The sequence below is a fragment of the Theropithecus gelada genome, chromosome 7a (assembly GCF_003255815.1).
Source record: "Theropithecus gelada isolate Dixy chromosome 7a, Tgel_1.0, whole genome shotgun sequence".
Taxonomy (NCBI): domain Eukaryota; kingdom Metazoa; phylum Chordata; class Mammalia; order Primates; family Cercopithecidae; genus Theropithecus; species Theropithecus gelada.
Genome location: NC_037674.1, coordinates 51,496,319 through 51,640,497, shown reverse-complemented (window position 1 = coordinate 51,640,497; position 144,179 = coordinate 51,496,319). Strand labels below are relative to the sequence as shown.

At 45.4% G+C, this 144,179-nt stretch overlaps 2 protein-coding genes and 1 pseudogene across 5 annotated transcripts in view; all 3 read right to left on the bottom strand.

Moving 5' to 3' along the window:
* The window catches only part of SIN3A (SIN3 transcription regulator family member A), an 87,832-nt gene extending 72,457 nt beyond the window's left edge, over positions 1 to 15,375 (bottom strand). For 2 of the 4 annotated variants that reach the window (XM_025390249.1, XM_025390245.1), the window contains exon 1: positions 11,000 to 11,721. The gene's annotated coding sequence lies outside the window, so the exon portion shown is untranslated. Of the gene's footprint in view, positions 1 to 10,936; positions 11,722 to 15,226 lie in introns of those variants that run through there. The other 2 variants (XM_025390247.1, XM_025390246.1) reach the window with 2 other exon arrangements.
* Positions 15,376 to 27,143: 11,768 nt separating this feature from the next.
* PTPN9 (protein tyrosine phosphatase, non-receptor type 9) lies at positions 27,144 to 136,414 on the bottom strand. The gene is made up of 13 exons (XM_025390255.1): positions 135,443 to 136,414; positions 85,225 to 85,368; positions 82,567 to 82,656; positions 81,666 to 81,790; positions 73,996 to 74,101; positions 64,857 to 64,967; positions 61,551 to 61,879; positions 47,931 to 48,024; positions 40,616 to 40,682; positions 33,535 to 33,613; positions 30,962 to 31,112; positions 29,797 to 30,004; positions 27,144 to 28,990 (listed from the first exon to the last, which is right to left on the bottom strand). Exons 1-13 carry the CDS (start codon positions 135,503 to 135,505, stop codon positions 28,776 to 28,778), a joined length of 1,782 nt encoding a protein of 593 aa, XP_025246040.1. The 5' UTR covers positions 135,506 to 136,414; the 3' UTR covers positions 27,144 to 28,775.
* Positions 69,007 to 73,823, bottom strand: LOC112628009 (annotated as a pseudogene).
* Positions 136,415 to 144,179: the final 7,765 nt, after the last annotated feature.

The window sequence follows — 144,179 nt, the reverse complement described above, 5'->3', positions numbered from 1 at the left end:
CGGGCACAGTGGCTCACGCCTGTAATCCCAGTACTTTGGGAGGCCAACTCGGGTGGATCACGTGAGGTGAGGAGCTCAAGACCAGCCTAGCCAACATGATGAAACACCATCTTTACTAAAAAAACAAAAAAATTAGCCGGGCATGGTGACGTGCGCCTATAATCCCAGCTACTCAGGAAGCTGAGGCAGTAGAATTGCTTGAACTTGGAAGGTGGAGGTTGACCGAGATCTTGCCACTACACTGCAGCGTGAGCAACAGAGCCAGACTCCGTCTCAAAAACAAAAACCAAACAAACAAAAAACAGTGTCTTGCTCCATTGCCAGGCTGGAGTACAGTGGCATGATCATAGCTCATTACAGACTGCTGGGCTCAAACAATCCTCCCACCTCAGCTTCCTGAGTAGCTGGGACTACAGAGTGGCTAATTTAAAAAAAATTTTTTTTTAGAGACAGAGTCTCCCTACATTGCACAGGCCGGTCTTGAACTCTTGGCCACAAGCGATCCTCCTGCCTCAGCCTCCCGAGTAGCTGGTACACACCACTACACTTGGCTTCCACTCTGTAAACAGGTACACACCACTACGCTTGGCTTCCATTTTGCAAATTTTGATTCCAGGTTTCAGGTACAGCTCTAGTAAGGTTCTAGCTTATCACCTCTGGGTCTTTTTTTCCCTTTCTGCCTACGCGTCATCAAATGAAATACTTTGAAAACTCACTTCATAATTTTGTCGGAGAGAACAGTCATCTTCTTTGCTCCATAATCGTAAGCATTCTCATTTTTAGACTAATAAATGACAATCAGAATGAACAATCCAGGCTGGGCGCAGTGGCTCATACCTCTAATCCCAGCACTCTCAGAGGCTAAGGTGGGTGGATCACGAGGTCAGGAGACAGAGACCATCCTGGCTAAAATAGTGAAACCCCATCTCTACCAAAAATACAAAAAATTAGCCAGGCACGGTGGCATGCACCTGTAGTCCCGGCTACTCGGGAGGCTGAGGCAGGAGAATCACTTGAACCTGGGAGGCAGAGGTTGCAAGTAAGCCAAGATCGAGCCACTGCACTCTAGCCTGGGCAAAAAGAGTGAGACTGTGTCTCAAAAAAAAAAAAAAAAAAAAAAACCAATTTTTTTTTTTTCATTTTTACATACTTTTTCATTCTAACCATCTACATACATATACATAACTTTGGCACATGTCCATTTACAAACTGCATCAACTAAGTTTTTGGTGTACAAATATCCTGAAAGATGAAAGAATACTATCATACATCTTTTTGGCAAAGTGCAGTGGTTTTTTTTTTTTTTTTTCATTTCTTAAAAATAGAATCTCACTATGTTGCCCAGGCTGGTCTCAAACTTCTGGGCTCAAGTGATCCTCCCACCTCAGCCTCCCAAGAAGTTGGGATTGCAGGCATATGCCACTGCACCCAGCCCAGTTCTGATTCTTATAAAAAGAAAATCACATTCTAGCTGGGTGCCTGTAGTTCCAGTTATCTGGGGGTAATGAAGCAGGAGAACAGCTTGAGCTCATGAATTTAAATCCAGCCTGGGCAACATAGTGAGACAGATCCCCTCTTTAAAAAAATAAAAAATAAAAATTAAAAAAATCACCATCGGGCATGGTGGCTCACAACTGTAATCCCAGCACTTTGGGAGGCTAAGGCAAGTAGATCCTGAGGTTGGGAGTTTGAGACCAGCCTGACCAACATGGGGAAACCCCATCTTCTACTAAAAATACCAAAAATTAGCCAGGCATGGTGGTGCATGCCTGTAATCCCAGCCACTCAGGAGGCTAAGGCAGGAGAATCCCTTGAACCCAGGAGGCAGAAGTTGCAGTGAGCCGAGATTGTGCTATGGCACTCCGGCCTGGGCAACAAGAGCAAAACTCCGTCTCAAAAAAAAAAAAAATAATTATAATCATATTCTAAACTCATCTAGGGTACAGTCACATATGTATATGGGTGGAAACAGGATCCTGCTATGTTGCCCAGCCTGGTTTTGAAGTACTGGACTCAAGTGATCCTCCTGTCCCAGCCTCCCAAGATGCTGGGAATATAGGTGCATGCCACCATGCCTGGCTGAAGACTCGTATTTTACAACTTGGTTTATATAACTTTACCATCATCCTAACAGTATAGAGTACTACTGTCACACAGCATTCATCTACAAGTTCCTCCGAAATGTCTTCTATGGTCAGTTTTCTTCTCTTTGCCATTATAGGAGGAAAATGAAAAACTATGGATTTTTAAATATGTCCAATGAAACCTTAAAAGTTGAAAAATAGTATAAAAATTACCATGTACTCTACCTTCCCCTAGATTCTCCAAATGTTAACATCTTACATAATGCTTAAGATGGTATCTCCCAACTTCTTTTATACTTTCTTGAAAGATGCTGTAGGCTGGGCATGATGGCTCATACCTGGAATTCCAGCACTTTGGGAGGCTAAGGTGGGTGGACTGTTTGAGCCCAGGGGTTCAAGACCAGCCTGAACAACATGGCAAAACCTTCTCTCTACAAAAAAAATACAAAAATTAGCCAGGTGTGGTGGCACACGCCTGTAGTCCCAGTTACTTGGGGGGCTGAGGTGAAAAGATTGCTTGAGTCTGGGAGAAGGTTGCAGTGAACTGAGATTGCGTCACCGCACTCCAGCCTGGGTGACAGAGTGAGACCGTGTATCCAAAGAGAAAAAAAAAGTTGCTTTAAGTTTTAGGAAAAGCAATAAGAAAATTGAAGGGCTGTGGTGCACACCTATAGTCCCAGCTACCCAGGATGCTTAGGTGGGAAGATCACTTGAGCCCAGAAGCTTGAGGCTGCAGTGAGCTATGATCGTACCACTGCACTTCGGCCTGGGCAACAAAGCGAGGCCCCATCTCTAAAAACGGACGTGTAAAACTAATGATTTATTTCATTACTGCATATCCTTTTAAGCAATTCTGTAATTCTCCCTTTGTCATATTATTTTAGTCCTTTTTAGCATATTTGGGAATTGATGAGTAATGATGAAATAATTCCTAGGATGATGAAATACCAAAATATTTCAATATACAGGAAAAATAAGATCAGTAAAACTCCATAACGTTGTTTAGATGTACAAGTGGTAATAGCTAAAGTGAGTTTATTACTTTGGAAAAAAAATAATTTTCAGGCTGGGCGTGGTGACTCATGCCTGTAATCTGAGCACTTTGGGAGGTCAGGAGTTCAAGGCCAGCCTGGCCAATATGGTGATACCCCATTTCTACTAAAATTACAAAAATTAGCCAAGTGTGGTGGTACACACCTGTAATCCCAACTATTTGGGAGGCTGAGGCTGGAGAATCGCTTAAACCCAGGAGGCGGAGGTTGCAGTTACCCGAAATTGTGCCACTGCACTCCAGCCTGAGGACAGAGCAAGACTCCATCTAAAAAAAATATTAAAAATAAAAATAAATTTTCTCTTTGCTGTTTTGAAGACCTCCAATAAATAAAAGTCATGAAATATACATCTTTACAAGTAGTCAGTACTGCTTTTAAAAAAAAAACTCAAAACTAAAATTGAGTCCAGACCACGTGGGGTGGCTCAGGCCTGTAATTCCAGCACTTTGGGAGGCCGAGGTGGGCAGACTGCTTGAGCCCAGGAGTTTGAGACCAATCTGGGCAATACAGAGTTCAATGACACTGATGTTACATAGACATTTCTTACTACCATAGGTAGAAAGTGAACAGGAAATTATTTAGTTCAATTCAAAATGTATTAATAATTGTTATCAACGTTAATTTTCTGATTTGATCATTGTATTGTGGTTTTAAAAGAAACACTTGGGGAATCTAGGTGAAGATTATAGGGCCCTTATTTGTATTATTTTTGCAACTCTCTTTGAAGTCTGAACTTATTTCCAAACAAAAAGTTTTTTAAAAAATTAAGTATTAGGCCAGGCATGGTGGCTAACACCTGTAATCCCAGCACTTTGGGTGTCTAAGGCAGGTGGACTGCTTGAGTCCAGGAAGACCAGCCTGGGCAATATGGTGAGACCCTGTCTCTGTTTAATATAAGAAATTTAATCTTTCAAAATATCTATAAGGCCAGGTGCAGTGGCTCATGCCTGGAATCCCAGCACTTTGGGAGGCCAAGGCGGGTGGATCGCCTGAAGTCAGGAGTTCAAGACAAGGCTGCCCAATGTGGTAAAACCCTGTCTCTACTAAAAATACAGAAAATTAGCCAGGCATGGTGGTGGGCACCTGTGATCCCAGCTACTCAGGAGGCTGAGACAGGAGAACTGCTTGAACCTGGGAAGGGGAGATTGCAGTGAGCCGATATCGTGCCATTGTACTCCAGCGTGGGCAACAGAGCGAGACACTGTCTCAAAAAAAATAAAAAAAATTAGCCAGGCGTGGTGGTGGGTGCCTGTAATCCCAGCTATTCGGGAGGCTAAGGCAGAAGAATCACATGAACCTGGGAGGTGGAAGTTTCAGTGATCCAAGATTGCACCACTTCACTCCAGCTTAGGCGAAAAGAGCGAAACTACATCTCAAAAAAAAAGAAAAAAGAAAAAAAAATTTATAAAAGACAGAAAAGTAAATAAAACAAAAATTTAAGTATTAATAGTAGGGGAGGGTCAGGCTCATAATCCTAGCAGAGGGAAGATTACAGAGAGACACTGTAGGTGGGAGGACTGCTTGAGGCCAGGAGTTCAAGTCCAGCCTGAACAAAATGATGAGAACTTGCTGCTCTCAAAAAAAAAAATTAAAAAAATAAAAATAAAATAAAAAATAACAAAGCATTATAAGCAGGGTATGGTGGCACATCCATATAGTCTGATGTTTTGGGGAGGCTTAGGTGCGTAGATCACTTGAGCCCAGGAGTTTAAGTCCAACCTGACTAACATAACAAGACCTTGTCTCTAAAAGGAAAAAAAAAAAATTTTTTTTTTTTTTAAATTAAAAAGGAGGCCAGAGGCCGGGCATAGTGAGTCATACCTACAATACCAGCACTTGGGGAGACTAAGACGGGCAGATTACTTGAGCCCAGAATTTCGAGACCAGCTCGGGCAACATGGGCAAACTCGTCTCTTTAAAAATTACAAAAATTAGCTGGGCAAGCTAATGTTAGCATGCCCCCATAGTCCCAGCTACTTGGAAGGCTGAGGTCAGAGGCTCACCTGAGCCCAGGAGGTTGAGGATGAAGTCAGCCATGATTGTGCCACTGCACTTAAGCCTGGGGGGCTGAGCACCATGGCTCACGCTGATAATCCCAGCACTCTGGCACTTTGGGAGGCCAAGGCGGGCGGAGCCCTTGAGATCACCTACTATGCACCAGGTGTTTTAGGAGTTGGAAATACAACGGTAAACAAAAATTCCTTCCCTCAAGAAGCTTACACTTTAGTGAAAGATGACACAACAGACAAAGTATAATATTTAGAATATTAGGCAGTGACAGGTATCAAGAACAAAAGGCAAGGAAGAGTTTTTGAAATTGTAGATAAGAATGGCCAGAGAATACCTACTGAGAAGGTAACTTTTGAGTAAAGGAAGTGAGGGAGCTAGTCATGCAGAAATCAGTGGAGAAAGCCTTCTAGGCAGAGGGGACAGCAAACCCAAAGACCCTCATGTCTTTGTGAGGGCTCACATGTGCTTGACATTTTCCAAAACAGCATGAAGGCTGGGTAGCTGAAGAAAAATGAAAGAAGGGGCCGGGCGCGGTGGCTCAAGCCTGTAATCCCAGCACTTTGGGAGGCCGAGATGGGCGGATCACGAGGTCAGGAGATCGAGACCATCCTGGCGAACACAGTGAAACCCCGTCTCTACTAAGAAATACAAAAAATAGCCGGGCGAGATGGCGGGCGCCTGTAGTCCCAGCTACTCGGGAGGCTGAGGCCGGAGAATGGCGTGAACCCGGGAGGCGGAGCTTGCAGTGAGCTGAGATCCGGCCACTGCACTCCGGCCTGGGCGACAGAGCGAGACTCCGTCTCAAAAAAAAAAAAAAGAAAAATGAAAGAAGGACTAGTCAGAAATGTAGTCAGAGAGGTACTAGGATGAGGGTGGCAGGCAGAGGGTACATCAGATTTGTTCTTACAGGTGTTTTTTTCCTTTTTTTTCTTTTTCGAGACAGGGTCTCATTTTGTCATCAAGGCTGGGGTACAGTGGCACAGTCATGGTTCACTGCAGCCTAAAACTCCTGAGCTCCATCCTCCTGCCTCAGCCTCCCAAGTAACTGGGACTACAGGCACATACCAGCATGCCTGGCTAATTTTTAATTTTTTTTTATAGAAACAGGGTCTTGTTACAATGCCCAAGCTGGTCTCAAATTCCTGGCCTCAAATGATCCTCCCACTTCAGCTCCCAAAATGCCGGAATTACAGACATATCTTTTCTTTTTTTTTTCTTTTGAGATGGAGTCTCGCTCTGTCGCCCAGGCTGCAGTGCAATGACGTGATCTCGGCTCAGTGCAAGCTCCACCTCCCGGGTTCACATCATTCTCCTGCCTCAACCTGCTGAGTAGCTGGGACTACAGGCATGTATGCCACCATGCCCAGATAACTTTTTTGTATTTTTTTAGTAGAGACCATGTTAGCCAGGATGGTCTCGCTCTCCTGACCTCTTGATCCGCCCACCTGGGCCTCCCAAAGTGCTGGGTTTACAGGCATGAACCACCAGGCCCTGGCCCATTACAGACATATCTTAATAAGGACTCAGGTTTAATACTCAGACTGAAATGGAAAGCCACTGGATGGTTTTAAGCAGAGAAGTGACAAGGTATGACAGGTTTCAAAAGAATCACTTGGGTTGCTATGTTGAGAAGAGATTTAAGAGTCGCAGTAACAAAACAAGGAGAATAGAATCCAAGCTAGAGATGCACAGGCGCTGACTAGGGCAATGGAGATGCAGATCCTAAGTGGTCTAATTCTGGATAGTATTTTGAATATAGAGCAAATAAAATTTACTGATGGACCACATATGAAAAAGACAGAGAAGAGTCAACAATGTCTCTTAGTTGTCCAAGAGGAGACATCAAGTGGAGACCTTGAGCGGGCCACTAGACATATTAGTCTACGGTAGAGAGAGAGATCCCCATTAGAGAGTCATCAGCATTGTTTGGATTTTAGAAAGGCAATATGGTACATATACTGTATCATCTCTCTCTCCCAGCTAGGGCTGGGGTAGATCCCCATAATCAAGCAGTCGCATTTCTGCATCATGCGGGACAGCCCAGGTCAGGTTGTGCCCCAAAATTAGTTGTGGAACTAGACTTACCAAAAAACAAAACTTCTTGCATTTCAGAACTGCAAATAAAGGATGTGGACCTGCATATCCTCCAATAGCCCATATATCAGCAAGCCTAGCCCTGGAGGACACCAAGAAGACTCATGAAGGGTCTACTGTCATGCTGAAAAACATGGGTACCATACAAGCACACAAGACAAAAAGGGGGTAGGGAAAACAAAAGCAAAAGGGGCAAATAAGAAATACATCAGTTAGAAATTGCCACCAATGACCAGGCACAGTGGCTCACGTCTGCAATCCTAGCACTCTGAGAGGCTGAGGCAGGAGGATCTCTTGAGCCCAAGAGTTCGAGACCAGCCTGGGCAACATAGGAGGACTTCATCTCTATAAAAATATTTTAAAAATTAGCCGGGTGTGTGGTGGCACACACCTGTAATCCCAGCTACCTGGGAGGCTAAGGTAGGAGGGTCGCTTAAGTCCAGAAGGTCAACACTGCAGTGAGTTGTGATCATGCCACTGCACTCCAGCCTGATGACAGAGTGAGACTTCGTCTCAAAAAAAAAAAAAGACATTATGCGAAGAAAAGACACTATGTGGCTGGGTGCAGTAGATCATGCCTGTAATCCCAGTACTTTGGGAAGCCGAGGTGGGCGGATCATGAGGTCAGGAGTTCGAGACCAGCCTGACCAACATGGTAAAACCCTTCTCTACTAAAAATACAAAAATTAGCCGGGAGTGGTGGTGCCCCAGCTTCTTCTTCGTGGAGGCCGAGGCCGGAGAATCACTTGAACTCGGGCGGCGGAAGTTGCAGTGAGCTGAGATTGCACCACTGCACTCCAGCACTCCAGCACTCCAGCCTAGGTGACAGAGCAAGACTCCGTCTCAAAAAAAAAAAAAAAGTCTAGTGCCTAACACAGTATCTGTGACACAGTAAGTGCTCAATAAATATCATCTTTTATTATTCAAGGGGCAAGGAAGGTGTATTTTGAAAAAGCATATACCACGTATTTTTTTTTAAAGGCCTACAGAAAGTAAAGCTTAACAAACTCTTGGCTGGTGGAATTACCCAGAAAAGTGAGAAAGCCTTGAAAAGCACTATGCTGAACTACTGAATGCCATGGACATAACCTTTTAATTCCAATTAAAATTCCTGGGTACTAACATCTGCCATGCACAGCTCTCCAGTGTCTTGTCTGCTTACACTGAAGATGTAAAAAGAATTATACTTTGCCAGGAATCTTGTCAAATTACTACACACCTCCTTCCTTAAAAAAGAAAAAAAGTCTTTCTCTGTATGTAAATTATTAAAACCCTCTTAATTACGAAGTGCCGATCTTTCTAAGCTATTTATCTCTGAGCAACATTATAGTATATAAAATAATTATCTGGAGATTATGAAGCATTTATGAAACCGCTCCTAATACAGCAAAACCAAGTTCTTACTTGAATCCTTAAAGACTCTTCTGTGTTCCCCAGTATACAGCACTGCACATCATGGGAACTACTATATGTAGACCAAATTTTCCTCAGTGGTCAATAGTTTTCCACTATCTGTTTATGGCATCAGGAAAAAAACACCTGGATTTTTTGTCTCCCCATCAATTCTATTACAGCCATCATTAGCTAAACTAAAATGCTGTTGCTTTTGCAACTTCCTTGGCAGACAAGATAGAACCTACCCTTTTCACATAAACACGGCACAGGGCACCACTCAGGCCCTACTAACCAAAGCACAAATCTAGAATTTCACTTCAGATAATTAACCAGAGGCTCATTTAGACATTACTGCATAAATAAACATTGGTTCCATGTTTATTTTTCTCATGAAAAATGTGAAAAATATTGAAATAATTTCTCTCAATAGGAAAAGATAATGTATCAAGTGAAAGCAAAAACCTCATCTAATGTGGTTCTGCTATAGGTTAGATTTGAAATGTCCTAAGGCAACTCTCCAAGGCAGGCTGGAAAGCAACGCTACAGAAGTCACATACAGAAGGCTACCCTGATCCACAACTTCACCCTACTCTGAAATATAAAGGGCAAGAACACTGTACTATGTATACTATAAATAGAAAGTGGTCTAGATGATCGAACATAATTACATAAAACCAGAAAGAAAAGACTTCTCACCTATAGTTACCTAAATAGCAAATTCTTTGGGAAACCAAATTTTTTTTGTTTGTTGAGACGGAATTTCGCTCCTGTCGCCCAGGCTACAGTGCAACGGCCTGATCTCGGCTCACTGCAACCTCGCCTCCAGGGTTCAAGTGATTTCTCCTGCCTCAGCCTCCCCAGTAGCTGGGATTACAGACTCTTGCCACCATGCCCAGCTAATTTTTGTATTTTTAGTAGAAATGGGGTTTCGCCATGTAAGCCTGGCTGGTCTCGAACTCCTGACCTCAAGCGATCGGCCCGCCTCAGCCTTCCAAAGTGCTGGGATTACAGACATGAGCCACCGCACCCGGCCGGGAAACTAAGTTTATATAGTAGAACCATCTGCACAATGAAAGCATTCAAAACTACAAGCGTCAGAGATATCAGAATATTTTATTCAAAGTCTGAATTTTTCTTAAAAAAAAAAAAACCCTATTTTATAAACAGACCAGTTTTGAGATTAAAATGTAAATCCCAACTTTCCTGTTATAAATCTCAGCCTTGTAAAGAGGAGGAGCTTCCACTGCCTTTTCAAGGCTAACTCGGTTAAAGTCCTAACGCACCGAAACAGACGCCAAGTCTACTACCCACCACCCATTGGCTCAAAGGAAGCCCCGCCCCATACAGCCACGGTAACTGAACATCAAGGGAACCCCAGAAAGGTTTTCTCTCCGCCACATTTCTAGTCTCTGATGACTCCCTGCCCCTCCCCGACCATCACCACCGCGGAAACAGGGTTCCAGCACCAGCCACACACGCTCCTACAAGAGGACCTTAGGCACTTCGCCCCAATAGATACAACCAGGAGGGTGGTGGGGGTGACCATGCTCCCACTCTCCCAGCTGCACCGTGCCAGACACGCTGCATGGAGCAAACAGAGAAAGCAGCTCCGGCACAGGGCCCTTGTGCCCCAGGCAGAAGGCATGACCGAGCCACAAGAGTAAGTCCTGACACCTCCGCAGCTCTCAGTCGGCGGGAGCCCCTCCCTCCCCACGGAGACATAAGGCGGGGCAGACCTAGGCGGCGAGACTCCCAGCCAGACCCGACAGCGGGCTTTCCCTAGCACCGCCTCATTGCCAAGGAGGCGGAAACCCAGGGCCGGGGTGCGAGGCGGGGGACGGCCAAGGGGAGTGGCATCACGGATCAGTACGGCCCCTCCGGCCAACCGGATCCCGAGAAGGCGGAGAAACTCAGACTTCACGCCCCCTCCCTGCCGCGCCCTGAATCTACACGCGGGAGACCCCCCTACCCGTCCCCGACCCCAGCAGGCAAGAGCGCGGCCGCCAGCCCGAGGCCCCGCCCACCCCAGGAGGAGGAGAGGGGGTGGTCGGCCGCAAACCGCACTCAGCGAGAAGCCGGCCCCGCCCCTTTCTCCACAATCGCACGCGCGCGCCGGCCCCGCCTCTGAGCGGCGGCGCGAGAGCCCGCCCCCCTCCGCGCGCACCGGGACTACGCTCTCCTCCCCCTCCCGCGAGGAGAGCTACCCTGCTCCGCCCCCCACCCCCCTCACACAGCCACACACCTCCCGCCCGTCTGCTCTACGGGAAGCCGAGGAGGTCAGCCCCCCCTAAAAATACACACCCTCGAGTCCGGCGTTACCCGCCACTAGGCTCCCGCCCGGCCCCCGGCCCAGCGTGCTCTCACCGCAAAGCTGCTTCGGCCGCTCGTCACTGCGTGTCCCTCTCGGCGTGAGCCGCGAGCTCAGCAGGGAGGCCCTGAGAACGGCGCGGGGCACAGGCCCGCCGAAGCGGACTGCCAGCTACCTCTCCGCTAACGAAGCGGTCACAGGCCCCGGTGCCCAGACTGGGAAGGAGGGAGGGAGGGAGGGAGGGAAACTCCGAGGGGGGAAGGGGAGGGGGGAAGATGGAGAAACCGTCTCCGCCGCCTCTACCGCCGCGGCCGCTTCTCTGTTACCCGGGAAATCCCGCCCACTCCCCCGACCCCGCCCCGCAGGGGGAAGACTCAGCTTCGTTCCAACACAGGACGCAATACCCGCCCGTCAAAGACTGAGCCAATCACCGAGCCCTGCCTTATGACTTCCCGCCCCTTCCCCCTCGACTGGGAGGGGAGGGGGAGCCGCTCACCTTCTCCACGCCCCTATTGGCGGGGAGCGTCCCTAACTCAACCCCGCCTATTGGAGACAGACTGCTGAAGCCCACCCCCGAGCCACAACGCTATTGGAGAAAGCGGGGAAGCTCTTCCTGTCTCATTGGAGGACACCACATAACCCGCCCCGCAGCGTCTCAGCCACAGGCCTAACAAGTTGGCTCCCGCCTCCGCCGGTCATCGCATTGGAAGGCTACCCCTGGCTCTCCCACCGCCCCAGTAAGGTAAGTAACCGATGTGGGGTAAAATGTCTGTAAGTGAAACAGGCTCCGCCTACTGCACTGCCGGGCCAGGCCCCGCCCCAAGAGTTGGATTGGCTATCTTGGCACTGGTAGGACCCTCCATTGGCCAGGGCGCCCGTCTAGGAAGAAACTTAATTCCGCTCTGCGCGAGGAGGCTGAACCTTAGCAGTCCTTTTGTGGAATGTTTACACTAGAGACTGAAGCTCGGAGTTCCAGGGCCCGAGACAGGAGGGGGAGCGGAGCTCATCTGCGGAGACTCCACATCCTAGGATTTGAAGGAAAGGCAGTCCACCCCGGCGGACTCTCTTACAAAAAAAAATGAGAATGCGAACTCATCCTCCTTATCCAGTTATCTTTGCAGTTTACATTCTACACACTGCGTCCTTGTAAACACAAATATCCGGAGCAGCTGGCAACTCCTTTCAGTCAAGTAGAGTACAGAACTAAGGTCTGGAGACCTAGGCGGAGAAATAACCCATAACCCCAAGGGTTGCCAGCGCACTCCCTAGAGCTGAATGTGCAGTCCTAAGAGGGCGGAGATAACCAAAAGAGAGGCGGGCCCTAACAGCCACCGCCCTGGCAAGCCTCCGGAAGGCGGAGCGTGAGGCACAAGGTACTCACGATCTCCCGGGTGGATCTGTAGGCATCCTCAGAACTGAGAAAGAAGAGAAAAGGACCAAAACAGGCCACAGCATAAATTAACCTTTGGAACATGCCACACTCAGAGAAAGGATTAAAACTTCCGTAGTTGGGGACATAACGGCTGTTCACCTTCTCCTTAGCCAGGAGTGTTAATGGTCCCTGTGCCCTCTCTGTGTAGGTAACAGTGCCTCGAACGCACAGTGAGACAAAATGCTTTCAATTCCTAGTTTGCTTTTATTTATTCACCAAATAGGGCGTGGGCCTGACGCTGACCTTACTTTGGGGGGCGCTCTCTCGGCGCCAGGAGGGGACGGGATTACGTTGTTACCGCTCTCCCGAAGAAGTAGAATCCTCCTCCTGGAGAGCTAAGACCCCAAGGGACAGGCCCAGGGAACCCACTCCTAGGTCCAACTCTGTCCTCCCTCTGCAATCCAGCGGAAACGGCCAGGAACGAGCTCTGGCAGCAGGTGGGCCTCACTCCAACGATGGCTTCGAGCCGCGAAACCACGGCAGCGAATTGCGAACTCCAAGGGTAGCCGACAGGTGGGAGCAGCCTCGCCAGTAGCCAAACCCTGCCCCAGGACAGAGGTCTAAAAGTAAGTCAGACCAACAAAGCGACCCCCGGGCCAAGCTGCTCCCAGGTTAGGAGGAAGCGGCACTCCAGCAGAACTGACCCAAGGCTACTTTTAACTTTGCTCCGCCTTCCACCACTAGACTGAGTAGCACAGGGCATTCCCACCATGGTATCAAGAACTACTCAGAACCCAAGCCAGCATTAGGCTGCCCACGACTTCCCGTGAACACAGGGTACCATCTGCGCTGGATCTCGCCTAAGGGCCCGAGGTCAGGGTACTAGGTTGTCAGAGTCTCGGATACAGCCAACTAAGGACAGCTGCTACCATGCCTAGGGAAGAACAAACACTTCCAGCGTCTGCAGAGTTCTCGAGCTTAAGCTCAGGGAAGTCAAAGGGCGCGGAAATAGCCAAGCGACAGGGTTAGAACTTGAGTACTTGGCCCCGGTCCCGAAGGGCAGATCTCAAACCCTGCAGAACCTACGAAGCTTCGCTCCCGAAATCCACTCCGCACTGTAATCCCCTGGCTTCACCCCGAAGGCTACCAGGTCTCCAGCCTCGGTGGAACCTTTGTGTGGCTTCTCGGCTCTCCCCGCCCCCCTCGCCAAGGGCGCCGAGCCTAGGACTTCCGGGCGGGAGGGCAGTTCGAAGGAGCTAGGCGGGCCTCACACATGTGCGGAGCGCGCTCAAGAGCGAAGGAGGGAGGCGGGGAACAAGGCTGGACTTCCCCCTCCGAGCTCTCTCCGCCGGAGGAGGCCGGGCTACCCGTCCCACCAATCCGAGGCGGGGGCGGGACCTTGCGCCTCGCGTCAGCCGCAAGAACCATCCCTCCTCCCTCCGCGGAAAAAAAATCCTAGCAACTTAAACTCCAGCCCGGCCTCCCGATAGGCGGAGCTCGGGAGAATGTCATCCAATCCACATCCGAGAAGGGGAAAAAAAGGGAGTCTCGTCCAGCCAGTGGAAGACAAGAGAAGGCGGGGCCTCCGGGCGAGCCCGAGGTGGGTGGGAGAGAGGAAACGGGCCCGCCCCTCAGCTCCCCTCCAGGCGGGTTGCACAAGCCACCAGCGGAGTAGATAGTAAACAGTCTGGGCCGAGGAGTGCAGGCAGGGGCCGCCCGGCGCTCGGTGGACTGGGCCCCTGCGCCGCCTCTCCCGGCGTCGCCCCGCCCGGCCGGGACGGTTCCCGCCGGCGCCCCGCCTACCCGCCCGCCATCCCGGCTGACAGGCGCGCCCCCCGCGCCCCTCCCCGCCCGCTGATGCATTTCCTTTTCCCGATTCCGAGCGTGGAGACTGTTTTCCCAGTTTCCGACCTTCACTGCCCCTTTCAGGCCACCCCCTCGTGGGCGCGCACACGCCCGCGCCCTCGCCCCCGCCCCATCCGCGCCGAGCGGTCCGCAGCGGCATCTCGCAGGAAGGGGGAGCCCGGCGGCGGCACGGCCGGGGGAGGGGAAGAGAGCAGCAGTCGCCGCCGCCGCCTTGGGGTGGGCGGGGAAGCAGGCAGCTCCATGTTTGCAAGGGGATCAGCCGGGACCGCGGGGCGAAGCCGCCGAGTTTCTGGGGGTTTTCCGTACCACCGGTGCGAGCTCGTTGCCGGCTCGTGGTCTGCCGGGTGCCGGCACCAAATGCTGACTCGACCGCCAAGGCCAGGGAGTTTGGAAACCCGGCAGCTCGCGGGGCTAGCGGCGAGGCGCAGGGGATCTTTCCGGTGGCCTCTCCCGCCCCCGGCCGCCCCTCCCGCAAGTCCAGTGTTGCCCCCGCCCCCAGAGTCCATAACAACCGCGGGCCCACAGTGCCCGCGCCTCTCCGGAGCGCGCCCACCGCCCCCTCCAAGTTTGCAGGCAGAAACAAAACCCTCGAGGCGGCTGCCGCCCTTGTCCAGCGTGGGTAGCCAGGAAAGCCGCGGGCCCCGGCTCGCTCGCTAACTCCAGCTCTCGAGCAACTCCGGGCTCCGCGAGCTTAGTGGGCCCCGCCGACCATGCTCGAGCCGCCGCCCCCTGCCGAGCCCGCACGCCGCAGCTCTGGCCCGGTTCTAGTCGGTGTGCGGAATCTCCCTTTTCTTTCTAATATTTTTCTTTTTTAAAAAACGGCACAACAGGAACTGGGGGTCTCCTGCCCGCCCCTTCTCCAGTCCGCCGCCAAAACCTACCGAAACGGACTGCTCGGTGAGATAAACTAGGCAACACGGCCGGCGCAGGGACGACCCCAGGCCGGGCCCACCCCCTCCCCACGGCTCCGGCCCGGCTGGGAAACACACACACTGGCGAGCGGGCGGCGCCAAGAGCTCTCCTTCCTGGCCTGTCCCTCGCCTACCTCGGCCGCGGAACTCCGAGCCTCCCCTCAGCTCGGTCCCAGGGCCCACGGGGCCCACACCACGTCGGGCCGGCCAGACCGAGCGGCCGGCGGACTAACCCCCCAAACGCCGGAGATTGGGGGGACCAAATTAAAAGCAGCTGTTTAACATACCTTCCGAGCCAGGCGAGGAGTCCTGAATGGGGGGGAACGCCCCCCACGGGCTATTGGCTCCCCGGCGCTCACGTCAGTCACTCTGGGCCCGCCTCCGCCCTTCGCCCCGCCTCTTCCCCTTCATTGAACGCCCCCTCCTTCCAAAAAATATAAATAAATTAATTGAACTAAACGCGAGTGGGAGACGCATCCGTGGTAGAGGCCCTTATAGCTCCCTTTCCGCCGACTCAAGTTTCTTGAGGTCCTCGGACTGGAGGGAGGCCTTCTGGGACTCGGAGATCCGCTGGGTGGACGCGGAGGAGGAGCCAGCGGGGCTACCCGGCCCCAACTTCCTTCACACACACAACCCGTTTGGAACTAGGTAGGAGAGGAGGGTAGGAGCACCCTGGCCACTGGCTGGAGTGGGCAGACCCCTCTGGCTGTGTGACCTAACCGTGTTCGGTCCGCTCTGTTAGGCGCCTAAAAATGAGTGATGCAAACGGGAAGCTCTGCGTCCGCGGGCAACAGGCACTTGTCTGAGCACCTACTGTGGGTGAGGCAGACATTCATACCGTACCTGCTGCTGGGTGCAAATACAGACTGGATGACATGCTTACTCTACTCCTCCCAGGGCTCCAGATTCAGCCGAGGAGATTCTACGTAAAGAACTAAGTCAAGGCAGGAATGTGTATGAAAATAGGAGTTTGTATGTAAATAGGAGCTCAGAGAAGAGAGATTCCTTCTCGCTGAAGGAAAATTGGGAAAGGTTTCATGGAGGAGGTGGCATTCAAGTTGGGTCTTAAAGATTTCATCCAGCAGAAGTGGAGGGGCAGGTCATTTTCAGCAAAGGACACAAAGGGGTAAATGCAAAAAAGGACCTTCATATGTGGCTGTAGTAATTTTAAAAAGTGGGGGTGGGGAGATGGAACAAACAGTTTAAGACTTTTAATTGGGTAAAATTCTTGGATATGCACAGCAGAATGTGCAGGCAGCACGGTCACAAGGCCCACAGGCCCAGAACTATAGTGTAAGATGTTTGGCACCCTGGCAGAAAGATGGGTTCTGACGATGCACTGAGAGAGAAGTGTCTATAGGCAGCAAGGGGACGCCCAGAGGCTGTCGTATTACTGTATTTGGAGACTACAGAAGTGTCTCTTGTGGAAGGAATAGCCGAGGGAAGAGAAGGCTTCTTTTCTCTATCAAAGCCACCCAATCCCAAAGCTTTCCCCACCTTCAGCAGCCCTCAAGTCAAAGCTTTGACTCAGATGCTTCCTTGCATCGTTTGCTTTATTTATCATAACTTTCAACCAAAAGGAGTTTCTAGGGACAGAAGCTACCCCACATGTCTGTATTGCAGAGAGCTGAGCCTAGAGCCAGGGCACACAATGTGGGGGGGGAAAAAAAAAAAAAAACCTGTTTGTTGAGGCATTGAGGAAAGGAAGTTAATGTGGCTAAGGTGGGGTGTGCAGAATGTAAAGGACCTTGGCGTCCATTGGGCAGAATGAGGGCCTGCTGCCGGTTAGGAAATTATTGGGAAATCTATCCCAATACTTCAGGAGACACGTAAGCAGGATTGACCAGAACAGTGACAGTGGGTGAGAAGATTTTTTTTTTTTTTTTTTTTTTTTTTTTGAGACGAAGTCTTCCTCTGTCACCCAGGCTGGAGTGCAATGGTGTGGTCTCAGCTCACTGCAACCTCTGCCTGCCAAGTTCAAGTGGTTCTCCTGCCTCAGCCTCCAGAGTAGCTGGGACTACAGGCTACAGGCGTGTACCACCACACCCGGCTAATTTTTGTATTTTTAGTAGAGACGGGGTTTCACTATGTTGGCCAGGTTGGTCTCCAACTCCTGACCTTGTGATCCACTCGGCCTCCCAAAGTGCTGGAATTACAGGCGTGAGCCACTGCGCCCAGCCCATGACAAGAATATTGAAGGAGAGCCTGTATTTGAGAAAGACTCAAGGGGAGTGGGTGAATGATTCAGTGTGGGTAGTAGAGGGAAAGAAGTAGCCTGTGGCCTGCTGTGTGAAGAGTTGATAGAGCTTGAGGCTACTAGTTAGGTAATCTGGGTTCTACACTTAGCATGGTGACTGGTGTTATAGTCTTAGGCAAGTCTCTTCCTCCCTCTGAGCCTCAGTTTCCTTGTGAAATAGGGGTGGAAATTGGAATAGAAAGACTCTAAAGACCTTACATAGGATCCAAGTGGGGGAAGCTTGCCACTGAGGAGACAGGGTAGGTGGGAAGAACCGATTTTGGAAGGGCAGTGGGTCACCCCAAGTGGAGTCTGGAGACTGGAATGTGGGCAGTAGCTCAGTCGATTGAATTATTGGGCAAAAAGTATGGAGAAGGAAAGGCCAGGAGATGAGGACTATGTGTTCAGCAGGAGGCCCACGCTGGCAGAGCCATGGAGGTCAAGGTTCATCCTCCCTAGGGTGAGGACCCAGTTTTTCTTCAGAACAGACATCCTAGCTGGGCAACATAGCAATACCCTGTCTCTACAAAATATTTAACAATTAGCTGTGCGTGGGCTGGGTGCTGTGGCTCATGCCTGTAGTCCCAGGAGTTTGGGACGCCAATCACCTGAGGTCAGGATCACCTGAAGGCAGATGACCTGAGGCCAGGAGTTCGAGACCAGCCTGGCCAACATGAAGAAACCCCGTCTCTACTAAAAATTTTAAAAAATTAGCCAGGTGTGGTGGTAGGCGCCTGTAATCCCAGCTACTCAGGAGGCTGAGGCAGGAGAATCACTTGAACTGAGTGAGCCGAGATCGCGCCACTGCACTCCAGCCTTGGCGATAAAAGCGAAACTCCATCTCAAAAAAAAAAATTAGCTGTGCGTGGTGGCACATGCCTACAGTCCCAGCTACTTAGGAGGCTGAGGCAGGAGAATCACTTGAACCCGGGAGGTGGAAGTTGCAGTAAGCCGAGATCACACCTGCACTCCAGCTTGGGTGACAAGAGCAAAACCCTGTCTCAAAAAAAAAAAAAAAAAAAATTAGCTGTCCGTGGTGGCAGTATGCCTACAGTCCCAGCTACTTGGGAGGCTGAGGCAGGAGAATTGTTTGAACCTGGGAGGCGGAGGTTGCAGTGAGCCTAATCATGCCACTTCACTCCAGCCTGGGCGAAAGAACGAAACTCTTTGAGAGTTGTTTTTGAGACAGAGTCTCAAAAAGAACCCAGCGGGGTGCAGTGCCTCACACCTGTAATCCTAGCACTTTGGGAGGCCCAGGTGGTTGGATCACCTGAGGTCAGAAGTCCAAGACCAGTCTGGCCAACATGGCGAAACCCCATCTCTACTAAAAATAGAAAAATTAGCTGGGCATGGTGGTGGGCGCCTATAATCCCAGCTACTCAGGAGGCTGAGGCAGGAGAATCACTTGAACCCAGGAGGCAGAAGTTGCAATGAGCCGAGATTGCGCCACCTCACTCCAGCCTGGGCGGGGAAGAGTGAAACTCCATCTCAAAAAAAAGAAAAAAAGGCCGGGCGCGGTGGCTCAAGCCTGTAATCCCAGCACTTTGGGAGGCCGAGACGGGTGGATCACGAGGTCAGGAGATCGAGACCATCCTGGCTAACACAGTGAAACCCCATCTCTACTAAAAAATACAAAAAAACTAGCCGGGCGAGGTGGTGGGCGCCTGTAGTCCCAGCTACTCGGGAGGCTGAGACAGGAGAGTGGCCTGAACCCGGGAGGCGGAGCTTGCAGTGAGCTGAGATCGGGCCACTGTACTCCAGCGAGGGGGACAGAGTGAGACTCCGTCTCAAAAAAAAAAAAAAAAAAGAAAAAGAAAAAAAAAGGCCGGGCACGGTGGCTCAAGCCTGTAATCCCAGCACTTTGGGAGGCAGAGACGGGTGGATCACGAAGTCAGGAGATCGAGACCATCCTGGCTAACACGGTGAAACCCCGTCTCTACTAAAAAACACAAAAAAACTAGCTGGGCGAGGTGGTGGGCGCCTGTAGTCCCAGCTACTCGGGAGGCTGAGGCAGGAGAATGGCGTGAACCCAGGAGGGGGAGCTTGCAGTGAGCCGAGATCTGGCCACTGCACTCCAGCCTGGGCGACAGAGCGAGACTCCATCTCAAAAAAAAAAAAAGACAAAAAAAAAAGAAAAAAAAAGAACCAATCCCCTGATGTCTGGATCCCCATCTCAAATTCATTCCTGCTCTATTTCTTAATTTCTTAACGGGCTCTGGCTGAAGGCATAACAGATACTGTGTCAAAGTGAGATGAGGCAGATTGGTGGTGGAGCAGAAAGAACTAGTCTGGAAGTTGAGTCCCCTGGTTCCCACTTAGTCCCTTCTTATCTGTGGATCAGCTTCCTCTCCTATATTAAGAGGATAACATAGCAATCCTTGTCCTGTTATGAAGATCAAATGTGATGATAAAGTGTGCTTTATCACCTGGTAAGGTTCTGAGCTGCTGTGGAAGCCAAAGACCCAGCATTTGACAGTGATACTAGGTAGCACATGTGCTATGGATGCAGTTACTCATGGAGGATTTACAACTGGAACAGTTACCGCCACTCAGAGAACCAGGCTTTGCTGACACTGTCCATGGTCCTATGTGTGCCACACTGGTGGGGACCTCCTTCTGAACACTTGGCAGACTGAGTTTCTTGAGGACAGACACTTTGATTCACCTCTGAGCCCCCAGAGCTCACTGTAGTCAGGTACATGGGGCCCTTTGGAAGGGTCCAGTGATGGTTTCTGACTCAGTATGTTGACACCTGGACAGCAGAGCAAGTCCCACATTCTTTGGAAAAGAGAATCCTTGATTTGGTGACATTGTCCCTCCAGCTGCCAGCTGCGCTGAGGGGTTGCATCCATGCTACTCCCCCCACTACCCTATCAGTGAAGACAAAACTAAGTGGACTTTGTGAACCAACTGGTATAGGTAAAAATAATAATGATAATAACAAAATAAAATTAAGTGGACTTGGGTAAGGGCCCTCCTAGGAGAAATCACATTGGTAGGTCAGGTTCTGTTTCCTGGAGGCCCCTTTTATGTGAAAAGTCTCATAGACCAGCCTGGGGAACACAGTGAGACTGTCTCTACAAAAACTAAAAACAAATTTAGTTGGGCATGGTGGCATGTCCCTGTGGTCCCAGCTACTCAAGAGGCTGAGGCAGGAAGTTCACCTGAGTCTGGGAGGTTAAGACTGCTGTTAGCTGTAATCACACCACTGCACTTGAGCCTGGGAGACAGAGCGAGACCCTGTCTCAAACAACAACAAATTCTTGTAGAGTTTGTGAGTTAGGGATTATTATCCTTAGTTATAGATGAGCAAACTGAGGCCAACAGCAGTAGAGTGACTTGCTCGAGTCAAATAGCTAAGGGAAGTCTAGGTCCAAAGCCTGAGCTTTACCTACACTCCCACATGCTCTCTTTGTGCACTCCAGCTGGTGACCCAGGTTGGGGCCTGGAGAAAAACAGCCTGACTCCCCTGTTGTTCCACACTCCTCACCTCTCTAACTTAAAGATCAGTTTATCCTCAGACAATTCTAAATGATTTCTGGCCTTTTCCAGAAAATTATCCAGAAAAGCAACATTTGTCTGATGCACATACATACATACACAAAAGACCTAAACTCACAACACATAAACTCAAATCTGTCACACCTCCTGACACCCTCAATCTCACAGGCGTCTCACATACACCCTCTCTCATTCACAAAAAGGACTCATTCAAAGTTCTTTAGGGCACTTATGGTAGGTGGTGATTAAGAGACATTTAGGGCCTGCATTCCAGTGACTCTGCCAAGGATATCAGTGCCAGCACCCTGTCGACACAATCTCTGAGGGCTAATTCTCTCAGTAATATCCAGGTAAGGAGGATATGAGGCTGGCTCCCACAACCCAAAGCATCTTCTAGGTTCAAGGCAAGATGATTTTGGCAAATCATTTATCTTTTCAGTTTCTTTATCTGTAATCTAAGAATCAGAATACCTACTTCAGTGGGAAGATGTGAGATTTAAAATTAAGTGTGCCTGCCAGGCGTGGTGGTTCACACCTATAACCCCAACACTTTGGTTCAGAAGGTCGGGAGATCAAGACTATCCTGGCTAACACTGTGAAACCCCCGTCTCTACTAAAACTACAAAAAATTAGCCGGGCATGGTGGCACACACCTGTAATCCCAGCTACTTGGGAGGCTGAGGCAGGAGAATTACTTGAGCCGGGGAGCCAGAGGTTGCAGTGAGCCGAGATGGCACCACTGCATTCCAGCCTGGGTGACAGAGCAAGACTCTGTCTTAAAAAAAAAAAATTAAGTACCCCTAGCATTCAGTCAAGAGTTCTTCTACCTTTTTTCCCCTCCTTTATCTCATCCCTACTTCCCTCTTCTCCTGGCCATTCAAATGCAAAGCCCATTTGAGCAATGAGCCCTGCCAGCAGGCCTAGAGGGCCAAATAATCCCATGATGTGAAGAAACTCCATTTTTCTTGCAACCAGGTTTAGATGGTATATATTCCATAATTTCTGATTTCTGGGTGGCCTTGGAGGCTCAGAATTTTTGAAGGAATTTTATGACTGCTACTCACTGCCTTGAAATGTTTCACCTGGATGAGCAGTAGTTTACCCTTCTGGGACACTCAGCATGTTCCTCAGTTTACCTGGCTTTATGTTTTCAAAGTGTTTACTTCTCTTTACCAGTTGTTTGGTGGCCTTTTTTTTTTTTTGAGACAGAGTTTCGCTCTTGGTGCCCAGGCTGGAGTGCAATGGCGCGATCTCGGCTCACCGCAACCTCCGTCTCCCGGGTTCAAGTGATTCTTCTGCCTCAGTCTCCCGAGTAGCTGGGATTATAGGCATGCACCACCATACCTGACTAATTTTGTATTTTTGGTAGAGACGGGGTTTCTCTGTGTTGGTCAGGCTGGTCTCAAACTCGGGGAACCTCGGGGGATCTGCCTGCCTTGGCCTCCCAAGGTGCTGGGATTACAGGCGTGAGCCACCGCACCTGGCCTGGCTTTTTTTTTTTTAAAGCAACAAGTTCCTTTGTTACTGCTTTTTAAAAATAGAATAGCTTGCCATATGATAATTTTTTATTTTTATTTATTTTTTTAGAGACGCAGTTTTGCCATGTTGCTCAGGTCGGTCTGAAACTCCCGGCCTCAAGTGATCCTCCCACTTCAGTCTCCCAAATCGCTGGGATTACAGGCCTGAGCCACTGCACCCAGCCAGCAAGGTCCTTTGTTCAAAGAAAATCTTATTCAGAAGCCTAATGTATAAGAGATCAAGGTGGGCCTTGTTTTGGTTTAAGTGAGGACAGCCTGAGCACTGCAGTCAATTCCTTCACATCTCTCTCATGCAGCCTCCCTGACAGCCACATAGTCCCTTCGAAGACTTCTAATGAACCCACATTTCGATCTTGTTCTTTCGTCCCAGCCACTACCTACCTCTCAGCAGCCTGTGACAGAGCAGCCTGGCTTTGTGCTCAGTTACCTCTGCCTGTTCATGAGTATCCTTCAGCAGCTTTTCTTCCTCCACCCATTACCTAAATGTTGGTGACATCCAAACATACCTCCTCTCTTGCCTTCCTCATTCTCACTTCAAGGCTCATTGCTTCTGTCTAACTAAGTCCTAAATTGACATCTCCAGACCAGTATCTGCCCTGAACATCAGACTCCAGACTTCCACTGGATGCTGGCCAGAGAAAATTTTTTTTTTTTTTTTTTTTGAGACAGAGTCTGGCTCTACCGCCCAGGCTGGAGTGCAGTGGCCGGATCTCAGCTCACTGCAAGCTCCGCCCCCCGGGTTCCCGCCATTCTCCTGCCTCAGCCTCCCGAGTAGCTGGGACTACAGGCGCCCGCCACCTCGCCCGGCTAATTTTTTGTATTTTTTAGTAGAGACGGGGTTTCACCATGTCAGCCAGGATGGTCTCGATCTCCTGACCTCGTGATCCGCCCGTCTCGGCCTCCCAAAGTGCTGGGATTACAGGCTTGAGCCACCGCGCCCGGCCGAAAATTTTTTTTATTAAAAATTCATTAAAAGTCAAGAAAGAGCCCCCAGATAAAATGGCCGACTTACTCAGGTGCACATCTGGCCAGTCTTGAGGCTTTAAGACAAACAGCAGCATTAGAGAAGGAGCCAGATTATAATGTGCGGGGAGGGGAGAGGGACGTGAGCCTGGAACATATTCCCCTCAATTGCTGAAAGCACTATAGTATCTCCATCCAACACCCCCAGCCAGGATTCTAGTGGAGTTAGCTATGTCCACCATGGCCTTAGCCTGAAAAATATGGGTATTTAAGACTTCAGCAGGCCACATTTAGCTCAGAACAGGAGGATTTTATGACAACCAAGGTGAAGAAGGGAGATTTAAACATTGTACCAAGTTTCAAAGTTCTAGATATTTTTTTCCCCAAGAAAACATCTCCAAGTAAAAGTGCTAGATTTCTATTTGTGGAGAAGACCCCAGTCTTCTCTGTAGCCAATTATAAGCAATACAGTCCAAAACACTTGATATTCACAAGTGTCGTATAAAGGGAACTACAGGGCAGATACCTCCTAACAGAAAAAGATGGTTCCCAGGCTGATGGGCACTTCCACTCCTGCCCTTGGTAGGCTCACAGTGGTTTGTGGGTAGTAACCAAGGCCAGAGAGAAATCTAAGGACTCGGTTGGCAGCTCTGGGACCCTTGGTCAGTTCATGCTTTGCCTCTGAGTCACCCTGTAGACCCCACATTAAGAAACAGGGAAACTTTAAAGGCCTATAGGCTGGTCTTGGAGATGACAGGGACCTGACCTGCTTTTCCTCCAATTAGAAGGCCAAGGGGGAAAAGAACTGAGGGAAGCTAGGGGAGTAGCAGCAGCTTGAAAGAAGAGACTCTGAAAACACACTAAAACTGGGGAGGCTGGGTATGGTGGCCCATGCCTGTAATCCTCTCATTTTGGGAGGCTGAGGCAGGAGGATCGCTTGAGGCTGGGAGTTTGAGACCAGCTTGGGCAACAGTGAGATCCTGTCTCTAGAGAGAGAGAGAAAAAAAAAAGCAGAGTTCCTGCTTGAGCCCAGATGTTGAGACTGCAGTGAGCCATGATCATGCCACTACACTCTAACCTAGGCAACAGAGCAAGACTCTGTCTCTGAAAAAAAAAAAAAAAAAAAGTGGGGCGTGCCAGTGGGAGCTGACTCAACCCAAGTAAGGGCCTAATAGCTCCTCTATGGGTGTTTGCACTGTCCAACAAAGCACTGGACCCTTACAGTCAGAGGACCCATGGTAGGATCATCTGGTGTAGCCCCTTCTTTTACAGAGGGAACCTAGGACTTGGGTTGGGTTGAGTGGTAAGACCTCAAAACCACCAAAGAGCTGGGTCACTCTAGAGAAGCCTTTCTACTTGGCCAGTGCCTCTTGGCCCAATTCCCTCTAGGTCTCTGATTTATAAAAGTTTTTGTATGTGTGTCTGTCTGTCCCAATAGACAAGAAGCATCCCTTTCAGGGAAGGAACCAAATTTCCCTAGTGCTGTGATGCTAAATAGTCCATTCTCCCAAGAACAAGTCCTACTCTGTCATTTACCTGCATACTGTCACATGAAGACTGACAAGGGTGGGCCTCCTAGGCTGAGGATGCTGGCGCACCCTTCACCTCAGAAGTCCCATCCTAGCCAACAAGGATGGGCAAGATGAAGGGAGCAATGGGAAAAAGGACATGGGGATTCTCTCATGTTTGAAAAATTATATAGCATAGGAATGTTAGAGAAAGGTGAAAAAAACAGCAATCAAATCAGAAGCAGAAGCCTGCTTTAGCTCAGTGTTTTCTTCTTTCCTGAACATTGTCTTTCTTTTTTATTTACTTTTTTTGAGACGGAGTTTCACTCTTGTTGCCCAGGCTAGAGTGCAATGGCACGATCTCAGCTCACTGCAACCTCTGCCTCTCAGATTCAAACGATTCTCCTGTTTCAGCCTCCCGAGTAGCTGGGATTACAGGCACAAGCCACCGTACCCAGGTAATTTTTGTATTTTTAGTAGAGACGGGGTTTCATCATATTGGTCAGGCTGGTCTTGAACTCCTGACCTCAGGTGATCTGCCCACCTCGGCCTCCCAAAGTACTGGGATTACAGGCGTGAGCCACCGCACCCAGACCCTGAACATTTTCTCTTGCTTTATTCAGTAAGTCTCCTGTATGAGAACCCCGACTTGCCAAACAGATTCTGGGTTGCGTCTCTGCCTTCCCTTTCCCTCCTCCTTTAACACCTAACACAGGTAGGATCAAACTGGTAAAAGCTACAAACAATGGCAGTGGGAGGAGTTCCTCGAGTTTTATTGAAAATTTAGGAGACATCAATTCGTTAACTCTCTACAGAGTCAGAAACATGAACTAAATCTGTGGTTCCCAAACCTGGATCATCCTGTCACTCACTAACAACCTACTGGATGGACCCAGGAATCAGCATTTTATGGAGCTCAAGTGATAGATAACCTCACCAATCTTCAGATATGCAATGAGAAATTCAAGCATAACTTTAAATTCACAGGGCAGTTGGGTTACAGCCTCTTCAAATAAATGACAATTTAAAGTTACCTCCTCCAGGCCTTTTATCATTAATCCCATTTCTTACACGTTCCACTAAACCCCTAACCTCTCTGGTTTCTCAAATTTCCAAGAATCTCTGTTCATTTCTTATGTTTGTGCACTCCTAAGAGAATGGAGGCTTATCTGGAGAAGGAACTAGATTAATCTTCTGCTCTACACTTGAGCTCCTGATTATAGTAAGAAACTCAATAAAAATTTATTGGCAGATCAGAAGATGGATCCTTAGAGGAAGTCTAGTGTAAGAGTTGAAAGAAGGTACTTTGGAGTCAGATGGTCTGGATCCTGGCTGTAGCAAATTAACATTCCTGTCTCTCAATTTTTTTCTTCTGTCAATACCTACCTCAAAAGGTTGTGGAGGGTGAATGAAATGATACCTAGAAATTACTCTAAACAGTGCCTGGAATAGAGTAAGCATCCAGTAAATTGGTTGCTATGACTATTATTAAGAACACCTCAATATTTCCCAGCCACAATTGCCCCAACTGGGCAAGCCATCACCAGCCAACAGGTGTGATATGGGGAGTGGTCTTCCATGGACAAAGCTTCTGGTTCCATTCTTTCTAAGAGAGAAATGCAAATGACTCAAAATCTTCTCACAAACACCATGTATCCATAGATAGGGAGTTTCCTGGGGAGAATGACAACCCTTTTGGTACTCTGCAGACATGAGGAGCCTACATCAGGAGGTCCTAGCTAGGAGAGTCAGTCACCAACCCTGTCGCGCTTCGAGTCTACTACATGAAGCATGGGCACAAGAACAACAACCTGGAACTTAAGAACTATTTATACTCTGAAAGGACAGCTAAACAAACCTCTGTTCTCCAAAGACAAGATCTCCATCTTCCATGCAGTGAGGAGACCACAGGCTTTGTAAGCAGACCAACTTGAGCTCGTTTTAGAGCAAATCACTGTAACCCTCTGGACCTCACTTTCCTCATCTATATAGAAATGAGAAAGGGGTGCACAGGAGAAGGGAGAGAAGATAATATCTCACTGAATTGTTGTGAGGTTTGAATGAAGCAATGAGGAAAAAAGCACCTAGCATAGCACTTAGCACATCTCAAGCACTGAACTGGTGCTGGTCCCTCTGTCCAGATATAGGGCCATGGCTTACAGACAAGGTGAACTCATAGTGTCAGAACTCTAAGTCTCAGATACTGAAGCCTTGGGTCCCTCCCTGCCTCCCTCATCCCTCCCAGACCAGCTCCTGGACCCCCTCCCTCATGTCCCAGGCTGCTAAATTGATGAAGCTAAAAGGGTTTTGATCATGTCGGTATATTTATATGTAAATACAAAACTGTATCACTGTAAGATATTGAATATGAACATTACAATTATTTTCTGAATCTGCCTCAGTCCATTGATATTAAATACAAAAATGAAATGATTGTAAAAAATAAGAATATACACATTCAAAGAGCTTATTACAATATAAAATTATTGAGGTCTCATCAGCTGCCAACCTCATCTTCTGTGACAGGGGAAGGTTTAGGAGTTCCTGGGATTTTCTTGGGAATGTAGAGTGCTAAGGACTCTTGATTTATCCCTAGCACATAAGGATGAGTGGGCTGGGAGCAGGCAGGGACAGGCTGGGTGGGTAGGGGACAAACAGTGATTGCAGGGGACCACCTCACTCAGCCAGAGGGTAAAGCTTTTTATTGACACAGAACCCACCCAGTTTGAGGGTCTAGCAGGCTAGCAGGCAGGAAGAGATGGGCATCTCAGTAGACGGCCAAGCTTCATAAAGGAACCATCCAGCAAAAGAAAAAGGGCCCCAGCCCATCCTCCCAGGGAGGCATTTTCTTAGTAGTTTTTTCTCTCTCATACCTGGGCTACGCCTCCTTCCTTCTAAGACTTCGTACCGATTGCATGTGGCTCTGGCTGCTCAGTGAGTTCATCTCTACCCTCCGCCTCCCATCCATGGGATAGTGAAAGCAAAGAGAGAGTATGGAATCACAGTGGAGGTCTGTTCCCCAAATTGGCCAAGTAAACGCAGAAAAATCATCAGATAAGGGAAATCCATGCTGAGCTAACCCAGTGTCACCACAAACTAATACATTCGTGGCTCCAATAGGAGGGAGATAAGTCATTACTTAAGGAAGGGGCCCTGTGGCAGGAACATGGAGAAGTGTGTGTGTCCTCTTCCACCACTCTGTAGCCTGACAACAGGAGACATGATCACCAACCCAAGCTAGTCCAGGATAAATAGCAGGGTCCAAGAAGCAAGGAGTCCTGAACTGCAACACAGAGCCCCAGGAACTTCTACAAAGGAATATCTGTGTGTATATGTATTTATAGAATACGATCATATTATCACATACAATATATATTATATACACACGTACATATGGACCCATACACATAAGTACACACACGCACACACACAGAATGACAGGACTCGAATACACGCCCTACTTATAAACGTGCTTGGCACTCAGGACGATCTCTAGAATATGTAACTTGGTCAAGCTCTCTGGGGAGAAAGGCAAATGCTCACCAAACCTCCCCATAAAATCCTAGCAAAGGGAAGGAGTGGGAGACAGGAGACCTCCAGAAAGAGAATGGTGGGAGAAAGGAGGAGGGAGGTTCCTTCCCCACTTACCTCGGGGACCCTGGCAAAAATCAATAGCCACAATTTGGTTTTAATAAGGCACAGTTTGATAGCAGGTGCTAGGAATTAAGAACACATTGCTGCTGGCCCTTTCTAGTGGCAATTTCACCACATTTATCTAGCCAAAGGGAAAGGCTGCCTTGTGTGCACATGTGTGCCGGGAGACAGAAGAAAGAAGTTGATCCATGGCTTCAGCGTAACTGATGGCAACCTATAGGCTCAGCGGTGTCCAGGGTAGTTTAAGGAAGGCTGGCCAGCAGGTAGGAGGTTCGTGGGAGAGTTACTGACCCTCCACAGCCAGCAGGTTTTGGCCAGAGGATACCATGCCCTCCTTCTCTGCGAACTCCAGGATGGCCTTGTAGCAAAAATAGTACTGCTCAGGGGTCTGGATGCTGAAGGCCCTCTGGGTCCTCATGCGTGACACCGTCTGGAACACATTAAGGGTGCCAAGCTCCTCCAGCTGTGCCAGGCAGATGTCCAGTGAGCAGAAGGTACCTGAAGAAGGAAGGAAGTGATCACATCTGGTTTACCTCTCCTCTCCTCCTCCCTCTACCAAATAACCCAGGGAGAACTGAATGAATGAATTCAAAGGCAAAGCACCTCTTGGCAGAAGGCCAGGTGGCCTTAGGCCTGAAAGGACTCGAGGAGGAGGTCACAGGGAGTGTTGGAGGCCAGAGAAATGAGAAGGCCTCTTACCTCTCAGGACATACACTGGGGTAACAGGAAGTGGAAACGGGAAGGTGACATAAGGGAACTTCCTGCTTCAATCCCAGACAGACAGACTGACAGCACTCCCACACCTAATTTCCAGAGTCTACAAGTTTTTCAGAGGCCTAACACAAACCTATTCCCAACTTTCTCCCAAAGGACCTTTGAACTAGAAAGGCCAACATTTTCTACCATGTACATGCCCTTAAGACAAAAGCTGCTAACTGGCTCCAGAATGGAGAACACAGCACAGGGTGGGGAGTCCCTCCAGGGAGGGCTATATGGGAAGGAAGCAGCAGACCAGCTGAGCTCCCTGGGATACCTGCAGCGACAGTGCTAATAGGTGACAGGATCAGCGTTATGATGGGGTATATAAAACATCAACCCCTAGAGGACTTGGCTTGTGAAATATATATTCTGGCCATCACTTGGTCCACCAAAAGGACATTAGAAGAGGGATTTTTCACAGCAATTCACCACCAAGGGAGCAAGTGAGTTCCTTCTCCAATCACAGATGTGGGCTACGAGCTTTGTTTTTCCTCCTCCACCCCTACTGCCTCTGCAGACACCAAGAGCTGCATTAGGTGCATTACCTGTCCTGCCAATGCCTGCACTGCAATGGACCACAATGGGTGGCTCAGAGCACTGCCCTTTGGAGCGTGCTCCCATGTTGCTCACAGCCAGGCTCTGCTGGTTTCTGACCACTCTCAAGAAGTCAATGAGGGAAGCTGCTGAGGAAGGGACACCATAGTCTGGCCAGCTCAAGAACTGGAAGTGGGTCACCTGGCGTTTCTGCCGTTCCTTAGATGAGAAAAGAAGTAAACGTTAACGAGGTTATTTCTGCCTGCCCCTAGCTACCACTGGCTTTTCCAGATTCTCAACACCCTGGTTATCCCTACCACCAAGGCTCCTATCCACCACTGTCAACTTTTCCCCGTAACTGCTTCTTTACTATAAACCCAAAGGAAGGGTTGGTTAATTGTTTGGAAAAGGCAGAATTCCTATACTGTAAGATCCAGAATTTTTTTTTGAGACAGGATCTTACTCTGTCGCCCAGGCTGGAGTACGGTGGCATGATCAAACTTACTGCTGCCTTGACCTCACAGGCGTGTGCCACCATGATCAGCTAATTTTTTCTATGTTTTGTAGAGATGAGATCTCACTGTGTTGCCTAGATTGTCTTGAACTTCTGGGCTCAAGTGATCCTTCCACCTCTGCCTCCCAGAGTGCTGGGATTATAGACGTAAGCCATTGCATCCAGCCCCAGATTTATTTATTTATTTTTTTTTGAGACAGTCTCTCACTGTTGCCCAGGCTGGAGTGCAGTGGTGAGGTCTCTGCTCACTTCAACCTCCGCATTGTGAGTTCAAGCGATTCTGCCTCCCAGCTAATTTTTTCTATTTTTTAGTAGAGACAGGGTTTCACTACGTTGGCCAGGCTGGTCTTGAACTCCTGACTTTGTGATCCGCCCGCCTCAGCCTCCCAAAGTGCTGGGATTACAGGCTTGAGCCACCGCGCCCGGCCTTACCCAGCCCCAGATTTCTAAAATTATAAGCTTTACTCCTATTTAATGTTCCTATTGTGCTGCAGTAATATGGCTATATTGGCTGTGAGTTAAATATCCTCATCCTGTCCCTAGAAAAACAGAAGCAACTCATAACCTCCCTGGTATCCTATCTATTCCCTCTGGAGATTTTCATTACAGTAAGTATTCTCCCCCTGTTTCAATAAGGTGAGAAAAAAGAAACCTGGATTTACCTCTGTGTTGTGAATTTCTAGTGTTGTTTTCTTATAATGATTCATGTTCTCCACGCCTAGATTGGTCACTGTGAGGAAGCCAAATCGGATCCGAGAGTCTTTTTCTAAAGGCCAGTACTGGCCACACTTTCTCCTGCCGCCTTCTTCAAAGCTGAAGACACACAGAGCAAGGTAAGCCTTCCATCCTTCCTCTCCACAGCAGTAACCAGGCTTCCACAAAGACCTGATATACCCCCAGGCAGCAATATCATCTCTTGCATTGCTTCTAACTTTCTCAGCAGAAAGGAAAGGAAACCTCTTCATGCTAAACAAATGTACTCACAGCCAAAGTTTCTGCATGTACTCATATAGCATACAGTTACTGAGCACTTACTATAGCATTTAGTCTTTTTCCTAATATGCAATAGTACTTCTCATATATGTGGGATAAATACTGGGTGAACAGAGAAAAAAACAGTATAGTAGCTGGGGGTAGTAGTGCATGCCTGTAACCCCAGCTACTTGAGAGGCTTAGGAAGGAGAATCACCTAAGACCAGGAGTTTCAGACCAGCCTGGGCAACATGGTGAGACTCCATCTCAAAAAAAAAAAAGAAAAAGAAAAAGAAAAAAAAACAGTAGAGAAAATATGATAGGTCAGAGAGACCTCTCTGGCCTATACCTCAGCCACTGCTTATTGTCTTCCCCAATAAGAGATGTTGGATAATAGAGAACTGATAAACACACATCTCCTGGAATGTTAGCAGGAGGTTTGTGTAAAGGCCTAAAGTCCCAGCCCAGGTAACATGGAAACCCTGTCTCTACTAAAAATACAAAAACTAGCCAGGCATGGTGGTGGGTACCTGTAGTCCCAGCTACTTAGGAGGCTGAGGCAGGAGGATTGCTTGAATCCAGGAGGTTGAGACTGCAGTGAGCTGAGATGGTACCACTGCACTCCAGCCTAGATGACAAAGCGAGACTCTGTCTCAAAAAAAAAAAAAAGGCTTAGGCTGGGCGCAGTGACTCGTGCCTGTAATCCCAGCACTTTAGGAGACTGAGGTGGCGGATCGCCTGAGGTCAGGAGTTCAAGACCAGCCTGGCCAACATGGTGAAACCCCATCTCTACTAAAAATACAAAAATTAGCCAGGCATGGAGGTGGGCACCTGTAATCCCAGCTACTTGGGAATTCTTCTGCTGAGGCAGAACAATCGCTCGAACCTGGGAGGCAGAGGTTGCAGTGAGCTGAGGTCGCACCACTGAACTCCAGCCTGCGCAGCGCAACAGAGTGAGACTCTGTCTCAAAAAAAAAAAAAGCCTAAATCTACCTTGCCACCCTCCAGTGCCCCCAAGGTATTCCTTCTCCCACTACCTCCTCTCCAAATAAGAGGTGGTTATAACAGTGCTAAGGAAGGAAATTGAACATTCATTTTTTTCCTTCCTCATCTGAAATAGGTTATTCCTGAAATGTGCCAGATTTGTAGACCAAACTTTCAAAAATATTCCTTTCATTAAAACCTTCCTGGCCGGGCGCAGTGGCTCACACTTACAATCCCAGCACTTTGGGAGGCTGAGGTGACAGATCATCTCTACTAAAAATACAAAAATTAGCCGGGCATGGTGGCACATGCCTATAATCTCAGCTACTCAGGAGAATCACTTGAACCCGGGAGGGGTTGCGGTGAGCTGAGATAGAGCCATTGTACTCCCGCCTGGGTGACAGAGCGAGACACCGTCTCCAAAAAAAAAAAAAAAATTAGCTGGGCGTGGTGGCACATCCTAGCTACTCAGGAGGCTGAGGCAGGAGAATTGCTTGAACCTGGGAGATGGAGGTTACAGTGAGCCAAGATCACGCCACTGCACTCCAGCCTGGCGGCAGAGTGAGACTCCATCTCAAAAGGAAAAAAAAAAAAAAAGTAGCAACAAATGGAGAGCAAAGGGGATCTGGTAATTCGGTAGTCAGGAAGAGAGCACCCCTCTGGAAATAGGGAACACATTAAAGAATTGTCCCATGTTTCCCAGAACTTCCTTTAGTGGATAAGGCCAGGACCTCAAAATAGGGTATAACTGGCACAGGGTTGCCAGAGCCAGGGATTAAAGCTTTAACAAGTTAGATCTATTCATCTCCACGATACCCGGGTTGTGGATTAGCTAAGAGATATTTCAAAATCTTTGCCATGGCTTTCCTAATCCTCAAAAAATTTTTTTTTAAAAATTGAGACATAGTCTCGCTCTGTAGCTCAGGCTGGAGTACAATGGCGTGATGTCAGCTCACTGCAACCTCTGCCTCTTGGGTTCAAGTGATTCTCCTGCCTCAGCCTCCCGAGTAGCTGGGATTACAGGCAAACACCACCATGCCTGGCTAATTTTTTGTACTTTTAATAGAGATGGGGTTTCACCAGGCTGGCCAGGCTGGTCTGGAACTCCTGACCTCATGATCTGCCTGCCTCGGCCTCCCTAAGTGCTGGGATTACAAGCGTGAGCCACTGCACCAGGCTGGCCCACATTATTTCTAAAAGCTAAACTTCCCTCTTCAATCACCTATGCTTAGGGGACAGAGTAGAGGTGGAGACCAGTGGAAAAAAGGGATTAACTCACCGGGTGGTCATGACAATCACCAAGACTTTTTGCTCCCATACCATGAGCCAGAAATCACGATAGGTATTCTCCAAAGGACCTGTAATAAAAATAGAATACAAGAAACATGACTCTGGGAAACACTTTTTTTCCTTTGTAGGCTCTTCTGTTTTACTCCCCAATGGTAACTCCAAACCATAGATGTTAGCTCCTTGCTCATCTTTCCACATCCCTGCTATTCAGTGTGGTCCGTGGACAAATCACACCAGCATCGTATGGGAGAGTGTAAGAAACATGAATCTGCATGTTAACAAGATCCCCAGGTGAGTCATAGGTAGGTTTGGGAAGCACTGCTACATACCCTCTCAGAGCCTTAATCATCAGAACTTCAGCCATCACATCCAGGCCGACAGTGTCAACTGTGTATGAGTCTCTAGCTGTTTTCATCTCACCTAAGCTTCAGTTTTATAATCACAGATTGCTTACTAAACCATTAACCTTCTGTTTCCCATCATCTCAGATCCATTATGTCTGCAACTAAGTCTCCTCCTTCAAAATTAGCTTTATCTTGGCCAGGTGCAGTGGCTCATGCCTATAATTCCAGCCCTCTGGGAGGCCAAGGCAGGCAGGTTGCCTGAGCTCAGCAGTTTGAGATCAGCCTGGCAACATGGTAAAACCCCGTCTCTATGAAAAATACAAAAATTAGCCGAGTGTGCTGGCACATGCCTGTAGTCCCAGGTACTTGGGAGGCTGAAGCACAAGAATTGCTTGACCCCAGGAGGTTGAGGTTGCAGTGAGCCAAGATCGCACCACTGCACTCCAGCCTGGGCAGTAGAATGAGACTCCATCTCAAAAAAAAGAAAAATTAGCTTTATCTTGCAACTTTCTTATCTCTGTTAACGATACTAGCATTCTTAAATCATTCAGTGTTAAAAAGTTGAAGTCAACACTGACTTACCCATTTCCTTCATCTCTCAGAAGCAGTCACCAAATCCTAGAGATTTTTTACCTTTGAAATGTTTTTGCTTTTTATTCTTTTGCCCCCCATCTTCTCCCCATGCTGCTCTTCCTGCTCAATTTCACTGACACAAAGACCACATCATCTTCTGTCTAAGTTACTGTAACACCTTCTTAGTCTACTTTTCTGAATAGGCCTTTTTCCGTTCCAGTCTACTCTGGGAAACCCCATCAGTTTAATCTTTTTTTTTTTTTTTTTTGAGACGGAGTCTCGCTCTGTGGCCCAGGCTGGAGTGCAGTGGCCAGATCTCAGCTCACTACAAGCTCCGCCTCCCGGGTTTACGCCATTCTCCTGCCTCAGCCTCCTGAGTAGCTGGGACTACAGGCGCCCGCCACCTCGCCCGGCTGGTTTTTTGTACTTTTTAGTAGAGACGGGGTTTCACCGGGTTAGCCAGGATGGTCTCGATCTCCTGACCTTGTGATTCGCCCGTCTCGGCCTCCCAAAGTGCTGGGATTACAGGCTTGAGCCACCGCGCCCGGCCTAATCTTTCTTAAAAGTTTCTTCATCAGAACATAGACACACCATGCTCACCTTGGCCTCTATTCTTTTGCTCAAGCTGTCTCCATTACCTCCAATGCTATTCATTTTCTACCCATTTTCAAGTGCCACCTCTTCCGTGAAGCTTTCTCTGACCTCCTCATTCCTTGTGAAGCTTCTTCTCTTTTGCTTTTGATGGCATAGCTGGCTAACCATTTAATTTATATACTCTTCCATCCATTATTTTACTTTGTGGGAATTAATGATATCTCAGTAAACATTATCCTAAGGACAAGGGATTACAGGCATGAGCCACTGTGCCTGGCCAAATTCTCCTTTTTTAGTTAGAACCTGCATAGGGCTGAGCACTCAGCAATAACTTTGAAGATACTTGTGGACTACCAACTCCACTTTGATCAAGACAGTAACCGGCCAGGCGCAGGGCTCACACCTATAATCCCAACACTTTGGGAGGCCAAGGCGGGCAGATCACTTGAGGTCAGGAGTCCGAGACCAGCCTGGCCAACATGGTAAAACCCAATCTCTACTAAAAATACAAAAATTAGCTGGGCATGATGGCGGGTGCCTGTAATCCCAGCTACTTGGGAGCCTGAGTTAGGAGAATTGCTTAAACCCGGGAGGTGGAGGTTGCATTGAGCCTAGATCGCACTGTTGAACTCCAACCTGGGTGACAGCAAGACTCCATCTCAAGAAAAAAAAAAAGTAACAACTCAAGATAATTCCTCATACTTTCCGGGTGTTTCTTCCCTCTCTGCTTTCAGGAAAGCAGGGCAGTACTAATGGTTAATTTTGGCCTAGAAGTCTGCTGGTTCTACTACCATTATTGCTAAGTCTTTTAGCAAGCACTAACATGATACTGGAATGCCCTCTCTGCAGAATTGGATGATGTCAAAAGCATGTGAGGTCTTAGAAATACGCTAAATATCCAATAAGAGAGGATTAATTAAATTATGGCATGTCAAGTGTAATCCCAGCCCTTTGGAAGGATGAGGTAGGCAGATCACTTGAGCCCAGGAGTTTGAGACCAACCTGGGCAACATTGTGAAACCCTGTCCCTACAAAAAATACAAAAATTAGCCAGGTGTAGTAGCACATGCCTGTAGTCCCAGCTACTCAGGAGACTGAGGTGAGAGGATCACCTGTGCCTGGAGAGACCGAGGCTACATTGAGTCATGATCGTGAACCATGATCATACCACTCTGTCACCCAGCCTAGGTGACAGAGTGAGACCCTGTCTCAAAAATAAATAAATAAATAATAGCATACCCATAATTTATACAGTCTATAAAGCTGATGTTGTAAGAGCTGTATTTTTTGCTATGGAAAGGTATTCACAGATACCATTAAATGAAATAAGAGATGTGTATAGAAAGAGCATATTTGGTTAAATTAAAAGTTTAGTTTTTTTTTTTTTTTTGAGACCGAGTATCACTCTGTCACCCAGGCTGGAGTTCAGTGGCGTGATCTCAGCTCACTGCAACCTCTGCCTCCCGGGTTCAAGCGATTCTCCTCCCTCAGTCTCCCAAGCAGCTGGGACTGTAGGCGCCCACCACCACACCCGGCTAATTTTAGTAGGGACTGGGTTTCACCGTGTTAGCCAGGCTGGTCTCGAACTCCTGACCTTGAACTCCTGACCTCAGGTGATCCACCTGCCTCGGCCTCCCAAAGTGCGGGAATTACAGGCTTAAGCCACCGTGCCTGGCCTTTTTTTTTTTTTTTTTTTTTTAAGACAGAGTCTCACTCTGTTGCCCAGGCTGGAGTGCAGTGGCACAATTTCGGCTCACTGCAACCTCCACCTCCTGGGTTCCAGCGATTCTCGTGCCTCAGCCTCCCAAGTAGCTGGGATTACAGGCGCACACCACCATGCCTGGCTAACTTTTGTATTTTTAGTAGAGACAAGGTTTCACCATGTTGGCCAGGCTGGTCTCAAACTCTTGACCTCAGGTGATTCACCCACCTCAGCCTCCCAAAGTGCAGGGATTACAGGCTTGAGCTGCTGTGCCCAGCCTGGTTAAATATTTTGTATGCCTATATCTGCATGTATGCATAGATAAAGGTCCAGGAGGAGATGCTGTAAAATGTTAACATTATCTCTGGGTCCTAGGGTTATAAGGGATTCTTTTTGTTTTCTAAATGTTCCACAATGGATATGCATTACCCTAGTATACACATCAAGAAGACAGTAAGGACACCTTTTCCACATCTCTGACCCTCAGCCTCATCCACATCCTACTCTCCTGCACCACAGCAACTCTCATATACTTCATTCAGACAACTAGCAGAATTGGAGTACTGACCAGTCAGAGCACATGGTAACTCAGTTACCAGACTCAGACTGGGCAAACTTCTCACAGGCTCAAGAGAGATACTTAGAAGGGAAAGTTGTACTTCCCAGCTTAGACCCTTTAACAGTAGACTTCTCTCAAGAAATAAAGTCAGCAGTTTATACTGACATAGGTGAAACAATCCACTGACTTGGCTTGTAAAAACTTCTGAATCAAGCAAACATGGGTTCAAACCCTGGTTCTGTCACTTACTAGCTGCATGGTCCAAGGTCATGTCAACTTTTGGGTTTCAGTTTGCTCATCTATAAATTAATAAACTTCCCTTGCAGAGTCTCTATAATTAGATAGCATTTATGCATCTGATATATAATAGGTCTTCTCATTAGATTACATCATTAGTAGAAATATAGGCCGGGCACAGTGGCTGATGCCTGTAATCCCAGCACTTTGGGAAGCTGAGGTAGGCAGATCACTTCAGGCCGGGAGTTCAAGACCAGCCTAGGCAACATGGCAAAACCCTGGTTCCACCAAAAATACAAAAATTAGCTGGGCATGGTGGCAGGTGCCTGTAATCCCAGCTACTTGGGAGGCTGAGGCAGGAGAATCATTTGAGCCCTGGAAGTGGAAGGTGCAGTGAGCCAAGATCACATCATTGCACTGCAGCCTGGGCGACAGAGCAAAACTCCATCTCAAAAAATTAATTAATTAAAAATAAAGAAGTTGGCCGGGCGCGGTGGCTCAAGCCTGTAATCCCAGCACTTTGGGAGGCCGAGATGGGCGGATCACGAGGTCAGGAGATCGAGACCATCCTGGCTAACACGGTGAAACCCCGTCTCTACTAAAAAATACAAAAAACTAGCCAGGCGAAGTGGCGGTTGCCTGTAGTCCCAGCTACTCGGGAGGCTGAGGCAGGAGAATGGCGTGAACCCGAGAGGAGGAGCTTGCAGTGAGCTGAGATCCGGCCACTGCACTCCAGCCTGGGTGACAGAGCGAGACTCCGTCTCAAAAAATAAAAAATAAAAAAAAAATAAAGAAGTTGCAGACATTATGATATTTTATTCCCAAATACTTGAGCATTTACTAGGAAAACAAGGACATCTTCCTATACAAGAATACCATTATCACCTTAAGCATACATTAAACATGGATATAATGTTGGCTAACACAAAGTCTCCAATTGTCTCAATAGTTTGTCTTCAATAGTTTTTTTCTCCCAATTGAGGATCTAATCACAGATCCTCTTATTTTTTTTCTTTTTGAGACGGAGTTTCGCTCTTGTTGCCCAGGCTGGAGTGCAATGGCGCAACCTTGGCTCACTGCAACTTCCGCCTCCTGGGTTCAAGCGATTCTTCTGCCTCGGCCTCCCAAGTAGCTGGGATTACAGGCATGTGCCACCACGCCCGGCTAATTTTGTATTTTTAGTAGAAATGGGGTTTCTCCATGTTGGTCAGGCTGGTCTCGAACTACCGACCTCAGGTGATCCACCTGCCCTGGCCTCCCAAAGTGCTGGAATTACAGGTGTGAATCATTGCGCCCAGCCTTTTTATTTATTTATTTATTTTTGAGGCAGGATCTCGCTGTGTCAGCCAGGCTGGAGTACAGTGGTGCAATCTCGGCTCACAGCAACCTCTGCTTCGTGGGCTCAAGTGATACTCCCACCTCAGCCTCCCAAAGTACTGGGGTTACAGGTGTGAGCCACTGTGTCCGGCCATGGTTCTCTTTAGTCTCCCTTTAATCTAGAACAGTTCTCTGCCTTTTTGTTTTTTATGGCATTAACTTTGGAGAGTCTGAGCCAGTTTTCTTATAGTATGTCACACAATCTGGAGTGTTTCCCATAACTAGATTCAGATTTTAAAACTCGCAATACACAATGCAGGTGATATTTATTTCTCAATGTATCATATCAGGAGGTATACATAATGTCCCTTTGTCCTTTACTGGTGATACTAAGTTTGATCACTTGATTAAGGAGGTATCCACCATATCTTGCTCTGCAGTGGTCAAAGGGCCTTATGCCCATTGATGGTTTGTTGTCTTTTTGTGTTATGATTTCCTCCTACCATCTTTGAAAGTGACATGATAGGCCGGGCGCGGTGGCTCAAGCCTGTAATCCCAGCACTTTGGGAGGCCGAGACGGGCGGATCACGAGGTCAGGAGATCAAGACCATCCTGGCTAACAGGGTGAAACCCCGTCTCTACTAAAAATACAAAAAACTAGCCGGGCGAGGTGGCGGGCGCCTGTAGTCCCAGCTACTCGGGAGGCTGAGGCAGGAGAATGGCGTAAACCCAGGAGGCGGAGCTTGCAGTGAGCTGAGATCTGGCCACTGCACTCCAGCCTGGGCGACAGAGCGAGACTCCGTCTCAAAAAAAAAAAAAAAAAAAAGAAAGTGACATGATATTCTTGAGATGGAGAGGCCAGGTCAGAAAGAGTACTAGGATCATAGGAACATTTATAGAAACTCCATCTGAAATCCTCCTAGAGGCCGGGCATGGTGGCTTATGCCTATAATCCCAACACTTTCGGAGGCCGAGGCGGGCAGATCACGAGGTCAGGAATTCGAGACCAGCCTGTCCAACATGGTGAAACCCAGTCTCTACTAAAAATACAACAATTAGCCGGGCGTGGTAGCACACACCTGTAGTCCCAGCTACTCAGGAGGCTGAGGCAGGAGAATCACTTGAACCCGGGAGGTGGAGGTTGCAGTGAGCTGAGGTGGTGCCACTGCACTCTAGCCTGGGTGAAAGAGCAAGACTCCGTCTCAAAAGAGAGAGAAAAAAAATGAGAAATCCTCCTAGAGTTCAGTTTTCACTGTCAGACTTACTAGCACATACTATCTATGTCAGAACATTTATTGGAGTGCTCTGTGATGGTATAGGAACCAGCCTAGGCCTATTAGGACAGCAATACTCATTCCTAGATTGGACTCAATCTCTGGGGTGTCCGCTATTCTTGGCCTCTTACTAGAGAGGAAGAGCATGAAGAGCTCACTGGCTGATGAATTCTGATACCCTACACCCTTGCCAATATTAAGAAATAGCCCCAAAACTTGCAGGCCGTAGTGTTATGTGTTTAAATCTCCAGTTTATCTCCATGCGGTGAGTTTCCAGGCATACCTGGTACAGAAACCCCAGACTTCTTATCTGCTTTTCTCAACCACCACCAATCTTTATAAAAGGCCAGGATCTAGTGGCCAAAACCTCCACTCAAGTTACCATTCGTTTAAAAATTATGCTATCATTTGGCACAGGGAATCATAAGTAGATGGCACAAAATCAACATGGGAGGGACGGACCAGCTTACCTTGTGTGCCAATGTAAGCATTCTTCTGCTTGTAGCCATCCATGAAGCTGGCATTGATGTAATCTGTCTAATGATAAAAAAGGAGACATCACTATAGCTACACAGAATATACCATTTGGGTCATAAAATGATGTACTCAGTAAGTAAAACCCAAGGTGTGAATATTCTCTTCTTGTTGAGCAGAAAATGAGCAGTGAAATGGTCAGCTCAAACCCTCAGTTCAATAAATGGTGCTGGGACAAGTAGATATCTACATGCAGAGAAATCAAGCTGACTCCTTCCTCACACCATACATAAAAACTGCAAAATGGATCAAAGACCAAATGTAAGGGATTAAAACTATTAAAATTCTCAGAATAAAATGTAAGGTAAGAGTAAATCTTTGTGACCTTGGTTTAGGCAAAGTCTTCACAGATACAACAGATATGACACCAAAGGCATAAGTGACAATAGAAAAGAGATAAACTATATTAAAATTAAAAACTTATGCCAGGCATGGTGGCTCACGCCTGTAATCCCAGCAGTTTGGGAGGCCGAGGAGGGTGGATCACGAGGTCAGGAGATCGAGACCATCCTGGCTAACACAGTGAAACTCCATCTCTACTAAAAATACAAAAAAAAAAAAAAAAAAAAATAGCTGGGCATGGTGGCAGGCACCTGTAGTCCCAGCTACTCAGGAGGCTGAGGCAGGAGAATGGCATGAACCCAGGAGGCAGAGCTTGCAGTGAGCCAAGATGGTGCCACTGCACTCCAGCCTGGGTGACAGAGCAAGACTCCGTCTCAAAAAAAAAAACAAAAAAAATCTTTCATCATTAGCCATCAGGGAAATGCAAATCTATACCACGATACTAATCACCCACTAGGATGACTACAGATATCAATTATAGATAATATTGCTGGCAAGGATGTGGAAAAACTGAAACCCTCATACACATGTATACCGTGCTTATACATTGCTAGTGATAATGTAAAATGCTGCAGTTACTTTAGAAAACAGCCTGGTTGTTCCTCAAAAGATTAAAAAGTTACCATATGACCCAGCAATTCCACTCCTTAGCAAAATAATAACATACGTCCATACAAAACCTTATACATAAATATCCATAGCAGCATTATTCATAATAGCCAAAAATGGAAACAACTCAAATGTCCTTCAACTGATAAATGAATAAAGGTGGTATATCCATACAATGGAATATTATTTGGCAGTAAAAAGGAGTGATGTGATAATACATGCTATGACATGGATGGACCTAGAAAACATTACGCTAAGTAATAGAAGCCAGACACAAGAAGTTACATAGTCTAGGATTCTCTTTGTATGAGATCCCTAGAACAGGCAAATCTATGGAGACAGGAAATAAATTAGGGTGGGTTAGAGGGAAATAGGTAGTAACTGCCAAGGGTGTGAGGTTTCTTTGGGAAATGAAAAACATGTTCTAAAGTTGATTGTGGTGATGGTTGCACAACTCTGTGAATATACTAACAGCCATTGACTTATATACTTTATTTTTATTATTATTATTTTTTTGAGATGGAGTCTCACTCTGTCGCCCAGGCTGTAGTGCAGTGGCGCAATCTCGGCTCATTGCAAGCTCCGCCTCCCGGGTTTATGCCATTCTCCTGCCTCAGCCACTCGAGTAGCTGAGACTACAGGTGCCCACTACCATGCCTAGCTAATTTTTTGTATTTTTAGTAGCGACGGGGTTTCACCGTGGTCTTGATCTCCTGACCTCGTGATCTGCCTGCCTCGGCCTCCCAAAGTGCTGGGATTACAGGCGTGAGCCACTGCGCCCGGCGACTTACATACTTTAAATAGGTAAATTGTATGGTATGTGAACTGTTGGAGGCTGAAAGAATGAGGGTCATGATCAACTCAGTATACCACTGGAGGCTATATGAGCAAAAAGCAAACTTCTCATGAAAGCAGGATGTTAGCAAACTGACAAACTGCATCTGCCACCCAGAAGGAATGCCGAGGGCAGTCACGACCAAGGCACAAGTGTTGCTTGTGATTAGGCACATCTGAAGCCTGTCAACCATAATATGAACCTGTGATCAATTAAGCAGCTGACCAATAGTTACCTCCTCCTCCCTGCTCTTGCTACCCAATAAATACAAAGGGCTGTAGAAGCTCAGGGCTGCCTTTGCTCAGTAGAAGTAGGGAGCTGTCTTCTTCTTCCCCATGTTACCCTTCCTTTAGAGTAGTTATTTTTGTCTTAAGTTTTCATTTCTATGTTTGTCCCCCTTCATTCAGTCTCCTAATGACAGTCTCAAGTATTAACAGTAGTAACTGCCCCAGTGACATCTCAAGTAGTAACAGTGGCAGTATGCCAGAGTGAACTATAACTCAACAGAAACTGTTATTTACAAGAAAAGGGTCCATCAGGACTTGCAACACTGTAGCACAGGACCAAATGAGCAAGGCAAGCAAGTAGGAATATCTGGTCCGTCCTGCCATACACAAAAGGCAAAATGTGAATGGAGAAGAAATAAAGCTACACCTCATACTTAGGACCATTAACAGGACAGGCCATACACCTGAACTCCATTACTACCTGAATTAATGCAAAGCAACTTCCAGTCAAATTCAAAGGCATCTCAATGAATAGCTTCTGACTCTCTCTCTTCCAGGGTATTCTCCCACCTTCTAATGTCCTCAGTCTTAATTACTTCAACATCATTTTTTATTAATACCTACTCAAAAGATCCTTTGATCCAGGCTGATAAAAGAGAAACATTGATCAGCTGCAGTTTCATGTTATAGTATAACTAGTTGAGAGTTGAATGGATGGAGGCAGTGGAATGGATAAGGGAAGGTGTGAAGGGTTACAGAGGACAAAAGAAAAGTTTCAATAGCAAACTAGGGAAAACTCATAACCCACTGCACTAGAGAGGTCAGACTGACTTTCCTCAACCTATCACTCTTTCTCCTGTGGGTCCTATCACTGGGAGGGCATTCTGAACTGTCAGTATTCCATAGCTAACCTCCTAAGATATCTCTACCTCATGGTCAAACCCGTGTTACTTGGATTTGTGTTCCTTAGCCAGTCAGTCTACCAGTTTATCACTCTACTACTTATTTAGTCAAGACTTTCCTCCTTAGAAACTATTTCTTTGACTAAATAGTGGAGTGATAAACTCACAGTTTTCCCTCCCATAGCAGCTAGTATTGGCCTCATACGATTACTGTCCTACCCTAACTCAGACAACTTCACTGAGCTAACAGACCACTTGCAGCAGACTCAGCATGCTAAAAGCCTCACTCACTTCCCGGGCTTCTCAATCCAGGGTGCAGTTAGCCTAAGCCTATCCTCTACTCAACCTGGCACATACAAATGGTATAACCTCTTGAGGACCAAGGGAGAAGGTATGGAAAAGTACAAAAGATTTACCTGGTATATGCCAGTCAACATTAGTAAGAACATAAGGAGGAACTAACTTCATGCTTCGAAAAGAATTGTCACTTCTTTACATTATTGCTTTATAACTAAGAACTATCAGCTTTAGCACTGGTCTCTGAGACTGCTGATTTTTAATTCCCAGGGAATTAAAATTTTTAATTTCAGCAACTTTGGAAGAATCATTGGATATTAAAACTGAAGGCTGGGCACAGTGGCTCATGCCTGTAATCCCAACACTTTGGGAGGCCGAGATGGGCGGATCACGAGGTCAGAAGATCGGGACCATCCTGGCTAACACAGTGAAACCCCGTCTCTACTAAAAATACAAAACAAAACAAAACAAAAAAATTAGCCGGGCGTGGTGGTGGGCGCCTGTAGTTCCAGCTACTCAGGAGGCTGAGGCAGGAGGATGGTGTGAACCCAGGAGGCGGAGCTTGCAGTGAGCTGAGATCGCGCCACTGCACTCCGGCCAGGGCGACAGAGCGAGACTCCATCTCAAAACTGAAAATGACCCAGAGACAAAGTATATACTTGGGGGCAAATTGAAATAGCAGGAAGAACAAACCCGGCACACTATGTTATGGGCCATTGCTATAGACTGAACATTTGTGTCCCCCATAACTTTAAATGTATACATCCCAACCCCAAACCCTCAATGTAATGGTATTAGGAGATGGGGCCTTGAGACAGGTGATTGAGTGATGAAGACCATGAGGACAGAGCTCTCACAAATGGGATTAGTACCCTTGTAAAACAGAAGAGTTCTGAAGTGCTCCCTCACCCCTTTCCCTTCTGCCATGTGAGGATGCAATGAGTAGACGGTGGTCTATGAACCAAGAAAGGGGCCCTCACCAGACCCCAAATCTGCCAGCACATTGATCTAGGACTTCCCAGACTCTACAATAGTGCGAAATAAATTTCTGTTGTTTATAAGCCATCCTGCCTGTGGTATTTTTCTTGCAGCAGCCCAAACAGATTAAGGTAGCCGTGTTCAACAGAAACTGGGACTAACAGCTTTAAAATTCCAGAAGCAAATCAAGTGAACAAGTCACTAAAAAGCCTGAATCCTCCAATTAACAAGGTATTGTATACTTGAAAATGGAGGACAGCAGATTTTAAGTGTTTTCACCACAAAACAAGGTAAATATGTGAAGTAATGCATATGTTAACTAGCTTGACTTAGCCTCTCTGCAATGCACAATATTTTAAAATATTATACTGTATACCATAAATATATAAAATTTTATCAATTAAAATTTAAAAACAACTAAATATCAGGAAACAATGGAAAAATAGCCCCATAGGTGGAAATTTCATGACACTGTTAAGTCCCCAAAGCTAAGTAAATAATTTTTTTTTTTGCTTTCCTAACCCCCCAAAGTGAATAATGTCAAAAAAACACTAAAATCAAAATAAAACAAACAAAAGCCTAAATACTCCATTTGCTATAAAAATAAAGCCTCCACTAATGTTTCAGTAAGGAGAGGGACTACAAATCAGACAATGATCTTCATATTAACCACAGGATGACTAGAAGAGTCTCCCAGTACACTAAGATTCACTGATTCACAAATATGTCCTGAGTGTCTAATACGTATCAGGCACTGTTCTAGGTACTGGAGACAGGGAAATCAACAAAATGGATAAATACAGATATCTCTGACTCCAAAGCCCCAACTCAACCGCTGTACTCTACTCCTTCAGGGCATATATGATGATGATCTCAGCAGTACTTATGAATTTACCCTCCAGCCAGCCAGTCTCTTAGCTCAAATGCTCCTGCAGGAAAATCTTCTCCAAGGGTCCTGGATAAGGATGTGAATTCAGTTTATGTGCTTGAAACAACAGGGACAAGAGAGTTGGAAACCATGATCCTGGGGTCCCAACCCACATATCATATATGCCCAAATACAAGGCAATAATTTTTCCAAAAATTATTCCCCAGAAAGAGAAGGGATATAACAAGTCCTTACAGTGTGTATCATGTTAAAGAGGTACTATTTAAATTACTTAAGTTTGCTGGCGCAGTGGCTCATGCCTGTAATCCCAGTACTTTGGGAAGTCAAGGCAGGCAGATCACCTCAGGTCAGGCGTTCGAGACCAAATGATGAAACCCGTATCTACTAAAAATACAAAAATTAGCTGGGTGTGGTGGCATGCACCTGTAATCCCAGCTACTCAGGAGGTTGAGACAGGAGAATCGCTTGAACCCGGGAGGTGGAGGTTGCAGTGAGCTGAGATCACGCCATTGCACTCCAGCCTGGGCAACAAGAGCGAAACTCTGTCTCAAAAAAAATAATAAAAATAAAATAACTTTACTTTGAACAACACCTCAGTCAATGCTGTTTGTTTTTTTTTTTTTTTTTTATGAGATCACCTAACAAAATTGGGTTTTTTAGAGACATCACCTAATAAAATTGGTATATCAGAAGGGAAAAAAAGGAAGATAATAATTTAGTCATTCATCTCAAAATTCTAAGGTTGGATGTTGCTATAAACAAGTTATATTAAAAAGGAATTTATGGCCAGGCACACTGGCTCATGCCTGTAATCCCAGCACTTTGGGAGGCCAAGGTGAGAGGATTGCTTGAGCCCAGGAGGAACCTGGGCAACAGAGTGAGACCCTAGCTCTACAAAAATTAAAAAAAAAAATCAGGCATGTGTAATGGCATGTGCCTGTAGTCTCAGCTACTTAGGAGGCAGAGGTGGGAGGATCGCTTGAGCCCGGAAGTTCAAGGGTGCAGTGAGCTATGATCAAGTCACTGCACTCCAGTCTGGGTAACAGAATAAGACCCTGTCTCTCTATTTTTTTTTTAAGGATTTTACAAAGGAATAAGTGAATGAATCACATTATAGGGGATGCATAAGACGCAGGATGAATTAAAAAACCAACTTGTCCTAATGTTACCCTAACAGATTTTCCTGTTTTAGGATAAAATTTCAGTCACAATGCCACACACTTAAAAATAAATAAAGACACTGTACTCTGGAAAACCTTGTTAGACTGACTCAAAAAGTGGCCTGTAATTCCAGCACTTAGGGAGGCTGACGCAAGAGGATTGTTTGAGCACAAGAGTTCAAGACCAGACTGGGCAACATAGTGAGAACTTGTCTCTACAAAAATATTTTAAAATTAGCCAGGTATGTGGCACATGCCTGTGGTCTCAGCTACTTGGGAGGCTGAGGTACAAGAATCACTTGAGCCCAGGAGGTCAAGGTTGCAGTGAGCTGTGATCACTGTACTCTAGCCTGGGCAATAAAGCAAGACTCTGTCTTGAGGGAGAAAAAAAAGTGGCTCAAATGTGACAAAGACACTAAAGACACCTTTAACTTTAGTTAAAGGTGTATGTAAAGTGTTTGAATAAAATGTTTGTTAAATATCTCGTAATAGATTACATATGAGGTTTTTAACATGTAGATATAATCAAATTAATATATTAAATAAATAGTCATTTGACCATTTCATCTCTATCCCTAGACATTTATGTATACATAAGTTGTCCACAGTTTCCTCAGATACAGATGGAGAAATCAGAGGTCACTTAAAATCAAGGTTGCTTTGTATTGATGCATATATACTCACCAAAGGAATTGGACTATATGACCATGACTTTACAACTAAGGAGTAAAGGATAAATAATTTAACACCTATGAAGCACCTACAATATATCAGACCTTGCACTATCAGCATTCACATAAAGAATTTCATTTAATTTCCACTCAATACTGTGAGATGGGCATTCAAGGACTTGCCTATGGTCACAGACTAGTATGTAGCAAAATATAAACTCAAACCTAATCTCTCTGGCCTCGGAGTCTACTTTCATTCTACTAAAGTATTAGTAAGCTTAACTCTGGAAGAAGCTCAATTTCCCCCAGTGCACGTAAAAAGATTACATTTATCTGTCTACCTGAGTATGGCCACTTCGCTTTGTTAGCTTCACTCTAGTTTGGTCCAGGCAGGGTACATCCCCATAACGGTTTTTCTCTAGGTTTCCCGGAGACCTGAAGGAAATGAAACAAACAAGCAAGAATAAAGAAAAAGTAGGGACAGTATGTATGTACAAAGTCTGACTATGCAAAAGGGGTGTCAATTACTCTTAGGGGTGGAGACATGGAAGCTTTTCAATCTCTAGCCCATACAGTTCCATATCATTTAACATTTTTTGTAGTAAGTACATACTACTTCTAAAAGTAAACATATCTCCATTCAAAAGAGAGAGGGAAACCAGGCATGGTGGCTCACACCTGTAGTCCCAGCACTTTGGGAGGCAAGAGGATTGCTTGAGGCCAGGAGTTTGTGACCCCTCTGGGAAATGTAATGAGAGCTTATCTCTCTCTCTTTTTTTTCTTTTTTTTTTTGAGGCGGAGTCTCGCTCTGTTGCCCAGGCTGGAGTGCAGTGGCGCGGTCTCGGCTCACTGCAAGCTCCACCTCCCGGGTTCACACCATTCTCCTACCTCAGCCTCCCGAGTAGCTGGGACTACAGGCGCCCGCCACCACACCTGGTTAATTTTTTGTATTTTTAGTGGAGACGGGGTTTCACCATGTTAGCCAGGATGGTCTCAATCTCCTTACCTCGTGATCCACCCGTCTCGGCCTCCCAAAGTGTTGGGATTACAGGCATGAGCCACCACACCTGGACTAATGAGAACTTATCTTTAGAGAGAAGTCAAAAAATTAGCCAGGCATCATGGCACACACCTGTACTCTTAGCTATTCAGGAGTCTAAGGTGGAAGGACTGCTTCAGCCCAGGAAGTCAAGGCTGCAGTGAGCTATGACGGTGCCACTGCACACCAACCTGGGTGACGGAGTGACACCTTGACTTAAGAAAAAAAAAGAGAGAGAAGCTGGGCGTGGTGGCTTATGCCTGTAATCCCAGCACTTTGGGACACCAAGGCGGGTAGATCACCTGAGGTCAGGAGTTCAAGACCAGACTGGCCAAGATGATGAAACCCCGCCTCTACTACAAATACAAAAATTAGCCAAGTGTGATGGCACACACCTGTAATCCCAGCTATTCAGGAGGCTGAGGCAGGAAAATCACTTGAACCTGGGAGGTGGAGGGTGCAGTGAGCCAAAATCGCACCACTGCACTCCAGTCTGGGTGACAAAGCAAGGCTCTATCTCAAAAAATAAAAATAAATAAATTAATTAAATTTAAAAAGAGAGAGAAAGAGTGGGGATGGGAGTCCCCACTCTTTCTCTCTTTCTGCCAAACGGCCAAGGCAGAAATTGGTACTAAGAAGTGGGGTGCTGCTGTAACAAATAACTAAAAATGTGGAAGCAGCTTTGGAACTGGTTAATGGACAGAGCTGATAGAATTTGGAAGTACATGCAGAAAAAGCCTATGTTGCCATAAACAGGCATAAAAGTCTATTCTAGTAAGGGATCAGAAAAAGGAGAGCTGTAGAGAAAGCCTCAATCTTTTTAGAGATTACCTAAGTGATACTGATCAGAAAACTGGTAGAAATATGGGTGGTAAAATCCATTTTGATGAGGTCTCAGACAGAGATGAGGAGCACATTAGTAAAAAAGAGAGAGGGAGAGAAGGGGAGAGTAATGGGGCATACCACCAAAAAAACTCTAGCTGCAGATAAAAATTTCTACTATTTATTTGTCAAAAGATTTTCAAACCAAATCTCCTAAATTCCAATTTCATTTTCTTTTTGAGACATCTCAAAGGTTTCCAGGGTCGCCCAGGCTGGAGTCCAGTGGCACAATCACAGCTCACTGCAGCCTTAATCTCTCTGGGCTCAAGTGATCCTGAGCCCAGGAGTAGCTAGGACTACAGATGAACACCACTACGCCCAGCTAATTTTTAAATTTTTTGTAGAGAAAGGGTTTTGCCACATTGCCCAGGCTGGTCTCACACTCCTGGACTCAAGCAATCCTCCCGCCTCAGCCTCCCAAAGTGCTGGGATTATAGGTGTGAGTCACCAAGCCTGACCTTAAATGCCAGTCTAACACATATTGACTCCACTCCATTCACCCAGTAGCTTCACTAAAATGATGATAAAGGAATATTCACTACAAACCCAAAAAGTGACAGTGGAGACATCAGCACACAAAGAGTGTTCAACCCATTTTGACAGAGAAAAATCAGGAGGATTTTGGCTGACATGGCCAAACATAGAAGCTAGGACCAAGGGAGGTATCTATAGAGAGACAAGATGGCACACCCTCAGAACTCCCTTACCATGGAAAGCAAGGTGAGGAACAGAGCTAAAAATGGGAATAAAATGAAAATCTGAATGTTATATAGTGAAAATCCCTGACCCATTTTCACTGTCCTGTCCTACACTCATATTCAAGCTCGGATCCCATCAGTGGATCCAAAGGATGGGAGAACTCTTCTCTGGATAAAGTAAACAGCATCAGGTTAAAGAATTCTGTCATTTGGAGTATACCCAACAACAAGCTAGTTGTCTGATCATTATAATCTGAAGCTCATCCATGCAAAACGAGCTTCCATGCAGCTTGTTTTTGTTTTTGTTCATTACTATCTGCTTTCGTAACCATGCAGCTTTTAAGGACCATAAATGTGAACTAAAAGCCAAGGATCTCAATGTAATTAAGGAAAGCCCCTAACACAAATACTTTAATACACAATTCAAATAACACAATTCAGGCTGGTCATGGCGGCTGATGCCTGTAATCCTAACTCTTTGGGAGGGCCAAGGTGGAGGATCACTTGAGCTCAGGAGTTCAAGACCAGCCTGGGCAACATAGCAAGACCTTGTCTCTACTGAAAGTTTAAAAAATCAGCTGGGCATGGTGGTACATACCCGTAGTCCCTGCTATTTAGGAAGCTGAGGTAGGAGGATCACCTAAGCTTGGGGGACAGAAGCTGTAGTGAGCTATGATTGCATCACTGCACTCCAGCCTGGGTGACAAAGTGAGACCCTGTCTCAAAATCAAACAAAAAACAAACAAATGGAAAAACTCATAATTCAAACACATGGGGGCTACAGAAGTTTTTAAAAAAAGAGTCAGTAAGAGAAAACCTCTAAAAGGCTATCATTAATATCCTCAAAGAGAAAAGAGATGATACAATTATACATAAAATAAGAAGAGTACAATGAAAAAGGAACAGAGAAGAAAAGCTCTTGGAAATTAAAAATAATATCAAAAATAAGAATTTTAATAGATGAGATAAAAGAGAAAGTTGAGGAAATTTCCAGAATACAAAACAAAATGAAAAAAGTGATGAAAATATGAGAAAAACTGGCCAGGCAACAGTGGCTCATGCCTGTTATCCCAGCACTTTGGGAGGATGGGGCGGGCGGATTACTTGAGGTCAGGAGTTCAAGACCAGCCTGGCCAACATGTTGAAACTTGTCTCTACTAAAAATATAAAAATTAGCAGGGCGTGGTGGTGTGCGCTTTGTAGTCCCAGCTACTCAGGAGACTGAGGCATGAGAATCGCTTTAACGCGGGAAGTGGAGGTTGCAGTGAGCTGAAATTGCACCACTGTACTCCAGCCTAGGCGTCAGAGCGAGACTGTCTCATTTAATTAAAAAAAAAAAAAGAAAAAAATGAAGAAAGTTAAGAGAATCATTCTGAGACACAAGTCAGTAAACTATGCCCTGGCCACTTGTTTTTGTAAATGAAGTTTTACTGAAACATAGTCAAGCCCATTTATTTCTGTACTCACTAAGTATATATTGACAGTGTTGAGTCAGTAAACTATGCACTGGTTACTTGTTTTTGTAAATAAAGTTTTATTGGAACACAGTCAAGCTCATTTATTTCTGTACTCACTAAGTATATTTTGGCAGTGTTGAGTACTTGTAACAAAGACTGTAAGGCCCACAATACTGAAATATTTACTATCTTGTCTTTTAAGGAAAAGTTTGTCAATTCTTACTCTAGAAGATCCAACCAGACTGATAGGAATATATATATATTTACATATATATAGAGAGAGAACTAACATAATGCAAGGAAAGAAATCATTTAAAAAACAATGTAACAAGAAAAACCCTGTAACTAAATAACAAGCCTTCAGATTAAAAGAATCTATCAAGTAACCATTGTAATAAATTTTAAAAGAGGACCTACACTAAGGCACATCATTGTTAATTTTTTGGGGGGCGGGGCGGGGACAGAGTCTCGCTCTGTCCCCCAGGCTGGAGTGCAGTGGCGCAATCTCGGCTCACGGCAACCTCCGCCTCCCAGGTTCAAGGGATTCTGCCTTAGCCTCCGGAGTAGCTGGGATTACAGGAGCCTCCCCACACCTGGCTGATTTTTATATTTTTAGTAGAGACAGGGTTTCGCCATGTTGGCCAGGCTGGTCTTGAACTCCTGACCTCGGGTGATCTGCCCTCCTCGGCCTCCCAAAGTGCTGGGGTTACAGGCGTGAGCCACCATGCCCAGCCTCTCTCAATCCTTTTAAAGATCTATTGTTTTTCTTTTTTCTTCCCTGAGCATTTTAAAGATAATTTCTTTTTCTGTTTAAGAAATTTAGACTGGGTGCAGTGGCTCACTCCTGCAATCCGAGCACTTTGAGAGGCCAAGAAGGGCAGATCTCCTGAAGTCAGGAGTTTGAGACCAGCCTGGCCAACATGGTGAAACTCCGTTTCTACCAAAAATACAAAAATTAGGTGGGCATGATGGCACACGCCTGTAGTCCCAGCAACTCAGGAGGCTGAGGTAGGAGAATCACTTGAACCCAGAAGGTGGAGGTTGCAGTGAGCCGAGATTGTGCCACTGCACTCCAGCCTGGGCGACAGAGTGAGACTCCATCACAAACAAACAAACAAATAAATAGATTGAGAAAGAATAAGATCAGACAATTCACAGACAGCATAACTAGTAATTGGAAAGGCATTGCCTTAAAAATTCTGAGATAAAGTTATTTCCAACCTAGAGTTTTATACTCTAGCAAAATAGAATAAAAGTAAAGAAAGAAGGTGGTCTACAATTAGGAAACAAGATCAACAAAGGAAAGAGGGAAAATTACAAGATAAAAAGTGAGGAACAAGCCTACAGAATAACCAACCACAGTTTAGACTAGAACGAAAGAAAAAGTTCTGAAAGTGAGGTCTCAGGAAAAAAAAAAGACACAATTGACTATCTGATACATTCAATCACTTGGAAACTAATGATGACACTGTAAAATAATTCTGATTGGGCATATAGAAAAATAATGAAGGGCCAAGCACGGTGGCTCACACCTATAATCCCATCTCTTTGGGAGGCCAAGGTGGGCAGATCGTTTGAGGTCAGGAGTTCGAAACCAGCCTGGCCAAAATGGTGAAACCATGTCTCTAATAAAAATACCAAAAAAAATTAGCTGGGCGAGGTGGCAGGTGCCTATAATCCCAGCTACTCAGGAGGCTGAGATACGAGAATCGCTTGAACGCAGGGTGTGGAGGTTGCGGTGAGTCGAGATCGCGCCACTGCACTCCAGCCTGGGTAACATCAAAAAACCAAAAAACAAAAAGAAAAAAAGAGAAAGAATGAGGAACATACACAGAAAACTAAAGGAAATGAAAAAATTTGGTAATTAACTCCAGAAGAAACAAAAAATTGAATTCATAAGATTATTAGGCCAGGTGTAGTGGCTCATTCCTGTAATCCCAGTACTTTGGGAGGCTGAAGCAGGTGGATGGCCTGAGCTCAGGAGTTTGGGACCAGCCTGGGCAACATGGCCAAACCCCATCTCTACCAGAAATGCAAAAAATTAGCCAGACATGGTGAAGCATGCCTGTGGTCCCAGCTACTCTGGAGGCTGAGGCGAGAGAATTGCTTGAGTCTGGGAAGCGGAGGTTGCAGTGAGCCGAGATAGAGCACTCCAACCTGGGTGACAGAGTGAGAGCCTGTCTCAAAAAAAAAAAAAAAACAAAAAAGGCTGGACACAGTAGTTCACACCTGTAATCCCAGCACTTTGGGAGGCCGAGGCAGGTGAATCACTTGAGGCCAGGAGTTTGAGACCACCCGGGCAAAAAGGGAAAAACCCCCCCCTAATAAAAAAAAAAAAAAAAAAAAAAAATTGTTAATATATTTGATCATTTCATAGTAGCCCATGTAGCTCTCCAGTAAAAATAATTTATATAGTCACAATAATGTACAATGATGATTCAATTTAAGAATGTTACATGTAATTATTATATATCGGAAGAGTAGTCAAAAGGAAAGTGGAGACATAGTATAAGAGCTAAATGAGCACCTACAATAAAAGTCACTAAAAGTACTATTAAGTTTTTTTTGTTTTTTTGAGACAGAGTCTTGCTCTGTATTCCAAGCTGGAGTCCAGTGGCACAATTTTGGCTCACTGCAGCCTCAACGTCCCAGGCTCAAGTGAGCTTCCCACCTCAGCCTCCCAAGTACCTGGGATTACAAACACACGCCACCACACCCAGCTTATTTTTGTAATTTTTGTAGAGACAGGGTTTCACCATGTTGCTCAGGCTGGTCTTGAAATCCTGAGCTCAAATGATCTACCCACTTCAGCCTCCCAAAATGCTGGGATTACAGGCATGAGCCACTGTGCCTGGCATATTATAAGCATTTTAATTTAGAATTAGGGATGAAATACCAGGGGCAACAGCTACAAGAGTTGAATACATGATTATAGGTAATGGAACTGAGGGTAAAATGAGTTTGCTATTTATTTTGTCATTGCTTGTCTTCTCTTTTTTTTTTTTTTTTTTTTTTTTGATATGGAGTTTTACTCTGTCGCCCAGGCTGCAGTGCAGTGGCGTGATCTCAGCTCACTGCAAGCTCCACCTCCCGGGTTCACGCCATTCTCCTGCCTTAGCCTCCGGAGTAGCTGGGACTACAGGTGCCCGCCACCAGGCCGGCTACATTTCTTTTTTTTGTATTTTTAGTAGAGATGGGGTTTCACCATGTTAGCCAGGATGGTCTCGAACTCCTGACCTCATGATCTGCCTGCCTCGGCCTCCCAAAGTGCTGGGATTACAGGTGTGAGCCACCGTGCCCGGCCATTGCTTGTCTTCTTTAGAACTTTTGGTTTTGAAAAAAATTATTTGCACATATTAACTGAAAGCAAAGAAATTACAAAGGTCACACATATAAAATAATACTCTATATTGTTCATAACTGCTTATGTATATATAACAGTATAAACAAAATAAACTATGAAGAAACACCATATTCATACTAGTAGCTGCTTATGATGACTGGGGAGAACTAAGAATGAGGATTAGAAGGAATTTCAACTTTATAATAAATTCTTTCTTTTATATAATAACAAAAAAGATAGCTGGGCACAGTGGCTCATGCCTAAAATCCTAGTGCTTTGGGAGGCTGAGGTTGGAGAATCACTTGAGCCCAGCAGTTTGAGACCAGCCTGGGCCAACAGAGCAAGACTCCATCTCTACAAAAACTTCAAAAAAATTAGCAAGATGTGGTACCCCACACCTCTAGTTCCAGCTACTAGGAAGGCTAAGGCAAGAAAATCACTTGAGCCCAGGAGGTTGAGGCTGCCGTAAGCTATGACAGTGCCACCGCACCTGCACTCCAACCCCCAGAGCAAGAACACGTCTCTCTTAAAAAAAAGGGGGGGGGGCGGCTGGGCATGGTGGCTCAAGCCTGTAATCCCAGCACTTTGGTAGGCCGAGGCAGGTGGATCATGAGGTCAGGAGATTGAGACCATCCTAGTTAACATGGTGAAACCCCGTCTCTACTAAAAAAAAAAAAATTAGCCAGGCGTGGTGGCGGGCACCTGTAGTCCCAGCTACTCGGGAGGCTGAGGCAGGAGGATGGCATGAACCCAGGAGGTGGGGCTTGCAGTGAGCCGAGATCATGCCACTGCACTCCAGCCTGAGCGACAGAGTGAGACTCCGCCTCAAAAAAAAAAAAAAAAGGCCGGCCAAAGCGGGTGGATCACCTGAGGTGAGGAGCTCAAGACCACCCTGACCAACATGGCAAAACCCCGTCTCTATGAAAAATACAAAAAATTAGCTGGGCTTGGTAGTGGGCACCTGTAATCCCAACTACTTGGGAGGCTAAGGCAGAAGAATCGCTTGAACCCAAGAGGCAGAGGTTGCAGTGAGCTGAGGTCACGCCATCGCACTCCAGCCTGGGCAACAAGAGCAAAACTCTGTCTCAAAGAAAAAAAAAAGAGATGAAGTAAATATAACAAAATATTAACAAGAGTCAGTATTGATTCTGTAGTAGGAACATAGTTGTCTATAGTGTCATACTGTGTACTTTTCTGTATCTTAAAAAATTTCAGCCCGGCGCAGTGGCTCATGCCTGTAATCCCAGCACTTTGGGAGGCCAAGGCTGGCAGATCACCGCAGTCAGGAGTTGGAGACCAGCCTAGTCAGTATGGTGAAACCCCATCTTTACTAAAAATACAAAAAAAATTAGCTGGGCGTGGTAGCGGGCACCTGTAATGCCGGCTACTTGGGAGACTGAGGCGGGAGAATCACTTGAACCCATGAGGCAGAGGTTGCAGTGAGCTGAGATCGTGCCACTGAACTCCAGCCTGGGTGACAGAGCGAGACCACATCTCAAAGAAAAAAAATATATATTTCCCCCTTCCCATACAAATATGCCTAATGAATAAAACCAATCCTAAAAGATTACATACAGTATTATGTAATTTTTTAATATTTTATATAATGTTATTTGATATAACAACAATTTGGAAAGGAAAAAATTATAGAAATGGAGAATAGATTAGTGGTTGCAGGGGTTAGGAATGGGGAGGTGGTGGGAAGGAGGTATATGTTTATTAAAGGGCAATGAGGCTGGGTGCAGTGGCTCACGCCTGTAATCCCAGCACTTTGGGAGGCCGAGGTGGGTGAATCAGCTGAGGTCAGGAGTTTGAGACAAGCCTGGCCAACATAGTGAAACCCCAACTGTACTAAAAATACAAAAGTTCACCAAGCATGGTGGTGCATGCCTGTAATCCCAGCTACTCAGGAGGCTGAGGCAGGATAATCACTTCAACCTGGGAAGCAGAGGTTGCAGGGAGCCAAGATTGTGCCACAGCACTCCAGCTTGGGTGACAGAGCAAGACTCCATCTTAAAAAAGTAAATAAAGATAAAAATATTGAAGGGCAACGAGGGGAGGCTTGTGGTGATAGAACTCTTTGTATATTGACTATGGTGATAGATACACAAACCTACATGTGTGACAAAACTGCATAGAACTAAACACACACAAACAAAGTAAAACTGGGGAAGTCTAAATGAGATTGGTGGATTGTATCAATATTAACATTCTGGCTGTGATATTACACTATAGTTCTGGAAGATGTTATCATGGGATAACTGCAGAAAGGGTACATGTGATATGTCTCTATTACTTCTTACAACTGCAGGTGAATCTACAATTATAAGAAAAAGTAAAAAGAGAAAAGGGAAAGAAAGTCTCTTGGTCCAGGGGAATCCTGGGCAAGAGTGAATATACACTGATAGCCACTTCATAATCCAGAATTCCAAGGGAAACATAGTTTGTTCTGTGTAAGTAGCTCTACTGGGAATTGGTGTCAGAGGCCTGGAGCTGATGAGGATTCTAGGTTCTAAATTATCAAGTGGGGAATCAATCATTCAATAGGCAAGACTAGTAAGTCCTCTCATTGGATGAGGGATCTGTTCTCTGATTGTCAAATGGTAGCTGGTTTGGATGATGCCAACAAGACAATCTAAACCCACTTTTTTTTTTTTGAGACAGTGTTGCTCTGTCGCCCAGGCTGGAGTGCAGTGGCATGATCTCAGCTCACAGCAACCTCCATCTCCTGGGCTCAAGCAATTCTCCTGCCTCAGCCTCCCGAGTAGCTGGGGCTACAGGTGCATGCCACCATGCCAAGCTAATTTTTGTATTTTTAGTAAAGATGGGATTTCACCATGTTGGCCAGGATGGTCTCAATCTCTTGACCTTGTGACCCACAGCCTTGGCCTCCCAAAGTGCTGGGATTACAGGCGTAAGCCACCACGCCCAGCCAAACCCACTTTTTTAATGGAGGAGGGGAGACTCCATAGTAGAAGTGACATCTCAAGGGCCTCACAGCAGTTGGTAGCTGCAGAAGCACCAAGAGCAAGGTGAAGAATCCCCAGGATAAGTGTGCATACTCTTAGATCAGCCTAGCATTCCTCCCTGCTCCAACGTACTTCCTTGATTTAAGACTGCAAGGGAGAGGCCGGGCGCGGTGGCTCAAGCCTGTAATCCCAGCACTTTGTGAGGCCGAGATGGGTGGATCACGAGGTCAGGAGATCGAGACCATCCTGGCTAACACGGTGAAACCCTGTCTCTACTAAAAAATACAAAAAACTAGCTGGGTGAGGTGGCGGGCGCCTGTAGTCCCAGCTACTCAGGAGGCTGAGGCAGGAGAATGGAGTGAACCCGGGAGGCGGAGCTTGCAGTGAGCTGAGATCCGGCCACAGCACTCCAGCCTGGGTGATAGAGCGAGACTCCGTCTCAAAAAAAAAAAAAAAAAAAAAAGACTGCAAGGGAGGCTGGGCACGGTGGCTTATGCCTGTAATCCCAGCATTTGCGGGGCCGAGGTGGGCAGATCACTTGTCAGGAGTTGGAGATCAGCCTGGCCAACATGGCAAAACCCCATCTCTACTAAAAATACACAAATTAGGCCAGGCACGGTGGCTCACGCCTGTAATCCCAACACTTTGGGAAGCCGAGGAGGGTGAATCACCCGACGTCAGGAGTTTGAGACCTGCCTGGCCAACACGGTGAAACCCCATCTCTACTAAAAATACAAAATTAGCTGGGCGTGGTGTCACATGCCTGTAATCCCAGATACTCAGGAGGCTGAGGCAGGAGGATTGCTTGAGTATGGGAGATGGAGGTTGCAGTGGGCCGATATCGTGCCACTGCACTCTAGCCTGGCCAACAGAGTGAGACTCTGTCTCTAAATAAGTAAATTAATTAATTAATAAACACACACACACACACACACATATATATACACACACACACACAAATTAGCTGGGTGTGGTGGCACACACCTGTAATTCCATCTACTTGGGAGACTAAGGCACAGAATGGCTTGAACCCACGAGGCGGAGGTTGCAGTGAGTTGAGATCACACCATTGCACTCCAGCCTGGGCGATGGAGTGAGACTCTGTCTCAACAACAAAAAAGACTTTAACGGAATAACGGTTCTGTTTGCAAAAGAGATTGGATGTAAACAGGGAGTCTGGTAGCTGGGCATAGGTAGCACCTATAATTCCAGCACTTTGGAAGGCTGAGGCAGGAGGATCACTTGAGTCCAGGGGTTCAAGACCAGCCTGGGTAAGATAGGGAGACTCTACAAACAATTTTAAAAAATTAGCCAGGCATGGTGGTGCATGTCTGTGGTCTCAGCTACTCAAGAGGCTGAGGCAGGAGAATCAACTGAGCATCAAGTGATGGAGGCTGCAGTGAGCCATGATCATGCCACTATGCTCCAGCCTAGGGGACAGAACAAGACTCTGTCTCTAAAAATAATAATAATAAAATAATAAATACAATAAATAAAATGAAATAAAAATGAAATAAAAATAGGGGTCTGGAGCTGGTAGGGAAGAAACAGAGCTGTATGGGAGAAAAGAATACTTTCCCTTGTTGATATGGGATCTGTGTCCCCTATGTCTCCTCTTATTTTCTTTTGCATTCTTGCTCTGATTGACTTCCTTCCCAAGTGCCTCTTCTCTCTGACTTTCCCTGTCTCATTATTTTCCCTCTTTGCTTTGCTAAAAGACTCTGTCCCTGCATCTTATTCAGAGCACACTGACTACACTGGGCAGGAGTTACAAGAGAGAAGAGGTACTCACAGAATCCTAGATTTCTAAAACATTTAAGCTACAAAGGTAGGTGAATATCAGAGTCCAGCAGTCACATATTACACAGAGGAAAACCGAAGTGCTGAGAAGGGAAAAAACTTGTGTCGCTCACAGAGGGAATTTTTGGTTAAGTTGGAATATGAGGCTGGGACCCACTAGGACAGCTTCCCTAATTTTCTTTCCTTTTTTTTTCTTTTTTTTTTTTTTCCTTAGACAAAGTCTTACTCTGTCACTCAGGCTGGAGTTCAGTAGCGTGATCATAACTCACTGCGGTCTTGACCTCCCCGGCTCAAGTCATCCTCCAGCGCAGCTGGGACAACAGGAGTGTGCCACCATGCCTGGCTAATTTTTTTGTTTTTTATTTTTGTAGAGGTGGGGTCTTGCTATGCTGCTCAGGTTGGTCTCAAACTCCTAGGCACAAATGATCCTCCTATTCCTTTACTCCCAAAGTGCTGGGTATAGGCCTGAGACACTGCACTCAGCCCTAGTTTCTGCAGTTTTCAAAAGACACAGCTCACTAGTTGGAGAGAAAGAGATTTCTGGGGCAACCAATTAAAACATGGTAAGAGAAATGACAGTAATATGGTAGATAAATAATCTGACTGGGTGCACTTGCTCACGCCTGTAATCCCAACCCTTTGGGAGGTTGAGGCAGGAGGATCACTTGAGCCTCGGAGTTTAGGACCAGCCTGGGCAACATGCTGAAATCCCATCTCTTCAAAAAATAAAAAAGTAGCTGGACATAGTGGCACATACCTATAGTCCCAGCTACTCAGGAGGCTGAGGTAGGAGGATCACTTGAACCTAGGAATTTGAGGAAAATAAAATAGAAGAAAAGGAGAAGAGAAGAGAAGAGAAAAAAGAAAAAAAGGCCGGGTGTGGTAGCTCATGCCTCTAATCCCAGCACTTTGGGAGGCCGTGGCGGGCAGATCACCTGAGGTCAGGAGTTCGAGACCAACCTGGCCAACACCGTGAAACCCTATCTCTGCTAAAAATACAAAAATTAACCAGGCGTTGTGGTGCGTGCCTATAATCCCAGCTACTTGGGAGGGTGAGGCAGGGAGAATTGCTTGAACCTGGGAAGTGGAGGTTGCAGTGAGCCGAGATCATGCCATTGCACTCCAGCCTAGGTGACAAAATGAGACTCCATCTCAAAAAGAAAAAAAAAAGGAAAGAGGGAGGGAGGAAGGAAGGGAGGATCTATGTTCTATGGCCAACAGTACTTATCAAGTAGTTATGAGCCAGAGTTATAAACTAGCTAGATGGTTTTGTGGTAAGATTTGAGTAGAATGAAAATCTCAAGGGGTTAAAGTCCTATGAGGCAACTGTACTCTCTTACTAACTGTGGATTATTTTAAGTGTACTACACCCCTCCTCAAGATGTAATGTTATACCATAAATGTTATGGGGAGAAACTGCCTAAATGAACAAACCAGCGCTCACACTGAGAACTGGAATAGAGAGTAGCCTATTTTGAACCTACTTTAAAAAAAACACTTGCATTTCAGAAAAATATCCAAAAATATGTCCAACAGGTTTATTCTGTTGGTACCAAAGACGTTCAGAAACTTCAGAGCATAGGATGTTGGCAAGAGCACCAAAGCAGAAAGTACCTCTTTCTGCATGTGAGAAACCATCATTTATGTGAGAGTGATGTTCCCTAACACAAGGAAGGGTCTCTGTTAAGCAAGTGAAGGGTGGAAGGAGCTGTTGCCAGAGCCTGCCAGAAGCATCCTGGTAACCAGCTGCTGGCCCACACCTTTCCTACTTACATGGAACAGTGGAAAGTGCCAACAGGGTTCTCACGACGAATGTCTTCATATTCCTCATAGATTCCTTGCTTTTGCCTGGCGTTAACATAGTCCACCAACTCTTGGATGGTCATAGCATGGGGACCTGGAACATGTACTGAGTCCCAGTCTAAGGCAGGAGGGAGGGAGAACAGGATGATCTCATCGAAGGGATCTGGATGGCCGTTCACCTGTGGTAGGAACTGGAAATTCCAAGTGGCGAGATCAATTTTGACGTACCCACCCAGGTTTTCTGGAAGACACTCCCTGGGCAGATGCTGCGTGACCTCAGATGTCTTTAATATCTGAATCTAGAAAGTTAGAAAGAACCATGTGAGTATGTGGGGAGAGGGAAAGGCATATAGAGAGTGATAAAGAATAAATGTGTTTATATCAGGTTTGGGGGATGGGATGAGATTTTCTTGAAATACAAGGTATACTGTAAAAGTAGTAGACTACATTTCATCTGCCTGAGATTTAAGTCCTATGAATTTGCCAGATAAAAGTGTGAACTCCCAGAATGTATATAAAATTCACTCCTGGAATTAGGGACACTGTTATACATCTTCTGAAAGGATGATATAGTGAACAAAAGCTTTATGTTATTAACAAGGCTTCCCAGCATCGCTGCATGCTGGTGACTCTTTTTTTGGCCACTAAGAATGCATAGGTAGTAGTTATTTTTGTCAACCCCATACTCAGACAACCAATTCTAAGACCTGTTAGCTTGTGTTTTACTCAGCTTGGTATAACTGTTCACAAAGATAGGATTCTATGAAAGCAACACACCCAGAGGCAGGGTAGCCCAGGAATAATGTTAGATAACACTTTTGTTTTGAGACAGGGTCTCACTTTTTCACCTAGCCTGGAGTATAGTGGCGCGATCAAGGCTCACTGCAGCCTCAACCTCCTGGGCTCAAGTGATCCTCCCACCTCAGCCCCTCAAGTAACTGGGACTGCAGATGCACACCACCACGCCCAGACAATTTTTTTGTAGTAATCATAAGACTTAATACTGCTCTTTGCTTGGACATAGCCATGCTGGAGCAAATTAGCTTAACTGGTTCTCCTTAGGATCTCTGTGGAATGGGGATGCTCTTCCTCCTAAAAGCTCATCTCTTTTGCTGTTGCCTCTTCTTGGAATGCCTTCTTTTCCTCCTCTGCCTCTTCATAGACCAGCACAGCTCACCTCTTCTGTGAAGTCTTTCCTGACTGCTTGAGGCAATATGCCCCTCTGCGTTCCTGCAGAGCCAAAGTTCTCATACGTGTATCTCTGTGTTCCCTATCAAGACCATAAGCTCCTTGAGGGTGGACTATCTCACTTAATTTTTAATTATCAGGAACCAGTGCTTCATCTACAAAAAGTACTTAATATATTTTGAGTTTATACATGTATGCATAATTCCTATCATTCAAGTGCAAGAACTTGCCTATGGAATCCTCTCAAAGAGTTATCTTAGAAAAGATCTCTCCAGCTGACATGGTGGCTCACACCTGTAATCCCAGCACTTTGGGAGGCTGAGGCAGGTGGATCACCTGAGGTCAGGAGTTCAAGACCAGCCTGTCCAACATGGTGAAACACCATCTCTACTAAAAAAAAATACAAGAATTATCTGGGCGTGGTGGTGGGAGCCTATAATCCCAGCAACTCGGGAGGCTGAGGCAGGAGAATCACTTGAACCTGGGGGTTGGAGGTTGCAGTGAGCCAAGATCATGCCATTGCACTCTAGCCTGAGCGACAAGAGCAAACCTCCATCTCAAAAAAGAAAGAAAAGATCTCTCATGGCCGGGCATGGTGCTCACGCCTGTAATCCCAGCACTTTGGGAGGCCGAGGCGGGTGGATCACAAAGTCAGGAGATCAAGACTCTATCTTGGCTAACACAGTGAAACCCCATCTCTACTAAAAACACAAAAAATTAGCTGGGCGTGACGGCATGCGCCTGTAGTCCCAGCTACTAGAGAGGCTGAGGCAGGAGAATCGCTTGAACCTGGGAGGCAGAGCTTGCAGTGAGCTGAGATCGCACCACTGCACTCCAGCCTGGGAGACAGAGCAAGACTCCATCTCAAAACAAACAAACAAACAAACAAAACAACAACAACAACAAAAAACCACGGTGGCTCACGCCTGTAATCCCAGCATTTTGGGAGGCCAAGGCAGGCGGATCATGAGGTCAGGAGTTTGAGACCAGCCTGGCCAATATGGTGAAACCCCATCTCTACTAAAAATACAAAAATTAGCTGGGTGTGGTGGTGTGTGCCTGTACTCTCAGCTACTCGGGAGGCTGAGGCAGAAGAATCACTTGAACTCAAGAGGTGGGGCTGCAGTGAGCCGAGATCATGCCACTGCACTCCAGCCTGGGCGACAGAGTGAGACTCCGTCTCAAAAAAAAAAAAAAAAAAAGAAAGAAAGAAAAAAAAGAAAAGATCTCTCCTACTTTGTGTCATTAGGTGTTTAAGTAGCTAACACAGAAACAAATATCTTCATTTTCATATGTCCTATCTTTTAATGGCTGCAATCAGTAACTGAGACCATAAAACTTTTAATCATGGGACACTCGGGAGATTATAACAGAATTACAGTTTTTGGTTTTATTGTGGTGACAGGGTCTCACTATACTGCCCAGGCTGGTCTTGAAATCCTGGCCTCAAGCGATCTTCCCGCCTTGGCCTCAGACTCCCAAAGTGTTAGGATTATAGGCATGAGCCACTACACTCGGCCCAGAATTAAGGTAATTTTGAACGCTTTTGAAATTGGGAAGCAACAAGATGTTCTGAGAAAACAAATGCCAGGAATAAATGTAGAAAGAGACATAATGAAAAACTTTCCTCCACAACCCTGGTGGTCAAAGGGATTGAATGATGTTTCCAGTTGAACAAATTCAAATGCCAGTTCAACGAATACAATTATATTACAAGCTGTTAAATATTAAAGGCCTATACAGCTCCAGGATAAATTTTGGAAGTAGCAGCTATCTCTAAGTTACCTCCAGGACACAATCCTTCAGTACTATCTTATGCAAGGTGCTATAGGAAGTGAGAACCAGATAAACTGTGTCTAGTTTCAAACTTCAAGAAGCTTGTAGTACAGTAAGAGAGGCAGTCTGTATTGAACTGACTAATGAATCAGGTAGAGAATATGAGTGAATGCACTAACAGAAGCAGAACAGGCTCTAGGAGACACGCCAAGAGGATTTTTTGAAGGTAGAAAATTAATTGGCAGGAATTCAGTGGTAGAGATGAGAATGTATCTATTCCCCTCCAAATAAAAAAGGGCGAGCTTGCCTTACCCTCTCCCGGACTTTGTCCTTCAGGAGGAGGCTGATGATGGAATAGGGCACTCGGAACCATATGGGTGCCCCCACAATCAGTACTTTCTTCAAACGAGCTGGAAATGCTCCCTGTGGAGAAAACACATAAGTGTAATGGAACCTGTGACTCTTCAAGCCCAAGTTTAGGTTTTCTGCTCTTCTCCCCATTCTTACCCAGCAGGGGGAGTCTATAGCCTAATTCAGGTTTGACCTCAGCAGCTACAGGAAAAGTGGTTAAACAAACTAAAGAAATTAGAAGCTGATTTACCTTTAAAAATAACAATGTTAAGTTCTTGTCTACCATAAGCTTTATGAATCAGAAACTATTCTGACTTCTCAACAGATATCCTACACATACCACACATCAACATACATATATGCCTCCTAAAAAAGTTCTGTTACTAAAATGAAGGAAAAATGAGATTATGAATAAACTGAACATTAAACATTTCTCGACCAGGTGCGGTGGCTCATGCCTATAATCCCAGCACTATGGGAGGCTGAGGTGAGTGGATCACTGGAGGTCAGGAGTTCAAGACCAGCCTCGCCAATATGGTAAAACCTGTCAGTACTAAAAATATAAAACTAGCCAGGTGTGGTGGCAGACACCTGTAATCCCAACTACTCAGAAGGCCGAGGCAGGAGAATCACTTGAACCCAGGAAGCAGAGGCTGCAGTGAGTTGAGATCACGCCATTGCACTTTACCCTGGGCAACAAGAGTGAAACTCTGTCTCAAAAAAAACAATATGGCTGGGCGTGGTGGCTCACGCCTGTAATCCCAGCACTTCTGGAAGCCGAGGTGGGCAGATCACTTGAAGTCAGGAGTTTGAAACCAGCCCGGCCAACATGGTGCAACCCCATCTCTACTAAAAATACAAAGATTAGCCAGGCATGGTGGCATGCGCCTGTAATCCCTGCTACTTGGGAGGCTGAGGCAGGAGAATCGCTTGAACCTAGGAGGTGGAGGTTGCAGTAAGCCAAGATCGCGCCACTGCACTCCAGCCTGGGCAACAAGAGCAAAACTCCATCTCAAAATAATAATAATAATAATAATAATAAATACATAAATAAAAATTTAAAAATTTAAAAAATTTCTCTTTCATAACTTTTCATTCAGTCTGATGTATGCATAATCATTTTTTAATCTATTCGTTCATCTATGTATTTACCAATCAATAAATATAATCTAATGTGCACTAAGGCAAACGAGATCTAAAAAAAGGAGATACCCTCATCCACACATGATATAAAGATGAAAAAATCATTCATTCCTACTCCACAGTTTTTTGTTTGGTTGGTTGTCCGGTTTTTGTTTTGTTTTGTTTTTGAGACAGGGTCTTGCTCTGTTGCCTAGGCTGGAGTGCAGTGGTACAATCACTGCTCACTGCGTCCTGTACTTCCCAGGCTCAAATGATCCTCCCACCTCAGGCTCCCAAGTAACTGGGACTGAGCCACTACACTTGGCTAATTTTTCTATTTTTAGTAGAGACAGAATTTCACCATGTTGGCCGGCTGGTTTTGAACTCCTGACCTCAAGTGATCTGCCTATCTTGGCCTTGGCCTCCCAGAGTTCTGGGATTATAGGCATCGATCCACTGCTCCCGGCGTGAAGTTCTTAATTTTTTTTTTTTTTTTTTTTTTTGAGACGAAGTCTCGCTCTGTCACCCAGGCTGGAGTGCAGTGGCCAGACCTCAGCTCACTACAAGCTCTGCCTCCCGGGTTTACGCCATTCTCCTGCCTCAGCCTCCCGAGTAGCTGGGACTACAGGCGCCCGCCACCTTGCCAGGCTAGTTTTTTGTATTTTTTAGTAGAGACAGGGTTTCACCATGTTAGCCAGGATGGTCTCGATCTCCTGACCTCGTGATCCGCCCGTCTCAGCCTCCCAAAGTGCTGGGATTACAGGCTTGAGCCACCGTGCCCGGCCAAGTTCTTAATTTTAATATGGTTAAATGTTTTCTTTTCTGGTTAGTGTATTTTGTGTCTTAAATCCTTTTCTATTTTAATGTCAGAAGTGGTACTATTTTTTTTTTTTACTGGTCTACCACTGATTCCACCATGTGTATTAATTTTTCTAAGTTGGTTTTTTATTGCAAAATATACACAACAAAATTGACCTTTTAAAACATATTAAGTGTACAATTATTGGCATTAAGTATGTTCACAATGCAGCCATCACCACTATTCATTTTCAGAACTATTTCATCATCACAAACAAAAACCCTGTACCCATTAAACAACATATCCCTATTCCCTTCTCCCCCTAATCCCTAGTAACCTTGGTTCTACTTTCTGTCTCTATGAATTTGCATATTTTTGGTCCTCATATTATTGGAATCCTACTATAGTTGTCCTTTTTTGTCTTGTTTATCCTACTTAGCATAATGTTTTCAAGGTTAATCCATATTGTAGCATGTCTCAGAATTACATTGCTTTCTAAGGCTGAATAATATTTCCTCATAAATATACCAATTTTTCTTATCTATTAATCCGTTGATGGACATTTGAGTTGTTTCCACTTGTGCACATTGGTTGTTTCCACTTGTCCACTTGAGGAGCTATTTTCTTTTAAAAATTTAAACTTTTGTTTTTGTCCTTTTGTTTTTTTTGAGGTAAGGTCTCACTCTGTTGCCCAGGCTGGAGTACGGTGGCACCATCATGGCTCACCATAGCCTTGACCTCCCAGGTTCAAAGTGATCCTCCTACCTCAGCCTCACAAGTAGAATGTGCCACCATGCCTAATTTTTGTATTTTTGTAGAATAAAAATACAAGTGGTTTCATCGTGTTGCCCAGGCTGGCTTCAAACTACTGGGCTCAAGCAATCTGCCTGCCTTGGCCTCCCAGTGTTGGGATTCCAGGTGTGAGGCTCCACACCTGGCCTGTTTTTGCTATTTAAGACTTTAATCTATCTGAAGTTGATTTTTGAACATAGTATGAGATGTAGGAATCTGACATTTTTTTCTATATGGGTAGCTGTTTTGTTTTCCACCTTTACATATTAAAAAGTCCCTCCTTTCCCCAACTTAGACTTTCTATTTGTCAGTTTTAACAAAGTCACAATATCCGGGGGAATAAATATGACACAGGTAATTTAATTAACCATGTAACCATCATTCTGATTATTCAGTTTGTTTTCAGGCCTAAATAATCCTGATATGCTCATTTTATCTTTTCCTTTTCATTCTTTTTTGAAACTCAATTCTTTTTTTTTTTTTTTTTTTTTTTTGTCTCACATGGTCACCCAAGCTGGAGTGCAGTGGCACGATATCTGCTCAAGGGTTCAACCAATTCTCCTGCCTCAGCTTCCCGAGTAGCTGGGATTACAGGCGTGTACCATCACGCCTGGCTAACTTTTTTGTATTTTTAGCAGAGATGATCTTTGACCATGTTGGCCAGGCTGGTCTTGAACTCCTGGCCTCAAGTGATCCGCCCATCTCGGCCTTTCAAAGTGCTGGGATTACAGGCATAAGTCACTGTACCCAGCCTCCTTTTAAATTATTTTAAGAAGCTGTTTCTAAGACTGGGATTATTTGGCTAAAGATTATGAATATTCTTTTTTTTTTTTTTTTCTTTTTTTTAAAGACAGGGTGTTATCAACTGGGCTGGAATGCAATCATATGATCATAGCTCACTGAAGCCTCATATCCTGGGCTCAAGTGATCCTCCTGCCTCAGCCTCCTGGGTAGCTGGGACAATAAGCACATACCACCACATGCAGCTAAATTTTGTACAGTCAGGGTCTTGCTCTGTGGCCTAGACTGGTCCTGAACCCCTTGCCTTAAGCAATTCTCCCACCTCAAACTCCCAAAGGGCTGAGATTATAGATTTAAGTCACTGGAGTCAGCTTAAGGTATTATTTTTAATTATTTAAAATAAATATGCAGTAAATACTCTTTTTATAAATCTTTGTTTTCCTGATTGTTTCCTTAGCATATAATCTCAGAAATACAACTGATCAAAGGGTATGTGCATTTTTAAGGATTTATAATGCCAGATGCCTTCCAAAAGGTGTTAACAACTTACTGAACTGACAGTATATGAGGGTGCTATAGAGTCATTTATTTATTTGAAAAACAAACAAATTTTTATTGTCTAGAAATATATATTTTAAAAATCCCCCAGAAAAGATGCTATTCTCTCATTTTCCCATCCTCTTCCTCTTTCCACACCTCTGAGACAAAGGACATTATTATAGTTTAGTAAAACTTCATCCAGATGTCCAGACAATACCCCAACTATGTATTCTTCTGTATTTGCAAGCTACATGTTCATATAGATACATCTATAGATCTGGTTCATCTACAGATACCAGTTAGCCTTTGTAATCCATTCCCCACTTAAGTTTCACCATCACTGGCTTTTCTGTTAATCCCTTGAGGAAAGGTTTGGGATTCAGGGGTAAATCCTTTATAACCACAGGAGAACGCTGCAGGCTATTCTCCACTGACCAAGATGCCACCCATCTCTCGTGACTGCAGCAGGTACCCCCAGACAGTCATGTAAATGGACTAGGCCCAGGTCTGTAGTTCTTTGCTCTGAAAAAACAGATGTAATAGCTTCTATTTTCTATTTATCATTTTGTGGAAATAACAGGTGTTTCCCTAGAATGGTTTTTGATTTGGTGTTAAAAGGACCTTGGACATTTAGGCCCTGAAATAAATTGTTGCATCTTTGAAGGAAAAGATGAAAGTAGTTTATCACACTTCAGTGAAGAGGCCTTTGGAGAAGTTTGTTCTAGATGCTGTATATTCGCCGTAGAGCAGTGCTGGGGATTCCCCAAATCAGTAGAACTAAAGGAAAACTGAAGACAACAGAGTGACCTGTCAGACTGAAAATCAGTCTTTTGAGGCTGGGCATGGTGGCTCACACCTGTAATCCCAGCACTTTGAGAGGCCAAGGTGGGCAGATCACTTGAGGTCAGGAGTTCGAGACCAACCTGGCCAACATGGTGAAACCCCATCACTACTAAAAATTAGCCAAGTGTGGTGGTAGGCACCTGTAATGCCAGCTACTTAGGATGCTGAAGCAGGAGAATCACTTGAACCCAGGAGGCAGAGGCTGCAGTGAGCCGAGATCACGCCATTGCACTCCAGCCTGGGGGACAGAGAGACACCCCGTCTCAGAACAAACAAACAACAAAAAAGAATCAGTCTTTTGAAAGTGGCAAAAAGGGCTGGGCACGGTGGCTCACGTCTGTAATCCTAGCACTTTGGGAGGTCAAGGCTGGTGGATCACTTGAGGTAAGGAGATCAAGTCTAGCCTGGCCAACATGGCAAAATCCCGTCTCCACTAAAAATACAAAAATTACCTGGGTGTGGTGACAGGTACCTGTAATCTCAACTACTTGGGAGGCTGAGGCAGGAAAATCGCTTGAACCTGGGAGGAGGAGGTTGCAGTGAGCCGAGATAGCACCACTGCACTCTATTATGGGAAAAGGAGCGAAACTCTCTCTCAAAAAAAAAAAAAAAAAGAAAAAAAAGTGGCAAAAAGAGTAGGCTAGAAGATACTAGCTACAATTCCTCTTTTTTTTTTTTTCTTTTGGATTTCTTGGGAACGATTTCTTCCTAGTTAGACCGCCAGTGTTGCATGGTAACCCCATCCATGAAAAGGGCTGGAATATTGAAAAACTACATGAAACTAAGTTCTGTGGGTCGGACACAGTGGTTCACGCGTGTAATCCCAGCACTTTGGGAGGCCAAGGTGGCTGGATTGCTTGAGCTCAAGACCTTGAGACCAGCCTAGGCACTATGGTGAAACTCCATCTCTACAAAAGATACAAAAATTAGTTGGGTGTGGTGGCGCATGCCTGTAATTCTAGCTACTTAGGAGGTTGAGGCATGAGAACTGCTTGAACCCAGGAGGTAGAGGTTGCAGTGAGCCAAGATCGTGCCACTGCACTCAGCTTTGGCAACAGAGCAAGACTTGGGTCTCAAAAAAAAAAAAAAAAAAAAAGAACTCTGTTAGTCAAAGAACTTCATAAAAAGTGAAAAAACAAGCTATAAATTAAGAGACAGTTTACTGTGCGCACACATTATATGTGTGTATATATATGTATCTTTATGGATTAGAATCAATAATATATTAAAAACTATTAATTCCTAAATAGAGAAATCATAGACATTTCACAGAAGAAGAAAAAATATACAGCTAACAAATATATGAAGAGATAGTTAATTTCACTAATAAAAGAAATGCAAGCTATACCACAAGATACCATTTCATATCCATTTGATTGAGAAAAAAATTAAGAAATCTGACATTAGTAAGTGCCGAAGAGGATGCAGACCAATGGAAATCATTACACATGGCAAGGGGGTACGACCACTTTGAAACACAGTTTGACGTTGTCTTATAAAGTTAAATCTTCACAGACTTTAGGACCCAACAATCCACTCCTAGGTGTATACCCTAGAGCATACATTCTCAATGGGGGAGATATCACCTCACCAAAGGGGTAAAATTAGTAGGAGAACAGGGTGAGGTGAGCCAGAAAAAAAAAAGAAATCGGGCCGGGTGCGGTGGCTCACGCCTGTAATCCCAGCACTTTGGGAAGCCGAGGCGGGCAGATCACGAGGTCAGGAAATTGAGACCATCCTGGCTAACACGGTGAAACCCTGTCTACTAAAAATACAAAAAAATTAACTGGGCGTGGGGGTGTGCACCTGTAGTCCCAGCTACTTGGGAAGCTGAGGCAGGAGAGTGGCGTGAACCTGGGAGGCGGGGCTTGCAGTGAGCCGAGATCATGCCACTGCACTCCAGCCTGGGCGACAGTGCGAGACTCCATCTCGGGGGGGGGGAAAAAAAAGAAATCTTACTCTTTTTATGTATACAGAGTACATAAAGAGGCCAGGCACAGAGGCCATACCTATAATCCCAGCACTTTGGGAGGCCAAGGAGGTGGTACTGCTTGAGCCCAGGAATTCAAGACCACCCTGGGCAACATAGCGAGACTCTGCCTCTATTAAAAAATAAGGAGAATCACTCAAACCTGGGAAGCGGAGGTTGCAGTGAGCCGAGATGGCGCCACTGCACTCCTGTCTGGCGACAGAGTGAGACTTCGTCTCCAAAAAAAAAAAAAAAAAAATGCACAGGAACATTCTGAGTCATAAAAGTGGAATGGGCTGGGTGCCCTGACTCACTCCTGTAATCCCAGCACTTTGGGAGGCTGAGGCACACTTATGTGTATAAGGTGTATATGAAACATACATAAATTTAGGCTGGGCGTGGTGGCTCACGCCTATAATCCCAGCACTTTGGGAGGCCGAGGCGGTGGTCAGGAGTTTGAGACCAGCCTGGCCAACGTGGAGAAACTCCAGCTCTACCAAAAGTACAAAAATTGGCCAGGCGTGGTGGCGGGCGCCTATAATCCCAGCTACTCAGGAGGCTGAGGCAGGAGAATCACTTGAACCAGGAGGTAGAGGTTGGCAGTGAGCCGACATTGCACTACCACACTCCGGCCTGGGCGACAAGAGCAAAAAAAATAAATAAATAAAATATAAATAAATTTTAAAGAGTACATAGAGATATGCAGTATATCTATGGTATTTAAATTTCATTAGAAGAGGAATTATTAGGGGGAAAAAATACTGAAAAAGGTTCCTTAGTGAGGCAACAATGAAAAAAGGTTGAGAAACACTGCCCTAGAGACCCTCTTACACATATGCACCAGAAAACATGTTTAAGAATGTTCATAACAGCACCATTCATAACACAGGTTGGGTATTCCTTATCCAAAATACTTCGGACTAGAAGTGTTTCAGATTTTGAATTTTTTTCAGATTTTAGAATATCTGCATATACATAATGAGATATCTTAGGGATGGGACCCAAGTCTAAGCAGGAAATTTATGTATGTTTCTTTTTTTTTTTTTTTTTTTTTTTTTTTTTGAGACGGAGTCTCGCTCTGTCACCCAGGCTGGAGTGCAGTGGCCGGATCTCAGCTCACTGCAAGCTCCGCCTCCCGGGTTTAGGCCATTCTCCTGCCTCAGCCTCCCGAGTAGCTGGGACTACAGGCGCCTGCCACCTCGCCCGGCTAAGTTTTTGTATTTTTAGTAGAGATGGGGCTTCACTGTGTTAGCCAGAATGGTCTCGATCTCCTGACCTCGTGATCCGCCCGTCTCGGCCTCCCAAAGTGCTGGGATTACAGGCTTGAGCCACGGCGCCCGGCCTCTTATTTTTTTTTTTTTTTTGAGACGGAGTCTCGCTCTGTCACCCAGGCTGGAGTGCAGTGGCACGATGTTGGCTCACTGCAACCTCCACCTCCCCAGTTCACGCCATTCCCCTGCCTCAGCCTCCCGAGTAGCTGGGACTACAGGCACGCCCACCACCACACCCAGCTAATTTTTTTTTTAGAGATGGGGTTTCACCGTGTTAGCCAGGATGGTTTCGATCTCCTGACCTCGTGATCCACTCGCCTTGGCCTCCCAAAGTGCTGGGATTATAAGTGTGATCCGCGCTCAGCCTAAATTTATGTATGTTTCATATACACCTTATACACATAAGTGTGCCTTAGCCTCCCAAAGTGCTGGGATTACAGAAGTGAGTCAGGGCACCCGGCCCATTCCACTTTTATGACTCAGAATGTTCCTGTGCATTTTTTTTTTTGGAGACGAAGTCTCACTCTGTTGCCAGACTCACTCTGTCGCGAGATCGCAGTGGCACGATCTCCGCTCACTGCAACCTCCACTTCCCAGGTTTGAGCGATTCTCCTGCCTCAGTCTCCCAAGTAGCTGGGACTACAGGCACACGCCACCATGCCCAGCTAATGTTTGTGTTTTTAGTAGAGACAGAGTTTCACCATGTTGGCCAAGATGGCCTTCATCTCTTGACCTCATGATCCACCCACTTCGGCCTCCCAAAGTGCTGGGATTACAGGCATGAGCCACCATGCCCAGCCATTCCTGTGCATTTTTTACCTTAATTTCTCCCACTTCACTTTTAAGGTCATTTCTTGTTCTATGGAAGCAGAGAGTAGTCATCATTTACAGATGGCCTTTACATTGAACATAATTTCTGAAGTTTGCATCTTTCCTAAATCTTTTCCCAAAGAATTAAAAAAAAAAAAAAAAAAAAAATCCCAAGCATTGAAGGAAAGTTGAGAGGGCCCTCCATAGTCTTACCTTCAGCAGGTTTAGGACTTTCTTGCCAAGATCCAGCTCAAAGTTGGCATAATTGGAACCACACATGTCGTAGATAAACACGAGTCCATTCCTCTGAGTTTCAAAGCTGTAAATCAACCATTGAACAAAAACATTTGTGAGTAAGAAAATGGATGAGGCAGGTTGAAAGCCTAATGCCAAAACAAAACCCGAGAGTATGAAACATCTAGGATCAAAACAACTGCCTGACTGCACATTGGTCTTACAAAAAGATCTCTTATCTTTTGTATCTGCTATGTTTATTAAGGCAGATTTATCCAGATTTACCAAATGCCAAACTCGTAGGTTGAGAATGATCTACAGCAACTAAGTTATCAAAATCTGAACTGTTTTCTCCCACCCCTCTGAATCTACCTACCCAAATCCTGTAACATATTCCGTACTCAACCCCAAAGTTTCCTCTTCCATGAAAGTCTCGCTGGTAACTGTAATCAAATATGCTACCGATCATTTTTTCCTTTAAAGCCCCATAAATCTTTCTGTGGATTTTTCTTGTGGCCTTAATATACTCTGTGTAGCCATCTGATTCTGTCCTAAAGGACAAGAACTTGTTGTTCAACTCATTACACCCAATAGTCCCTAGCACAGCCCTTAAAAATAAATGGTCACTGAATTGTAATTCAGTAGACTGGAAGCCCACCTCTAAGAAAATATTTCAGACCTATGGAAAACTGTGTAGAACAAGAATGCCTCTAAGCTCATTGATAGTAAATCTGTCTCTTACAACCCAATAGAGGAAGACAACAAACCCATAAATGGCCTTTGGAAAGCATTCCTAAAAAGTAGATTAAGGCGGCATGGTGGCTCATGCCTGTAGCCTCAGTACTTTGGAAGGCTAAGGAGGGCGGATAGCTTGAGCCCAGGAATTTGAGACCAGGCTGGGCAACATGACAATACCTCATCATGTAGTGACCTGTGCCTATAGTCCCAGCTACCCAGGAGGCTGAGGTGGGAGGGTCGCTTGAGTGAGGAGGTCGAGGCTGCAGTGAGATCATGCCACTGCACTCCAGCATGGGAGACAGAGTGAGATCTTATCTTAAGAAAAAGTAAGGCTGGGCGCAGTGGCTCATGCCTCTAATCCTAGCACTTTGGGAAGCCAAGGCAGCCGGATCGCTTGAACCCAGGAGTTTAAGACCAGCCTGGGCAACATGGCAAGACCATGACTCTATTTTTAAAAAAAAAAAAAAAAAAAAAGGGAAAGGAAGGAAAAAAAAGTAGATTAACAGGTATTAATAGTAAGCCATGGCCGGGTATGGTGGCTCACACCTGTAATCCCCACACTTTGGGAGGCAGAAGCGGGTGGATCACCTGAGGTCAGGAGTTCGAGACCAGACTGACCAATATGGTGAAGCCCCATTTCCACAAAAAATACAAAATTAGCTGGGTATGGTGGCACATGCCTGTAATCCCAACTACTCAGGAGGCTGAGGCAGGAGAATTGCCTGAGCCCAAGAGGCAGAGGTTGCAGTGAGTCGAGACTGTACCACTGCACTCCAGCCAGGGCAACAGAGTGAGACTCCATCTCAGGGGAAAAAAAAAAAAAAAAAGTAAGCCTATTCCCAGACCAAAATTAGGAACATTTGAAGATATAGAAAGTATTCCTCAGTCCAATTTCCCAGATTTATAAAGATTTCTCAAAGATGTACTCTTCCACCAAGCCAGATTCGTACGTATTATATGTGATTTGCAGACCCAAATGGTCATTAGGAATAAATTATTTGATTGGACTACTCACAGATGACAGCAACAGTTTTCACATCTATTTAGAACTGAGAAAATGTTTGGCACAAAATACATTCCTGAAATCTCAAAGTTATTGTTTTTTGTTTTGAGACAGAGTTTCACTCGTCACCCAGGCTGGAGTGCAATGGCACGATCCCGGCTCACTGCAACCTCCGCCGACCGGGTTCAAGCAATTCTTCTGCCTCAGCCTCCCGAGTAGCTGGGACTACAGGCATGCACCACCACACTTGGCTAATGTATTTTTAGTAGAGACAGGGTTTCGCCATGTTGGCCAGGCTGGTCTTGAACTCCTGACCTTAGGTGATCCACCCACATCGGCCTCCAATGTTAGGATTACAGGCGTGAGCCATCATGCGCAGTCTCAAAGTTATTTTGTATCTTACTATTTTTGCACCAGCACCTCCTGGGAACCTCCATATCTTCATCCCTTTAACAAATTCCAAGGCAGAAGCACTCGCCCATGAGCTAACATTTCAAAAATGTCTAATTCTGAGGTACATGAAAGTTTCTCCAGCAGACTTGGTTTCAACTGGCACCTAATGTGTTACATTAGTGTTAAATCTTTACTCCTTTTTCTTATTTATTTACTTATTTTTAAATTTTTAGTAGAGATGGGGTTTCATTATGTTGCCCAGGCTGGTCCCAAGCTCCTGACCTCAAGTGATCCACCCCCCTCAGCCTCCCAAAGTGCTGGGATTACAGGTATGAGTCACTGCGCCCTGCCCTTGACTCCTTTTTCACAACCCAAGAGAGACTATGATCCACGAAGATCCAAGATGCTGTTAAAATGTGTGGCACAGGACAGGTGCAGTGACTCACACCTATAATCTCAGCACTTTGGGAGACTGAGATGTGAAGACTGCTTGAGGTCAGGAGTTTGAAACCAGCCTGATCAACAGAGTGAAACTCCATCTCTACAAAACAATTTTTAAACTGAACAAGTTTAGTAGTACGTGCCTGTGGTCCCAGCTCCTTGGGAGACAGAGGCAGGAGGATCATTTGAGCCTAGGAGTTGAGGCTACTGTGAGTTATGATGATGCAACTGCACTTCAGCCTGAGCAACAGAGTGAGACCCTGTCTCTTAAATAAAAAGAACGAAACAAAGAAAATGTGTGGCACAATTATTGAATAGGCTATCCAGATCTAGATACTTTCTGTTTCTCCATGAGCTCCTAAAGGGTCAAATTCAACTTATGGGCTCTCCGCTCATGACTCCAGCTTGTGGCAGGGGACTAAAACAAAAACAAGTCAGTAAGGGGGCAAAGAGAATTTAAGAAAAAGAAGCTTGGATGCATAATGAATGATCCAGGTTCTATATTCCCAGATCAAAGTGCTCATCCTATGAAGGCACATAAAACATGAATGCAGTAAGATTTTTACACTTTAGGGTATAGAATAGACAGACAGATAGATGTGTGTGTGTTTATATATGTGTGTATATATTACACATATATATACACACACACACACACACATTTTTTTTCTTTGAGACAGAGTTTCGTTCTTGTTGCCCAGGCTGAAGTGCAATAGCGCGATCTCTGCTCACTGCAACCTCCGCCCAAGTTCAAGCGATTCTCCTGTCTCAGCCTCCTGAGTAGTTGGGATTACAGGCACCCATCACCATGCCCGGCTAATTTTTTGTATTTTTAGTAGACATGGGATTTCACCATATTGGCCAGGCTGGTCTCGAACTCCTGACTTCAGGAGATCCAACCCCTTGGCCTCCCAAAGTGCTGGGACTACAGGCATGAGCCACCAGAATATATATATATTTTAAGACAACATTTTGCTCTGTCGCCCATGCTGTAGTGCACTGGCATAATCATGGCTTATTGCAGCCTCAACCTCCCAGGGCTCAGGTGATCCTCCCAGTTCAGCCTTCTGTGAGTGTCTGGGACTACAGGCAAACTTCACCATGCCCAGCTGGCTAATTTTTAAACTTTTTGTAGAGACGAGGTCTTGCTATGTTGCCCAGGCTAGTCTCGAACTTCTGGACTCAAGCGATCCTCTCACCTGGCCTCCCAAAGCATTGGGATTACAGGCATGAGCCACTGCACCCAGTTTAAGATTTACAATGGGCTGGGCGTGATGGCTCACGCCTATAATCTCAGCACTTTGGGAGGCCAAGTTGGGTGGATCACGAGGTCAGGAGATCGAGACCATCCTGACTAACATGGTGAAACCCTGTCTCTACTAAAAATACAAAAAAATTAGCTGGGCATGGTGGCCAGCACTGTAGTCCCAGCTACTCAGGAGGCTGAGGCAGGAGAATGGCATGAATCTGGGAAGCGGAGCTTGCAGTGAGCCAAGAAAGCGCCACTGCACTCCAGCCTGGGGGACAGAGTGAGACTCTGACTCAAAAAAAAAAAAATTTACAATGACAGCTGACTGATTCCCTACTGAGTTTGATTCCTGAGCTACATGTTACAGAAAACACCAAGAAGTTTAAAACACAGTCCCTGACATTTGTTTTTAAAAAACTGAGAAGCCAGATGCAGTGGTTTATGCTTGTAATCTCAGCATTTTGGGAGGCCAAGATGGGAGGATCACTTAAGGCCAGGAGTTCAAGGCTGCAGTGAGCTACAATCATGCTACTGCACTCCAGCCTAGGTGACAAAGCAAGACCTAGTCTCAAAAAAAAAAAAAAAAAAAAAAGGAAAGAAAGAAACTGAGGATAGGAGATCCATGAGAGGCTACCAATGAAACAAGATGGTTACAGATCACTTTGAAGAAGATGGATGATGGATATGTGGACGTTCATGATACCATTCTCTCTCTACATACAGAGATTCAGATATTTTCCATTATATATGTTAAAAAGAAAGTTCCCTGCCCTCAAGAAATGGGTGGTTTCATCATGTTTCCCAGGGCTGGTCTCAAACTCCTGGGCTCAGACAATCTGCCGGTCTCAGCCTCCCAAAGTGCTAGGATTACAGGCATGAATCAATGCACTTGGCCTCAATATAGCACTTCTAAGCCGGAGGACCAGCCAAAGATGTCAAGAGCAGTAAGAAACTGTAAATTGCAAGCACCAGGGAAAAAGAAATAGCAGAACAACAGCGTGAGAGGATAGAAATAACTCTGCCCAAGAGTGAAGAAACCAGGATCTTAGAACCAGCTGGACTAACATGTGATGACTGTAAAAAACTTCTTGGGGCTTGAGTTTAATTGTCAATTGAATTGTAACAATACCATTTACCTTAGCAGGGAGAGAGTGATGACCTGAGCTCGTACTTTATGCTTATGCACCTGTTTTTATTAAGGATGGTTTTTGCTTAACTTGATACTTTTGGACTTCTCCCTAAATGTTTTTTGTTGTTGTTGTTTGTTTTGTGTGGGCTTTTTTGTGGTTTTTTTTTTTGAGACAGGTCTCGCTCTGTCACCCAGGCTGGAATGCAGTGGCGTAATCATGGCTCACTACAGCCTCACCCTTCTGGGCTCAAGTGATCCTCCCACCTCAGCAACCTCTCCCACCTCCCCCAAGAAGCTGGGACTAAAGGCACACACTACCACACCCAGCTAATTTTTTGTATTTTTATCAGAGACAGGGTTTCACCATGTTGTCCTGGCTGGTCTCAATTCCTGGCCTCAAGTAGGATCCACCTGCCTCGGCCTCCCAAAGTGCTAGGATTATAGGCGTGAGCCACTGCGCCTGGCCAAAAGTTAAATTTTAAAAAAATTTTTCATAATCTGCATTTCTTTTTTGTATGTTTTATATTGGCTATATTAATGTGGTAATTAATGTTTATTATTTATAAATATAGATTTGTGAATTTGTACTTGTTCTTCACTACTAGAAATGTGCAAAAAGTTTGGAGTTTTGTATTTTTTAAATTTGCCTGCCCAGAGAGACAGGAAGGTCCATGAAAGTAATGACCTTCCCATTATATTCCCCACAGAGCTAATACCTTGTGTAGCATGTAAAATACTAATTTGGGGCCAGGCATGGTGGCTCACGCCTGTAATCCCAGCACTTTGTGAAGCTGAGGTGGTTGGATTACCTGAGGTCAGGAGTTCGAGACCAGCCTGGCCAATGTGGTGAAACCTAAAAATACAAAAATTAGCTGGGCATGGTGGCAGGCACCTGTAATCCCAGCTACTTGGGAGGCTGAGGCAGGAAAATTGCATGAACCCGGGAAGTAGAGGTTGCAGGGAGCTGAGATCACACCACTGCTCACTGCTCTCCAGCCTGGGTAACAAGAGCAAAACTCTGTCTCAAAAACAAAACAAAACAAAACAAAAAAACCTCATTTGGGAATACAGCTTATTGTTAAAACACCATTCTGGAAAGAAGGATTGCTCACCTGGCTTCCCATTTATGGATATCTCAATCCTGACTTCATTGTCAGTTGAGTTTAGATCTATGTGATCAGTCTTAGTACTCAGAAGACTTTATTAACTTGAGGTTTTATAAAGAGAACATAAAAAGATTGAGACTGATTAAATCTATGTTATGGAATTTTATAAGACTCAGTATAAAATGGATATGAAATCCCAAATACTATAGAAGACAGTTCTGTTTTTCATGCTTAGACCCTCCTTACTAAGGAATACTAAGAGAAGGTAAAGCCCTAAGTAAGATGTGGTTACAAAACATGTCCATTTCTCCTTGGTGTTGACTCTGAGCCTTTGTCCCTTGCTTCTACTGCCTCACAAACATCTGGTGTGGATATGGTTGATGGCTTCCTCCTTGGAGGCCCTTCTGCTTTTAGAGAGCTCTCTATCTCTGTTAATTCCAATTGCTCTAAGTTCAGACTTCCCCAGGATTTCCTTAAGTTTCTTTAACTTGAGCACTCTCTTTTCTTAATTACACATTGCTTAAAGGAACTTCCTTGCTCCTTTAAGAACCTGGGTTCTGAGTTATTTTGTCTGTGTATCTTCTGCTGGGCTGCCCTATATCCCAGAAGACTTCTAGATGGAACTGTAGCACTGGTTGATAGAAAAGTATATGCTGTTTACCAATCCATTTTTTTTTTTTTTTTTTTGAGACGAAATCTCGCTCTGTCGCCCAGGCTGGAGTGCAGTGGCATGATCTCGGCTCACTGCAAGCCCCGCCTCCCAGGTTCATGTCATTCTCCTGCCTCAAGCAATCCGCCCACTTCAGCCTCCCAAAGTGCTGGGATTACAGGTGTGAGCCACTGCACCCAGCCCTCCCCTGAATGTTGAGTCTCAAAATCCTCTGAACTAAATGGCATTATTCCTGTTATGCAGACAAAGAAACTGAGGCCCTAGAGGGTTCTGATATGAGCAAAAAGAACCAGCATAGGTCACCTCCCCTTCATTCTCTTCCAATAAGTAGTTTTCCATACACTGAAGATTGCCGATAATTGACTTTCTCAGCTTCTGTTTTCCTGACATAGAGCCAAGGTGGTAAAGAGAACACCCACCGGCCAGGCGCGGTGGCTCACGCCTATAATCCCAGCACTTTGGGAGACCGAGGCGGGCAGATCACGAGGTCAGGAGATCGAGACTACGTTGAAACCCCATCTCTACTAAAAATAAAAAAAATTAGCCAGGCGCGGTGGCAGGTGCCTGTAGTCCCAGCTACTCGGGAGACTGAGGCAGGAGAATGGCGTGAACCTGGGAGGCGGAGCTTGCAGTGAGCTGAGATCACACCACTGCACTCCAGCCTGGGTGACAGAGCAAGACTCCGTCTCAAAATAAAAATAAAAATAAAAATAAAATAAAATAAAAAAAAGAACACCCACCATCTTGATAATGCCTGCAAACATGCCGCATCCTGAAGGACAGGGACTGTTTTCTATTCATAGCATTGCCCAGGGCACATCCTAGGAGAATGGTGAAGGCACTGCTGAATTTAATCAAGTAAAAAACTGTCACTTTCCTACCTGCATGTAGAATACCTAAAAAATAGTCTCAGTGCTTACCTATCCACAGCTCTGTCTAGCAAGTAAAACAGAGCCTGAAGTACCACATGTTGGACTGACTTGTGGGGATGATGCAACCTGGCAGTAAAGAGGGCAATGGAGGCTCCTGTTGGGTCCCGAACATTCTAAAGCAAATAAAACAAGAAACATTTTAAAAAATCAAATAGAAAATCACAGCAATTACTAAGACATACACTGGATAAGGGTTTGATACATGTAGAAAACAGATGCTAAGAATAATTCCCTGACTTCACCAATTGCTCCCCAAAGGGAAGAATGTTAATATCATCCCTTGCCTGATTCTCTCAGGACTCCCTGGACCATATTTCTGTGACAAGAAAAAAAAAAACACACATTCTCTTTGCTCTTCAACTGCAGACAGATCAAAGGATGGCTCTGCACCGGCTTCCTAGCTAACTTCCCTGGCAGAATGGCAAAAGAAACAAGCAGCAGCAGAGAACCAGGGAACAGGATCATGATTTCCACCCTCTGCCTTAAAAGTGCCATTGTATGTTTACTTGAAAGGCTGAGGTCTCAACTAAGTGGAGAGCTTGTGTTAAGTATGGAAGCATGGGTGTCTGACACATTGCATACCTATCCCAAAGACCATGATTAACCTTAATGGACCAACTGAAGAAACTTTTCTAAGTCTACTGTACAACTGATTTTCCATAATTTAATTATTCAATTATCATTCATAACTGTAATTACTAGAAACTATTAGTAATTCAGTTGTTACTAAAATAATTTTATACCGAACTGCATGGCTGTTTCACATCTGCTCCTAACTGTGGAGACTCTCTAGATTCAGGATAAGGTATATAGGAACAAAGTCCAAACAGGACACCAGTTAAAAAAGGAAGTAATAAGGCCCTACAAGATAGGGTCCCTAAACACTCACTAAGATGGTGAATTTTCCACTGAGGATCTCAGAACGAAGAGGTTCCTCATGAGGTTTCAGCTTCACAATGCCTTCCTTCCTTCGAGTTTCCTAAAAAGGAAGCATTCCAAAATGTATTAATATGAAAATACTGTATATTCAGGACAGTGCCATGTAACCACCAAATCTCAGAGATAAGGTGGTTATCAGTGAATGAATGAATTATAAATTTCGTAACTAAATAAATTTCATAACTAACTCTACTTCATTTAGTTGAACTAGAATTCAACTAAATGGGCCGGGTGCGGTGGTTCACGCCTGTAATCCCACCACTTTGGGAGGCTGAGGCAGGCAGGTCACCTGAGGTCAGGAGTTCCAGACCAGCCTGGCCAACATGGTGAAACCTTGTCTCGGCTATTAGCCTGGCATGGTGGTGCGTGCCCATAATCCCAGCTACTCAGGAGGCTGAGGCAGGAGAATCGCTTGAACCCAGAAGGTGGAGGTTGCAGTGAGCCAAGATAGCACCACTGCAACTCCAGTCTGGGCAACAGAATGAGACTCTGTCTCAAAAAAAAAAACAAAAAACAAAAAGAATTCAGCTAAATGAATAATGAAGTCAACTACATGGATTATGAATTTCTTTGTAACCTGCCTCCAAGCCAGCCAAGCATTTTCAGAATTCCTGTCCAAATCTACTTTATCAGCCCCTCAGGTAGGGTATTTTTCTCTGACTCAGTAAGAATCCTAATCCTAACCCTGAAGAGTAACCAGTATGTTACATTCAGGTGCAGGATCAAGGTTCTTAAACATGCAGCAGCACTGACATGGTACCAGGACACTAAAATATGGACCTCAAAAATGTCTGGACGCATACATCCTCACACATTTTCTAGGTTTAGGCCTCTCCTATGTTTAAATAGGAGTCTTCTCTCCACCTGATATTGTCTCCAACAGCAGCTACGACGACTTCATTTTCCTCACTCTGATGACCAGATTCTTTTTTTTTTTTTCAATCAAGACCGAGTCTCACACTGTCGCCGAGGCTGGAGTGCAGTGGCATGGTCTTGGCTCACCGCAACCTCTGCATCCAAGATACTCTCTTGCCTCAGCCTCCTGAGTAGCTGGGATTACAGGCACATGCCACCATGCCTGGCTAATTTTTGTACAGACGGGGTTTTGCCATGTTGCCCAGGCTGGTCTCGAACTCCAGGGCTGAAGTGATCTACCTGCCTCGGCCTCCCAAAGTGCTGGGATTACAGGTGTGAGCTACCGCACCCTGCCTCTTCAGTCCTCCTCTTAAATGACAAGGTTGACCACTTACATTTCCTTTCTCCAGAGACATTCTCTACCTTTACATATCGATAACAAAAAAAAATATTATCTTGGTTTGTCCCATTTCATCAACTGCTTGTTTTTAAACCTCTTAGGCTGGGGACGGTGACTCACGCCTATAATCCCAGTACTTTGGGAGGCTGAGGTGGGCAGATCACTTGAGCTCCCTCCCTCCCTCCCTCCCTTCCTTCCTTCACAGAGTCTCACTCTGTTGCCCAGGTTGGAATGCAATAGTGTGATCTCGGCTCACTGCAACCTCCACTTCTTTGGTTCAAGTGATTCTCCTTCCTCAGCCTCCTGAGTAGCTGGAAATGTGGGTGCCACTACACCCAAATAATTTTTGTAGTTTTAGTAGAGATACGGTTTTGCCATTTTGGTCAGGTTGGTCTCAAACTCCTGACCTCAAGTGATCCACCTGCCTTGGCCTCCCAAAGTGCTGGGATTAAAGGCATGAGCCACTGCACCCAGCCCTAGTCTCTCTTTCTAAATAGTAATCTCTGCCCCTGGAACACAGTAAGTATAAAATAAGTATCTGTTGAGTAAATGAATAAATATTGAATGAGTTGGTCCACAACATAGATGTAACCGAACTTCAGTTAAGCTAATCCTAGTGCTTGTTATCCCAGTTTTTTTTTAGGGAGATTTTGTATTTCTTTAGAAGGATTCTGACCCCAAAGTAACATGCTGTATAGTGTTTTATCAAAGACACTACAAACTGAGAAAGCAAACAGAAGCACAAAACCAAAGTGTATGCCCCCTCAAAAAACAAAAATCAAAACAAAGTAAAATCCAGATGCCGCTACATTTGCATAAAGATGCTTTAAGATAATGGACCTAGCTAATATGCAGTTGCTCTTCTTTTCCAGGGTTAAAACTTCCCTTTCTAAAAAAAAATAAAAATTAAAAAAAAAAATTAAAAACAACTTCCCTTCCTAAACTGCCCACTAAGCTCAGCATTCATCTGAATGGCAAGTTTCTAAAAGCCCTAGACATCCTAAAAACCAACAGATTTTCATGTGGCCAGAATCCAGTGAAAAGAGCTAGGATTAAAATTCTAGGAAGGGTGAACCCCTGTCCTGCCACCAGGATGCTGTCAGGCTACTTCCTCCATCTCAATCATTAGATGTGGCATCCTGGTGTACAATCAAAACTTAGATACAAAAGTAGTGACTTCCAGCAGCTGCCTTGCCCAGCTTCAGCTCTCACAAAGGCTCCTAGATATGGATTCATTTTTTATGGGAGTGGGGAGGAACACTTAGAGAACCGATGTGTGTGTCGAGCATGATAGGGACAACAGCAACACTAAGCCCAGCTGCCACAGGTCTAGTCCACCCCTGAGCAACATACTCTGTAGGAGTGGAACAATTCTATGGCACGGAGCACATCAAACTTCCTTGCCATGAGGAACTTGACAGCCACATTCCAAGACAGCGGGGAAACATTGTACTGAACTGTCCACTTGTTAATCTCTTCGAGAAACTGCTTGGTAGCCTGTTTGACAAAGAAAGAAAGAATAATTAGTAAGAAGAGAATATATTTATGGAGTCAAAAAACAAACAAGTAAAAACTATCATCCCTTCCCCAAGCAAGTCTGAACCAGTTTGCTACAGGGAGCAGGGAAAGACAAACAAAAAGGTAGAAACAGGTCTGAAACTGAAATAGTTAAAATTTGTATAATTCAGTGAAGCCAGAAGCCAGATCTAGGTTCAGAGAACAGGACTTAGCACAGGTATGCATGAAAAAATGAGGGGGGAGAAGAGCTATTCTGAATGAAATGCAAATTACTGGTCCCAAAGCAAAAAAAAAAAAAGCTGGGAGGCCACATTTTGGGAGGTGGAAGCAGGAGGATCACTTGAGGTCAGGAGTTCAAGACCAGCCTGACCAACATGGTGAAACTCCATCTCTACTAAAAACACAAAACTAGCCAGATGTGGTGGTGCACGCCTGTAGTCTCAGCTACTTGGGAGGCTGAGGTAGGAGAACTGCTTAAACCCAAGAGGCAGAGGTTGCAGTGAGCTGAGATCACGCCATTGGACTCCAGCCTGGGCAACAAGAGCAAAACTGTCTCAAAAAAAAAAAAAGAAAAAGAAAAAAAAAAGAAAAGTGGCCAGGCCTTCCAAAGGATTATTGCCTAATACACAGTGTAGTATAGCAGTCTCAGCTGCTGCTTTGGTCCCACAAGCCAACTGGACACAGCAAAAGAATCAGAAAATGGTTTTGGCTTTGGAATTTGGAACCAATAAAACTATTAAGAAGAATTTAACAAATCAAAAGAGCAGCTATTCTTTGTGCTGACTGACCCCACTGCACCTTTTCATGCTTTACATGGCAACCCCAAAACTGGATACTAGTATCCACAGTCAGTAATAGCCCCTCTGGATAGTGGTTTTGGAAAGGGGAGGAAATTTTTCATTTTTACTGTCTGAGCCAGGCTGGCAAGATGCCTGCTTCCAGAACTGTTTCTATCTCTCAACTAATTCATGTTCATTTATGTACTCTCACCCTATTTCTCCTTACATTATAACCAATTTCCTTTTTAGACAAACTACTTTTGTCTTTCTTCATTTTAGAATGATTTAAATTGGGATTTTTTTTTTTTTCTTTTTTTGAGACAGGGTCTCACTCTGTGACCCAGGCTGGAATGTAGTGGCACAATCTTGGCTCACTGCAGCTTCAACCTCCTGGGCTCAAACAATCCTCCTGCCTCAGCCTCTCGAGTAGCTGGGACTATAGCCATTGCATGTGTCACCATACCCAGTAATTTCTTTGTTATTTTTAGTAGAGACAAGGTCTCACTACATAGCCCAGGATTGGTCTCAAACTCTGGGGCTCAAGAGATCCTCTCACTATCCCTCTCAAAGTGCTGGGATTACAGACATGAGCTGCTACCCTCAGCATTTTTTTTTTTTTTTTTTTTTTTTTTTTTTTGAGACAATGTCTCACTCTGTCACCCAGCAGACTGGAGTGCAGTGGCACAATCACTGCTCATTGCAGCCTTAAACTCCTGGGCTCAAGGGATCCTCCCGTCTCCGCCTTCTGAGTAGCTGTGACTACAGGTGCATATCACCACACCTGGGTAATTTTTTTTGACTTTTTTGTAGAGACGAGGACTCCCTTTGTTGGCCAGGCTGGTCTTGAACTCCAGTGCTCAAGTGATCATTCCATCTTGCATTCCCAAAGTGCTGGGATTGCAGCTGTGAGCTAAATTGGGATTTTTTTTTTCCCTTTTTTTTAGACAGTCTTGCTCTGTCGCCCAGGCTGGAGTGCAGTGGCGCGATCTTGGCTCACTGCAACATCTGCCTCCTGGGTTCAAGTGATTCTTCTGCCTCAGCCTCCCAAGTAGCTGGGACTACAGGCGCACACCACCACGCCCAGCTAATTTTTGTATTTTCAGTAGAGACAAGGTTTCACCATATTGGCCAGGCTGGTCTCCAACTCCTCACCTCATGATCCGTCCACCTCAGCCTCCCAAAGTGCTGGGATTACAGGTGTGAGCCACCATGCCCAGTCAGGAATAATTTTTTTGTAGGCATTCTACACTACTAAAAGCTTCATGCACAGCTATTCTGTCCCTTCCATCCAGAAACTTTTCTCAGCTGTTTGTCTACAGTATGATGAATCTGATGAGAATTCTGAATTTTAACCATACTTCTATTCCCAATCAACCCACAGTTATGAGTTATTTATTCATATTTAACAAGCACCTGTTATTTGTGTTTTTTTGTTTTGTTTTTGTTTTTGTTTTTTGAGATAGAGTGTCACTCACTCTATCTCCCAGGCTGTATGTAGTGCAGTTGCCCGAGCTCAGCTCACCACAACCTCTGCCTCCCAGGTTCGAGCAATTCTCCTGCCTCAGCCTTCCGAGTACTACGCCCAGCTAATTTTTTGTATTTTTAGTAAATATGGGGTTTCACCATATTAGCCAGGCTGTTCGCGAACTCCTGACCTTGTGATCCGCCCTCCAAGGCCTCCCGAAGTGCTAGGATTACAGGTGTGAGCCACCATGCCTGGCCATAAGCACCTGTTATTTGTTAAGCTAATACTTGCACTGAGAGGTATAAGGAATACAAAAATGAGGTTTGCTTCAAAAGGTATAAAACTAGCTTACCATGTGACCATGGACAAGGTAATTCTGTCTTTGCTAATTTTTCAATTGAAAAATAAAGGGAGGGCTGGGCATGGTGGCTCACAACTATAATCCCAGCACTTTGGGATGCCAAGGTGGGTGTATCATTTGAGGTCAGGAATTCAAGACCAGCCTGGCCAACATGATGAAACCCTGTCTCTACTCAAAATACAAAAATCAGCCAGGTATGGTGGTGCATGTCTGTAATCCCAGCTACTCAGGAGGATGAGGTAGGAAAATTGCTTGAACCCAGGATGTGGAGGTTACAGTAGCCAAGATCGTGCCATTGCACTCCAGCCTGGGTGACAGAGCGAGACTCTGTTTCAAAGAAAAAAAAATGAGGCCGGGCGCGGTGGCTCAAGCCTGTAATCCCAGCACTTTGGGAGGCCGAGACGGGTGGATCACGAGGTCAGGAGATCGAGACCATCCTGGCTAACACGGTGAAACCCTGTCTCTACTAAGAAATACAAAAAACTAGCCGGGCGAGGTGGCGGGCGCCTGTAGTCCCAGCTACTCGGGAGGCTGAGGCCGGAGAATGGCGTGAACCCGGGAGGCGGAGCTTGCAGTGAGCTGAGATCTGGCCACTGCACTCTAGCCTGGGCTACAGAGCCAGACTCCGTCTCAAAAAAAAAAAAAAAAAAAAAAAAAAGATGTGGCTGGGTGCGGTGGCTCATGCCTGTAATCCCAGCACTTTGGGAGGCTGAGGAGGGTGGATCACGAGGTCAGGAATTCGAGATCAGCCCAGCCAATATGGTGAAACCCTGTCTCTACTAAAAATACAAAACTTAGCTGGGCGTGGTGGCATGCGCCTGTACTCCCAGCTACTCAGGAGGCTGAGGCAGAAGAATCGCTTGAACTCAGGAGGCAGGGTTGTAGTGAGCCAAGATCGTGCCATTGCACTTCAGCCTGGGCGACAGGGCGAGACTCCACCTCAAAAAAAAAAAAAAAGAAAGAAAAAGAAAGGGAGGGCTGGGTGCGGTGGCTCACACCTGTAATCCTAGCACTTTGGGAGGCCAAGGCAGGAAGATCACTTGAGGCCAATTCTAGCCTGGCCAACACAGTGAGACCCTGTCTCTAGAAAAAAAAAATTATATATATATATATAGAAAAGAAAAATAAAGAGAAAAAGCATAATAGCAATGACCTACTTCGGAGTCTTGGCAACAAGTCCTACCTTGCAAATACAATCCAAATTGCTACACACTGGTTAAACAACTGGCAAACTAAAATCCCAGGAGAGTCAGCAATACCTCATAACAGAGCATCTGATTCATCCTCCAATTTCTAGGAAAGGACAAAAGTACTTGGGGAAAGTCTAAACGGCCTGAGGCTGCACCTGAGCTTTACAGCCTTACAATTAAGGCAACATAGCTTACACCATTGGAGAAGGAAAGCACCAGCAAAACCAATCAGGCAAAGTGCATGAAAAGAGCCAAGAAATAAAGGCCATGAAGAAAAGTTTTGAGAAGATCATTTTGGCCTGGAACCAGGTGAAGCCACGCCAGAGAAAATAGTTTGACTTGCCTCTGTGGAGTGAGTGGCCAGCATCAGAATGAGGAAAGATGGAAGGAAAAAGAAGTGAGCACAGAAAGATCCCAGAAATAAAACTCTAGCCAGTCAGTAAATTCCCCAGGAGACTTGGTACCTGTTTGTTTGTTTTTTTGAGACGGAGTCTCACTCTATTGCCCAGGCTGGAGTGCAGTGGCGCAATCTTGGCTCACTGCAAGCTCCGCCTCACCGGTTCATGCCATTCTCCTGCCTCACGAACTCCTGACCTCGTTATCCACCCACCTCAGCCTCCCAAAGTGCTGGGATTACAGGTGTGAACCACCGCGCCCGGCTGAGACATGGTAACTGATTTTTAATTAACCTATTATATTTTAAATCCAGTTCTCTAGTGGGCCTCTCTGATGTTGCTTATAGAATAAAACACCAGAATAATAGAACATATTTTTCCTGCTACTTAGCTGGGTATACAATTTCTAATAAGAAATAATCAACAGATGAATCAATGTATAAGTAGAATCAGAAAATCTAAATGACCAAGAGGTGATATGAACTCATCACATATCCATCTGTTAAGATAACTTTTCATTTTTTGGCCGGGCACAGTGGCTCACGCCTGTAATCCTAGCACTTTGGGAGGCCAAGGCGAGCGGATCACGAGGTCAGGAGTTCGAGACCAGCCTGGCCAACATAGTGAAACCCTGTCTCTACTAAAAATACAAAAAATTAACAGGGTGTGGTGGCAGGTGCCTGTAATCCCAGCTACTTGGGAGGCTGAGGCAGCAGAATAGCTTGAACCTAGGAGGCGGAGGTTGCAGTGATCCAAGATTGTGCCACTACACTCCAGCCCAGGAGACAGTATGAGACTGTCTCAAAAAAAAAAAAGATCTTTTCATTTTTCATAAACAAACCATGTCCTAATAAGAGAAAGGCACACAGGTTTCACACACTTCCTTCAAAGTACATCTTGCCTTCCTTTTTATTAAGCTCAGTTACTCCAAGTTTCTTAGTGTTCTGTAGCTCCCAAGAGCTGTTGCCTTGAACTGACCTCTGTCCCCCTGCTGGTCAGGATGTTATTCTTGGCTTTAAGCACAGGAACAGTTCCTCCTGGTTTGGTCTGACCAGGCCTTGCATGTAGAGAGTCCAGTGTACTGTAAACAGTGATGTGATATTTACAGATACAAATACACACGCATAGCACCTGCTCTGTTCAGCCTCAGATTACCCTCCTGCATACCCATCCCTCTGGTGGAAGAGATGAACCTCTAAAAGGAGTCAGAAAGAAGGGTCTCATCGTCAACAACCTTCCTTTAGACAGTTAATCAGATTTCTCCCTCTGTTTACACATGGGTTTAACATAACCACTGAGTACAAACTAATTTGTAGCCCTATTGGTTACCAGAAAAACAAGTCCCAGCAACTTTAATGAGCAACACACTCTTCAGAAGGGATAACTGAAATTCTCAAAATTAAAATTTTGAGAAAGAATGGGTCAAAAGATGAGTCACAGCTTAGAAAATATTTTAAGTCCAGAACAGTGGTTTGAATCTATCTACGCTTATGAAACACAAGTTGTTAACACCTGGCAGCTAAGGAAGAGCTGGAGTTCAAACAGCTCTGGTCTTCCTTTGGGATAAGATCTGAATCGATAATATGGAGAAACTAACATTACCACTTACAACTCTCCTTAACCAGTTTTTCAGGTAAGAGTAAGATTTGTTTTGTTTTGCTTGAGACAGGGTGTTGCTCTATCACCAAGGATGGAGTGGAGCGATCATGGCTCACTGCAGCCTCAACCTCCTGGGCTCAACTGATCCTCCTGCCTCAGTCTCCTGAGTAGCTGAGACTACACGCACGCGTCATCATGCCTGACTAATTTTTTCATTTTTTAGTAGAGACGGGGTTTCGCCATGTAGCCCAGGCCGATCTCAAATTCTTGGGCTCAAGCAATCCGCCTTCCTCAGCCTCCCAAAGTGCTAGAATTACAGGCATGAGCCACCATGCCTGCCTGGCCTCAAGGGTAAGATTTGTTCCTGCATAGTCAGAAAGCATACTATAATTACCTACTCCCATAATCATGTTTAAATAAATAAAAACAAGTTTCTTGACTATAGCCATGAAGATAAAGATACTGGAGAACCTGCTATAAAACAGCTGAGAAAGCTGTCAATTAAGCAGGGTACACACTGGACACAATTCACTAGTGTTCAAATAATGGTATCAGAGAGAATAAAACCAACAACATAGTCTACATGTTACATCAAACTTTCAAGAGCAGCTATAATTTTGAGATGAGCTTTGGGTAAGGAACTAGTCACTCAAGAGGTCAAGAATAATGTGCTGGCACTCTCAGTTCCACAGGTAGTACCTTCAATCCTATAACCCAAGACAACCTAGGAGAGTGAAGAGCCAGACCGATAAGAAACCTGCTCCTGAAATAAAATTTTAAAAAAACTTTTGTCTCCTGAAATGTCAGTCAGCTAACCACAAAGGAGAAAGTTTAGTGTGGTTTTGGAGATTATAAAGTACCAATCCATCTTCTTATTCACTACTGTGTGTTATTTGGGCAAGTCATTTAACCTCTCTGAGCCTCAATTTCCTCACTTTGAATGAGAAACGGATGGAAGAGCACCCACTGCCATACCTAGCACTTGGTTGTCTCTGATTGGATGAATGTTCATTCTCTTTTTTCTTTACTCTGGTCATTTCTTTCAACATTTATTTCAACTAAAACTTCTTTCAACAGAGATAGAGTTTCTTAGAATCATATGACCTCTGTTGCTTCCCTTTAGCCTCTATCAATGCAATCTCTCTAATCCATTTTATAAAAAACCATACATTTAAACTAGAAATATGTGTTCAGGCCAGGAGTGGTGGCTCACATCTATAATCCCAGCACTTTGGAAGGCCAAGGTGGGAGGACTGCTTGAGCCCAGGAGTTAGAGACCAGCCTGGGCAACATGGTGAGACCCATCTCTACAAAAAAATTTAAAAATTAGCCATGCATGGTGGCACATGCCTGTGGTCCCAGCTACTCGGGGAGCTGAGGTGGGAGGATTGCTTGAGCCTAGGAGGCCAAGGCTGTAGAGCACCAAGATCATACCACTGTACTCCAGCCTGGGTGACTGAGACTCTATCTCAAAAAAAAAAAAAAAAAAAAAAAGGCCAGGTGCAGTGGTTCCCACCTATAATCCCCAGCACCTTGGGAGACCAAGGTAGGTGGATCACCTGAGGTCAGAAGTTTGAGACCAGCCTGGCCAACAGGGTGAAATCTCATCTCTACTAAAAATACAAAAATTAACCAGGCATGCTGGCTTGCTCCTGTAATCCCAGCTACTCAGGAGGCTGATACAGGAGAATTGCTTGAACCCAGGAGGCGGAGGTTGCAGTATGTACTCCAGCCTGGGTGACAAGAAAGAAAGAAAAACAAAAGAAATAAGCATTCAACTGAAAACACTTTTTTAAAGGACCAATTCTTCCTCATTCAGGGCTCTGTGGCTATAAAGAAAAAGCTGAGGCCAGAAGTATTTAGACTTCAGTTCCCATCTTTTTGTCCCTACTTTCAGACTACTCTGGCAGCTCCAGAGATTAACACTGCCATCCTAGGCACAAGCTCCTTTTAACAGCGCAAACTAACTATGGAAAGGTCTCAATACAATAAAGAAGCAGGTGTTGATACAGGTGTTGTGCAGAACAAATACCATGAAAAAATGTAGTCAGTCATCCTGCAATGAAAACCGAAATAAGGAAAGTGATTCAATGTAAGACGCAATGTCTGGCTTTCTTTTTTTTTTGTTTTTGAGACGGAATCTTGCTCTGTCGCCCAAGCTGGAGAGCAGTGGCACAATCTCGGTTCACTACAAGCTCCGCCTCCCGGGTTCACACCATTCTCCTGCCTCAGCTTCCCAAGTAGCTAGGACTTCAGGCGCCTGTCACCATGCCCAGCTAATTTTTTTTGTATTTTTAGTAGAGACGGGGTTTCACCATGTTAGCCAGGATGGTCTCAATCTCCTGACCTTGTGATCCACCCGCATCAGACTTCCAAAGTGCTGAGATTACAGGCATGAGCCACCACACCCAGCCGCAATGTCTGGCTTTTACCAAATTTGAAGATACTTCTGTATTTCAACAAATATGCCATTTCTCCATTATTTCAGTGACGGATGCATTAATGAACTCCTTCCTCTCATGCCTCTCTCCTTCATTGTGAATTACTGCCTTTTTATATATTTTGATACCTTCAGTCCACATTAATCTGCTGGGAGACAGACTCTGAGCAAAGACACTGGTTTGCTATAAGGCAGCAAGAGGTTTGATGAATTTCCAAACTAAAACTACAATTTTTCCATAAGCACTTTGTTAATGTACCAAAAAAGGAAACAAATCCAGTCCCTTTAATATTTACTGGTTTATCTCAAATATTTTCCACTTATCAGGAAAACATTGCCTTTTCTTAAAATGTGATTTTAAAAGAGATAATGCTTTCTTAAATAGGCTCTTACTGCATTTGGGAAAAGTTTTAAGTATATTTTCTAATTTTATCATATTATAAAACAATGTAATAACAAAAATTTGCAAAAAAGTGAAAGGCCAGTCATAATCCCATCACCCTACACAAGTGTTTTCATGTTTTTAATGATTTAAAAATTGAATTCAGGCCGGGTGTGGTGGCTCACGCCTGTAATCCCAGCACTTTGGGAGGCCAAGGAGGGCGGATCACGAGGTCAGGAGATCGAGACCATTCTGGCTAGCACGGTGAAACCCTGTCTCTACTAAAAAATATAAAAAATTAGCTGGGCATGGTGGCGGGCGCCTGTAGTCCCAGCTGCTCAGGAGGCTGAGGTGAGAGAATGGCGTGAACTCGGGAGGCAGAGCTTGCAGTGAGCCAAGATCGCACCACTGCACTCCAGCCTGGGCGACAGAGTGAGGCTCTGTCTCAAAAAAAAAAAAAAAAATTGAATTCAATGGAAACATACTAATAAATACACAATTTTATAAGTATATATCACCACAAGCACCATACACTTTTAAAGAAAAACTTAGGGAAGGGGAGAAGAAAGAATTAGTCAAACATTCACAACAAGTATTTGCTGAGGGCCCATTCTGTGCTAATCAGTACAGTAGTTGTTGAGAAGACACAATATAGATCGCTCCTAGGCCTTTGGCTAAGATCAAGTGAGAAGACACACACAGAGACATACAGACCCTATTCCAAGCAGTTTACAATCATTTAACTATGGAGACAGATGTATAAATAAGTCTTCACCATATAATGTAATAAGTTCTAGGAAGGCTCTATGAACAGAATGCTATAGGATTCAAACTTTCTCTACGGATATAAAAAAATTTTTTTAGGAGTGCCTTGAAGGATGAGTAGGAATTTGTCAGGCAGAGAAAAGTATTCTAGTCAGAGAAAACAAAATGTTTCAAATCAGGGTCATAAAAGAACAGGGCTTATTGGGGATATCACATAGCTAGTGTGTCCAATGTGTATGAGGGAGAACAGTGGGAGATGTGTGAACATGGGAACTGAACCAGACCGGGAAGGCGCTTGTATGCTACACGTCAAATTCCAGACATGGTCCTATAAACATAAAAGATTCAATAGACATCTTTAAGCAAAGGAATGAGATGATGAGTTTGGTTCCCCTTCTCCCACCTCAAAAAATAACTATAAGCAGTGGGGAAGTCAGACTGAAAGGAAAAAAAATCTAGCAACAGGGAGGTAAGTTCCCTGAAGACAGGGATCATATCTATTTTATTCACATAGTTCCTAGTACTGTGTCTGCCACAAAGCACTTACTTAATAAATACCTACGATAAATGAATTAATTAATTATTGAGTCTCAAGAATATTAACATTTAGAGGGCAGACAGAAGATGAAGAACAAAGGAACTTTTAAATTTTCCTTTTAGAAATACTAGTGATTGCAGGCTGGGCGCGGTGGCTCACACCTGTAATCCCAGAATTTTGGGAGGCCAAGGCAGGCGGATCACCTGAGGTCAGAAGTTCGAGACCAGCCTGACCAACAAGGTAAAACCCCATCTCTACTAAAAATACAAAAATTAGCCAGGCGTGGTGGTGGACGCCTGTAATCCTAACTACTCAGGAGGCTGAGGCAGGAGAATCGCTTGAACCCGGGAGGCAGAGGTTGCAGTGAGTCGAGATCGCGCCATTGCACTCCAGCCTGGGCGACACAGTGAGACTCTGTCTCAAAAAAAAAAACAAAAACAAAAACAAAAAACTAGTGATTGCTGAAAATCAAAGAAATGGAAATTTAAACACAAACAAAAGGAATTGTCAAATATCTTCCTTAAAAAAAAATAGGCCAGGCTCGGTGGCTCACGCCTGTAATCCCAGCACTTTGGGAGGCCGAGGCGGGCAGGCCATGAGGTTAAGAGATCGAGACCATCCTGGCCAACATGGTGAAACTCAGCCTTTACTAAAAATACAAAAAACTTAGCTGGGCGTGGTGATGCGCACCTGTAGTCCCAGCTACTCGGGAGGCTGAGGCAAGAGGATCACTTGAACCCGGGAGGCGGAAGTTGCAGTGAGACGAGATGGTACCACTGCACTCTAGCTGGGTGACAGAGCGAGACTCTGTCTCAAAAAAAAAAAAAAACTTGCCGGGCACAGTGGCTCATCATGCCTGTAATCACAGCACTTTGGGAGGCCGAGGTGGGCAGATCACGAGGTCAGGAGATTGAGACCATCCTGGCTAACACGATGAAACCCTAGCTCTACTAAAAATACAAAAAATAAGCCGTATGTAGTGGTGGGTGCTTGTAGTCCCAGCTACTCAGGAGGCTGACGCAGAAGAATGGCGTGCACCCAGGAGGAGCTGAGATCGCGCCACTGCACTCAGCCTGGGCGACAGAGCAAGACCCCGTCTCAAAAAAAAAAAAAAAAAAAAAAGGCTAGGTGCGGTGGTTCACGCCTGTAATCCCAGCACTTTGGGAGGCCAAGGCAGGCGGATCACCTGAGGTCAGAAGTTTGAGACCAGCCTGACCAACACTGCAAAACCCCGTCTCTACTAAAAATACAAAAATTAGCCAGGCATGGTGGTGGGCATCTGTAATCCCAGCTACTCAGGAGGCTGAGGCAGGAGAATCACTTGAACCCGACAGGCAAAGGTTGCAGTGAGCTGAGATCGTGTCACTGCACTTCAGCCTGGGAAAAAGAGCGAGACTTTGTCTCAAAAAACAAAAACAAAAACAAAAACAAAACAAAACAAAACCAAAAAACTTCACAGTAAAAATAGCTCTCACATTATAGGCTTCTCCAAGGAATGTAAAGACTTGGTTTAACATCAGGAGATCTATCAAAGCAATTTTTATGTTAACAGGAAAAGAAAAAAAGTATATAACCTTCTCAACAGATGCTGAAAATGCACTGCATAAAATCCATCACACATAAGCCCCATAATTTTTTTGTATTAAAGATGGGAAGGCCAGCAGGTCTGCTATTACCACCATTATGCAACATTGCACTGAAGGTCATGCCTAACACAGCCAAAAGATGCGTAACAACCTGATGCATAAAGACAGGAATTTTAGGCCAGGTGCGCTGGCTCCAATCTATAATCCCAGCACTCTGGGAGGCCACGGTGGTTGGACTGCTTGAGCCAGGAGTTCAAGACCAGCCTAAACAACATGACAAAACCCGTCTCTACAAAAAATACAAAAATTTGCCCAGCATGATGGCACACGCCTATAGTCCCACAAGTGGGAGGATCACTGAAGCCCGGGAGGCAGAGGCTGCAGTGAGCTGAGACTGCACCACTGCATGGCACCCCAGCCTGGGTGACACAGCCAGACTCTGTCTCAAAAAAAAAACAACAAAAAAAACAAAAGGAATGTTAAGGAAGAGAATAAAATTCAGAAACCATACGGTGTATATCTAAGTATATAGTATATGAAACAAATAATATGACAATTAGTAAGCAAAAAGTATTATAGGAATTTATATATGCATATAAGTATTTGTAGGATACACAAAAAACTGGTAATAATGGTCACCTCTGGGGAGAAAAAATGAACTGAGGCTGGGTGCAATGCTTCACACCTGTAACCCCAACACTTTGGGAGGCTAAGGCAGGAGGATCACTTAAGTCCAGGAGTTCCAGACCAGCCTAGGCAACAAAGCAACACCCTGTCTCTATAACAAAATTAAAAAATAAAAAAAGAAAGAAAAGAGGAAGGAAGGAAGGAAGGAAGGAAGGAAGGAAGGAAGGAAGGAAGGAAGGAAGGAAGGAAGGAAGGAAGGGAGGGAGGGAGGGAGGGAGGACGGACAGACTGGGAAACAGCATGGGAAGATAAACTATAAGCAACCCTTAAAATTTGTTTTTTTGGCCGGGCGTGGTGGCTCACGCCTGTACTCTCAGGGGTTTCACCATCTTGGCCAGGATGGTCTTGATCTCTTGATATCATAATCCGCCTGCCTTGGATTATAGGCGTGAGCCACCGCGCCTGGCCAGTGATTTATCTTTCGTAAACAAATTACCATTTACTATCTTCTCTCTGAAGGAAGCTGGTATTTAGAAGATTTTTTTGTTTTTTTGAGATGGAGTCTGGCACTGCCACCCAGGCTGGAGTGCAATGGCGCAATCTTGCTCACTGCAACCTCCGCCTCCCAAGTTCAAGTGATTCTCCTGCCTCAGCCTCCCGAGTAGCTGGGATTACAAGCATATCTGGCTACTTTTTGTATGTGTTTTTAGTAGAGACGAGGTTTCACTACTTTGACCAGACTGGTCTCGAACTCCTGACCTCGTGATTTGCCCGCCTTGGCCTCCCAAAGTGCTGCAATTACAGGCGTGAGCCACCGCACCCGGCCTAGTACAGAATATTTAATTGGAGGACCACGAAGACAGAAATGTTCACCCATTTGAATATGTGAACTTTTTTTTGTTTTTTGAGACAGAATCCCCCTCTGTCACCCAGGCTGGAGTGCAGTGGTGCGATCTCAGCTCACTGCAACCTTGGCCTCCCAGGTTCAAGTGATTCTTCTGCCCCAGACTCCCGAGTAGCTGGGATTACAGGTGCGCACTACCACACTAGGCTTACTTTCGTATTTTTAGTGGAGACGGGGTTTTACCATGTTGGCCGGGCTGGTCTCGAACTCCTGGCCTCAAGTAATCCGCCTCAAGCAACTCCCCTGGCCTCCCAAAGTGCTGCAATTATAGGCGTGAGCCACCACTCCTGGCCTGAATGTGTGAACTTCTAAATTATATGTCATGTTTTATTTATTAGCAAGTGTGGAATATAGAATTTCTTATGGCTAAGACCTGTAAAGGTATCATTAAAAAATTTAAAGACATAGAATACCCCACAGTTTCTCTACCTTTTTGAAGGAAAGCATCAGAAATAAAAAACAAAAGTGAAACTGACTTTTAGAAAAGTTTAATCCATAGAGATACAACAAATAAATAAGCACAATAAAAGAAAGGGGAATAGAGTCAACTAAGTTTGAGTACACTGTAAATAGTTTTTAAAAAAATAAGGTGTGACGGGCACGTTGGTTTACGCCTGTAATCCCAGCACTTTGGGAAGCCAAGGCAGGTGGATCTCAAGAGTTCGAGACCAGCCTGGCCAACATGGCAAAACTCTGTCTCTACTAAAAATACAAAAATTAGCTGGACGTGGTGGCACATGCCTGTAATCCCACACTCAGGAGGCTGAAGCAGGAGAATCACTTGAACCCAGGAGGTGGAGGTTGCAGTGAGCTGAGATCGCACCAGCCTGGGTGACAGAGCACGACTCTGTCAAAAAAAAAGGGAGAGAGAGAGAGAGAGAGAGAGGAAGGAGGGAGGGAGGGAGGGAGGGAGGAAGGAAGGAAAGAAGAAAAGGAAGGAAGGAAGGAAGGAAGGAAGGAAGGAAGGAAGGAAGGAAGGAAGGAAGGAAGGAAGGAAGGAAGGAAGGAAAAGAAAATGTGAAGCAGGTCTCATTGGAAGCACTACTTCTGCTGCCTTCCTGTTTGTACTTTTCAGCTGCTGAGAATGATCCAGACGGCTGCTGGGTGAGGTGATTCACGTAATCCCAGCACTTTGGGAGGCTGAGGTGGGAGGATTCCTTGAGACCAACATGGGTAACATAGTGAGATCCTGTCTCTATTTAAAACAAAAAAAGGATGATCCAGGTGGGATGGGATGACTCATGCCGGTAGTCCTAGCACTTTGGGAAGCTGAAGTAGAAGGATCGCTTGAGCTCAGGAGTTTGAGACCAGCCTGGGCAACACAGGGAAACCTCATCTCTAAAAAAAATAAATAAAAATTAGCCAGGCATGGTGATGCACACCTGTAGTCCCAGGTACTCGGGAGGCTGAGGTAGGAGGATCACTTGAGCCTAGGAGGTCCAGGCTGCAGTGAGCCATGATCATTGCACTTCAGCCTGGGTAACAATGAAACCCTGTCTCAAAAAATAAAATAAAATAAAGAGACAGGATCTTGCTCTTGCCCAGGCTTGAGTGCAGTGGCATGATCATAGCTCAGTGTAACCTTGAAGTCCTGGGCTCAAAGGATTCTCCTGCCTCAGCCTCCCTAGTAGCTGGAACTACAGGTGTGTGCCACCACGTCTGGCTACTTTTTAAATTTTTGTAGAGATAGGGTCTCACCAGCCGAGACTGGTGTCGCACTCCTGGTCTCCAGTGATCTTCCCCCATCAGCCTCCTGAAGTGCTGGGATTACAGGCATGATCCACCACACCTGGCCTCATTTTATTTATTTATTTGTTTGTTTTGTTTTATTTTATTTTTTTGAGACAGAGTCTCGCTCTGTTGCCCAGGCTGGAGTGCAGTGGTGCAATCTTGGCTCACTGCAAGCTCCACCTCCCAGGTTCACGCCATTGTTCTGCCTCAGCCTCCCGAGTACCAAGTAGCTGGGACTACAGGCGCCTGCCACCACGTCCGGCTAGTTTTTTGTATTTTTATAGAGATGGGGTTTCACTCTGTTAGCCAGGATGGTCTCGATCTCCTGACCTTGTGATCTGCCTGCCTCAGCCTCCCAAAGTGCTGGGATTATAGGCGTGTGCCACCGCGCCCAGCCTCATTTTATTATTATTATTTTTATTATTTTTGTTTTTTGAGAGAGAATCTCGCTCTGTTGCCCAGGCTGGAGTGCGGTGGTGTGATCTCGGCTCACTGCAAGCTCCACTTTCTAGGTTCACGCCATTCTCCTGCCTCAGCCTCCTGAATAGCTGGAACTACAGGCACACGCCACCACACCCAGCTAATTTTTTGTATTTTTAGTAGAGACGGGGTTTCACCGTGTTAGCCAGGATGGTCTTGATCTCCTGACCTTGTGATCCGCCCACCTCGGCCTCCCAAAGTGCTGGGATTACAGGCGTGAGCCACCATGCCTGGCCTTTATTATTATTATTTTTTGTTTCTGAGACGGAGTCTTGCTCTGTCACACCCAGGTTGGAGTGCAGTGGTGCAGTCTTGGCTCACTGCAACCTCCACCTCCCAGGTTCAAGCAGTTCTCCTGCCTCAGCCTCCCAAGATTGAGAATCGCTTGAACCTAGGAGGCGGAGGTTGCAGTGAGTCGAGATGGTGCCACTGCAGTCCAGCCTGGTGACAGAGCAAGATGCCATCTCAAAAATGAAATAAAATAAAATAAAATATAAATCATTAATAGGACTACTCCCAGCAATCTAGATAAATGTACATATTGGGAACTCAGAACAAACTGCTTAAAACTACATCTGGCACAGAATCTTTCACAGTGAGTTTACAAACATTTTCTTACTTTAAAAGATAACCCATACTATCAGGTCTCTTTATTCTGATATCCACGTGTTGCAAGATAGGAAGTCTTTCTTGTTCACCCATTAAGGGACTATGTGAACTTCAAACTCAAAGCCCTACACATCTCATCAGAAAGAGTAAGGCCAAATAACTATGAAGAAAGGCCTAACACCCATCTGCCTGATGAAACCAAACGGGATGGTTCTGAAACCATGGGACTTTTCCATCTACCACATCAAGCATTATGCAAGAACCCAAGAAGAAAAAAAGCTAACTGCTATTAAAGGATTAATATCACACTGGGAACAGAACAACAGGAAACCAGGGTTGACCACGTAAAGCTTCCCATCTGAGTCCAAAGCTTCAGGCAACACTGAGGGGCCACAGTTAACTTGAGCTGTTAAACATGAAAAGCTCCTCAGTATTAATGACTTCCTACCAGCAGAAGTGAAGGGCTAAGGTTTATTAGCACTCCATCAGCCAAACGTCACAGCCCAGATCAGGAATAGTTTGTCTCCAATACCTGATAAGCAGAAAATGTTCTATTCCTTTTCAAATGCTATTTCTGTCTCCCTTGGCTCATGGTTCCTTAGCATACATAAGACAGCATTAGTCACATATTACAGTAAAGAAAGCAATTCAATGCCTTCATTTTTTTAGAGCAAGATTTTGCCCCTCCCAGTTCACATAGACCAAAGAGCAAGGTCCTGCAAGAAATCACAATGGTAGCAACCATGTGTGAAGCATTCAAGATATACCAAAGGAGTCATACTATATCATACTCAACACTGACAAGCTAGGTATTATTAACTGCATAAAGAAATCAAAGTCTCACAGAGCCAAAGCAAACTGTCCATGGTTACTCAACCAATAAATGGTAGAGCTGAGGTTTTGAGCACTGAATCCAAGTCTTTTCAAATCCTTATAGTCTTTCCACTCCACTAAATGGGCATGAGAAATACAAGACATATCATTCATCTTATTAGGTAATATATATGTCATTTGTTGATCTACGCACAAAATTACTCTTGAAGAAACTCATATAGCATCATCAACTGTCTCAGAGGAAAACTACGTAGCTGGGAGACATGGTGAGAAGATTAATATTTTCCATATTCCTTTCTGTATCTTTTTAAGTTCAAATCATATGACTATATTATCCACTCAAAAAATAAAAATAAAACATATTAGTTTTATATAGGCTTTAAGTAAAATATACATAACAGGAATTTCTGAACATAGTATTTTTGAAGGCCGGGCGCGGTGGCTCAAGCCTGTAATCCCAGCACTTTGGGAGGCCGAGACGGGCGGATCACGAGGTCAGGAGATCGAGACCATCCTGGCTAACACGGTGAGACCCCGTCTCTACTAAAAAATACAAAAGACTAGCCGGGTGTGGTGGCGGCGCCTGTAGTCCCAGCTACTCAGGAGGCTGAGGCAGGAGAATGGCGGGAACCCGGGAGGCGGAGCTTACAGTGAGCTGAGATCTGGCCACTGCACTCTAGCCTGGGCGACAGAGCGAGACTCCGTCTCAAAAAAAAAAAAAAAAAAGTTAAAAAAAAATAATATTTTTGAAACTATGCCACCAAACAATAATAAGTTTGTTGCTAATCTTCATTTCAGGGCCAAAAATTGAGTTAGGGAGCTCTACATAGGGGTAAAGGATGACAGCTGTTTTATGAACTGCTAGCCCTAGATGGGGATGCTTCAATGCACTGCAGGAGTGTGCCACACTGACTCTCCTGTTGGAGACATTTGCCAATAGCATATTTACTAAAAACAAGCTGGCATCTCTCCTCTCAGGTTTAAAAAACACTTCCCAGGCCCAAGTTATCAGAGGATGAAGAATTCCCAGAGACAACAGAGGAAATAATTAAACAAGGAAACAAGGAAGTAAACAATTCTAAATTGTCATAGGAGAAAATTCATGTTAGGAGGTTGAAAGGCAGAAGAATATAACACAGAAGAGCACAGAAAAAAACAAACTCTGCCAAGTAAACAAGAAGCTCCTGGCCAGGCGTGGGGGCTCACACCCATAATCCCAACACCTTAGGAGGCCAAGGCAGAAAGATCCTTTGAGCCCAGGAGTTTGAAACCAGCCTGGACAACATAGGGATATCCAATCTCCACAAAACATGAAAATAAATTAGCCAGAAGTGGCAGCGTACAGCTGTGGTCCTAGCGGGATGCTGAAGGGGGAGGATCACTTGAGCCTGGGAGTTCAAGGCTACGTAGAGTGAGACATGATGATGCCACTGCATTCCAGCCTGGGTAACAGAGCAGAACCTGTCTCAAAAAGCAAAACAACAACAAACAAACACACACACACACAAAAATAAGAAGCTCCTCATCCACCAACAAGAGCAGTTATCTAGGTTCCCAAAGGGAGGTAACAGGGGTAGCTGGTCACACTCTCCACAAGAACCTGAAGACAGCTTGCCAACCGCCACTCATTCCAGCTAATGAGGGGGTGACCCACACAACCAGAAGAAACCTATAAAGTCTTTCTGGGGGAAAAAAACTTTAAAGAGCTTGGTAAACATAGAGGGTGGGGGGGCCTTTGGTAACATTTTTTTTTTCTCTTCCTCCTACTGATAGCTGACACTTTAGGAAAGAAAGGAGGAATGTAAATGGCTGTGAGTAAATTGAAGTTGGCTTTCCAGATCATGCTAAAACTTTCTTCCCCTTCCTCTACTCCCAAACCTGGCTTATTCCTATTTATTCTTCAGGTCAGACTAAATCCCACTTCATCCTATAGATTTCTACTGCTTTCCAACCAGCACTGACCAAACAGTATTATAAAGCTTATGTTATTGTCTATCTGCTCCCACTGAACTGTAAGCTTGGGAAGATGCAGGGGCCAAGGGTTCTATGCCACAACTGCATACTCAAGCACAGTGACGTCATTCTGATAAATAAATGTGTCAATGGTGATGGGCTCTTGGCCTGCTAAAAGAGTGCTGTTCAGAGAGTAGGAAGAACATATTTGAATCCTTGCCAATCTGATTATGAAAACTTAAAATTTAAAATACATGAGAGGGCAGAATATGGTGGTTCACACTTGTAATCCCAACACTTTGGGAGGCTGAGGTGTGTAGAATGCTTGACCCCAGGAGTTCAAGACCAACCTGGGCAACAAAGTGAGACCCCCATCTCTACAAAAGATTTAAAATAAAATAAAATTAAAATTAAATAAAACGGCCGGGCACGGTGGCTCAAGCCTGTAATCCCAGCACTTTGGGAGGCCGAGAAGGGCGGATCACGAGGTCAGGAGATCGAGACCATCCTGGCGAACACGGTGAAACCCCATCTCTACTAAAAAAAAAAATACAAAAAACTAGCCGGGTGAGGTGGCGGGTGCCTGTAGTCCCAGCTACTCAGGAGGCTGAGGCAGGAGAATGGCGTAAACCTGGGAGGCGGAGCTTGCAGTGAGCTGAGATCCGGCCACTGCACTCCAGCCTGGGCGACAGAGGGAGACTCCGTCTCAAAAAAAAAAAAAAAAAAATTAAACAAAACAAAATAAAATAAGAGGAGAGCAAAAAGTTCCTAAATAAAACTGGGAAAGAACATCAGGAAAATAACATGAGAAGAAAAGCAATGGAAGAGGTGACTATTAAATTACAGAAGAAACTATCTGGAAATTAGATCTTAATTCCCTGACAATATCTTAACGTCAGACATCTATAATAGGATATACAAAATAAAATAAAGTAAATTTATGGCCAGGAGCAGTGGCTCACACCTGTAATCCCAGCACTTTGGGAGGCCGAGGCAGGTGGAATCACTTGAGGTCAGGCATTCGACATCATGACAACAGCCCGGCCATCACTGCGAAACCCCATCTCTACTAAAAATACAAAAATTAGCTGGGTGTGGTGGTGCACGCCTGTAGTCCTAGCTACTTGGGCGGCTGAGGAACAAGAATAGCATGAGCCAAGGATGGGAGGATGCAGTGAGCCAAGATCACACCACTGCACTTCAGCCTGGGTGACAGAGCAAGATTCTGTCTGAAAAAATAAACAGATAAACTAAATTTATTGACTTTGTAAAGTAAGACAAGGTCTCTACCCATAAAAATTTGAGTTTGGCAGAACTGTGAACACAATACACCAATGAATGGGCAAATGTAATTCAAATCTTTATTATTTTTATTTATTTATTTATTTTTGTCTTTTAAGTCCAAAGTAAGTATTCAAATCTTAAGAGGGGAAGGGGAATGACAGCACATCCCAAAATGATATTCCCTGGAGAAATCCACAAACCACACTAGAAAATTTCTGAATGAAATAAGAGAGTAATGGACATGACACAGCTATTGGGAGACCCCTTCAAACTGCTCAATAACAGAAAATATGAATTGTTTTCTTGACTCAGATCCCAAAATTGTCAGGGTGATAATGGTGTATAAAAATAGGGAACTTTGGCAAGGCGCAGTGGCTCACACCTGTAATCCCAGCATTTTGGGAGGCCGAGGCGGGTGGATCACGAGGTCAGGAGATCAAGACCAGCCTGGCTAACACAGTGAAACCCCGTCTCTACTAAAAACATAAAAAATTAGCCGGGCGTGGTGGCACATGCCTGTACTCCCAGCTACTCAGGAGGCTGAGGCAGGAGAATTGCTTGAAACTGGGAGAAGGAAGTTGCGGTGAGCCGAGATCGTGCCACTGCACTCCAGCCTGGGCCACAGAGCGAGACTCTGTCTCAAAAAAAAAAAGAGAGAGAAATAGGGAACTTCATGAACCTTGACATTTGCCGGATATCACATTTAACTTAAAAAGGGTGGGTGGGTACAGAAAGCCTGAGAAATTATTGTGGATAGTTTCATCCTAAAATGATAAGAGAACTACTACACTGGACATTATCCAGACTAAGGAGAAATACTAGGTGAAAAATTGACAGGGTTTCAAGAAGAAAGTAACCACGTAATCCTTAAAAGTGTGATAGCCAACAACTAAGTGTTGTCAGGAGGCAGTTAAGAATGCAAGTTCTAGGCCGGGCGCGGTGGCTCAAGCCTGTAATCCCAGCACTTTGGGAGGCCGAGACGGGCGGATCACGAGGTCAAGAGATTGAGGCCATCCTGGCTAACACGGTGAAACCCCGTCTCTACTAAGAAATACAAAAAAAAAAAAACTAGCCGGGCGAGGTGGCGGGCGCCTGTAGTCCCAGCTACTCGGGAGGCTGAGGCCGGAGAATGGCGTGAACCCGGGAGGTGGAGCTTGCAGTGAGCTGAGATCCGGCCACTGCACTCCAGCCTGGGCTACAGAGCGAGACTCCGTCTCAAATAAAAAAAAAAAAAAAAAAAAAAAAAAGAATGCAAGTTCTAGCCAGAGCACCAGTCATTCTACATTAAAGACCCAGTTCTGCCACAGCAGAACTCTGACTCAGGCAAGTCAAAAACCACCTGTGCCAGACTAGGCACAGTAGCTCACGCCTGTAATCCCAGCACTTTGGGAGGCCTGGGTGGGTGGATCACCTGAGGTCAGGAGTTAGAAACCAGCTGGCCAAATGGTGAAACCCCGTCTCTACTAAAAATAAAAAAAAATTACCGGATGTGGTGGCGTGCACTTGTAATCCTAGCTACTAGGGAGGCTGAGGCAGGAGAATCGCTTGAACCCGGGAGGCAGAGGTTGCAGTGAGCCAAGATCGCGCCACTGCACTCCAGCCTGGGTGACAGAGTGAGACTCCATCTCAAAACAAAACAAAACAAAACAACCCTCTGTGCCATACATTTTCTCATCCAAAAAAGGAAACCTGCCTACGCCGTCTCATATGATCAAATAACTGACTATCCTTGAAGGCATTGTGTAAAACTTACTACAATGCATAAAGTAACACCAGACCTTAACAATAGCTAATATTTACTGGATATAGGGTTGTTTTTTTCTTTTTTTTTTTTTTTGAGACAAAGCCTCACTCTGTCACCCAGTTTGGAGTGCAGTGACTCGATCTCGGCTCACTGCAACCTCGACCTCCTGGGTTCAAGCAATTCTCCTGCCTCAGCCTCCTAAGTAGCTAGGATTACAGGCATGCACCACCACACCCAGCTAATTTTTGTATTTGTAGTAGAGACGGGGTTTCACCATGTTAGCCAGGCTATTGTCGAACTCCTGATCTGCCTGCCTTGGCCTCCCAAAGTGCTGGGATTACAGGCGTGAGCCACCACGCCTGGCCCCTACTGGGTATAGAGTTCTAATCACAAGTCAGAGATTAAGATTTAGATGGATTATCCAATTCTCTCAATAGCCCTTAAAGATTGACACTATTATTATCCCTATTTTACAGATGAGAAAACAGATTTCCAACTGTTAGGTAACTTGTCCAAAGTCCCAGAACAAGAAAAGTGGTAGAGCCTGAATCAAAACACAGGTTTTCTGACTTTAGAGAGCCCACATTGTAACCACTATATTACAGTGCTTTCAAAATGCAGATTTGACTAAACTAAAATATCATAATATAAACTTTTTTTTTTTTTTTTGAGATAGAATCCCACTCTTGTCACCCAGGTTGGAGTGCAGTGGCATGATCTCGGTTCACTGCAACCTCCACCTCCCAGGTTCAAGCTATTCTCCTGCCTCAGCCTCCCAAAGTGCTGGGATTAACAGGTGTGAGCCACTGCACTCACTCAGATGCTGGTGTTTTTTAAAGAAATCCTTAAAAGTGAGATAATATGAATTATGCAATTTATAAATTATTCCAATTTCATTTTTTTTTCTTTGAGACAAGGTCTCACTCTGTAACTCAGGCTGGATTACAGTGGTGAGGACATGGCTCACAGAAGTCTTGACCTCCCACATGCAAGTGATCCTCCTGCCTCAGCCTCCTGAGTAGCTGGGACTACAGGGGTGGACCACCACACCTGGCAAATTTCTGTATTTTTTGTAGAGACAAGGTTTCACCATGTTCCCCAGGCTGGTCTCTAACTCCTAGGCTCAAGCGATCTGTCTACCTTGGCCTCCCAAAATGCTGGGATTACTGGTGTGAGCCACCGCACCTGGCTGCTAATTTCAATTTTTTTTTTTTTTTCTTTTTTGAGACGGAGTCTTGCTCTGTCTCCCAGGCTGGAGTACAGTGTTGCGATCTCCGCTCACTGCAAGCTCCGCCTCCCGGGTTCACGCCATTCTCCTGCCTCAGCCTCCCAAGTAGCTGGGACTACAGGTACCCGCCACCATGCCCAGCTAATATTTTTTGTATTTTCAGTAGAAACAGGGTGTCACCGTGTTAGCCAGGATGGTCTCCATCTCCTGACCTCGTGATCCGCCCGCCTCAGCCTCCCAAAGTGCTGGGATTACAAGCGTGAGCCACTGCGCCCAGCCTAATTTCAAATTTAAAAAGGGAACAATCTGAAGAGACTAGCGCAATCAAAAAGCATTCTCAAGTATAGATGTTAAAAGGCCACTCACAAACATGTACAAAAAATAGAGGGCATAGTAAAAAAAAAAAAAAAAAAGAGTGGTGGCTCTAACCTAAAAGAAGAGTAACAGCCCATAATGAGGCAAGGCTTGTTAATAAAGCTAAGGATAACAAGAAGAGTTTCGTGAGAACTGTCTAGATCTTGGAAGGCTGGGGCAGGATTGCTTGAGACCAGGGGTTCAAAACCAGCCTAGGCAACATGGCAAGCCCTCGTCTCTATTAAAATTAAAAAATTAGACGGGTGTGGTAATACATGCCCAGCTACTCGGGAGGCTGAGGCGGGAGGATTGCTTAAGGGAAGTTAAGGCTGCAGTGAGCCGTGATTGCATCATTGTACTCTCACTTGGGTGACAGAGTAAGACCCTGTCTATCCCCATCCCCCACCCAAAAAAAAAACTGTCTTGATCAATTCCTTTTTCCATTTCTCTGTCAAGTACAATGTTCAGTTTGAAGTGGGAAAAAACAAGCCCTGTAGAAAAAGACAAGTGAATTTCAAAACAGCAGAGACCCTAACAATCTGACAATCCTGAGAACTCCAAGGAAGCCTGATAAACCCCTGTTGTAGATCTTTGTTTTTTTTTTTTGTTTTGAGACAGAGTCTTGCTTCTTTGCCCAGGCTGGAGTACAATGGCGTGATCTTGGCTCACTGCCACCTCCACCTCCCGGGTTCAAGCGATTCTCCTGCCTCAGCCTCCTGAGTAGTTGGGATAACAGGCGCCTGCCACCACATCTGTCTGATTTTTGTACTTTTAGTAGAGATGGGGTTTCACCATGTTGGCCAGGCTAGTCTCGAACTCCTGACCTCAGGTGATCTGCCTGCCTTTGCCTCCTAAAGTGCTGGGATTACAGGCGTAAGCCACCATGCCCGGCCAGTGGGGTCAATTTTAAAGGACATAAAAAATAAAAAGATTGGCCGGGTATGGTGGCTCACCCCTGTAATCCCAGCACTTTGGGAGGTCGAGGTGGGCAGATCATTTGAGGTCAGGAGTTCCAGACCAGCCTGTCCAACATGGTGAAACTCCATCTCTACTAAAAATACAAAATTAGCTGGGCGTAGTGGCGCATGTCTGTAATCCCAGCTACTAGGGAGGCAGAGGCAGAAGAATCGCTTGCACCCGGGAGGAGAAGGTTGCAGTGAGCCAAGATCGCACCATTGCACTCCAGCCTGGGCAACAAGAGCAAAACTCCACCTTGGAAAATAAATAAATAAATAATAAAAATAAAAAGTTTTTTTCTTTTTTGTTGAGCAGGGTCTCACTATGTTGGCCGCTCTTGAACTAGACTCAAGTGATCTTCCCGTTTTGGCCACCCAAAGTGTTGGGATTACAGGCATGAGCAGCCACTGTGCCCAGCCAAAAATTAAAAGATTTTAAAGGAAAGGCCTAGAAGGAGAAAGACAGACAAACCAATGCTTACTGAGTGCTTATAGTGTGCTGGGCCATGAGGGAAGTACTTTACATCCATGTTTTATTCAACCTTTCCAACAGGCCCATTTGTAGATATTAAGACTTTTAAAACAAATTTTTTTCAGACACGAAATCTCACTATTGCCCAGGCTGACCACGAATTCCTAGGATCAAGGGATCCTCCTGCCTCAGGCTCCAGTGTAGCTGGGACTACAGGCATGCACCAACCACCCTGCCAAGGACTGTTAAGACATTTTAAATATGAGGAAATGAAGGCCCAGAGAAGTTAACGACTTTACCAAGTCACATTGCTTCCCATGATACAACCAAGACTGCAAAACCAAGTCTGACTCTAAAACCCATGCTCTTTCTTTTTCTTTTTGAAACGGAGTCTCATTCTGTCACCCAGACTGGAGTACAGTGGCACAATCTCGGCTCACCGCAACCTCTGCGTCCCAGGTGGGTTCAAGTGATTTTCCTGCCTCTGCCTCCCGAGTAGCTGGGACTACAGGCATGTGCCACCAAGCCCAGCTAATTTTTTCTATTTTTAGTAAAGAGGAAGTTTCACTATGTTGGACAGGTTGGTCACCCCATGCATGCTCTTTCCATTAATTTACTCTGCATCTGTCTCAATTGATGGCAATGAGCACATTACAGAGGCATAGCATCCGAAACAAGGAGGCTTACCAGACCTCATCTGTAATATAGACGGTCCCCAATTTATGATGGTCTGACTTACAATTTTTTGACTTTAGCCAGGCGTGGTGGCTCATGCTTGTAATCTCAGAACTTTGGGAGGCCAAGGTGGGCAGATCACTTGAGGTCAGGAGTTCGAGACCAGCCTGAACAACATGGTGAAACCTCGTCTCTATTAAAAATACAGCTGGGCGTGGTGGTGCATTCCTGTAGTCCCAGCTACTTGGGAGGCTGAGGCAGAAGAATTGCTGGAATCTGCCTGGGAGGTGGAGGTTACAGTGAGCCAAGATTTCACCACTGCACTCCAGCCTGGGTGACAGAGTGAGACTCCATTTCAAAAAAAAAAAAAAAAAAAGAAAAGAAAAAAAAATTTGTTTTGATTTTACAATGGTACAAAAGTGATAAGCATTGCTGGGCACAGTGGCTCACGTCTGTAATTCCAGCGCTTTGGGAGGCCGAGGTGGGGGTGGATCACCTGAGGTCGGGAGTTTGAGACCAGCCTGACCAACATGGAGAAACCCCATCTCTAATAAAAAAAAAAAAAAAGTACAAAATTAACCGGGCATGGTGGCGCAAGCCTGTATTCCCAGCTACTCGGGAGTCCAAGGCAGGAGAATCACTTGAACCCAGGAGGCGGAGGTTGCGGTGAGCCAAAATTGTGCCATTGTACTCTAGCCTGGGCAACAAGAAGGAAACTCCATCTCAAAAAAAAAAAAAACAAAAAAAAAACAGTGATAAGCATTCAGTAGAAACTGTACTTTGAACACCCATACAACCATTTTGTTTTTCACTTTCATTATTCAATAAATTACATGAGATACTCAACACTTTATTATAAAATTAGCTTTGTGTTAAATGATCTTGCTTAATTCTAGGCTAATGTACGTGCTCTGAGCATGTTTATGGCTCAGATATGAGCTGAACATCATAGGATAAGCTATGCTCAGTAGGTTAGATGTAGTAAATGCATTTTCGACTTACGATATTTTCAACTTATGATGGGTTTATTGGGACATAACCCCACAGTAAGTCAAAAAGCACCTAGGCTGTCTTCAGTTCTGAGTGCTGAACTTTAAAAGAGTCACTGCCAAACTAGATATGGTCCCATAAAAGATTTAGATAAGGGCACTGGGTCATGCTGACCAGACAGAAGGAGGGCCTTTAGCTAAGAGAACAAATATATGGTAAAAATAGAACACAAATCCAAAAGATCAAAACTGGATGGAGCAATAGGCTAGAATGGTACTCAAAAGCAACAGGCTTTAGAGTCAGACAGCCAAGGGTTTGTATTCCAGATTCAATCACTCACTGTTTAGAATCCAGGCAAGTTACTTAACTTCTTTGAACCTTAATTTCAACATCTATAAAACGGGGATAATACTACACAAAATTGCAAGAAAGGAGACAAGGTAATATTTGTAAAATTCTTGGGACATAAGACTCAACAAATGGTAGTACACATTAAATCTAACAAAATGAAATTTAAGGATAAGTACAAGTAAATCAATTTTAGAAGCACCAGATGAAACTTAACAGCACATAAGAAAAGAATTAGGGATCTTAGTTGACTTGAATCTGTGAGTCAATGGCTTGCTAAGACTGCCAAAAATTATTGTGAATTTGGAGCCCATTACAGAAGCACAGTGTCTAAAACAAGGAGTCCTATCGGACTTCATTCATGATACTGTCTTTAGTCCTGAGTGCTAAACTTTAAGAGGGTCACCGGCAAATTAGAATCAATCCAGGACAGATGAGAACAGTTAGTAGCTCTGAAAACACAGTAACTTGCCTCTTCTTCCTGGCTCTATATTCCCTCCACTCCATCCAAAGCTACCTGACTACTGCATCCATCTCTATGCCCCAGTAACACTTTCATGCTGATATATCCCCCGCTACAACATATTCACGTCCCTCAGATTCAATTTTGCCCCAGTCCCAAAGCCCCAAATGGATCTGAAAGAGTAATTTGTTCACTTCTAGTCCAAAAATCTAGGATGTGGCATGTCAGACTTGCTGCTAATCTGGCCCTGACCTGCAGATTAGACTTGCTGCTAATCTGCACCAAATCCAATGGCCCCTGCATTCTTCCTGAGGCTGAGACCCAACCCTGTACCCCGGGTAACTCAATCAATCCTAGTCTGAGTCACATACTCAAGAATCTAGGACTCTTCCTGAATGTCTCCTTGACCCACAGCTCCATTACTCCCTTAAAGGGATGCAGCTGGTCAGGAGTATACACTTAGGCAATGTCAGTCATTTCAGCCATTTCAAACCTGCTAGACCAGTACTTTATTTTTTTATTTTTTATTTTTTTTAATTTTTTTAAGACAGAATCTTGCTCTGTCGCCCAGGCTGGAGTATTGCAGTGGCACAATCATGGGTCACTGCAGCCTCAACCTTCCAGGCTCAAATGATCCTCCCACCTCAGCCTCCCAAGTAGCTGGGACTACAGGAGTATGCCACCATGCCCCGTTAATAAAAAAAAAATTTTTTTTTTTTTTGAGACGGAATTTCACTCTTGTTGCCCAGGCTGGAGTGCAATGGTGCAATCTTGGCTCACCACAACCTCCGCCTCCTGGGTTCAAGCGATTCTTCTGCCTCAGCCTCCCAAGTAGCTGGCATTACAGGCATGTGCCACCACTCCCAACTAATTTTGCATTTTTTGTAGAGACAGGGTTTCTCCATGTTGGTCAGGCTGGTCTCAAACTCCCGACCTCAGGTGATCGCCCGCCTCAGCCTTCCAAAGTGCTGGAGTTACAGGTGTGAGCCACCACATCTGGCCTTTAAAATTTTTTTGTAGAGACAGGGTCTCCCCGTGTTGCCCAGGCTGGTCTCGAACTCCTGGACTCAAGTGATCTTCCTGCCTCAGCCTCCTAAAGTGCTGGGATTACATGTGTGAGCCACCATGCCCAGCCTAGATCAATACTTTGAAATCCACAAAGGCCCTCAGATAAACTCAGGAACAAACCTATATATGCTCACAGAATGATACAAGGTGATCAGCTTATTGTACCTAAGAAACTATTTGCAAACCTACAAAAAATGAAGTCTTAAATAGCAGCCTATAATCCGGATGTCCTCACTGCAGTGAGGCATCAGCTCCCCAGCAGAACCCAGATAGTAAAATCTAGTAACTCCCATGTCTAGACTCTCAGGGCAACTGACACTGGAGTAACATGAGCTTCCCTATGGAACAGTCTTGTCAAAATTGGCAGGTTTTCCTGGCTGAATCAGAACAGCCTGTGTCTTGTTTCATTCAATACTCCCTTGGAAGCCAAGCATCTCTCTAGGGAATGCCATCTGCAGTGGACATCAGGTGTCTCAATGCCCTCTTTGCAACGATGCAAATATCCTGGTTCCATTTCTGTATCTCAAGAGACTCTGCTCTTTCTTTAGATGAGAAAAATCATGATAAATGCTAGCCTTCGAGAAGTCTGCCTTGCTGTTCCTCTTCCAGGGAACAGTTCAGTTCTAGTCCAGAACCAAATGATTCCTGGAGCTTTCATCCAGTTCACACTGCTTCTATACCTAGTTCCAGAGCCACTTTGTAAATTCAAGACTTCCCTTCCTGAACTGTACCTGAATGTCTAAATTCACTTCTAGATGTTTCCTTGATCAACAACAGCACCCTAGATATTCTCTGGATCACTCGTTGTCAGACTTTGAGTATGCATTTAGAGACGTTAAAATACATATTACTGGATCCCACCTCTGGAGTTTCTGATTCAGTAGGTCTAGGGCAGGACTTGAAAATGTGCATTTTTATGTTTTTATTTACTTTTCATTTTATTATTTTTTTTTTTGAGACAGTCTCTCGCTCTGTCGCCCAGGCTGGAGTGCAGTGTTGTGATCTCAGTTCACTGCAACCTCCACTTCCCAGGTTCAAGCAATTCTTGTGCTTCAGTCTCCTGAGTAGCTGGGAATACAGGCGTCCGCCACCATGCCCAGCTAATTTTTGTATTTTTTGTAGAGACGGGGTTTCGCCATATTGGCCAGGCTGGTCTCGAACTCCTGGCCTCAAGTGATCCACCCACCTCGGCCTCCCAAAGTACTGGGATTACAGTTATAAGCCACTATGCCCGGCTGAAAATTTGCATTTTTAACAAGCTCCCAAGGGATGCTGATGTTGGTGGTCAGGGAAACACACTTTAAGAACCACTGCTCTAGCCAGGTGCAGTAGCCCACACCTACAATCCTAGCACTTTGGGAGTCTGAGGCAGGACGATCCCTTGAGCCCAGGAAATGGAGGTCGCAGTGAGCTATGACTGCACCACTTCATTCCAGCCTGGATGACAAACAAAGCAAGACCCCCGTCTCAAAAAAAATAAAAATAAAAAAAGAGAGCCACTACTCTAGATCAACTTTTTTTTTTTTTTTTTTTTTTTGAGACAGAGTCTCGCTCTGTTGCCCAGGTGGGAGTGCAATGGCACAATCTCGGCTCACTGCAACCTCCGCCTCCCAGGTTCAAGCAATTCTCTGCCTCAGCCTCCTGAGTAACTGGGATTACAGGCGCCCACCACCATGCTTGACTAATTTTTGTCTTTTTAGTAGAGACAGGGTTTCACCATCTTGGCCAGGCTGGTCTCGAACTCCTGACCTCGTGATCCCCCCGCCTCGGCCTCCCAAAGTGTTGGGACTACAGGTGTGAGCCACTGAGCCGGCCTTTTTTTAAAATTATTTTATTATTATTATTATTATTTTTGAGACGGAGTCTCGCTCTGTTGCCCAGGCTGGAGTGCGGTGGCACGATCTTGGCTCACTGCAAGCTCCACCTGCTGGGTTCACGCCATTCTCCTCCCTCAGCCTCCCAAATAGCTGGGACTACAGGTGCCGGCCACCTGTATTTTTAGTAGAGACGGGGTTTCACAATGTTAGCCAGGATGGTCTCGATCTCCTGACCTCGTGATCCGCCCGCCTCGGCCTCCCAAAGTGTTGGGGTTACAGGCATGAGCCACTGCACCCAGCCTATTATCATTATTTTGAGACAGGGTCTTACTCTGTCACCCAGGCTGGAGTGCAGTGGCACAATCTCAGCTCACTGCAACCTCCACCCCCCGGGTTCAAGCAATTCTCTGCCTCAGCCTTCTGAGTAGCTGGGATTACAGGCATGTGCCACCACACCTGGCTAGTTTTTGTAATTTTTTGTAGAGACAGGGTTTTGCCATATTGCCCAGGCTGGTCTCAAACTTCTGAACTCAAGTGATCCACCTGCTTCAGCCTCCCAAAGTGCTGGGATTCAGGTGTGAGTCACCACACCTGGCCTCACTTTCGTTATTGTGGTAAAATATACCTAACAATATTTATCATTTTTACTATTCCTAAATATGCAATTCAGTTGCATTAAATAAATTCACATTGCTGTGTAACTAGCACCTCTCTACAACCCAAAACTGTTTTATCATACCCAGCAAAAACTCTGTACCCATTAAACAACTCCCCCTTCCCAACTTTCCACAGCCTCTGTTATTCTACTTCCTGTCCCTATGAATGTACCTATTGTAGGTACCTCATACAAGTGGAATCATACAACCGTTGTCCTCCTGTGTCTGGCTTATTTCATGAAGCAGAATGTTTCCAAGGTCCATCATGGTATAACATATATCAAGACTGCCTTCCTTTTAAGGCAGAGTAATATTCCATTATATGTATATACACCATCTTGTTTATTCGTCTGTTGATGGACACTTGGGTTGTTCCACCTTTGGCTATTGAGAACAGTGCTGCTGATCAGACACGGTGGCTAATGCCTGTAATCCCAGCACTTTGGGAGGTCAAAGTGGGCAAATCACCTGAGGTCAGGAGTTCAAGACCAGCCTGGTCAACATGGTGAAACCCTGTCTCTACTAAAAATACAAAAATTAGCCGAGTGTGGCAGCGCATGCCTGTAGTCCCAGGTACTTCGGAGGCTGAGGCAGGAGAATCCCTTGAACCTGGGAGGCGGAAGTTGTAGAGAGCTAAGATCACGCCATTGCACTCTAGCCTGGGCGACAGAATGGGACTGTCTCAAAAAAAAAAAAAAGAATAGTGCTGCTATGACATGGGTGTACAAGTATCTCCTTGAGGCTCTGTTTCAATTCTTTTAAATATATACTTAGGCGTGAAATTTCTGGGTAATCTGGTAGTTCTATGTGTAATCTTTAGAAAAACTGCTAAAGTGTTTTCCACAGTGGCTGTACCATTTTACATTCCTAACAGCAACGCCAACACTTGTTTCCCATTTTGTTGTTTCACTTCTAACCATCCTAGTAGGTAGCGCTTAGCCATTATTATTATCACAAGTTTTGATGTGCGCTTTTACCAATACTTGTAGCACTGTAAAGACAGCATGACAACAATGAGAGGTTCTGACTAGTTTGCAGCTTCAAATGGTTCCAGCAGCTCCATTCAAAAGACAAGTTTTCACAATTGCTTCTAATTTTCTTGAAAAATCACCTCCAAGGCTAGCATTTACCTAGCTTCATGTTGACTAAGAAAGAAAATGGGCTGGGCACGGTGGCTCACACCTGTAATCCCAGCACTTTGGGAGGCCAAGGTGAGTGGATCACCAGAGGTCAGGAGTTCAAGATCAGCCTGGCCAACATGCCAAAACCTCACCTGTACTAAAAATACAAAAATTGGCCAGGCGCAGTGGCTCACACCTGTAATCCCAGCACTTTGGCAGGCCGACACAGGCAGATCACTAGGTCAAGAAATCAAGACCATCCTGGTCAACATGGTAAAACGCTGTCTCTACTAAAAATACAAAAATTAGCTGGGTGTGGTGGTTTGCATCTGTAGTGCCAGCTACTTGGGAGCCTGAGGCAGAACTGCTTGAACCCAGGAGGCGGAGACTGCAGTGAGCCAAGATCACGCCACTGTACTCCAGCCTGGCAACAGAGTGAGCTTCTGTCTCAAAAAAAAAAAAAAAAGAAATACAAAAATTAGCTGGACATGGTGGCACGCACCTGTAATCCCAGCTACTCAGGAGGCTGAGGCACGAGAATTCCTTGAACCTAGGAGGCGGAGGTTGCAGTGAGCCAAGGCCACACCACTGCCCTCCAGCCTGGGTGGCAAGAGTGAGACTCTGTCTCAAAAAAAAAAAAAAGAAAGAAAGAAAGAAAGAAAAGAAAATGATATTTGGGGTGGCTGAAGAAAAAAAAAAAAAAAAAAACGAATATTTTTTTCTTTTTAAAAAATTTCTCACAGGGTGTGATGGCTCACACTTGTAATCCTAGCACTCTGGGAGGCCAAGGGAAGAGGATTGCTTGAGCCCAGGAGCACGAGACCAGCCCAGGCAACACAGTGAGACCCCCATCTCTATTTTTTGTTTTTTTTTTAATTACTTTAAGGTCAGGCGCGGTGGCTCACACCTGTAATCCCAGCACTTTGGGAGGCCAAGGCAGGCGGATCACAAGGTCAAGAGTTCAAGACCAGCCTGACCAACATGGTGAAACCCCGTCTCTACTAAAAATACAAAAATTAGCCAGGCATGGTGGCTCATGCCTGTAATCCCAGCTACTAAGGAGGCTGAGACAGGAGAATCACTTGAACTCAGGAGTCTGAGGCTGCAGTGAGCCGAGATTATACCACTGCACTCTAGCCTGGGTGATGGAGTGAGACTCCATCTCGGAAAAAAAAAAAAAAAAAAGTACTTTAAAAAGCCAGGCACAGCGGCCCACGCCTGTAATCTCAGCACTTTGGAGGCCGAGGCAAGTGGATCACTTGAGGTCAGGAGTTCGAGACCAGTCTGACCAAAAAGGTGAAACCCCATCTATATTAAAAATACAAAATTAGCCAGGTATGGTGGCGCATGCCTGTAATCCCATCTACAAGGGAGGCTGAGGCAGGAGAATGGCTTAAACCCAGGAGGCAGAGGTTGTAGTAAGCTGAGATCACACCACTGCACTCCAGCCTGGGCAACAAGAACAAAACTCCAACTCAAAAAAAAAAAAAAATTACTTAAAAAAAATTCCATTGTTTGGAAAATTTTCGTCCTCAACTTTCTTACTCTTGACAGAAGTTGAAAAAAAATCTAGCTTAAAAAAAGAAAGGGAAAAAAATATGGGCAAAATGAAAGTATCATGGAAAAACAATTTCAAAAGCTGTTGTCTTGTCCCAGATATTGATATGAAATATACTTTCCCATTATACTCACTGTGGTACTTGAGAGATTAAACTGTACATACGTAAGACTATGGCTCCAGCTGGAGTGCAGTGGCATGACCATAGTTCGTTGCAACCTTAAACTCCTGGGCTCAAGTGATCTTCCCACGTCAGCCTCCCAAGTAGCTGGAACAACAGCATGTGCCACCATGCCCGGCTACTTTGTTTTTTATTACTTTTTTTTGAGACAGAGTTTCGCTCTTGTTGTCCAGGCTGGACTGCAATGACATCATCTTAGCTCACCACAACCTCTGCCTCCTGGGTTCAAGAGATTCTCCTGCCTCAGTCTCCTGAGTAGCCAGTATTACAGGCATGTGCCACCATGCCGGGCTAATTTTGTATTTTTAGTAAAGATGGGGTTTCTCCATGTTGGTCAGGATGGTCTCGAACTCCCAACCTCAGGTAATCCTCCCGCCTCAGCAGCCCAAAGTGCTGGAATTACAGGTGTGAGCCACTGCACCCAGCTAATTTATTATTATTACTTGTGTAGACATGGAGGCCTCAAATGATCCTCCCACCTTGGCCTCCCACACTACTGGGATTATAGGCGTGAGCCACTGTGCCTGGCCAAGATGGATTTTCATAAAGGCAAAGAGCAGACCTTCTATTCTGAGAGGTACAGCCAGAGGTTTATATAAACTCCCCAACTTCATTAACCTCATTAAATCATATAATTTCTGTCATACGTAAATGTACATTAAACAGTGTCACCTCAGAACAATAAATAACTGGGAACAATGTAGCCACACCTCTACAGGGAAACTTGTGAATGGCTGAAACCAGGAATTTTGAACCCACAAATGTCCAGGGTGAGCTATTTCTGGGGTGTGTGTGTCATACATAAACATACATGGTTAAAGGCAGATGAAGTGCACTGGAGACAGCAGTTAACCAGAAGAGTGAGTCTCAGTTCTTCTACTGAAAGCCTCAGAATATCATCCCTATATCTTAAAGACAATCATCCTAAGCAAAACAATACCTGCTTCGTAGGCTATGTGAGGAACAAACAATTTCAAAAAAGTTTCACTCATTCTTCAGCAAACATAGTTTAGTTTTGTTTTGTTTTGTTTTTCTGTTTTTCTTTCCAACTTTTATTTTAGGTTCAGGGTATACATATGCAGGTTTATTACATAGGTAAATTATGTGTCACAAGGTTTGGTGTACAGATTATTTTGTTACCCAGGTAATAAGCAGAGTACCCAATAGGCAGTTTTTTGATCCTCACCCTTTTCCCACTCTCCACACTCAAGTAGGCCCAGGTGTCTGTTGTTCCCTTCTTTGTGTCCATGTGTATTTAACATGTAGATCCCAGTTGTAAGTGATAATGTGTGGCATTTTTTTTTCTTTTTTCTTTTTGAGATGGAGTCTCACTCTGTCGCCCAGGCTACAGTGCAGTGGCACGATCTCAGCTCACTGCAACCTCTGCCTCCCAGGTTCAAGCAATTCTCCTGCCTCAGCCTCCCAAGTAGCTGGGATTACAGGCACCTGACACCGTGCCCAGCTACTTTTGGTATTTTTAGTAGAGAAAGGGTTTTGCCATCTTAGTCAGGTTAGTCTTGAACTCCTGACCTCAAGGGATCCACCTGCCTTGGCCTCCCAAAGTGCTGGGATTACAGGCGTGAGCCCGCACGCCTAGCTGGCATTTGGTTTTCTGTTCTTGCATTAGTTCGCTTAGAATAATGGTCGTCAGCTCCATCTTTGCTGTGAAAGATACGATCTTTTTTATGGCTCTGTAGTATTCCATGGTATATATGTACCACATTTTCTTTATGCAGTCCACTGCTGATGGGCACTGAGGTTGATTCCATGTCTCAGCAAACATATTTTGAACCCTCCAATATATACTAAGAATTCAGAAGTTCGAGTCCCTGTCCTCATTGCATATAGCAAGTCCTCCTCCTTGACAGGTACTCCATAGTTTAATAATTGCCTTCAAAGAACTAGAAGGCAATTCCTCAAGGATAGAGAGTTCCAACCTTGCTATACAAGGACCTGGCACATACCAACAGATAATAAATGATTGTTGAATGAACAAACTATATTTCTGCTTATGATCTAAAAAATATCCTCAGTTGACATTAACATGAAAAAGAATATAAAATAACACTGTGTGGTGATTATCAGGGAAACAGAGACACTTCATAGCAACACTCAGAAACATTTGGAGGTATACATGTACTGAAACATCACAATATGTACAATTATTATGTACAATTATTATGTCTTTTTTAAAATAGAGATAGGGCTTACTTTGTCACCCAGGCTGGAATGCAGTGGCGAAATCATAGCTTTGTAAACTTTGTAACCTCAAATTCCTGGGCTCAATCGACCCTCCTGCCTCAGCCTCCCAAAGTGTTGGAATTAGAGGCTTAAGCAACCACACCTGGCCAAAAACAACAATAACTTGAAAAGGAAAAATAAAAATGACACCACATTATCATGCCATGGCAAGGCTCAACAGTGTTCTGTCATATAAAATCCATCTTGAGTGCAGTGGCTTATGCCTGTAATTCTAACACTTTGGGAGGGCAAGGTGGGAGGATCCCTTGAGGTGAGGAATTTGAGACCAGCCTAGGCAACATAATAAAACTCTCTCTCTATTAAAAATAAATACATAAAAATAAATTGTGGCTGGGCACGGTGGCTCACGACTGTCATCCCAGCACTTTCGGAGGCTGAGGCAGGCAGATCACAAGGTCAGGAGTTTGAGACCAGCCAGACCAACATGGTGAAACCCCGTCTCTACTAAAAATACAAAAATTAGCTGGCATGGTAGCATGCGCCTGTAATCCGAGCTACTCAGGAGGCTAAGGCAGGAGAACTGCTTGAACCCGGGAGGCAGAGGTTGCAGTGAGCCAAGATTGTACCACTGCATTCTGGCCTGGGCGACACAGCAAGACTCCATCTCAAAAAATATATATAATCATCATCATCATCATCATTTTTTAAAAAGCTGAATAAAATCCCTCCATCTCTGAAAACCCCTGCAAAGGGTGTGGAAATGGCTCATTTTACCCTCTATGATGGTTATGCTATAGAACAATTGGTTTTAGACTAGAACTTTTCAGTATGAGAAGTCAATTGCTGCGATCAGTATTTGGTGACACATAGTTTCATAAGTAATAAATGTGTTGAGCAAAGACCTATCTTTAACTTTAAAGTGAAAACTTCAAACTGTTCCTAACTACAAAATTTTTCAGAGATAAACCATGGTTTCTCAACTGTGGTGCTACTGACATTTTGATCAGATAATTCTTTGCTGTAGGGAGCTGTCTTATGCATTAGAGGATGTTTAGCAGCATTCCTGACCTCTACCCACTAGATGCCAGTACCACCTCCCACAGTCATGACAACTAAAGAAGTTTCTAATATTGACAAATGTTCTAGGGGGAGGATCATCCTGGTAGGGAACCAGAGATAAACAATGGAATGATAATTTTTTTCATAAAGACTGTTTAAATAAGATATGGAAGATAATACAAACTGTCATTCTTAGCACTCATTTGCGAGTCATTTTTAGATCATCAGATGACCTTTTAATATTTTATGTGAAAAGCAGCAGCAGAAGCAGACCACCACCACCAGTGCACCTAAAGGTAATGTGTAACCTAGAAAGAAGAAATAAACCAATGAACCAATGGATGATGCAAAAAGTCTTAACAGTAAAAAATGAGCTAAGATTGCCTCAGTACTCTGCTATGTCTATTACTCATGCATGGTAACTGTTAGAATTCTTAGGCTATCTTGAAATCTTTATTTCAATGCTACAAAGTCAGACTCCATTTTTCTTCCTATTCTTATCTAAAAAAAAAAACAAAACAAAAAGTTTCCTGTATCACAGAGAGCAAGAATATTTACCACTATTTATTGAGCATTTTGTAAATACAAGGGATTTTACTTAATTAAGCAGATCTCCAAAAAACTTAAGGAAATAAGACAAAATAGATTCAGAAACGTTAAATAAAACACCAGGAGCCACAAAGGAAGCTGAGGGATTCCTGAGGTCTACCAAAGGGTCATCACCATCACATCCCAAAAGGCCTAGGTTTTACTTATAAATCTTTTGGTTTATAAAAAGGCCAGATTTGCAATAATATTAAAAATTGAGATCTCAGCATTTAATAGTATAATCTTAAACGTGTAAAGAACACATAGTACTTTTCAGAAAATGTTATCATTTTTCATTATAAAAGAAACATACGGGGCTGGGCGCAGTGGCTCACGCCTATAATCCTAGCACTTTGGGAGGCTAAGGCGGTCAGATGACCTGAGGTCAGGAGTTCGAGACCAGCTTGGCCAACATGGCAAAACCCCATCTCTACTAAAAATTTAAAAACTAGCTGGTCATGGTGGCAGGCGCCTGTAGTCCCAGCCGCTTGTGAGGCTGAGGCAGGATAATCGCTCGAACCCGGGTGGTGGAGGTTGCAGTGAGCCGAGATCACATCACTGCACTCCAGCCTGGGCGACAGAGTGAGACTGTTTCCAAAAAAAAAAAAGAAAAGAAATATATGGGCTGGGCATAGTGGTTCATGCCTATAATCTCAGCATTTTGGGAGGCTGAGGCAGAAGGATAGCTTCAGCTCAGGAATTTCAGACCAGCCTGGGCAACATAGTGAGGTCCTATCTGTATTTATGAGAAAAAAAAAAATTAGCTGGACGTGATGACACGGGCCTGTGGTCCCAGCTACTCAGGAGGCTGAAGTAGGAGAATCACTTGAGCCGGGGAGGTCAAGGCTGCAGTGAGCCATAACTGTGCCACCACATTCCAGCCTCGCAATAGAAACATATGATCATTGTAGATAATCTAAGTAGCCCATTTTTTTTTCTTTCTTTTTTTTCAGATGGAATCTCACTCTGTTGCCCAGGCTGGAGTGCAATGGCATGATCTTGGCTCACTGCAATCTCCGTCTCCCATGTTCAAGTGATTCTCCTGCCTCAACCTCTGGAGCAGCTGCAATTACAGGCGTACAACACCACGCCTGGCTAATTTTTTGTATTTTTAGTAGAGACGGGTTTTCGCCATGTTGGCTAGGCTAGTCTTGAACTCCTGACCTCAGGTGATCTGACTGCCTTGGCCTCCCAAAGTGCTGGGATTACAGGCGTGAGCCACCGCGCCCAGCCTTAAATAGCCCATTTTTTAAAACAGTGGTTGTAATAATGATGTATATAATGAATTATATCATCATATTATCATACTGATATGTATCTCTAATAATGATTCACATCAAAACAAATGCAAAGGTAAAGATTAGCTAGGTGTTCAAGCAATGAACAAGTAACTAATGGATGAACATCCCAGACATTTCAGTCCTAAAGTCACAGATGACCTTCTTTAGAACCTGCCCAGAATTTACTGTAGAAATAAATTCTGGCTTCAGAATAATTCAATATACCTACCTGTGCTACCTACACTGAAAAAAAAGACAAGTACTGTGCATGTATGTTGTGGATGGGTTTGGTATTTCAGAGGAAACTGGTACATACTACAGAAACTGCCTTTCCCAGAGAAAAAATGAAATGCTTATCTCAGAAGCAGAAATTAAAGAAAAAAATCATCTCTAATCTACTCTTTTGGTCTTATCATTTTATAGTTTGGACCTAAGAGATCACCAATCCTTAATAAATAAGGTTTCCCATGAATTCTGGAGCTTCTCTGCCTCCTGTCCGCACCCTCCATGTCCATGCTTAACAACCTAATGCCAGCCAGGTGCAGTAGCTCACGCCTATAATCCCAGCACTTTGGGAGGCCAAGGCTGGAGGATCACTTGAGCCCAGGAGTTTAAGACCAGCCTAGGCAACAGAGCGAGATCCTGTCTCTACAAAATAAAAAATAAAAAAATCTAAGTGGGCATGGTGGTGTGGTGGTGCACACTTTTAGTCCCAGCTTCTCAGGAGGCTGAGGTAGCAGAATTCCTTGGGTCAGGGAGGTCAAGGCTTTAGCAAGTTATGATCATGCCACTGCACTCCAGTCTGAGTGACCGAGTGAGACCATGTCTCCAAAAAAAAAAAAAAAAACAACAACCTAATGCTGGACAGACACAGTGGCTCATGTCTGTAATCCCAGCACTTTGGGAGGCCGAGGCTGGAGGATTGCTTGAACCCAAGAGTTTGGGACCAGCCTGGGCAACAAAGCAACACCCCTATCTCTATTAAAAAAAAAAAAAAGTGCCAGGCATGGTGGCACATGATTGTAGTTCCAGCCACTAGGGAAGCTGAGGAAGGAGGATCACTTGGGCCCAGAAGTTTCAGGCTGCAGTGAGCTAGGATCAAGCCACTACATTTCAGCCTGGGCAACAGAGCGAGACCCTGTCTCTTAAAATTTAAAAAAATTTTAAAAAGTGAACCAAACGCTTAAGAAACTAACTCGGTTAGGTTTCTAAGGGGCCTTTTCAAAATCAGATATAAAAGTGCTGATGCCAGGCCCTCCAGCACTGAGAAGTGTAGGCTAAACTACTTTTCTAGGAACATCTTGCCTTACTCCAAAAGAACAGGAATAGAAAACAGTGGTTATTTTAGTGGTCAGGAAGAGCAACCAAGATCTCATATGGAGGTGTGCTTAGGGGGAAAATGTTAAAATAATTGATTAGGAAAAAGAAAGTACCAGAATTGTCTGATATACCAAGGCAGGATGGTAGACAGAAGCAGTGAAATGGCTGATATTACACTAGAGGTTGTATCTGAACAAATAATGAGGGTTAGGTTCTATGACTTCTAATCTTGGCACTGCAATGGACCAGCCACACTGCCGTAAACTGGGGCTTAATATTTAGAAAATAAAGTTTAAGTATTCCAAAATTACTATGTTTTTTCTAAGATAATAAAGGCATAAAAGTCAGAAAATGAAACTCAAATATACCCGCAATGAGTCTTAACTTTTACCTCTTTAAAACAGTTTAGCTCCTGGCCAGGCAGGGTGGCTCATGCCTGTAATCCCAGCACTCTGGGAGGCTGAGGCAGGCTGATCGCCTGAGGTCAGGAGTTCCAAGAGCAGCCTGGCCAATAAGGTGCAACCCCATCTCTACAAAAAATACAAAAATTAGCCGGGTGTGATGGCAGGTGCCTGTAATCCCAGCTACTTGGGAGGCTGAGGCTGGAAAATCCCTTGAACTCAGAAGGCTGAGGTTGCAGTGAGCAGAGATCGTGACAAGAGTGAAACTCCACCTCAAAACAAAACAAAACAAAACAAAACAGTTCAGCTCCTTTCTAAAGGAGGGTCTTTTCAAGTCATTCATAAGTACTAGGTTGGGTTCCTTAGAGAAAACCTCCAGGCCCCTTAATATTCACAAAATAAAAGTCCAAGACTCTTGATGTGCTCAGAAAGTTTTTCCTTTTTTTTTTTTTTTTTTTGAGATGGAGTCTCGCTTTGTCACCAGGCTGGAGTGCAGTGGCGCAATCTCAGCTCACGACAACCTCTGCCTCCCGGTTCAAGCAATTCTCCTGCCTCAGCCTCCCAAGTAGCTGGGACTATAGGTGTGCACCACCACTCCCAGCTAATTTTTGTATTTTTACTAGAGACAGGATTTCACCATGTTGGCCAGGATGGTCTTGCTCTCTTGACCTTGTGATCCACCCACCTCGGCCTCCCAAAGTGCTGGGATTACAGGCATGAGCCACCACACCTGACCAGAAATTAATAGTGAAATTCTCACATCCAAATGAGATTTTACTTAATTGCTACATACAATATCATAAACTATCGGCAGTAATGAAAATAGTAAGAGTTCTTCACCTTTCCTTCCTTCTTTCTCTCTGTAGAAGGCCTCAATTTAACATCATGAATCATTTGGTCCTTGACATAATGGTAACTTCCGGGGAGACAGATGACATTTAGCACAGGACATGTAAGACTGTGGGAAGGCCGGGCGCGGTGGCTCAAGCCTGTAATCCCAGCACTTTGGGAGGCCGAGACGGGCGGATCACGAGGTCAGGAGATCGAGACCATCCTGGCTAACACGGTGAAACCCCCTCTCTACTAAAAAAAATACAAAAAAACTAGCCGGGCGAGGTGGCGGGCGCCTGTAGTCCCAGCTACTCGGGAGGCTGAGGCAGGAGAATGGCGTAAACCCGGGAGGTGGAGCTTGCAGTGAGCTGAGATCCGGCCACTGCACTCCAGCCTGGGTGACAAAGAGAGACTCCGTCTCAAAAAAAAAAAAAAAAAAAAAAAAAAAAAAAAAAAGACTGTGGGAAAAGGGAAGTTCTTGGCCACAAGAAATGGGACAAAACCCTTGCCCTTGGGAAAAATGCCAAAAATCTCTTAAGTACACGGTAAAGCAGTTAAATTTTTAGCTTTAAAAGATTCCATTATAAAAATACAAACCAGACTGGGCACAGTGGCTCATGCCTATAATCAAAACACTTTGGGAGGTTGAGGCGGGAGGACTGCTTGAGCTTAGGAGTTCATGACCAGCCTGGGCAACATGGTAAAATCCCCCTCCACAAAAAATATAAAAAATTAGTTGGGTGTGGTAGCATGCCTGTAGTCCCAGGAACCCGGGAGGCTGAGGTGGAAGGATCACCTGAGCCTGGGAGGCTGGGAGGTCGAGGCTGCAGTGAGCTATGATCATGCCACTGCATTCCAGCCTGGGTGACAAGAGTAAGACCCTATCCCCCCCCCCAAAAAAAAAAAGCAAAAACCACATCATGCAATTAGAATAATTAGAATAGGCTTTTGAAAACTACACTATAAAAATGGAAGATAATAATTTTCTGGAATTCATAAGAACCTGTACTAGGTGATGGTCCCCAGGGTGGATATGAATATTTTTTCCCCTCATAATTGGCTTAAACTAACATGGTTCTAAAATTTTTTGCTATTCAAAAATGATGAGGATGAGCATGGTGGCTCATGCCTGTAATCCCAGCACTTTGGGAGACCAAAGCAGGCGGATCACCTGAGGTCAGGAGTTTGAGGCCAGCCTGACCATCATGGTGAAACCCCGTCTCTACTAAAAATACAAAAATTAGCTGGGTGTGGTGGCAGGCACCTGTAATTCCAGCTACTAGGGAGGCTGAGGCAGGAGAATTGCTTGAACCCAGGAGGCAGAGGTCGCAGTGAGCCGAGATTGTGCCACCACATTCTAGTTTGGGCGACAGAACAAGACTGTCTCAAAAAGAAAAAAACAAAAAACAATGATGAATATCATAATAATGGCTAACTTTACTGACTACTTATTATATAACCATTGGGCTAAGTGCTCTACATGCATCTCCTTACTAATCCTTACAACACTGTATAAGGTCTAAATAACATAAACTTTAAGAATTTTCGAAAAAAGAAAAGACATAAAATTAAAATAAAAAAAAACAAAAAAATAATTTTCAGGCTGGGCATGGTGGCTCATGCCTGTACTCTCAGCATTTTGGGAGGCCAAGGTGGGTAGATTGCATGAGCCCTGGAGTTCAAGACCAGCCTGGGCAACATAGTGACACCTTATCTCTATTATTTAAAAAATAAAGTAAAATAAATTGGCGATGGCTCACGCTTGTAATCCCAGCACTTTGGGAGGCAGAGGCGGGTGGATCACAAGGTCAGAATATAGAGACCATCCTGGCCAACATGGTGAAACCCCGTCTCTACTAAAATACAAAAATTAGCCGGGCATGGTGGTGCACGCCTGTAATCCCAGCTGCTCGGGAAACTGAGGTGGGAGAATCGCTTGAACACAGGAGGTGTAGGTTGTGCCACTGTGCTACAGCCTGGTGATAGAGCAAAACTCCATCTCAAAAAAATAAATAAATAATAAAAATATTAATAGAAGCATAAGTACTTTAGAAAACTACTCTATTGTCCTATCAATCACCACTGGGATATCCCTGCAAAACCAAAAGACCCTAAACAGCTATAATTACACAGAATTTTAATCTAGTAAGAGTTCTAGTTAAGAGTCTTGGCAGGGCGAGATGGCTCACACCTGTAATCCCAGCACTTTGGGCTGCTGAGGCAGGTGGATTGCCTAAGGTCAAGAGTTCAAGACCAGCATGGGCAACATGGTGAAATCCCGTCTCTACTAAAAATACATAAATTAGCCAGGTATGGTGGCAGGCACCTATAATCCCAGCTACTCGGCAGGCTGAGGCACGAGAATCACTTGAACCCGGGAGGCAGAGGTTGCAGTGAGCTGAGATCGCATTACTGCACTCCAGCCTGGGTAACAAAGCAAGACTCCGTCTCAAAACACAATAACATAATGACAATAAAGATAAATACTTATATATAGAAATTGTCCTTCACACTGTCAAACTGCCAGCCCATTAAGAAAGGCTTTTACGGGCCGGGCGCGGTGGCTCAAGCCTGTAATCCCAGCACTTTGGGAGGCCGAGACGGGTGGATCACGAGGTCAGGAGATCGAGACCATCCTGGCTAACATGGTGAAACCCCGTCTCTACTAAGAAATACAAAAAACTAGCCGGGCGAGGTGGCGGGCGCCTGTAGTCCCAGCTACTCGGGAGGCTGAGGCCGGAGAATGGCGTGAACCCGGGAGGCGGAGCTTGCAGTGAGCTGAGATCCGGCCACTGCACTCTAGCCTGGGCTACAGAGCGAGACTCCGTCTCAAAAAAAAAAAAAAGAAAGGCTTTTACGGCCAGGCATGGTGGCTCATGCCTATAATCCAAGCACCATGGGAAAGGCAGGCGGATCACTTGAGGTCAGGAGTTAGAGACCAGGCTAGCCAACATGGTGAAACCCCATGTCTACTAAAAAGAAAATACAAAAATTAGTCGGGTGTGATGGTGCATGCCTGTAGTCCCAGCTACTTGGGAGGCTAAGGCAGGAGAATTGCTTGAAGCAGGAAGATGAAGGTTGCAGTGAGCCGAGACTGTGCTCCAGTCTGGGTGACAGAGAGAGACTCTGTCTCAAAAAAAAAAAAAAAGAAAGAAAAGAAGAAGAAAGGCTTTTACAAGCCTTCTTGTGCAAAAGAACAACAAGATATAAAGAAAACAAAATTTTACTGTAGTTGTGACCACACCTTGAAATGGAGAGTTGACAACTCTGTTTTAAGGAACAAACTCTTTTCCTATAGTAATTTCATCATAATTTCTTGCACAGAGTATACAATATGTTTCTGCTGGCAATATACAGTTGAGTAAAGGCTTTCTAAATCTTTTCCTCTGTACTTTCCAAACTATATTTTAAGAAACATTAACAAAACCAAACACATATATCAATACCAAAACCCACAAAATTAGCTATTTTATACCCACTTAGGCATCTAAGTAAACTGGCTAACGGCTTCATGGGAAGTAATGTACTGTAAAAGAGGAAACACTGGCAATGAAGGCAGAAAACCTAGACCTGGGTGGAAATCATGGCTACATAACTTGCTAACTCTCTGACCTTGGGCAATTTCCTTCTCTCAGTCTGAGTTTTCTTATTTGCAAAGTGAGAGTAGTAATTCCAATCTTGGGAGGGAGGATTAATTGCATGTGAAATGCCCACCACAGAGCCTGACTCCAAGCAGGAGTTTAGAAAAGATATCGCTATAATTGTTATTCATACAAGTTCCTTAAAAGCAAGAACATCATATTTGTCCTTGTAGCCCAACTGTAGGCTTTATAATTATTGAGGAGCTGAAAAAACAAGAAACACCAAAGTTACAAATGAGGATTTGTATCCGTTCAACACACGCCTGGACAGAAAATGAAACTAAGAAGTAATCATGACTTTCAAAAACTGTATCAACGCATACATAGAGTATAAATCAAAGTATATATTGCCATTTGATGGGGAAAAATATCAAAATATGCAATGTGCTTATTTTTAAGCCACTCTGAAAGAAGATGATGCTGCCTGTAAACAAATCAGGAGTACAACTACTCTTCATTCATTCTGCAAGTATTTCCGTAAGTGCCAGTCATTATGTTGGTCATTATGCTAGGCAATGTGCATATGATGGGGAGCAAAAGCGAAAATAGTCCCAACCCTCATAGAGCTTGCTTGCAGTCATGTAATCACACAAATAAGTGTTAACTTGTGATAAGTGATGTGAAGGATGGGTAAATGGTGCTCTGAGAACCTATTAGGTTAGAATCTAATCTAACTGAAATCAAGGAAGGCCTTCCAAGGAGGTGAAACCTGAGAGCTGAAGGATGAAGAGGAGGTTAACAAAGGGAGGTGTTTCCAGATGGAGTAAAGTAGCTACTGCAAAGACCCTGTAAGCAGAAGGAAACATGGCAAGAACGCAGGACTATAAGGGCAGTGTGCATGGAGCAGAGACAAGTATGAGAATTAGCTAGGGTCTAGGCTGCACAAGGGCCTATATCGCCTACATTCAAAAGTTGTACTTTGATCTCAAGAGCAATGACAAGGCCTGTAATCCTAAGGCTTTGGGAGGCTGAGGCAGGAGGACGGCTTGAACCCAAGAGGTCGAGGTCATAATTACACCACTGGACTCCAGCCTGGGTGACAAAGTGAGATCCTGTCTCCACAAAAAAAAAATAAAAAAAAAAAAAAGAGCAACCAGAAGCCACTAAAGAATTTTATGAATGCTTCTTTGTGGGGCAGGCAGGCTGAGGGGAAGATGAAATCAGATTTTCAATAGGACTCTGGCTTCTGGCTTCTGGAATACGGATGGATCAGGTGGGAAACAAAAGTCCTGTCAGGATACGATAGTAGCTCGGAATAGGGTGATGGCAGTGATGGTGGAAGAAAGCCAATGAATTCAAGATATATTCAGGAAAATCTAACACTGTATTGTACACAAGGGCAGAGAGATAGCAATGTCCAAGACACTGGGTTTCTGATTCATATGACTGTACAGAAGGAGAAGGAGATACCACTCAGGAGGTATTCTGCTTCCGAAATGTCTTTAAGGAGCCGGGCGCAGTGGCTCACTCCTGTAATCCCAGCACTTTGGGAGGCTGAGGTGGGTGAATTGCCTGAGGTCAGGAGTTCGAGACCAGCCTGGCCAACGTAGTGAAACCCCATCATTACTAAAAATACAAAAAATTAGCTGGGTGCGGTGGCGAGCACCTGTAATCCCAGCTACTAGGGAGGCTGACGCAGGAGAATTGCTTGAACCCAGGAGGCAGAGGTTGCAGGGAGCCAAGATGGCGCCATTGCATTCCAACCTGGCAACAAGAGCAAAACTCTGTCTCAAAAAAAAAAAAAAAAAGAAAGAAAGAAAAGAAATATCTTTAAGGCTGTTCACACAGGCCAAAAAGGGCCTAAGTGCACTACACTTTTGCATGAAAATGTGTAAACCCAGTTTGATCCCCTACTTTAAATAAGGGTCTAAAAGATTTTTTGCTATTTACAAAAATCAAACTGACTCTAAAAAATACAAGGATTTTCCCACACTGAAGAAATTTCAAAGATTCTGCCACAAGCTTCTAAATCAACTTCCAGTGAATGTTAAATTGGTTTGAGCAATAGAGCAGCATTATGGAGTGAATGTGTCATTTCCCATGAGGACCACTTTGATAAGGCTAACTCTTATTTACTGCCATTTAATTTAAATATTTTAAATAAATCTTAATAGTTAAGAGTACTCTTGGCCAGACGCAGTGGCTCACACCTGTAATCCCAGCACTTTGGGAGGCCGAGGCGGGCGGATCACAAGGTCAGGAGATGGAGACCATCCTGGTTAACATCGTGAAACCCCGTCTCTACTAAAAAATACAAAAGATTAGCCGGGCATGGTGGCGAGCGCCTGCAGTCCCAGCTACTTGGGAGGCTGAGGCAGGAGAATGGCATGAACCCGGGAGGTGGAGGTTGCAGTGAGTCGAGATCGCGCCACTGCACTCCAACCTGAGCAACAGAGCAAGACTCTGTCCAAAAAAAAAAAAAAGTACCCTTGGCCGGGCACGATGGCTCAGGCCTGTAATCCCAGCACTTTGGGAGGCAGAGGTGGGCAGATCACGAGGTCAAGAGATCAAGACCATCCTCCAACATGGTGAAACCCCGTTACTAGTAAAAATACAAACATTAGCTGGGCGTGGTGGGCACCTGTAATCCCAGATACTCCCGAGGCTGAGGCAGGAGAATCGTTTGAACCTGGGAGGTGGAGGTTGCAGTGAGCCGAGATCACGCCATTGCACTCCAGTCTGGGCAACAAAACCCAAACTCCGGCTGGGCGCGGTGGCTCACGACTATAATCCCAGCACTTTTGGAGGACAAGGTGGGCAGATCACGAGGTCAGGAGTTCGAGACCAGCCTGGCCAACATGGTGAAACCCCATGTCTACTAAAAATACAAAAATTAGCTGGGCATGGTGGCAGGCGCCTATAATCCCAGCTGCTCAGGAGGCTGAGGCAGGAGAATCATTTGAACCCTGGAGGCAGAGGTTGCAGTGAGCCAAGATCAGGCCACTGCACTCCAGCCTGGATGACAGGGCGAGACTCCGTCTCAAAAAAAAAAAAAAAACCGAAACTCCAACTCTAGAAAAAAGAGAGTACTCTTATGTGACATTAAACTAGAATATGATAACATCAGGCATTACCATAATTAGAACTATACTGCTTTTTTGTTTTAATATTTTGAAATGCGGCCGGGCGCGGTGGCTCACGCCTGTAATCCCAGCACTTTGGGAGGCCGAGGCGGGCGGATCACAAGGTCAGGAGATCGAGACCACAGTGAAACCCCGTCTCTACTAAAAATACAAAAAATTAGCCGGGCGCGGTGGTGGGCGCCTGTAGTCCCAGCTACTCAGGAGGCTGAGGCAGGAGAATGGCGTGAACCCAGGAGGCGGAGCTTGCAGTGAGCCGAGATCGCGCCACTGCACTCCAGCCTGGGCGACAGCGCGAGACTCCGTCTCAAAAAAAAAAAAAAAATATTTTGAAATGCTTGTAAAAAATAATATTTTGTAGGAAAAAAAGAGGTAAGATTTTAAAAACACACAGACACATAATCTCTTGCCTTTAATAAATATTTTGCCATTTCCATCCTAGTCCTTGTTAATGCCCATCACATTCAATTCAGGGTAAAAAATAAGGTTTTTACTAGTTAAACACATTTGTATATGTGTATGCACTATATACAAAGTAAAGCCAATACTATGTCAATACTATCAATACTTTAATATTTACTTTTCCTGGTTTTAGTTTTCAAATTTGCAACGGATGCTATTTGCATAGAATACTGATGCCTTTAAGTCTTAAAAACAGAAATCTGACTGACCCAAGAAAAAGGATGAAAGAAAGAGATTTGTCCCTTTAAAATCAGCCAACACGTCCTATGTTAGTACTGAAGTACTTTCCAATTCTGGCAGGATGGGCTCCATGGCCACCTGCTTGCACTAGGGCCTGACTAGCATTTTATTAACATCCAACTGCAATTACCAGGACATTCATTACCACTGCTTGTACAAAGCAGAATTCTCTTTAAATTTTTTTCCCATACTGATTTCATCACCAGGTGTCAAAAGGCAAAACCGTGGCCTGAGGCCAAATAGAAAAATGTCATCTCTACAAATGAGGAGAAAAGACAAGGACTTTTTAAAAAATCAGGTCAACAAGCCCATTAGCCAATAATAGTTTGTAAAACTAGACTGTCTTCACACTAGAGGCTGTGCTAGCAAATGTGGTCCTTGGAAACAAGGGCTGTAGAGCTTGAAATGGGTTGCCAGCATGGTTTGCCTTTTTCGTTTTTCATGTTTATTTTTATTTTTTTATTTATAACATGGAATCAGACTATGACTATAATGGAGCATAGCTATGGCGGGGTATAGGCACTGCCAAGGAAGAGACAGCGAAAAGCCCGTAGGGTTCCCAATCTAAGCTAGCAGACCTTCCCATCTTCCTCAGGAGTGGTCCCTGTCTCTGCAGCTGGAATGTGCGGGAGGGAAAGTTACAAGGGCCCCCAAAATGAGACAGCAAAACACTTCCTTCTGAGAACTAAAGGTCATAGGCTTTTAAGGAACAATAGAGCTCAATGTAAGCTTCAGAAAGATGATGACAGTCAGATGAGACGGGGGTAGGGAAGCAGGGGTGAGGAGATGCTCCCCGTCTGGGATAGCTGAATAGGAGGGTCAAGGCCAGGAACTTTAGAAGCACGAGAAGGGCTGGATCTTCCAGAACCTGCCCCAGTGGGCCTGAGAAACCTAAGAGGCTCCTCTGAAAATCTAGGGCATCTATGCATCCAATACTCTCTGCCCTCTCCTCGGGAAGGGAGATAATCCCCACAGGAAGCACCCCCCAAACTGGGGCTTTTCCTACCCTTCAAAAGCCACAAACCCTCACGGAAAACATTTACAAGGGAGTGGAAAGGCCGGGGGCAAGCAGCGGTTCTGCAAACCTCAGGAAGGAGGCCCCTGGATCCAAAGAACTTTGCCCCTGGAATGGGGGGTGGGGTGGGGAGGGCACCGTCTGAGGCCCGTAAGCCTCGGGGAAAGAAGCTGCAGGAACTGGAGCAGGGTCCCGTGGGTGCACTGACGAGGGGGTGGCGGCCTGGGGCGCGGTCGCCGGTGAGGGAGGCCCGCGGGCCGGGCACGGGAGCGGGGGCGCTGCGGGCCCGTGGCTGCAAAGAGCCGGGGTTTGGGAGGCAGAGGCCGGCGTAGGCCTCGGGGGCCCGGACACACCCACCGTGGCGGCCTCGGGCCCGCTTACCTGCTCCTCCTCCGGGGTCAGCTCCGGCGCCATGTCGGGCCGGGGCGCGGTCGCGGGCTCCATCCCCCAGCCACCGCCGCCGGGCGGACAGAACTCGCTCGCGAGCGCGGGAGCCCGGCACGCTCGGCCTCCGCTTCCGCGTCCCCGCGCCTCAGCAGCCCCGGGCAGGCTCGAGCATGGTGGGGCCGGCCAGGGCCCGGCGCCCGCAGCAGCCGCAAATGCCGCTTCTGCTTCTTTAAGAAAAATTTCTCCGAACTGCCCCTCTCTTCCGGGAGGAAATCCTTTTTTATATTATTCGCTCCTTTCCTCACACTCCCCCTTATCTCCTGGGGAAGAAAAAGTGCAGGCGAAGAGCTAACAGCCGCTCGGGATTTAAAAGGAAATCGGAAATCAGGAACTTTTAGAGCCGGGAGCGAAGGGTCGGCGGAAATTTCACGAAGGCCGCCGGCCCCCTCGGCGCCCCGCTTCCTCGGCCGCACTCCCGCTTCTCCACAGCGCCACAGCACTCGGGGCCGCCCAGCCGGGCCGTCCTCGCGGACGCTGGCCCTGCGACCTGCGCGGCTGCCTCAGCCAGGCTCCTTGCGGGCGGCCGCAGCGAGAGGGAGGGAGCGGAGAGGGAGCGAGGGAAACGCGCCCCCCTCCTGGCTCACGGCCAACGCTGCGGCCGCCCCGCGGCCGCCCGAGCCCCCCGCGGCTCCATTGAGAAACTGAGCGTCTCATTCACAAGCTGGTGGCGAGGAGGGCCCAGCGGAGCGAGGACGCCGTCCGGGAGGGGGAGACAGAGAGGAGCCCGGGCGGGGGAGGGGACCCGGGCGGGGAGGAGACCCTAGCAGGACGGAAGGCGACTCGACTGCGGGAGGGACGAAAAGGAAGAAAAGAGTGTATTTCGTGAGGCTCAGATCTTCGGAGGAGGAGGAGAATACATTCGTTTGCAAATTATCTGCTGACTGGCACCTCTCCTGGGGTTAACTTGCCGCTGCCACCTACAAGTGAGAAACCCACAATCCTCATCTATTTGTGGCTTGCAGCCTGAAAGACCCTGGAAAGGTTGCCTGCCAGGCCAGGAAGCTTAGGTGGAAGGAATCGCACCTGCCTCCCTCTCTCTCCCTCCTTACTGGCTGTATCCTGTAATTCTTCTCCAGTGTAGTTAATGTTAATCCCCCACAGAAACATCAGACTCCGAACCTCATTCAGGAATGACGCGGCCTTTGCAGACCTTTGATTTTCACTAGGGCAAGTGCAGCAAAGGATTCAGGATTAGGTGTACACTCTTGGAATCATTTGGGGAGGAATGGGGCATAGAGAAGGCAAGGCTGGGTCTAGTATGTTGTTGCATTATTCCAAGCCAAAGATAAATATTCCAAAGGGACTCAGAGAAGTCCACAACTAGTTCCAAGGCTGAAGCCCTGGAGCCAGTCCTGTGAGAGACCCAAAGGAGGGGCCTTCACACAACAGGAAGGTGCTGTGAGTTGTGATGCTCCCACGATTTTTTTTTCTTTTTTTTTTTTTTTTTTGAGACTGAGTCTCACTGTGTCGCCCAGGCTAGAGTGCAGTGACGCCATCCCGGCTCACTACAACCTCCGCCTCCCGGGTTCAAGCGATTCTCCTGCCTCAGCCTCCTGGGCAGCTGGGATTACAGGTGCGCGCCACCACGCCCGTCTAATTTTTGTATTTTTAGTAGAGACAGGGTTTCACCATGTTGGTCAGGCTGGTCTCGAACTCCTGACCTCGTGATCCGCCCGCCTCGGTCTCCCAAAGTGCCAGCATTACAGGCAGGCGTGAGCCACCGCGCGCCCGGCTATTTTTTTTTTTTTTTTTTTTCCTTCTTTTTTTTTTTTTTTTTTTTTGAGACGGAGTCTCGCTCTGCCGCCCAGGCTGGAGTGCAGTGGCCAGATCTCAGCTCACTGCAAGCTCCGCCTCCCGGGTTCACGCCATTCTCCTGCCTTGTGATCTGCCCGCCTCGGCCTCCCAAGGTTTCTTTTTTTGTTTTGTTTTTAACAGAGTCTCACTTTGTTGCCCAGGCTGGAGTGCAGTGGCGTGATCACAGCTCACTGCAGCCTCAAAGTCCTGGTCTCAAGCAATCCTCCTGCCTCAGCCTCCTGAGTAGGTAGGACTACAGGTGCACACCACTGCACCTGGCTAATTTTTTTTTTTTAATTTTTTGTAGAGATGGGGGTCTTGCTATGTTGCCCAGGCTGGTCTCAAACTCCTGGTGAACCGCCTTTTCAAAATTATAACTGAGGATTTTATGACAGTGAAAGAAATCAGACCTGACTCTATCTTGCTTCTAACCCTTAAGCTGTCCTTGTTCATTCCTGGGCATAGGCCGAACTAACTTGGGGAAAGAACTCAGTTCATGGTTTGACTCTGAAACAAAATTGATAACAGCCCTACCCGAAAAGACCTCCTTCTTCCCTGGGGTCCAGTCTGCCTTTGCAAGATGAACAAATTAAGCTACAAAGATTAGAAATTACAATTTAGGGGTCATGCAGCCTTGGGCTCCAAGAGTCTAAACCTCCCCAGATTGCTCCTGGGGATAACATCACTATTGTAAAACCTAAGATCAGTGCTTGAGATATTTTGCAGACCCTGCACCGGATGGATCAGCTGATACCACACAGACCAGTAATCTGGCCCAAAGAGGTCTGCCATCTCAACCAGGAACAGAAGACAGCAAGAAAAACTCATTTCAACTCCCTATGATTCCATCCCAAACCTGACCAATCAGCACTCCCCACGTCCAAATTATCTTTAAAAACTCTGATCCCTTAATGCTCCAGGGAGACTGATTTTAGTAATAAAAAAACTACAGGGGCCGGGCGCGGTGGCTCAAGCCTGTAATCCCAGCACTTTGGGAGGCCGAGGCGGGCGGATCACGAGGTCAGGAGATCGAGACCATCCTGGCGAACACGGTGAAACCCCGTCTCTACTAAAAAAAATACAAAAAACTAGCCGGGCGAGGTGGCGGACGCCTGTAGTCCCAGCTACTCCTGAGGCTGAGGGAGGAGAATGGCGTGAACCCGGGAGGCGGAGCTTGCAGTGAGCCGAGATCCTGCCACTGCACTCCAGCCCGGGCGGCAGAGCGAGACTCCGTCTCAAAAAAAAAAAAAAAGAAAAAAAAAAAAAAAAAACTACAGGCCAGGCACGGTGACTCATGCCTGTAATCCCAGCACTTTGGGAGGCTGAGGCAGGCGGATCATGAGGTCAAGAGATCGAGACCATCCTGGCCAACATGGTGAAACCCCGTCTCTAGTGAAAATACAAAAATTAGCTGGGCGTGGTGGCACACACCTGTAGTCCCAGCTACTTGGGAGTCTGAGGCAGGAGAAGCGCTGGAACCCAGGAGGTGGAGATTGCAGTGAGCCAAGATCACACCACTGCAGTCCAGCCTGGCGAAACAGCGAGACGCCATCTCAAAAATAATAATAAAACTCCACTCTCCTGCACAGCTGGCTCTGCGTGAATTACTCTTTTGCCATTGCAATTCCCCTGTCTTGATGTATTTGCTGTGTAGGCAGCAGGCAAGGTGATCCTATTGGGCAGTTACACTGGGCTCAGGTGATCTTCCTGTCTCAGCCTCCCAAAGTGCTGGGATTACAGGTTCGAGCCACTGTGCCCAGCCTTCTAGGGTTTTTGCTTTTGTTTTTGTTTGAGATGGAGTTTCACTCTTGTTGCCCAGGCTGGAGTGCAGTGGCACGATCTCGGCTCACTGCAACCTCCACCTCCCAGACTCAAGCGATTTTCCTGCCTCAGCCTCCCTAGTAGCTGGGATTACAGGCACCTGCCACCACGCCCAGCTAATTTTTTGTATTTTTAGTAGAGATGGGGTTTCACTATGTTGGCCAGGCTGGTCTCGAACTCCTGACCTCAGGCAATTCACCCACCTCAGCCTCCCAAAGTGCTGGGATTACAGGCATGAGCCACCACGCCCGGCTCCTCCTAGGATTTTTTTTTTTTTTTTTTTTTTTTTGAGACGGAGTCTCGCTCTGTCGCCCAGGCTGGAGTGCAGTGGCCGGATCTCAGCTCACTGCAAGCTCCGCCTTCCGGGTTCACGCCATTCTCCGGCCTCAGCCTCCCGAGTAGCTGGGACTACAGGTGCCCGCCACCTCGCCCGGCTAGTTTTTTGTATTTCTTAATAGAGACGGGGTTTCACCGTGTTAGCCAGGATGGTCTGGATCTCCTGACCTCGTGATCCGCCCGTCTCGGCCTCCCAAAGTGCTGGGATTACAGGCTTGAGCCACCGCGCCCGGCCCCTCCTAGGATTTTAAAAGCAATCCCTGACCTCAACTAATTTCTGCATTAATGCAATAGGAACTTCAGGCTGCCCTTGGCGAGAATCAGAGAAGATATCCTTGGTGTCTGAATCTTTATCTCAGCTAGGATATTTTCTACTTTGCATCAATACGGCTGACTGGAGGTTGACTTCATCACTACTTTAGTTTCAGTATTGCAACCAGTCTGGAACTTTTTTTTTTTTTTTTTTTTTTTGAGCAGGAGTCTTGCTCCGTCTCCCAGGCTGGAGTACAGTGGCGCAATCTCGGCTCACTGTGACCTCTGCCTCCTGGGTTCAAGCAATTCTCCTGCCTCAGCCTCCCGAGTAGCTGAGATTACAGGCACTTGCCACCACACCCTGCTAATTTTTGTATTTTTAGTAGAGACAGGGTTTCACCATGTTAGCCAGGATGATCTTGAACTTCTGACCTCAGGCAATCCGCCCTCAGCTTCCCAAAGTGCTGGGATTACAGGCGTGAACCACTGCATCCAGCCTATTTTCTTTTTATTGAAGTGTAATATACAGAAAAAGTGCAAATATAAGTGTACCACTTGATGAATTTATTTTATTTTTTGAGACAGGGTCTCACTCTATTGCCCAGGATGGAGTGCAACAGCACAATCCTGGCTCACTACAACCTCCACTTCCTGGCTTAAGCGATCCTCCAGCCTCAGCCTCCCAAATAGCTGAGACTACAGGTGCACACCACCAGGCCCGGCTCATTTTTGTATTTTTTGTATAGACAGGGTTTCATCACGTTGCCCAGGCTGGTCTCAAACTCCTGAGCTCAAAGCAATCCACTCACCTCAGCCTCCCAAAGTGCTAGGATAACAGGCACGAGCCACTGCGCCCAGCCAGATGAATTTTCATAAACTCATGTGTCTGTGCCCAATGCACAGATCAAGAAATAGAATATTCTCATGGCCGGGCACGGTGGCTCAAGCCTGTAATCCCAGCACTTTGGGAGGCCGAGACGGGCGGATCACGAGGTCAGGAGATCGAGACCATCCTGGCTAACACGGTGAAACCCCGTCTCTACTAAAAATTACAAAAAACTAGCTGGGCGAGGTGGCGGGTGCCTGTAGTCCCAGCTACTCGGGAGGCTGAGGCAGGAGAATGGCGTGAACCCGGGAGGCGGAGCTTGGAGTGAGCCGAGATCTGGCCACTGCACTCCAGCCTGGGTGACAGATCGAGACTCCGCCTCAAAAAAAAAAAAAAAAGAAAAAAAAAAAAAAAAAAAAAAAAAAGAAATAGAATATTCTCAACTTGCCAAAGCCTTGCCTTTTGCCCACCCCCCACTCCCCACCCCCTAGTCAGTTACCACTCTGCTGAAGGGTAACCGCTATCTTGCCCCCACTTTTTTTTTTTTTTTTAAAGAGACAGGGTCTCTCGCTCTGTCACCCAGGCTGGAGTGCAATGGTGCGATCTGGGCTCACTGCAACCTCTGACTCCGGGTTCAAGCGAATCTCCTGCCTCAGCCTTCAGAGTAGCTGGGATTACAGGTATGCACTACCATGCCCATCTAATTTTTGTATTTTTTTTAGTAGAGATGGGGTTTCACCATGTTGGCCAGGCTGGTCTCGAATTCCTGCCCTCAAGTGATCCACCCACCTCGGTCTCCCAAAGCTCTAGGATTACAGTTGTGAGCTATCACGCCCAGCCCCAGGCTGATCTTGAACTCCTGGGCTCAAGTGATCTGCCTGCCTCCCATTTCCAAAGTGTTGGGCGTGAACCACCGTGCCGGGCCAAATATGCTTTTTCTCCCTAGGCAAGCAAATGGCTCTAGGACTAAACTGGAGTAAGAAACAGCAGGACCTGAGTAGTACAAGTCATTGATTGGAGACAGGAGAGGATGGAGTCTCTCAACTCACTATTTACACTTCACATTTGTTTTGCCCACTGATCCTCAGGACACCAGCGGTCAGTGATTTATCCAAAGTCACACAACTAACTAATTAGTATTGAGCTAGAACTTGAACCCAGGCATTCTAACTCCTGATCTAGGGACTGGGTGAGGAGGATAATTAATAAAGATATTTAACTGAGTGGGCTGAGAGAGAACTCAGCAGTGTTTTCAGAGGCACAGCTGTGTGTGTGGGCGTGTGGGTGTGTAAGGGAAGAGAATCACTGTTTTAACAGGACAATGTTTGGAAATTTCTGAGCACAAACGTGAATAACAAAACAAAGTACAAGGCAGCTGGCTGGCCGGCCACTTTGTTCTGAGAGGTAAATCCAGGAGACCCAGAGTAGAGAGGCAGCTACCTGGCTTGCCTCTAACTGCAGGCTTGAACCAATGAACTCCAATATGGTACTGTCATCCTGACCAATCAAATCTTAAAGGCTGGGCTGGGCACTGGGGCTCACACTTGTAATCCCAGCACTTGGGAGGCCCAGATGGGTGGATCACTTGAGGTCAGGAGTTGGAGACCACCATGAACAATCAACATGGTGAAACCCCATGTCTGCTAAAAATACAAAAAATTAGCCGGACGGGATGTTGCATGCCTGTAATCCCAGCTACTCGGGAGGCTGAGGCAGGAGAATTGCTTGAACCTGGGAGGCAGAGGTTGCAATGAGCCAAAATCACGCCATGGCACTCCAGCCTGTGCAACAAGAGTGAAACTCTGTCACACACACACACAAAAAAAAAAATCTTAGAAGACTGCAGAATGGCTTGTAATATCAAAAGACTGAAAACATTATGAGGCTGGGCGCAGTGGCTCACACCTGTAATCCTAGCACTTTGGGAGGCTGAGGCAGGCGGATCACGCAGTAGAACAAGACCATCCTTGCCAACATGGTGAAACCCTGTCTCTACTAAAAATACAAAAATTAGCTGGGCGTGGTGGTGCTCACCTGTAGTCCCAGCTACTCAGGAGACTGAGGCAGGAGAATCGCCTGAACCCGGGAGGCAGAGGTTACAGTGAGCCGAGATCGCCTTACTGCACGCCAGCCTGGCAGCAGAGCGAAATTCCGTGCCAAACAAACAAACAAACAAACAAACATTATGGCCCATCAATAGAAAACTTAGTAAATAAATTACAGTACACACATACACTGAAATAACAGGCTGACATTGTGTCCTTACATTTATCCCACAAACTGTTCTAAATGACTTTCATTCATTTACTCTCACCATATTAGTATAAGAAAGGTGAAACTATGATCCTTATTTTACAAAAGGCATATATAGTAGATCCGTATGTACTGACATAGCCTCCTTTTTTTTTTTTTTTTCCCTGAGACAGAGTCTTGCTGTGTCGCCCAGGCTGGAGTGCCGTGGTGCAGTCTCAGCTCACTGCAACTTCCACCTCCTGGGTTCAAGCAATTCTCTGCCTCAGGCTCCCGAGTAGTTGGGATTACAGGCATGCAACATCCTGTCCAGCTAATTTGTTGTATTTTTAGCAAAGACAGGGTTTCGCCATGTTGATCAGGGTGGTCTCGAACTCCTGACCTCAAGTGATCCACCCACCTGGGCCTCCCAAAGTGCTAGGATTACAGGTGTGAGCCACTGTGACTGGCTGCTTTTTTTTTGGTTTGAGATGGAGTCTCGCTCTGTTACCCAGGTTGGAGTGCAGTGGCACGATCTCAGCTCACTGCAACTTCTACTTCCTGGGCTCAGGTGATTCTTGTGCCTCAGCCTCCCAAATAGCTGGGATTACAGGGGTGAACCACCACGCCTGGCCCCTCCTTGCTTTTAAATTTAATTTTATTTATTTTTTTTGAGGCAGAGTGTCACTCTGTAACCTCAGCTGGAGTGCAATGGCACGATCTCAGCTCACGGCAACCTCTGTCCCCCAGTTTCAAGCAATTCTCCTGCCTCAGCCTCTCAGTTAGCTGGTATTACAGGTGTGCACCACCACATCTGGCTAATTTTTTAAAAATTATTATTATACTTTAAGTTCTAGGGTAAATGTGCATAATGTGCAGGTTTGTTACATATGCATACGTGTGGCATGTTGGTGTGCTGCACCCATGAACTTGTCATTTACATTAGGTATTCCTCTTAATGCTATCCCTCCTCTCCTCCCACCCCATGACAGGCCCTGGTGTGTGATGTTCCCTGCCCTGTGTCTAAGTGTTCTCATTGTTCAATTCCCACCTATGACTGAAAACATGCAGTGTTTGGTTTTCTGTCCTTGCGACAGTCTGCTCAGAATGATGGTTTCCGGCTTCATCCATGTCCCTAAAAAGGACATGAACTCATCCTTTTTCATGGCTGCATAGTATTCCATGGTGTACATGTGCTACATTTTCTTAATCCAACCTATCACCAATGGACATTTGGGTTGCTTCCAAGTCTTTGCTATTGTGAATAGTGCCGCAATAAACATACATGTGCATGTGTCTTTATAGTAGCATGATTCATAATCCTTTGGGTATATACCCAATAATGGGATCACTGGGTTAAATGGTATTTCTAGTTCTAGATCCTTGAGGAATTGCCACACTGTCTTCCACAAT

Excerpts from the sequence above, each read along its gene's own strand:
- PTPN9 (XM_025390255.1), bottom strand. The coding sequence starts at position 135,505 with ATGGAGCCCGCGACCGCGCCCCGGCCCGACATGGCGCCGGAGCTGACC. Across the intron at positions 61,880-64,856 it reads AGGACAAAGTCCGGGAGAGG|ATTCAGATATTAAAGACATC; the intron begins GTAAGGCAAGCT and ends CTAACTTTCTAG. Across the intron at positions 30,005-30,961 it reads TAGAAATTCACAACACAGAG|GAACGGCAGAAACGCCAGGT; the intron begins GTAAATCCAGGT and ends TTCTCATCTAAG.